This window comes from Arvicola amphibius, chromosome 11 (assembly GCF_903992535.2).
Source record: "Arvicola amphibius chromosome 11, mArvAmp1.2, whole genome shotgun sequence".
NCBI lineage: Eukaryota > Metazoa > Chordata > Mammalia > Rodentia > Cricetidae > Arvicola > Arvicola amphibius.
This window is the reverse complement of record NC_052057.2, coordinates 103,894,767-104,038,250: the sequence shown is the minus strand read 5'-3', so window position 1 is coordinate 104,038,250 and position 143,484 is coordinate 103,894,767. Positions and strand designations below refer to the sequence as shown.

At 45.0% G+C, this 143,484-nt stretch overlaps 1 protein-coding gene across 3 annotated transcripts; it reads left to right on the top strand.

Annotated features, from left to right (window-relative positions):
• Positions 1-25,673: 25,673 nt before the first annotated feature.
• Abca1 (ATP binding cassette subfamily A member 1) lies at positions 25,674-143,189 on the top strand. 3 transcript variants are annotated; one of them, XM_038347246.2, is made up of 50 exons: positions 25,674-25,865; positions 42,378-42,543; positions 53,643-53,736; positions 57,211-57,352; positions 58,369-58,487; positions 77,507-77,628; positions 79,622-79,798; positions 87,706-87,798; positions 90,542-90,782; positions 93,026-93,165; positions 93,487-93,603; positions 96,825-97,022; positions 97,749-97,954; positions 98,544-98,720; positions 99,169-99,391; positions 100,724-100,945; positions 101,885-102,089; positions 103,114-103,227; positions 105,431-105,602; positions 105,734-105,865; positions 106,570-106,712; positions 106,945-107,082; positions 107,611-107,831; positions 109,063-109,135; positions 110,028-110,230; positions 111,709-111,757; positions 111,945-112,058; positions 113,175-113,323; positions 114,875-114,999; positions 115,713-115,811; positions 118,872-119,061; positions 119,869-119,963; positions 121,029-121,061; positions 122,383-122,488; positions 123,847-123,921; positions 124,409-124,578; positions 125,654-125,831; positions 128,660-128,775; positions 128,883-129,027; positions 130,688-130,811; positions 132,223-132,352; positions 132,594-132,714; positions 133,431-133,493; positions 134,221-134,327; positions 136,075-136,216; positions 136,543-136,677; positions 137,545-137,648; positions 138,167-138,259; positions 138,880-139,123; positions 139,916-143,189. In XM_038347246.2, exons 2-50 carry the CDS (start codon positions 42,478-42,480, stop codon positions 140,054-140,056), a joined length of 6,786 nt encoding a protein of 2,261 aa, XP_038203174.1. In that variant the 5' UTR covers positions 25,674-25,865; positions 42,378-42,477; the 3' UTR covers positions 140,057-143,189. The 3 variants fall into 3 exon arrangements, with proteins under 3 accessions (XP_038203174.1, XP_038203173.1, XP_038203177.1); XM_038347245.2 differs by lacking the exon at positions 25,674-25,865 and having other exon boundaries at positions 42,193-42,543; XM_038347249.2 differs by lacking the exons at positions 25,674-25,865; positions 42,378-42,543 and adding an exon at positions 46,960-47,095.
• Positions 143,190-143,484: the final 295 nt, after the last annotated feature.

Genomic DNA, 143,484 nt, shown 5'->3' with positions numbered 1-143,484 from the left:
GCCTCTATAGCTAACTAGTGTGGCTGTTGGGATAAAGGCATGTATGTACTACCACTTGCTGGGCTTGTATGGCTGACTAGTGTGGCTAGCTTAGGCATTCTGATCTTCAGCAAGCTTTATGTTATTAGAACACAAATAAATACCCCTATACTCTCTTTCTGGGAAAAAAAAAAAACCACTGACCAAAACCAAGAGGAAGCAAAGAGTTATTTTATCTTACCATGGGGGGAGGGCCTGGAGGGAGGAGGGGGGTGCAGCACGGACAGGACACAATCACCACAACACTGAAGCAGAGGCCAGGAAGGATGTTCTTCTTAGCTTGTGTTTTCCTTGGTTTTGCTTCTGTTTGCTTTCTGATACAACCTAAGACCCCCCTGCCTAAATGGCACACTGCAAGTGACTGGGCCCTTCCCCCACCAGCCATTAATCAAGAGAATGCCTCCCAGAAAGACTCAAAGAGGTCAGTCTGATAGAGGTAATTCCCTCAACTGAAATTCCCTCTTCCTGGGTGACTCTAGTTAGTGGAAAGTTGACACAAGCTAACCAATACACAGAATCAATGTTTTTATATTAAAAGCATCCAATACCGATGAGGATGCTTGATCTATACAATCAGAGAGTTTCCCTGGATGCTCTCCTGGAAACATGGATTCCTCCACACAAGTTGTTTACAGGGGGCAGAGCTGAGAGCCAGAGGTGATATGTACAGAACAACTCACACAGACATCTCTGTGTTGCAGAATCCCGCCATGTAGTCGTCTGTTGTTTTTTCAAGACCTTGGTTATTGCATTTATTAAGTGCACCTAAGAATCTGTTAAATTTACCTATGAAATGTGTGAATAAGTAAATGCACCAAGACTATAATAATGCCTATTAAAATACAATAATTTGGCTATGGATACCAGAGCAAGATAGAAAGGGAGGACATATTCATCTGGCTTATAGTTCTGTGTTCTGGAACATTCTGCTGAGAGCTCAAGGGCATTTAAAAACACTGGAACAGATGGCATTTGCCCCTCCCCCTACAATTAGTCATTTTACGTTCCTGATAATGGGAATAAAAGCACAAATAATGCTACCAGTAATGCTAGGAAGAAAAATGAAGCCGGCAGAAAAGGTTGCCGGGCCACAGAACGCCACCTTCAGACACTACACTAAAGCTCATCTTGTTTTAAAATGTATCATAGGAAAATTGCTATTTCTAGTAAAAAGTTCCATCGATGAAATCACCACCAAAATCCAGTTGCTTAATAATTCTAATTAACTAAAGAGCAAACAAAACAAACATCAATCCTGGGCATGGCCATGGTCTGTCTCTACAGCTTGGCCTTTTTCCCAGTAATATAAATATAAATATAAAATATAAATATAAATATAAAATATAAAATATAAAATATAAAATCTTACTACGGCCACACGGGAACTCTTTTAGTTAAGGACTCAAAAACAAACAAAGAAGCGAGAGACCGAGAGACAAGAGCTTCATTTCCTAAGCCTTTTAGAGAAGTGAACTTCACCATGTCAGATACCCCACAACTTCCTAATCGCTCTGGTTTCCTGATCAAGGTGTCTTGGGCATTCCTTTTGTTGAGGCTCACCCCAGATTGCTCAAAACACCTAAGGATCGCTGGGCGCTGGCTTCCCTGAGGACGCGAAGGTGATCTGCACTGAGGATACTGGTTTGCGGTGTGCTGTCTGGGAGAGAGCCACTATGGTGTTTGTCTAGCAAGTTTTGTAAATATCACCTGAACCAAAGAGGGAAAAAGCTTCCATGGGGTTCAATTAGGATTTGCCTGAAGACTGCAGGTTATCCACCGAACTCCAAAGACTCCTCTTGGAAAGGTCAGCTGCCTGCTGATGGAAATCTAAACTTTCTGAAGCCCTAGATCAGAAGGTGCACAAGAGAAAGCCAAAACTGTGGCCATGCTGTGACAGAGACTTGGCTGCTTCCGTGGCCAAGACATAAAGAGTGGGTCAGTGACATCACTTTGCCTTTCACCTTTAGTCCTTGTCTTCAGGATCTGAAGCACCCTCCCGAGCCTTCCTGCCTCGGCTTCCTGATAGCTGGGATTGCAGGTGGTGTGGGCTGGGATCTAGGCTGCACCTGGTGCTCTCCACCTGCCTGCTGATATTTGCGGCGTACCCATGCCAGACTAAACTAGCTGCTATCTGGCCATAGTCTCTCTTGCTGTATTTCTTCCTGGATTTCACCGTCTTAGATTGTCATTCTATGGTACATTTCCGTAGAATGCCACAGCTTGAATATTTATAAAGTACATCTGATCTGACCCTGGAGGCTAGAAACCAAACTAGAGTATGTTGCTAGAACCTAGCAAGGTCTTTGGTGCAAGGTCTTAAGGTGGCTGGAAGCTGGTGAGGCCATAGAAAACACAGAGAGAGGAAGTTGAGCGGATTGTGACTTTATCCGAAGGCCACCACCGGGTCACAGCATGAATCCATTCATGAGACCTGGAGTCCTCACGGTCTAAACCATCCTTAGCAGTTCCTCTCTCAGTACTGTGGCCCTGGGAATTAAGTGTTTCAGAACACAGACTTGGAGAAACATATCAAACCATATCTCCTCATCTAGCTTTTCCTTCTCATTTGCATCAAACCACTGAGGGCGACTGACGGTTGGACTCTTGTCTTTGTGCTTTTCACCAACGTTAGCAGTGAGGGTGCCAACTAATCCCATCGAGCACCGTGATGGACCCATGATGCGGTGGCACTGAGGGGAACATCCTCATATTTTCTGACTTCTTGAATTACAATACAATCAGAGCCCTGGCAAACCACGAACATTTGCTGTTTTTGTTTTAGGTCGTGTTTTATGTAGCTTAGGCTGGCCTAAAGCTTGGTGTTTATTTATCTGTGGATAAACTTGAGCTCCTGAGTCTCTTGCCTCCGCTTGCCAAGGGTTGGGATCACTACCAGAGTGTGTGCCACCATGCCCGGTTTAAACATGGGTATTTATTTATGAGTGTATCCACATTCAAAGATTTGCCAGAGTCTATCATGCGTTATTAATAAAAGTAAAAAGAAAATTCATTCCCCGTGCAATAAATCCGACTCGTTCAAAGGTTATAAAGTAAATTCTCAAAACCGTGAGCTCGTGGTTTTCGGCCTTGGCATGGGGTGAGGGAGCAGATGGCTCGCAAACACCGTCGCGAGGAAAAGAGAGTGGCTTTAACTGACAGCAAGCAGTGCTCAGCTGGCCTTGCTTCTTTATGACAGGATTGACCGGGCAGGGAAGGGATTTCTTAAAATCAGTGGTGTCATGATTTCAGTCGCTTTAAAGTGTTTCCTTAGGAAAAGGTGAATAACGGCAACCGCAAGGCGGCGTGACAACGTTTTTCTTTCTGCTGGTTGAAAACAAGTGGTTGATGCGTACAAGCATGTGGGGCTGAGAGTTTGACACTGATGTCTTCCTCAAGCACTGCTCCACCTTAGATTTAAAGATGGAGTCTCTCATTGAACCTGGAGCTTACCAGTTTGGATAGACTGACCTGCTAGCAAGCTCTACAAATCCTCCTGCCTGCCTCTCGCTCCCCAGTGCTGGGATCACAGGTACACTGCAGCGCCCTTTTAATCACGGGGTTTAAGGATCCAAATTAAGGTCTCATAATTGCGCAGCAAGCATTGGCGCTCCATGATCACCTCTCCAGCTCCCCAAATTAACATGCACATGTGCGCTTCTCTCTCTCTCTCTCTCTCTCTCTCTCTCTCTCTCTCTCTCTCTCTCTCTCTCTCTCTCTCTTTCTGTGTGTGTGATTGACGTGTGCAGACTCATGTGCAAGTACTCATCATGTATATTTCCATGCTGAGGTTAGAGCTGGATGTTGGGTGTCTTCTCTCATGCCCCATCTTGTTGCCTTGAGACAGAGTGTCACTAAACTGAGAGTGGGCCATTTCAGCAAAGCTGGATGGCCCCCAAGCTATGGGGCTCTGCCTGTTTCTGACCTCCACTGCTAAGGCTAAAAGCAATAAAGCTGTGCTCAACTTTTTACCTGCATGCTTGTGGAGCCTGAGTTCTGACCCACAGCACTGTCTCCCCAGCCCACAGGTCGACATTTAAATTCATTCATGTGTGTGTCTGTGTCTATGTGCGGTGTGAGTCTCAGTGCTCATGGGGAGATCCGAAGACCGCTGGCTGGACTCAGCTCTTGGCTTCCACAGTGTGGGTTGTGGGGATCCATCCCAGGTCCTCAGGCTTGGTGGCAAGTGCCTTAACCTGATGAGCCTTCTCACCAAATCAAGAGATGTGCTAAATCTGAAAATGTGTAAGGCTGCTGCTATACACATTTACAGTAAATTAGGAGTAATCCTGCCTTAGGATTGCCATTGCTGTGATGAAATACCATGACCAAAGGACTCGTGGAGGGGAAGCGTTTACTCAACGAATGGTTCCACAGCAGTGCTTATCACTGAAGGAAGTCAGGACAGGAACTCACGAGGCAGGAACTTGAGGCAGAGGCCATGGAAAAGTGCTGCTTACCGGCCTGCTCCTCACGGCTCACTCAGCCTGCTTTCTTATAAAACCCAGGAGCACTAACTCAGAGTTGGCACCACCCACCATGGCTGGGCCTTCCCACATTGATCACTAATTAAGAAAACGCCAGATGACCCACGGAGACGGCCACCTGGAAGCAGGCTGACTAACTCAGCTGCTGTCTGGGCCCAGATCCAGCATTTCTAGTAGGTCTACCCCCAATATCTACAAACTGCCGAAGTGCGTGGAGGTTCTGCAGAACCAGATCCTGAAGCACGTGGTCTCCATCAAAGATGAGAACCTGAGGCATGGCTGTGATCAAAGCTGGCAGTGGCCTCTGGTGCCTCAGAGCAGCTCTGAGGAGCCTGAGAGACCCACGGAGGCTCTGAGAGGAGACCAGGACTGGGTGGTGGTGGAGAAGTCTGCAGAGCCCCAGCGTAATGTGTAGCAGCCTGGAGCTAGCACAAGCTTTGCCCCTGACCGTGTTGCCCCAATACGTGATTGCTCTGACTTGTAACAGTGACAGGATCTCAGATGGAGAACGGTCTATTTTCTTTTTTTTTTTTTCTTTTTTCTTTTTTTTTGGTTTTTCGAGACAGGGTTTCACTGTAGTTTTTTTAGAGCCTGTCCTGGAGCTAGCTCTTGTAGACCAGGCTGGTCTCGAACTCACAGAGATCCGCCTGCCTCTGCCTCCCGAGTGCTGGGATTAAAGGCGTGTGCCACCACCGCCCGGCTGAACGGTCTATTTTCTAGACTGGGCCTCCTTGAAAGTGTTCCAGGTTCATGCTTCCCCTGGAGGCCACGTTGATATCCATGCTACAGCAGGGGATGTGCTGGTGTCTGTAGTCCCTGCTGCCACCCTAGGTCATGTTGATGCCAGAGATTCATGTAGATATCTATAGTTGTTTCTGCTGCTGTGGGCAATGTTAGTGTCTGTGGTTCATGTTGCCACTAGAGACAATGCTGATGTCCATGGTCCAAGTTGCCACTGAAGGCTGTGAGGATGTCTATGATCTACGCTGCCACCTGAAGTCATGTTGATGCCCGTGCCATGTGTTGCTGCCAGAGACCCTGTCAATGTTCTGGGTCTGTGTTGTCACCAGAATTCACGTCAGTGTCCTTAGTATGTGCTGCAGCTGGATGCTGTGTGGATGTCCATTATCCGTGCTGTAGCCAGAAACCATGTTGAAGTTTATGCTGCTGACTATAAAGGACAGGGAAGCTTCCTTTTCAGTGGTATTGGTGACTGCAGACTCACAGTTAAGAATGAGGGACATAGAAAGCTTCTGTGACAACCCATCCCCCAAATAAAAGAAATAATCTGTGTTAAAAGCCATTGAAGAAAACTCTTAAAAAATGTGCTAGGGATGCTGAGGTGTAGCTCTTCACAGCTGACAGCTTCTGGTGGGGAGGGAAGGACTCAGTTTTCTTTAAGGCGCTGGCCACTGGGACTTTGATCATGCTCCAGAGAGTATATGGGCAACACAAATTGGACTTGGTATTTCTTTTTTCTTTTTTTTTTTTCTTATTTCTTTTTCTTCTTCTTTTGTTTTGGGGGAGGCCACAAGGGTGGGAGTGGTCCTGGGAGCACTGGGAAAATAGTGTGATCAGCGTGAATTATGCAAAATTTCCAAATAATTGATAAAAAAGTATTATGTTTTTTAAAAAAAGAAAATCCTTCACAGCCAGATCTTGCAGAGGCATTTTCTCTACCGAGGCTCCATCCTCACTGATGACAGTTTAGCTCGTGCTAAACTGGCTTAAAACTAGCTAGTATAAACTCTGAAACAATTATTCAAAGTATAGTTTGGTTATCGTAGTTACTGTTCTAAACGATTCTAAAAGGGAACTTTTAAAAGAAATCATTTAGTTGAGGGCTTGCTTACAGATTCAGGAGGCTAATCCAGCATCATGTGGACTGTGCTGTAGGCTGGTATGGTGCTGGAGAAGTAGCTGAGAGCTTACATCTTGATCTGTGGGCAGATCAGGTAGAGAGACGTGGGCCTGGAGTAGGCTTTTGAAACCTCAAAGCCCACCTCCAGTGACGTATCTCCTCCAAAAGGACCACATTTTCTAATCCTTCCCTAGTAATTCCACTAACTGGTGATGAAACACTCAAATATATGAGCCTATGGGGGCCATTTATTCAAAACACCACAAGAGTAAGTGAATTAACCAATAATGGTCATCTTTTTTGTCTTCATCAAGCTTTCTGTACGTGATCACGTGAGCTGTGATCTGGTAGATCTATGGCTGGTAGTGCAGTAAGTATGACATCATCACCACAAACATATGAGTAATGTCTTCTATTTATGTTTTCTGTCCTCTAAGTGGAAACCACTCTTTTGCATGATAACAATAATAATTAAATTATATATTGATTGGCGCTGAAGAGCTGAACACTTGACTCTGATGCAGTGTTATTTCATCCGTGCACAAACACTCGGTCTCCCATCCCTCCTCAGTGGATCCTGGAATCTGAGTCATAAACAATGATAGAATCCTGCCTAAGGTAATTCTCAGAGGAGGGATGTGCAGCTCCCCCTTCCTGCCATGCGCTGACTCACAGAACAGCTCCCCTCATGAATTCCAATTAGCAACATTTTTTTTCTTCTTCTTAGTCTTCCAGACAAAGTTCTAACTTCAGGATTCCTTTGCTAGCTATTTCTAGATACAGAAGAATACACAGACACCCTCCCCAGCCCCACCCCAGCATCATTCAATAGCCAATCCATGACTGTCTGGATTGGGCTTGATCCTACCGAAAATCAGACATTTGACTCTCCTTAGAGATGGTACTTTTGTTTGTGTGATGAAGGCAAAAGAAATATATGCTGCACCAACAAGGTGTGATTTCAATTTTACTGAAATCATTAACTTGTTCATTTTCCACCTGCACACGCATATGGATAACCCCTGACATAACCATGAGACACAGTCTTTGGTAAAGAATGGAAGTCAACATTTTATATACCACAGCAGGTGATGGGTAATATTTTTGGAAGGGAGTTGACAAGAAAAAAGACTACAAATTGACTTAACAAAGCAAAGCAAGAGCCCAGACAGCTATGAGAGTTACTAGGGATTCTGCTTTTGATTAGCAAGCTCTAGTCTTCAGCTAGGGTAAATTGTGAAAGAAAAGCATTATGAAGTGTTCCTCAAATCCAGGTCTGTTCATACTGACACCACACGTTTAAAGGAAGGTAGGATTGTTTTCACAGTGGATCTCAGCTCTCCAAGCATAGCTCCTTAGCTTTCCTGAGCTGGACCTCATTTGTCTCCACTCCCCACTGAATGACCTTCCTGAGCTACAGACACAGTAGGCAGTGTGGCCTGTGCTCACAGTGTTTCAATTGCAAAAGCTGTAGTTCATTTGTGCTTCCTGTGTGAGTGTGTGTGTGTGTGTGTGTGTGTGTGTGTGTGTGTGTGTGGTGTACAGGCGCTATGGTAGCTTAAGTCAGGTAACAATAATTCTTGCTCTTTCTGTCCTCATATGGCAAAAGAGACAGAAAGAATGCAAAGGGACCTGGACTAGCCTCTGCCAAGCAGTCTCACAATGGTATTAATCCTTACATGAGGGCAGAGCCTTTATTACTTACATCCCCATCTTCCAGCATTGTCACACTGGGGAACAATCCAACAAATGTATTTGGGGACATATTCAGACCGCAGCGATGGCATCTACTGGTACTGGTACTCTCCTCCCCTCAGCCACTGCTGCACCGCTTGGTGCACTCTGGAGTTACCGCTCCGTATAGCTTTCATCCCTGTTACATCTCAGATCCTGCTTCTGGAAGGCTCCAAAGAAGGACAGGTAGGTACTGCTTAGAGATTATATGGCCTCAGTCACAAAGCACATGGCAGTGACCTTACATGAGCCAAGACTGGAGCTCAGAGGTCCAAGGTGCTCAGGTTTTTGCACTTTGTCCTTCCAAAGACATCTTTTTGCAAGTCCAGACACATATATGTGGGTATTTTGTGGGGAAGGGGTGGAACAAGGAATAAGATATTAAGTGCATCTCTCTCTCTCCCTTTCTCTTTCTCTTCCCCCCACCCTGTGCGTGTGTGCGTGTATGTGTGTGTGTGTGTATGTGTGTGTGTCAGGGGGTACATCTGGGGAAGTATGAGAGGAAGTGAAGACGATGGAAGGACAGGCTCATCCAGATAGTGGCTCCAAACGTTTCCCATTCCAGGCTCAGGTGAGTTCCAGGGCTCAGGGTCTGGTTGGGAATCTCTATGCAAATGTTGCCAGCCAAGTAGCAGAGGTGCTGTGCTCATAAGAACTAGGGAATATCAGAATGTCCTGCTTCCAGGTTGACATGGCCAAAGGCAAGGCTCCGAGAATGACAAGTGCTCTGTGCCCTCCTATCCTGTCCCAACCTTTCCCGGCTCTACACCCCTGAGTGCTTGTTTAGTTCAGAGCCTAGGGCAGGAACCTGCAGGGCTGGCAGGAAGATTCGCAGGACTGTGCTATCTCATGGGAAGGAAGGGCAGCTCGACTGGAGGAGTATGTAGCTGCCATCTGAGCTCTTGGCTGCAGCTGTCTCTGAATAGGACAAAGCAGGGGGCTACAGGGAAGGAAGTCTTTAGAGAGGGGGTAATTTCTTAGCAAAGGAATTTCCTGAAGAGGCAGAGACACAGACCTAACTTTTTCTAATCTGTAGCCTCAGGCCTGTGAACCTGGGCTTCTCAGCAAGGCGCTCTTTGCTAGAAGCTTGTAAGCATTTGCATGACTTGACAACCCTGTTGGGTGGAAGGTTTGACAGCCAAGTGTTCTGGGCTCTATCTGTCACTGACAGTAATCTAGGCTAGTCATTTCACTCCTTAGTGCCTTGTCTTAATTATGTTCTCATTGCCCAAGGTGAGAGTCCAAGGCTCTTTTTAACTTGGGTATCAGAATTCTTTCACCAGCAAATGCTACAGGGGAGCACAGAGCCAGGAATACTCCATTGCCATCCAATGGGATGACATCTTTAAAATCATTTTAAAAAACCATGTTCAAGGGTGAAATGCCCAGTGATGGTTAGACACTGTGGAATTCTAAGAAAAGCGTTAGTGACAGAATCCTATGCATGTCAGCATCAAGTGACAGCTCTTAGTTTGCTGTTTAACTGTCCTCGAGCCACTATGCCTTTATTGAGATCACTCTAAGTCAGGCATTTGACCATTAAACAGCTTGCCAAATGGGCAGCCAACCACCCCCATTTGTGGTTAGTTTGGAAGGAACTTGAAAGTGGCCCTTGCAGCTGTCTGTTTTCTCTCTGCTGGGTCTCTGATTTCTCTCACAGGCTTTATGACTGGCACCTTTTTATTATTTTTGTTCCACACAGAGTTGGCAGATTGCTGTGTCGGAAGGTTTAACAGAACGTGATCTTGCGGTAGCCAGCTTTCTAGAGTGGGGCAGTGTTATGGTAAAAATAATGTGGGCCACGAGGAGCAGCAAGTCCCAGGCAGGGAGCCACATGACAGGTGAGAGACCTCAGTGGGGCAGGCAGTCCTACAAGGAGCCCATAGCCATGGCAGGTTAGAGACAGAAGGATGGGCACGCCATGAAGAGTGAGGTTGGATATTTATTTAGTGGGTTATGGAGGGGAAAGGGAAGAAGGGGAGATGGAAGAAGAGCACAGAGAGAGAGAGAGAGAGAGAGAGAGAGAGAGAGAGAGAGAGAGAGAGAGAGAGAGAGAGAGAAACAGAGAGAGAAACAGAGAGAGAAACAGAGAGAGAAACAGAGAGGGGGGAAGGGGAGAAGTGGAAAGAAGGGAGTGAGGCAGAAGGAAAAGACTCAGGCTGGAAGCAGAAGATCAGCTTGCCTCAGTGGATGGGGAGGATTGGGCAGGGCTTGTCTCTTAAAGGGAAGGACAAACCATTATAGGTAGTCATCTCCTGGGTTGGCATTATCTGGGAGCCCTAGCACTGACTCCTAGCACCTAGGCTATGCCAGCTGGACTGGTTATAAGCTGTATACTTGCTTCTGAATAGCAGCCAGCTTGGACGCCGATCACTCGGCACTAACCAGACAATGCTTCTCTGCTTCAGGAATAAATTTTTTTTTTGTTTTTGTTTTTGTTTTTGTTTTTCGAGACAGGGTTTCTCTGTAGCTTTGGAGCCTATCCTGGAACTAGCTCTTGTAGACCAGGCTGGCCTCGAACTCACAAAGATCCACCTGCCCCTGCCTCCCGAGTGTCAGGAATAAGTTTTAAGGAAGGATGTTGTTTTCTAGAGAAAAGAAAGCAAAAATCTCATGTGACCGAATCAGGAAGCCAGCAGTAAAAGAACATGGTGGAAAAGAAACTATTTTTAAAAAAGTTATTACATTTTTTTGTATATGCATGAGTACACTTCCATGTGCTTGTGTCATGGCTAATATATATAGGTCAGAGGAGAGCTTGAAGAACTCAGTTCTCTCTATCCACCACCGTGAGTCCCAAGCATGAAGGTAAGCAGATCACTTGCAGGAGCCAGTTGTTTCCTTCTACCTCCTGATCCTGGGGATTGAACTCAGGTCATCGGGCTTGGCAGCAAGCACCTTTACCCACTGAGCCACCTCATCAGGTTCCTAGAGAAACTTTTAAACATATATTATTAATTTTGAAATACTTTAATACTCTATGATAAGATCTAATACTTAATTTATTGTCAACTCCTTGTCAGTCATGTGCTAAATCTTCCTGCATACAATGGGTTGATAATCCTTAATGTAAAGCTATGAGACAGTTGCTATTATTGTTTTTGTTTTATGAATGGGAAGACTGAGACAGAGAATGTAAATAGATTGTCCAGAGACATTCAAATTAAAAGTCAAAATCAGGACTAGAAACACAACCACCTGGTTTCAGAATGCTCATACTTAGAGATTCCACTGCCTCATAAACAGAGTGTTTCCATTCATGTAAGAAAGGAAGCCCTGGCTCTTTGAGTTCAGGCACACTACAGACTGAGAGGGAGAGGGTGGGGCTCCGGTAGATCTCAGATCTCCATCAGGACTCTGCAGCATGCCTGAGCTGGACCTCATCTGTCTCCACTTCCTGCTGGGTGACCTTCCTGAGCTAGAGCCTCAGTAAACAATACGGCCTGTGATCACCTTGTTTTATTCAGCTCTTTGCTTTTCTGCCTGCACACTTCCTGGAAAGGTGCTTCTAAGTTTGGGGAAATTCTCGGCGGTCTAGACTGAGCACGTAAGCAGTTTCTTGGAATGTTCCCAGACCTTTCAGGTTAGGTTGTTGCTCTGTGCTTCCTGAATACGTGTGCAGGCTACATGGTAGCATGGTTCTCATCATAGTCTATCTGGATTTCTTTCTTGCACTACGAAGTTGAGAGCTACTTCAAATCATATATTTTATTTGATCTAGCACTATTTTCAGCACATTATTGGGTCCTTATAAGTGCTTTCTGGGAAAAATAAATATCCATCAGACAACTATAAACATTCATAGATTCCGACTTCAAATTTATGTAAATAATTTGACTTATGTTGTAAGTATCCTGACAATTTTCTGATCCTTTTGCTTATCTTGGCTATTTCAAAACTTGTCAGTACTTAATAAATATGCCATTGCTTTCGTTGACAACAATAACAATAGCATATGGGTTAAGCATTATGAAGATAATGATGCAGCTAAGTTCCAGGCCATACTTTGTCAAGACCATGGACTCCTCCCTGTAACTTTTCCCTGGTAGAATATTATGCAGATGGAGCCTGTTCAAGCATACAGTTCTCTGAAGGGAGTTTGGAAATTTTCATGTCTAGAACTTTTATCAAGTCTTTAAAAATTGAAATAGGTTTGGGAATATTGATTTATAACAGATAAGCAGCCAACTAGCTGATTTTACTAAAGAGTTACAATTATGAAGCTCGTTCTTTAGCCCAGTCTCTCATTTAACAGCTGACCTAGTGAAAGCATCAACTTTCTTATCTCTCTTTCTGTTTTGTCCTGCGGGCTCATCATCTCTTTCTTACTGCAGTGAATTAACATCCAGTCATTTCCTTTGTAGAACATTCATTCTCTCTCCCAGTGCCTTATTCCCCCACGCTTTGTGTGTGCGGGGGTGGGAGGGAGTGCACATCCATGAATGTAGGTATGGAGGTCAGAGGTCGATCTATGATGGGGATTTTTGGGAGCCTTCCAAATTGTCATTTGATACACCATCTTAATTGGCCTGGAACTTGCCTGCTTAAGCCCACAAGCCTTAGGGATCCCCAGGGATCTGTCTGTCTCCACCCACTCAGTGCTGGGATAAGAACCACTAGCTACTGTGCTTTCTCCCCTGGATGGTGGGGATGACCTCAAGTCTTCGGGCTTGCTCAGCAAGCGCAGTAGCAACTGAGCTGCCTCCCCAGCTCCCGCCGTCTTCTTACTGTGCTCTTTCTATCTTCTTGTGTTGTTTCCTATCTTGTGTGCTAGCATTTGATGTGTCATTAATGTCCTTGTTCTTCCCAACACTGATCCTCATTGCGAGCATCTCTGTCTCCTCCTTTGTCCGGAAGATCACTTTGGGTCCAGTCTCTGCTTAGCTCAGCATTATTTCCATTTATTCACTGAAGCTAGTTTGGGGATATATGATGTCACTTGTTTATTGGAAAGGCCATTTTCTTCCTCCCTTGGGGTGGGGAATAAAATCTCACTACTACCCCCAACCCTTCCCATGATGCACAGGAACAGTCTCCTTACCCAGGATGTAGATTCGTATCCTTCCCATCTCTGCAGCTCATTTTGGATGCTGTTTTGATGTGGTATGTGGAGCAATGCCTGTTATAGGGAAACAGTCTGAAAAGCTTTCACCCAGCACTGAGTATCGCCAAGTACACAAATGTCAGCTGAGATGAGGGCAGGCAACTGATAATAGCATAGAACGTGGAATCATTTTTGTAAGTGCTTGAAGAAATTTGGTCAATTATTTCTAAATCTTGTAATGTAGATGGAATCTGCTAACATCAAAGCCAATATCCCTGAAGGAAGAGATTTTTAGATTAATAAAAAAAATGACAATCAGAGGAAACTATTTGCACCACATGTAAAAGTCAAGAAGTGAAAGGTTTGGCTTCACAAGAGCTTCAAACAACAAAGGGATGAACGCTGGGCTAAAAGTCGCATTGCAATGACGCTCTGTCCTGCCAGAAATGGAAAGAAAATACATAAAAAGGATTATAATTGTGTTGGACATAATTTAAAGACTACTGAGAACAATGGTAGAGGGATGAGGACGAAGGGATACATCTATAGATTTACTAGAGTGACCAAACAGGAGAACAACGCAAAAGCAAATGCTGAGGAGATAGGAAACATTTAAAGTCTCCGACACAGCCAGCAAGACTACAGAATGGTGCAACCACCTGGAAATTGCTTGTAGAGTTAGATGTGCAATTCCCCTAAAATCCTGTGGTCACTTGCCTGGGTATTTACAGTAGAAAAATGAAAATTTATATCTACACATTAACCATATGCGCGTGACTATAGCTGGTCTATTTTAATTGCCAGGCACTTGAGGGAAATGCCCTTTAGTGGGTGACCATGCAAACTCTAGTACATTGAAATAAAAAATTGAAACAAAAACGATTTAACCCCAGAACTATTGAGATGTGCAGTAAAGTGGATGAATTTCCCAGCTTGTGCTAAGTGGAAGACACCGCTGCTACAGTGGTCTGAGTGCGTGTCTCCATCTATTTAACAGTCCCGAGAACACCACCACCAACAACGATGCGGGCAGAGACCAGTTGAGAATTTGCGGGATTTGAAGTATGTGGGACATGTGACTTTAAGGGGCGATAGCACAGGGACTCTTCTGAAAGGTGACAATCTGTATCTTGACCCTGGTGACGACAGCACAAATATTTACAGCTGTTAAGATCCACAGAACTGTGTGCCACAAGAGAGGAAGGATATCACTTGTAGGACAATGGGATCACTCTTCTACATGCCCCTCCCCAAACGCAGCCACCCTCACACTCTGTGCATGAGAGGACACACTGATGACAACTGTCGCGGAGGATAATTTGGCTACATGCATAAAATGTAAAGCTGAAAGAGTCTTTGGTAAAGGAAGGTACTCTGCAGCAAAGAAGAAACGTAAACACAAACCCAGTTGCAAACCCTGTGATCTACAATGGTGTCCTGCCTGTGAGCTTGCTAGTGTAATGGAGGCACAAAGCTTATGGGACTAACCAACCATTAGCTGCTTTGATTTAAGGCCTACTAAATGAGATGGAATCCATACCCAACATTACTTGGTGACCAAGAACCTGAGACTAGATAGCCCAAGGGCTGACAATAAAACAAAATACTACTATCCTAAACAACAACAAAATGTAGGAATTAAAAAGAAAAAAAATGAAAACAACAACAATTAAAAAAATTCCTAAGGCCCTGGGATGTGGTGTCACAGGTGTTTAATCCCAGCACCTGGGAGGCAGAGGCAGGTGGATCTCTGAGTTCGAGGTCAGTTTAGACTACAGAGTATGTTCCAGGACAATCAGAGCTACTCAGAGAAACCCTGCCTCGAAATAATTAAGTAAGTAAATAAGTAAATAAATAAATAAATAAATGGCAAACAAAAAACAAACAAAAACTCACACAAAACCCCCCACCACCTCCAACAAAAAACTCCAAAGGACATTCTGCTACTCATAAATCAGTGTTTTGCCCAACCACCAGGGAAGCTTCCTCCTACAGCAGATGGGAGCAGAGTCCCACAGCCAGAGAATATGGAGAGAGAGAGAGAGAGAGAGAGAGAGAGAGAGAGAGAGAGAGAGAGGAGGGAGGGGGAGAGGGAGGAAAGGGGAGGGGGAGGGTGGGGGAGGAGGAGGGGGAAGAAGGGGGAGGAGGAGGGAGAGGGAGAGAGAGAGAGAGGGAGGGAAGGAGGGAGAGAGAGAGAGAGAGAGAGAGAGAGAGAGAGAGAGAGAGAGAGAGAGAGAGAGAGAGAGAGAGAGAGACTGACTTTGGAATACTTAACCCTAAATAGGATGTCTGTATCAATTCCCTCCCCTCAGGGCTCAGAGAACTCTGAGAAAGAGGAGGCAGAAGATGCAGAAGAAGCAGAGGGGATGGAGGGCACCAAGCAAACAAGGCCCTCTAAATTCACAGGATGGAAGCACATATGAACTCACAGAGATAAGGCAGCGTGCACAGAGCATGTTCGAATCTGCATCAGACAGGGTCCTAGAGCTGAAAGGACAGTGGAGACATGGCCCCATCTCTAGGACACATGCCCCATGCCTAACCCAGAAGCTAGGTCCACCTGATAACCACTTGGCAAAGAAAATTTAGTTTTCTCCAAGGGAGTCTCACTGGGAAAACAAACTACTTCTAAGGGTAGGCTGCATGCCCAGCAAAAAACAAACTTAGTGCTTTCTTTGGAGGTTCCTTGCCTCATAATGTATTGCTAGGGCTTTTTAAAATACCTTATTTTTAATTTTTATTTTATTTATCCTTATTTTTCTCCCTCATTTTATCCTACAGGTCCTTTGGGTATATATTATGACTTCCAGTTTAATACTTTTATGGGACTGCTGAGTGTAAAAAACTTGTGGGTCTCTGCGTCTATGTTTGTTTCGTGTGCCTTTTCTTGGTCCCCCTTTCATTCCGTTTGTTTTGTCCTATTTTGATGTGTTTGCTTTTGTTTTATCTTTTTTAAATTATTAGTCCTTTCTACCTCCCTCCCTCCCTCCCTCCCTCCTTCCCTCCCTCCCTTCTTTCTTCCTTCCTTCCTTTCCCCCCTCCCTCCTTCCTTCCTTCCCCTCCCTCCCCCTCTCTCTCTCTCCCTCTTTCCTCTTTTCTTTCTTTCTTTCTTTCTTTCTTTCTAAGATGCCAGTTTGTTTTCTAATGTGGACAAAAAGAGGTGTGATTTGGATGGGTGTGGAGGTGGGAAAGATCTGGGAGGAGTAGGGTGAAGGGAAATTGTAGTCATGTTATATTGTATGAAAAGTAAATCTATATCCAATAAAAAGCAAAGGTAAGAGAACTGGACAAAGGAAAAAAACTAAATGTCGAGTTCATCTATTTAACTGTTTAGCAATTCCAATTTTCACAAACATTTTCAGGACTCTCTGACTATGTGTGCCAAGGTTAGACCAAGTCTGCATTTTCATGAGTGTATGAAAAAAAAACACAAGCTGCAGGGTGTGCCCTCCTGGTATGATACATATTTAAAAGAATGACATAAATTTGGATTTGTTTGCATAGAAAAAAGTTGATATATTATACAGAAAAGAAATAGCTTACCAAGAGCATATATGTAGCATAGTTTTAAAAGGAGATGATTTCCAAGTACATATGTTTTCTTCCAGGAGAAACTCTGAGGGAATGAACACCAGAGACCGACAGAAGTCATCTCTGGGCAGGGCCTAGGAATGATTCCTACTTCTTTCTTCTTTTTTAAAATTAATGATTTTATTTGGTGCCTTTTTATAATCCAGCATTTGACCATGAGCATCTAGTGCTTACATGCATTTGAAACCTACATCTGCTTGGTGAGGTGACTCAGTAGATCAAGGTTCTTATTGCCCCAACTGATGATCCGAGTTTGAGCCCTCAAACCCATCTGGTAGAAGGAGAGAACTGACTTCCAGAGATTGTCCTCTGACCTCTACTACATGCCGCTGCATGTACATGCCCCCAATATACATATAAATACATATATTTATATAATATAAATAAATAACTGTGCGAAGAAAGTCCTAAAGTTTTATTTCCTTTTTCACAGGACGCAAGTAATTTGAAGACTAAAGTTTTAATCTATGTTAAAATTTTCCCCAGCCAAAATAGATTAATTTAATGTCATACCACCCTAAAAAGGTTCTGCCTGAATATACTACAAAATGCCTCTTAAGCTACATACTCTAACACTGCTGAACCAAACATTATTTCTGTTGGTCTATGTAACTCTCCACCTTTTAATATGTGTGAATTATAAACACATTATGAGAATATCTGTAAGTAGTTGCCTTTGATATGCAAGGTGCAAATTCTTGGGTTGGAGGAAACTAACTGCAAAATGCTTACGGGGTTGAAAATCAAATATTGAACCCTTATGAAATATAAAGTATAATTTTATGTATAGGGTGACGAGGGAATCTCATGAAAAGGCCATTTCTTACTCAATTTAGAAATTATGCCTGGATGAGTTGACGGCTGACTTAAAAACAACTTCTTTTCAAGCACCCAGTTTTTTTAAATATAATTAAGTGACCATGACTCTGTAGCTCCAATGATGAAATTACATTTTCTCATTTGGGTTTGCCATGACACGGTTTTAAGAAAAGGAAGCGTGTGAAGTTCAAGTTTGGTTTCCACTGTAGTGTGTTGTATATGTATGACACACTGGTCATTTCCCAGAACACCGGATGACAAAGTGTCTGCAGAACAAATGATGACCATATCTCAGGGACGGACAATGCTGTCAGTCACACTGAGGGCTCACCCAGGGACGCATTGTCTCCCTAGCTGCCCACATGTTTTCCCTGACCTATTGCCTCTCCACCTTCACCTCACTGCCCCCCACTCCCCCTCCCCCCCTGTAGTGCTATTTTTCATCTTGCACCTTTTGTTTACCTTCAGGCTTCCTGTGGAGACTTCTTAGTAATTATGAAAGCTCCATCTTAGTTTAGGCTTGTTCCTAACTAGTTCTTGTAACTTAAATTAACCCAATTATATTAATCTACGCTCTATCACATTGCATTGCCTCTCCTCCATCTCGTATCTCCTGTTTCCTCTCTGTTCCTCGCTTCTCCTGCACTTCTGGATTCCTTCTCCTCTTTCTTTTTCTTATGGAAATCCCTTTCATACCTCCTACCTAGCTATTGGCTGTTTGGCTTTTAATTACACCAGTCATAGCAAATACATCTTCACACAATGTACAAGTATCTCACAACAGTCTTAACTATCTTCTTCTCTTCAGGTTCTGTTCTGCTCTTTTTCAGTGTACACATGTGCTTATAAAATATGCTAGGACAGACTGGGCGGTGGTGGCGCACGCCTTTAATCCCACCACTCTGGAGGCAGAGGCAGGCAGATCTCTGTGAGTTCGAGGCCAGCCTGGTCTACAAAGCTAGTTCGGACAGATGGGCTATTATGCAGAGAAATCCTTTCTCAAAAAAAACAACCAAACAAACATGCTAGGATAGCTGTTTTCATGTGGCAATTACGGTTTTCCCCCAGCAGCTGTAAACTCTCTCTTCCCACTGCCTATTTATAAACTGTATTTTCTTAACTAAAAATTATACCTTCTTATCCAATAAAAACCGAAAACTACAGATATGTGTGAAAATATGACTCACAGTCTTACTACCCACAGAGAACGGCTGCTAACATCTAGGTAAGAGTCGTCAGTAATTTCTATGCAAATATGTTCAATGAAAAAAACTATAAATATATCAAAAACCTTCTAAATATGAATCGTGTATGCATAGAACTATAGTTTTGTCTTTTCAATTAACATTTACCATGGACAGTTTCTTGTGTCAGTAATCTTTAAAAACAAACATCATTTTAATTTCTCATGGCTGTACAGCATTCTATCATGTGAATTTTGCAGAGTTTATGGAGAATTTTTATGTGGTTAGATGGTTCTGAAATGCTCACTCATAACAATAAGTGAAAAATATTATTGAGTAACTGCTGAATCATAGTTATTTTTTAATTCGTCAGTTTTTTGTTTGTTTGTTTTGGTTTTGGTGTGCTCATGGGTAGAAGCCATTGAGAATGTTGGGTCTCTTGATCTCTCATTTGTTATTTGAGACAAGGGCTCCCCCTGAACCTGGAGACAAGCACCATGGACCCTGCTCTCTCTACCCACCCCTCAGCCCACCACTCCTAGCTTTGCATGTGGTTGCTGGATGTCCCTTGATGTTCTCATGCTCGAACAGCAAGCACTCTGAGCCGTCTCTCCAGCCCCGTCACTGTATTTTTTATATTCTCTTATGACAAATTTCTTCCAGTAAATTAGTGGGTCTGAGTCTCCTGGTCCAAGATGTTAGACTGACGATCACCTCGTGGCCACACGGTTCACACCATCGTTCTTCCACTTTCCCCTTGCCTTTAACCTGTGATTTTTTTAGACGTCTTAGGTCTCAATTCCTCCATTTTGCTTTCTTTTCTCATTTAGACATCGTGTCAAGGCTGTCTAGCCCCAGTGCTGAGCAGACAGACTTCTTACTGAATTGAGGTAGGTGAAGGACCAGTCAAGAAAGGATCAAACGAGATCAGTGTTCTTGTAAGTTCTGCAGCAGGCCCTGAAGCCTGGAGGGCATTTCCTTCTGACACCAGCTAAATCTGGGACCAGCAAGAACAAGACTCAGATTTCACAGCACATCCCAACTCACCAGAAGCATGACCACAGAGGGGGAAACAGGAGGGGTCCCAGCACAGCTGGACATTTGGTCTTTCAATAGCACGAATGTTGGTTCTGTTTAAACAACTGTTGAGAATCCACATAGGGTCCACAAGGAAGGGTCCACCATCACCATGAGGACAATAAAAGCCACCATCACCATGAGGACAATAAATGCCACCATCACCATCAGGGCAATAAATGCCAGATCCCCTGGAAGGTGGTCCCCAGGGTCCACAAAGAGGAAGGGAAAAGAGACTTGTTTCTTTGGAAGCTAGGAGAAGGAGATCTGGAACATTTCTTAGGATTTATCTTTTTAATGACTTATTCTTTTGTGTCTCAGAGAAGGACAACTCTTGGCAAAGACATAAAACCATCCCTCATCCCCAAAATTACTGCCAGGAATGTGGATTCCTCAGTGTCAGGAAAGGACTCTGAATGAGGGGGAGAATGCAGTTGCAGAAATTCTGCTATAATAAAGACTGGGCTTTCTTTAATCCCCCAAGTCCAATTATTTTCTTCTCACACATGTGTCCTTACAAGTAAGTTCCCTCTGGGAATCTGCGGAGAGCCATGTCCATAGACTTGAGCTGGGGATAAATGTTATTTACGATTTGCATACTTGAAAGGTCTTCCTCTCATCTACTCTTAATGCTACAGCAGGCTACCTCTTCTATATTCTAGGGTAACAGCGTCATCGGATGGCTTAGGTGGAGCTGATGGAAAGGGGTTTCCAAACCCTGGGAAAGCAAATGGGATAGCAGCAGTCTGTGGGGTGGCAGCAGGCAGGAAAGAGAGGAAAGAGAGGATGGAGCTAGAATCGTGACATACAATCATCTTCAAAGGCCTTCAGATGCTACAGGTTCAAAACACGTCCTAGGTCATCTGAAGGGACTTGAAGTGCAGTTTTTTTTTTTTGTTTGTTTGTTTGTATGTTGGTTTTTTGGCAGCTAAGGACAACAATAAGAAGCGTGCTTGTCTCGGGTGGGGGTGCTGCGCATGATGATTGTTTTTGTTCCGTGTGATTTAACTACCTTCCCTCTTCCTTCCTCCCCAAGTGACCAGTTTTCCTCTAGGGAAGATGACTAGGAGGAGAAAGGAGCTGCCTTTTGCAGGGTCTTGCAATAAAGAAGGCCACATTCCAGGCTTGAAGTCAGCAGTGGGGATGGAGGTAAACGAAAACCTTTAAAAGGTCAGAAGCAGTACTCTGGCCGTGAAGTTCTTTCAAATGAGAACAGAAAGGTGGAGACAGAGACAGAAATGTCAACCTTGTGATTTTGCAGAGTCAGTGATTTGGTGATGATGTTTTTTAAGTGAAGTTTTTTGTTTGTTTGTTTGTTTGTTTTGTTTTTCTGAGGAAAGATTTAAAGGGAAGATAAGAAATGTTGGGTTTTCTTGCAAGTGTGTGTGTGCTTTGTAACTTGCAGAATGTCCTCAGCATTTTATGCTGATAAATGTTGATAAGTGGCTTAAGGAAAACAAAAAAAAAAAATCCAATCAAAGCTAGGAGGAATGAAAAAGAAAAACCAAGCAAACAAGCTCTGATTTACGATTCCCAATGGCATAAATCTTCATGACACTGACCATTTCAAGTTAGCCCTCAGGATGCCAACTGTGGAGTTGCTGAAGGGCACAGCCGGCCCTTATGTGCAGTGTGAACTGGGCAGCATACCCAGACAGAGTTCAAGAGAAACCCAGGGGCAGAGAATCTGCATGGAGGAACATACAGAAACACAGAGAAGAAAACCTGTGTGTGTGCACATGTGTGTGTACGTGACACACACACAGAGGGGGTGGGTAAAGTAGCAGAACAGCCAGAAAAGAACCAGGCTCATGCAACTGAAGGACTAGCTACAGTAAGGCAGGTGTGGCCAACAGTGTCAAATACCAGAGTTCAAATAGCCTAAGTATCTAAAAGAGGCCATCAACATTACCACTTATAAACTGTTTGTCTGAGTTTTAGGTATTTTTCTGTGTATTTTCTGCAATGCTAAATTTTTTAAATAATAAAAGAAATTCTCGATTCTTTGTGTCACTGACTTGAACAGAACAGCCTGGGCACCATGGAGAAGTTAATGAAAGACAAGGAAGAGACATTAATGTTTTCCTGTCGTGTTAAGGGAAGGGGATTTGGAGGCAGGCAGGTTGGACGTGTGTCCCCCTCCCCCACCCCAAGACAGTTCTGGAATTTGTTTTGAAGACCAGGCTGGCCTCGAACTCACAGAGATCTGCCTGTCTTCCAAGTGCTGAAATTAAAGGTTAAGCTACCACTCCCCAGCAGAGCTGGGGCTTTTAAGAAAAAGCTGCAATAACAACAACAACAACAACAACAAAAAACCCCAAACAAACAAAAACACTATTTAACTGATATTCAGAGAATACATGTTTACAAATTGGATTAACTTGTTGACCCTAACCAAAAACTGCAAATGTATCTTTCTCAAGACCAGAAGTAGTGACAGTTTTGCAGCCTGCTTGGGTGTTAATAGAATTCACATTAATACAGAAGAGATCACATTGGTCCATTTGAGAAGAATCACCTCATTCAGGATCTACGTGGTTTAGGACCTGTTCCACCTATACAGGCAACACCTTGTATTTTGTCGTGTAATCATTGATGGCTTGAGATTTGTTTCTTTGTCTAAACATGGATTGGAATTAAAGCCCGCTCAAATGTGAACTGGAAGTCGTTTTGTCTCTCCTTATTATAGATAGTTTACCAATCTTTTGAGAAAAAAAATTGTGTGTGTCTGTGTGTAGTGTGTATAGTGTGTGTGCATAGGTTTCTGTGTGGTGTGTGTGCATGTGTCTGTGTGTTGTGGGTGTGCACACACACGCATTTGGAAGCTAGAGATCATCATCTGGTGTCTTCCCCAATTTCATTCCCCCTTTTTTATTTGAGGCAGAGTCTCTCACTCATCTGGGGCTCACTGATTCTGCTAGACTGGCTGGCTAGATGACTCCATCCATCTTCCATCTCCACCGCTCCAATGCTGGGATTATTGGTATACGACACCTGCTTTTTGACATGGGTTTTTGACTGAGGCCCTCATGCTTGCATGCTGAGTACCTTACTGACTAGACCATCTTTAGTTCTCTTTTTGAAAATCTGAACTATATTTCATTCTCTAATGATTGGTCAGTAGGCTTTCTTACACTACAAATTTCGCTACAAATTCTTGGAAGATCATTTTATTTATATTTTTCTCTTCACCGAATTTCTGCATTGTTCTATTTTTTTTTTTCATTTGCTGGAAACCAAACAGTAGGTGTACCAGTCAAGAAACAACCCATGCAGTGAAAATCATCTTTATTTTTTTAAAGCCTTTGTTTTAAATAAGGTCTATATAGAGTGGCTGTTAGGTATGTATTAAAGGTATCCTCCAAGCATCGCCCTTCATGGAATCTTGATTTGAAAGCCTTCATAGAATGATAAAATTGAGCCTTTTGTATCTCTATGACCTCTAACAAGGTCTGCACAGCCACAGCTGCCTGAAGGTCACGCCTAAAATTAGAAGATCCCAGGGTCAACTCAGAATAGAACCTCAAGCCACGCATGGCACATTTACGGAGGCTCCTACTTCAGAGCAACAGCAACGGAGAAAGGGCCTCCCCATTTATGCAGAAAGGGCGTGCTAGGACAAGGTTTGAGTTTTTGGTGAAAACGTTGTAGGTTTTAGAAGATGTGGGAGGGAAAACTCTTGGAAGCATGCACAGGAACAAACCAGCCAGAGACAGGAGAGATTCCCGCTTTGACATTTTGTTTAGTAGGAAGGGTGATCTCAAGTAAGTTCTAATTGCTGAACTCCAGCAGTTGTATCCTATGATGCTAACCCACTGGCAGAAGCATGCCACTCGGTGTCAACAGACTAATGTCGTGTGTAATGTGGATGAAACATTTAATTTCTACATGGGCTTAAGGACAGAGCTACAGAACACGTATGTACACACAGTCCCAACATCGCGGTGTGTTGGTTTATTCATTGCAGTGAGTTGAGTGGGTGGGGCAGATTCTGACCCCCACAGAAGTTCTTAGTTAAAGGGATCAAGTTTGGCTTTGAAGCCATTGCTTTCATGTAGTGAGGGTCCAGGGATGCTCTGCGTGGGGCTTCTTTCTTCCTAGTCTGGTCCAGGGATGCTCTGCCTGGGGCTTCTTTCTTCTGAGTCTTTCTTCTTCCTCTAGTATCTTAACTCCCTGATTTGCATGGTGCCTAACTGTCGCCTACTCCCCAGTAGAAAGCCCCAGGAGGCTAGCTTTTACTTTTAAGATCAAGAAAGGGTTTATGTACACAAGTGTTATGTTTGTATGCACATGTGTGTACGTATACACGGCAAGTGACTGTGGTGTCAGATTGTGTCAGAGCTCCTGGAATGTGAGTTACAGAGAGTTGTGAGCCACTATGTGGGTGCTGGGGACTGGCTTTAATAGGAGTACTCTTGGGAGCCACAAGAGTATGAAGAAGAGGTGGGGAAAGAGACCGAGATCTAATCTTCCTAAAACTGTAGGAAGAGTGATAGTTTTTCCCTTAGGCATTCTTCTTTGTTCACAGATGGTCACTGACATATTTTACATTCTTTGCTAGTCCTGGACTTTTGAATGCCTGGTACAGGAAACAGTTCATAGGCTCTCGATGTCACTAAAAAATACCACTGATGCTCAGCCAGAAAGGTTCTGTCTATGGTGCCCTTCTTCCAAGGATTTCAAAGCTTTCAAAAAATTCATTTTCAGAAAACTCCTAGGAAACCAAGAGAACATTCTCTTTTCTTGAAAGATAAGGAAACACAAGGCCTAAGGATGGGGCTTTTGGGCAGAGTGCTGGCCTAGCATGCAAGAAACTGGGTTCATCTCCCTGCACTGTACAAACTGGGTGTGGTACCCGGCTCCTGTAATTTTAGGCCTGGAGAGGTGGAAGCAAGAGGGTCAGGAATTCAAGGTTACTGAGCTTACGACCAGACTACAGAAGACTCTGTCTCAATGAAAATAAAGACAATGAAACAGAGGCAGATAAACTTCATCTAACTTTGGTCCAGTTTGACATCAAAATCCACTCTTGTGACCACAGCTGCCCTTGGTTGTGGCTTGCAAGTACCAATTGTCAATGGAGGAGGAGGAGGTGTGTGTGTGTGTGTGTGTGTGTGTGTGTGTGTGTGTGTGTGTGTGTGTGAGAGACTGGGACTCTCGAAGGCAGCAGGTCTTTTGAAAAAATCAAAGTCAAGGTTTGAGACAGAAACCAAAATCAGGCTGATAATCACGCTGCCCATTCCACCCTCCCCCCCAATCTAGGGCTTTGAAAGGAAAAGACAGAAAATGATAGGCTTCTGGACCGGTCAGCCTTCCTATCCAACCTGGGGGCTGAGGAAACTAACAAAAGGAGGGAGGAGGGGCACAAAAAAAAATCCCTTCCAACTAACCAAGCAACCGAGCAAGCAAACAAGCAAGCAACCAAAACCCTCAAACCTATTGCAGAACGCAAAAGTTTAGAGGAAGCGTTTCCCCCCGACTCCCCACCCCCATTCCCTCCGCTCAGTGAACGCGGAGTCCCTGGTGCACCTCAAGCCCGGAGTTTCCCGGTCTCGAGGCTGGCAGGTCAGTGCAGGGGCTGCGAAAGTGGACCCCGTGCTAACTTCACCGTGCGCCCCGGGTGCTCGCCGCGGCGCACAGTCGCCCGTTTAAGGGGCGGGCCGCGGCTCCACGTGCTTTCTGCTGAGTGACTGAACTACATAAACAGAGGACGGGAAGGGGGCGGGGGAAGAGGGAGAGAACAGCGTTTGACCGGTAGTAACCCCGGCGCTCAGCACTGCCGAATCTATAAAAGGAACTAGTCGCGGCAAAAACCAGTAATTCCGAGGGCGAGCGAGCGGGCCGGGACCAGCCGAGCCCACACCTCTCTCCGCAGCGCTGGGCTGGGCAGGGGCGCCGCGGGACCCGCTCAGCCACAGCCTGTTTGGGGCGCTGCTCTGCTCCGTTTTCCCCCCACACTTCTTCTCTCCCCCTTTCTGGAAGGGTTTGTTCATGGTGGGAGAAACAGACGCAAACACCAAAGTGGAAAACAGGTAAGAGGTTCTGCACTGACTTAGGCATTTTGTTTCGGGGTCAAGGAAGCTCTGAGAAGCTCCCTGTTTCTGGGACTTTGGTCCTCAAATCCCCATATCCCCTACCTCTAGGGATGCAAATAGGGCAGGGGAGGCATAAATTGGAGGAGGAGGTCTGGGAAGGGCCGTGACGACCCTGAGACGCAGAGAAGCAGCACTCGGGTGTCCGGTAGCTTGAGACCCGGGAGAGCATCTCTGGCCTGCGAGATGGACCTCGGGAGCAATGGGAGCCAGGGTTCTCGGGCGTCCTAGGGGCGCAGCCGCTGAGATGGGGCGACAAGGATCCTCTGCGAAGCGTCTCCCTTTGTCTGGCTCCTGGTCGGTCGTCGCCCACAAGTGTCACATCAGACTACCCACTCCATTATTAAAGTGGTCAGCGTTGGCCTCTGACTTGGAGATCCGCTCCTCGGGAGTGGGGCGGCATGTCCATGTTTCCAAAGAACTCGAGTAGGAAGTGTCCCTAACGCAATCTTTTTTGTGTCATCGCGTGTTCGAGGCCTCGGGGCTTTGTTTGACCTGGGGGTCCTACCCACAGGCTGAACTGCATTCTGGAAAGCTGCAGCCCCCGGCGCAAAGTGGGAGCCGAGTATTGTTCCCTCTAAAGACAGAAAACTTAAGAGAGCCCGCAGAAACTTCAAACTGGGGTATCCATTTCCCCTTCACCCCTTAACCCATCTTCCTGCTTTTTGCTACTTGTCCCTTGGGGCGACTTAGGGCCCAGCACCGACAGAGAAGCTGGGGCTAGGTAGGTGCAGCCGAATGACCGCGAGTAACCCCGGCGGGCGGTGCAGAACTCGCGACTCGGGTGCTGGGCCGGGCTCCGCCGCCAGGGGGTGGGGGCTGGGCGGCCTGCGGGTGGCCCCTGGAGACTGGCCCGCAGCGCCTCCTGGCCGGGTGGCCTAGGTATGGCGTCGTGCAAGACCAGGTCTGTAGAATCTGTGAATCTGAATGTGGTCAAAACTGGTGGCTCAAACTGGAAGGAAATCTGGGGGGGGGGAGCCTGTCTTGTCTTTTCTTTCCGTTTTCTTTTTTGTCATTGCGACTCCTGACTCCCAGGCCGTTGCTAAAAGAGTCAAGGTTCTTGAGGGTGTTCGCTGGTGTCAGGCTTGTGGGTAGATGTCTGATTTTTTTTTTTTCTGCACTTACCGGAAAGGAGAGACATACTATTAAACATTTTTATTTTTAGGGAAAGAGTATCTGGCACTAACAGTAATTGTTTTCCCTCATTTGCTGCATTGGCACAACAATTTAAAAAGCAAACCGACCCAATACTTGTTCAATGACATCCCTCCAAGGGAGTGGGCAGAATACAAACATAGAAGAGAGCACAGACTGATACTTAAACAAAAGGAAAACTTCTTGGCTTGGGATGTAGGTCAGTGGTAGAGTGTTTTTTTTTTTTTTTTTTTTTTTTAGTTTGTACAAGACCTTGGGTTCTAGCCCCACCACTGTGGAAACAGAACAAAACAAAAACACGGAACTTCCTTGAAGAGAATTGGTACATCACTTTCTTTCTATGTCTCAATCCTCACCTCCCACAAAGCACACCTGACACATGCCGGGACTCAAAACTCACAGCCTTAAGGATTCCCTTAAGTCACAGCTTGGAACCAGGACCCCAGGTATCGATACGCGATAAGACATACATGCCAATTAAACAGTTCTTGGTTTCTCATCTCCCCCTTTCTTTCAGCCTGGTTTTCGTATTCTAACTTCAAACCTAAGGACAGCGTATTTTTGTTTCTATCTTTGCAAAAACTTCTCCCACATTAAAGAAAGTATGACAGCATAGAGAATATTCCTGTGTTGATAGTATAATAATTACAAAATAAGAAAGATAAATTACAGTTTCTCATGTTTGCCTGTTTTTTTTTTTTCCCCCTCAGTGCTGCCATAAGTCATTAAAGTAGGTAGGGTTATTTTTTTTGGGAAACCTACTTAGTGAACAGGGTTGATGATTATCTATGGGAGAACAAGTTGAATCAGAGAGGTCAGGGAAGAACGTTTCCAGCCAACATAATGCTTGTAGTCCCTTTTGGGAGCAAAATTTGCTGCCATAGAATAATGCATGTACCCCTTGTAAAAGTAACTGGTGTTCTGTACTGACACACTGCTGGCAACAAGGAGACTGTGATGTGAATCCCCCTGCAGAGGAGTGTGTGAAATACAGCCCCTCATAAGTGTTCCTGTTAGCACCTAAAGGCAGGCCTACAATGGACCTTGGATGCATCTGGATTTGGAACATGCTGTGTTTTGTGGGAGACAGCATTAGTCTGGAATTGGAGAAAGGTGGTTAGGTCTTGTTTTCCATGTCTGCTCATGGGAGCCCCAGTGCAAACACTATTAATAATGAATGGACCTTCCCACCTCAGCTGTGTGCTGTCTTACCCTGTGTGGAGGAGAGGAGTTGGGAGGTCTTTACCTTTAAAGGTGTCCTTTGTAAGTTTTATTTTTCCACCTCACAAAAGGTGTTGCTTGTGCCTGTACTGTAGTGATCCAAAATGGTTAGAGCTTTGCTTTTTTTTTTTTTTTTGGCCAAATAATTTTAGTTTCTAAAATAGTTAAATGGACATTTCTTGAAACCCTTAAACTAGGAGCTTTGTGGATTTTTAGAAAATACAAAAAAAAAATGTATGTTGCTTTGGCATTTCTAAAACCTTCAAGTATAAATACATCTTTGTATTTGGTCTAGATATTAAATAAATAATGGGATTATAATGTTCCTATGGTCAATTATTCTGGCATCAAGTTTTAAAAGATCATTTCTTAATATGTGTTTGATTTCGTTGCACTGGGAGAGTGCCTGTACTAACAAAAAGAGAGACTGTCTTTACATATGCAAATGAAACATCTTGAATAGCGAAGTTATAGCAGAGTTTGTGTCTTAATAATAGACACATGATGCTCTATGCCAAGTGTTGTTCCAAGTGTTTCTCCAACACCGCGTTAATCTTCGAAACAAGCTTATTATCATATCTACTCTGCAGATTAGGGAGGTAGGAGGCTAGCTGGGCCTTGGCTCTCCACTTTTCCAAGTAGCTGGTTTTAGATTTGAACTCCGTTCCAGAAGTCTTTGACTGTCTGCGGTAAGTAACTGGCACAGTTTCAGATGCGGTGAAATGGAATTTTCTGTATATTCATTTGCTGTCATTCATATCAGAAACTATAACCCATATTGTGTTTCCATTGCTCGGGGGATAGTCAGCCAAATTCTCTTCTGGGAGAGATCTTGGTTGCACGCGATGCAAAAAAACCCAGGTGGTAACATTTTCCTCAGTTCTCATATTTTTTTTAAAGAAAACTTGGTTTTGAATGAACACAATACTCTTGCCTCAGTCAATTATTTCTGAATAGTGTGTGACCTCAAAGTAGATTCCTATAGCTAGTGGGCCTGGCAGTACGTTTTAAAAATATAAGAAGTGAGAAAGTTAAAGTCTCAGAAATCATGGCTTTTCCAGGCAGCTCTTTCATAGCTAGGCCATGCATTCTGCTCTACATGGACTGTAAAAAAATCCGGTGTATGTTTGTGTTTATTGTTGGTGGCTTGTGCTTTAAAACCAAGAGGAAAAGAAAAGTTTGAAGGCCTATTTTATCTATTTTGCTAAATATATACAAAACCCTGTAGGCTCATAAGCTGACTTCAAGACTAACTCATAACCTTTTTCACAATCACCTGGACCCACAATCCCCTCCCATTCTGCACTCCCACAGAGGCTGATTTCCTCGCACGTCGTGTGGGTAGTGTAGTTTTCACAATAATTAGTTAGTCTTCTTGTGGCACACGCCTTTCCCAAGAGAGGTCTTTGACCTCAGGTTTCCCCTTGCACGTCCTGTCTCTTTAATACAGATATTGACAAACACTGACTTCAACCAGTCAGTTAAGACGCTGGGTGCTGCTTGCTTCCCGTGTTCTACCATGACTCAAGCAAATGAAAACATTCTCAGAAAAGTGTTAGACAACAATACAGCCACGAACATTGTTATGACTTGGTTTACGGTACATTGGTCAAGTTTGGTGCTTGTTTATTTAGGCCCAGCCACTCAGTAGAACAGTTTTACTCACCCAGCTTCATTTCCTTTTTTGAGGAAGCTGTGATTTGAGACGATAGTCTATCCGCGATGGTCCCCATTCAGATATTTTGTATCATGCATTAATTTATTTTTATGGATAAGCATAACTCATTAGGTGGTTTAGATGTTTAAATACTTTAAAAAGTAACAGTGGTCTCTTATACATTATTTCTGTTGTTCACCCGATTTTTTGGTGTGACTTAAAAAATGCAGTGTTTAGTGTGTCATTCCCAAGGATTTGAGGACACACAGTAGTCAGAACTGGGATCAGTCAATCAGTCTAGGTGTCTGTTAACGGATGAGTAGACGAAGAAAGGATAACGGTGCTACAACCCTCTTTGAGGACCCACAGAACCACTACGCCAGGCTCTGCATCTTGTAGCTCCCACCACCTTCTAATTCCAACACTCTCTGACTGAACCTTTAACACATGGGCCTTTGAAAGACATTCAAGACCGTCACTATAAGCAGAATTTTTCCTTGAAACTGTTAGGAAAATTCTCTCTCTTCTGTGTTCCTGCTCCTGTAAGCATTTTGTTATTAATTCCCTAAGTGAACACTGCACATCCCTACTCTCAGTGTAGGAGGAAGCAAATGAACCTTTTTTTTTTTTTTAATGTTGGGAGTAGGGGCAGGTGCTGGTGGTTTCTCAAGCTGGTTGGATTGCGCTTTTTTATGGATTCTGGGTACATTAGGCCCTGACAGTGTTGTTATTTTGTTTTTGTTTATTTTTAAATTATTAAAAATTAAATTTATTTGATTTATGTGTGTTTTGCCTATACGTATGTCTGTGCACCAAGTGCACGCTTGCTGAAGTCAGAAGAGGGCATTGGATCTTGTGGAATTGGAATTATGGATGCTTGTGAGCCACCACATGGGTTTTGGAAACTGAACGAGGTCCTCTACAAGAGCAACAAGTGATGCTGACCACTGAGCCTTCTCTCCAGCCTCCTTTTGTTTGTAACATCATCTGTTCCAGGCTCTTCATAATAAAGACCTATGCTTTGTTTTGAGCCCCAGCGTAGTAGGATCCTTCTCTGAGCAGTCATTAATCAGAAATGAAAGTCTTCGTCTTTGGCTTCTTTGATCCGTCTTCTTCCTCCACTTATAGAATTTGGAGAGCTGCAGTGCCCTTTAGGAGAGGAAAGAGAACTTGTGTACATAAAAGGCTAAATGCGTGGCTTAAGTGGACACTGCATTCTTAACTATTGGCCTGGCCTCGTTTGTTTATTGCCTCTCTTGGGCCAGTTTGAGCCATAAGGAGTTTCCTAACTAGAACTCTCCTTGCTCTCTCAAATTCAAAGTGTCCGTTAGCTTTAACTTCAAATGAGAAGGACATTTCTACAGAATTCCTGGACGTTGAGGGTTTTCTAGGTGCTGTCTTCTTTATGCAAATATATAAAATCCTGGCACTGATTTTGGTTGGATAGTGTTAATTGGTATTTGAGGCAGGTGTATTTTTGGAAAATGTTAACTATAGTGTTAATGGTAGTAAGATCTTGAATTAAAAATAAGGCAAGCCTTTGGTCAAGTTGTATGTATTTGGTTGTTAGCCTTAGGGGATTTGCAGATTTCGTGGCAATGCTGCCTTTGCCCAGGTTGCAGGGCTAGCCGCATTTTCACATGGCCAGAGTGTGGCTCTCTCCCTGCCGAGGAGTGGATTTGGTGGCTTTCCTTAGGGGAGTGAGTGGATGTGTCTGCAGAGACCAGCAGGGCACTCTGTCCTCAAACAGCTCCACATGGGGACACGGGCTCTCACCTGATGTAACCACTTAGTACTTCCGTTGCTTAGAGACTGGAGTGTGTGAATTTTTATATGATACTGTAAACTCAGTCAGACTCTCTCTCTCCCTCTCTCTGGAGCCTAGCAGAAGTCCCACCCAGTAGTTTAGTTCCACATTCCCCTGAATAGTTTTCCTCTGAATATTTGATGTGTGGAATTTTAAGAACAGAGTCACTTTTAACGAAAGGAATGCATAGAGTCCTGATAATACTGGACTTAATTGAGATGGATTTCTTTTTGTGTGATCCTCCCAAACCTCAAATAACAGTGTTGGCATTGTCAATACTAAGATATAAATAGATAAAATAAAAACCATAAAAAGCAAACACACCGTTAAAGTTTTGTTTTTCAGAATCAGTTGTAGACTTTACTCCTCTTCCTTATTTTTTATTTTTTATTTTTTATTTTTTTTTTATTTTTCAAGCCTGTCCTGGAACTTGCTCCTGTAGACAGGCTGGACTTGAACTCACAGAGATCTGCCTGCCTCTGCCTCCCGAGTGCTGGGATTGTAGGCGCGCACCACCATCACCCGGCCTTATTCCTCCTTCTAAGCTTCCTTTAGTTAGGGGGCTAGCAAAGTGGCTTAGGTGGCCTTTTGTGGAGAAGGTATCTGTAAGTTCAGAGGGAAGGCGTGTGCCTCTGCGTCTGAGCTGGTTTCCTGATGCAATTCTCACTTATCTGGTTAGCTGGCGCTTGCTGTGAAAATGACATGTTTGGGACATATTGCATCTGTTTACACTGCTTCAGGAGCTGGCTGGGGAAAGGGCAGTCTGGAGAAGGGTCTTGGGTTCCGTCACCTGCTCTCTAAGCTGGCCCTGGATGCCAGATGGGTGGTGGCACTCACTTTAATCCTGGCACTCAGAGGCAGAGACAGGGAAATCTCTGAGTTTGAGGGCAACCTGGTCTACAGAAAGAGTTCCAGGAATCAGGGCCACACACTGAAACCCTGTCTCAAAAAAGCGAAACCTAAATGAGTAGCTAAGTAAGCTAATTGAAGAAGGCAGTAAAGTGTCGAGGTGGAAAAGCTGGGACCAGCTGTTGAAAGGATTCTTAAGGAATCCTTGAACTCATGGCCTTAGAACTCCAGGTGCCTGAGCAGTTCTGACTGTTTTATGCTTTGGGATGAGCCCCTAGGAAAGGCCTCGTTTTTAGCTGGTGTGGTCACACTGGTCCTAGAACCTTACCCTGGCTAGTTGCAGACTGTATTGCTCTTTTGAGAGTAATATAATTCCTAATAAATGAGAGCCATGTTGAAGAAAATCAAGTGACATACTGTCCCATTTGAAGTTAGTTTTGTTGTTCACTTGTTTATTTATTTATTGGTTGTTGTTTTTTTTCGTTGTTGTTGTTTTGTTTTTTTGTTTTACACAGCTGGCAATGTTGCCGTGTCTTAGGGCCATTTAAACAACCTATCATTTAGCAGGGCCTACTTGATAAGTCAATCCTGGAGAAGCATGTGGGGAGATCCAAAAAGAGATAGAGGTTAAGCCCTGATTTGTAATGTAATTGATTTAGAGACTCCAAAGAATGGGGCAGAGGATACTCTATGCAGGATCCAAGCAATGGGATAGAGGATGCTTTAGGCAGGATCCAAGCAATGGGACAGAGGAAGCCCTGGCTAGGACCCAAGCAAGATTTGTTAGATATTTCCATATCTGTAGGATATAGAAATGAGCTGATAATGGGACAGTATGGAGATTGTAGAGATTCCATAAGGTGATTTTGCAAAAACCATGGTATCCTGAAGCGACACCAGGGATACCAAGGTGAGCTTCCTTTGTGCCCATGCTATGAGCACTGGAGAGAGCTCCAGTGTTCTCTGGAAAGGCCCTTGAAGGAAATGGTACCCTCTGTGGCCCAAGAGAGGAGAGCAAGTCCTTTAATGGCATGCCCACTCTCAGCCCCACCCTGGCTGGAAGCTTCCCTCTGTAAAGTGGGTAGCTCGCATCATTTTAATAGTGATGTGTACTGTACTTACTTTGTTCCAGGAACTGGATAAATGTTTTATATACATCGTTAGCACTGTTTTTATGCAGAGGAGGCAGGGCCTTGGAGTCTCCAGGGTCCCAGAGTCAGTGAATGTTCTCAGACTCCAACACCTTTTTTTGTTGCTACACCAGAGCATCTTTCAGAGATGTGAGCCAGAGACGGTGATTGTTGCTGATTGTTACAAAGAACTGCACACATTTTTTTTCTCCAACCTGGAACACATATCCAACCGAGCCCCACCTCCCAAGATGTTCTTGGAAAACAACATCTTAGAACAACAGGGCACATTATCCAGTCAAATTTGTCTGCAAACTTGGGCTTGCAGATAGCTTGTAGATGAGGGTTAAGGAATGCAATACCCTCCTGCCAAATCCCTCTTCCGCTAGCATAGTGATTGCAGCGAAGGTTTTACAGATCTCCTTATGTATGACCAATCAGTCACGCTGATAGGTTGAGCTCTTGACTAAGGGAAGGTTCATCCCCCTGTGTGCTCCATACTCCTGAGCAGGGAAGAAGCAGACATTTGTTTTATTTGCTAAATTCTTCTTTGACGTTTGCTCCATGTCATTTTTTCATGGAGGTCAGCGGCAGGTGAGGGGCAGTCTCTGACATTTTGTTAGAATTTTCCCCTAGTTTTACCATAGAGAAACAAGGATTTGGGTTCTCTACATATCTGCTTCCAGAAAAGCCTGGCTTTTAAATGTTTTTAAAAAGTTGCGAGACTTTTTATTTAGCTGGTAGCAACCCTGGAATGCTGAGGGTGGTGAAGAGGGCCACTGACTGTCTAACTGTTGGTGACATGATGGGAATAGCTTTATACTTTTAGGGTCTCTGGTGGAATAGAATTGTCAGCCACGTGAGGACTTGCTTCTCAAAGGCTTGTTACAGATTGGGGCAGCACCTATGCCTTTTCTTGTTTCAGCTTCTGGTTTTTGTTTTTAATTTCACAGCTCTTGCCTTGAAAATTAAGCTATTAGCCAAGAGTTTTGTCTTGAAAAGTTGGATATGTGTTCCGGGTTGGAGAAAAAAATGTGTGCAGCTCTTTGTAATCTTATTGTTAATGAATAAGGAAGTACGTATGATGCATTTGGTACTTTGAAACCTTCTGCCTCCCCCAGTTAGAGTTGTTGGGATTGATAGCGTCCATGGATTCTGTATTTTTAACTGGATGACTATGAGCAGAACCTCTTTTGAAATAGTGATGCTCTCCTGGAAGGACAGAATGAATTCATTTGGGGGGTTGACTCTTTATCATGAAGACCTACCTCTTGCCCGTTTCGTTTTCAGAAATTTCAGTGTGGAAATATTACCTTTAGGGGGGCAACATCATTTCTGGCATAGCTGAGTGGTCCATCTGTAGGTCTCCTAATTCAGACCTGTTTCGTGGGGCTGTAGGTTTATGTGGCTCAGGAGGGGCGTGGCATTGAGGGGACCACTGAGGAGGATGGCTTCAGGGCTAGTGAGTCAGTGACTGGAGGCCAGGAAAGCTACTTCAAGGCAGTCAGCTTAGCTTGAGGCATGTGTTAAACTGGTGGGTCACCCTGGAGAAATTATAGGTTGTCTGCCCAATCCCTCCCACTCCACAGCAGCCTTGATTTAAGTCTGGTTTTAAATCACGGGTGCAGCAAGCCTGTGCAAGCCAGGTCTCCTGGCCTTTAATAACCTCATTACGCTTCTCCCTGAGCATGGCTACTGACCCAGAGACATAGGCTCTGGGAGGCTGTTCGAGAACAGGCGTTTTCTAAAGCACACTCTGTGGGGGCTCCGGGTTTCATACCCGATATTACAGGACCTTGCACGACTCCCCAGGGATGAGGCCTGAGCCTCAGCTGTGTTCCTTGTTTTTGCCTTAGTATCTCATGAATAGGCAATCAGTTGAGCTCGCCACCTTTTTGCATATCTGCTACATTTGGGCCTCCCTTCTGCTTTGTGGTTTTACTGCCTCACTATTTCATGATACGGAAAAGCACAGATATGATGTTTATAGTTGTTCATTCTACCTCATCTAAGAAAAGGAAATCTACAGACGGTGTATTAAAACATGCCTGCAGCTATGGTCAGGAATTTCACTGTGCATCTCATTTCTGCAAACTATAGCGGTAATCGGTCTTTAAAAAGCCGAACATGCACACACACACACACACACACACACACACACACACACACGTAGAGAAGCACACTTATTTATTTATTGGCAGTTTGGGAGAGTAACTCGTATAACCATTATTTTCTGAAAATGAAAATCGGTTGCTGGGTGTGCATCCTGAGTTTAGGAGCTATTTGGATGCAACGGGTAGAAGAAATGCATGCATTCAGAAGAATAAACAGAGTCATAAGAGAAGCAGCGTAGTGGGAAAAGGCATGTGACTATTCGCAAAAAGGGGATTTAAGAGCCATCTGAGTGCCAGCTCGTAAGTCATTTGCTTCTGGGGGTCCTCAGCATCTCAGCCTGTAAGGTTGCAGGAGAATGTGATGGAGGTGTCTCCTAAATCCCAAGCACACGGTCTGCAAATACAGAGATCAGATGTAGCACAGACTTGGGAGCCCCCACCGCTTTCCTGTCCCAGAGGGCTGACTTCTCAGTCCCATGACATGATCCTTGAGGTTACTGCTTGGGGACTTCTGCTGTTGGGAAACCGGCACTGGCTAAGGCATTGCAGGCATGGGTTGAATGACTCCGTCTCATGGAGCCTAGCGCTGGCATCCTGGTTGTATGCTTGCAGGAAAGGCCCAGCCTTCTGTTCCCATATAGCCATATTTTCTGGTAACAGTGTGACTATACACACACACACTTCCTCTCCTGCCTTTCCATCAAGAGACTGCTTCAGGGAAGAGTGGTCTTGGGAAGGAGGTCTTGCTTTCCTTTTGACCAACTGAGGGGGTAAATTCTTCCTCTTTGCCATTTGTTAGGTTTATTTCTAATGCTTTTTTGGTACCGCTCTTGTCTCATCTTTCTTTGAAGTACACATGTCAAGTTCAAAATGTCAAAATGTCCTGGTCAGAAAGGGTGATAAGCGGAGTTCAAAGTGTTGAGGGTTATCATTTTCCCTTTCCACCAAGTTTCTTGTAAAGTTTGTCCCTTCCTCTCTCCCTCCCTTCCTCCCTCTCTCCCTCCCTTCTTTACTTCCTGTGTGTTTCCTTTTGCTAGTCTGTCTGTCTTTACATTTGTTTTAGGGAAAAGTGAAAAGAATTATAATGCTTGTGATGCTTCAGTGACCTGTGGCGGGCAGCAGAAGGTTGGCAAGTAGAGGCGCTTCATGAGCGGGGACCTCCCTCCTGTGTCACCTTTCCCCACTTTCTCTGATAAAATAGAGGGACCCTGAGAATAGCATCTGTGCCAGTCAGGATCTGCCACAGCACATGACATGTGATAGGTGTCCGCTGAGTATTTGTTGTGGTTAACGGGAGCCTGGCAGAGTTGCGGCTGAGGTTGTCTGGCAGAATTACCAGTGATGATTGCGTATTTACTGACCGTCCTTTCTCTCGGGGTTCTACCCTGACCAGGCTCCGTACTATGCAGTCCTTATATCTAAGGCAGAGTTGGACCCGTGGGGTGTGTTAGTTACTAGAATCGAAAGGTTGTCTGGTGTTGGGTTTACTGATGTATGATTTACATTTTGTATAATGTACTCCTTTAAAGTGTACAGTTGGACTTTCCCCAGTTGTACACGATGGTGCAACTTCAGCCACTTTCCCAATATTGAGTAGTGCGGGCTCCTTTGTGGTTTTATCTCCTCGTCACCTCTAACCTCTGGCAGTCAGAGACCTGGGTTCAGTCTTCTTTCACTATTCCCATAAATGGAAAAACAAATAATTGTTTTATTTCTTTTCTGAAACAAGAGTTTCTCTGTGTAGCCCTGGGCATCCTGGAACTTGGCCTGTAGACCAGACTGGCCTTGAACTCAGAGATCTGCCTGCCTCTGCCCTTGAGTGCTGGGATTAAAGGCGCGTGCCACCACGTCTGGCTCCATAGTGTCTTAGAAGTCAAGTCAGGTGGTATGTAGTTGTCTTCTGTGTCTGCTGCATTATTTCCGTAAGAGTCCAGCTGTTGAGATTTGTCTGTGTTGTTGCATGTGCCGGTGACTTACTCACTATTTTTATTTCTTGTTGATGGACATTTGGTTGTTTTCAGCTGGCTTTTCTGCATGAGGCTCGTGTAAACATTCATATGTGTCTTTGTGTGGACGTGCATGCATGTTTCTTCTGGGTAAATACCTAGGGAGGGATGGTAGGATTGTTCCAGAACTGAATGTTTCATTCATTTCAGAACTTTATAAGAAACTGCCAAAGTTTTCCCAAATGGCGCTTGCATCTTATGTTCCTGAAGTCGGTATAATTGAGTTTGATTACTTCACACGCTTGCTAGTGCTTTTAAGTTTAGTGGTTTCTCACTGTGTTTTTAATTCACATTTTCCTTCAAGTAATGATGTAAGCATCTTTGCGTATTTAGGAAGGTTATGTTTTAGCAGGTTTTTGTATTCTGTGGGCTCTAAAAACTTGGAAATGCCAGAAGCGTTTCAAGTGAAGATTGCTACACAAATTAGCGAAAGGTTAGAGCACTCACTTTGTCCAGATTCATCTTGCACAAATCAGGGTTGGGGTGTGGAAATTACCAGATTGATACGTGGGACTAATGCTGAGTACCGGAGAGACTGCTCCAAAGACTTGAGCACGAAGCTTGGCAGAAAGCCAGTTCCGTGACCCCAATGGCCTTGGGAGGTCTATGTGGTTCTTAGCTAAACCTGACATTTATGTAAACTAGACTTAGATTCATTTATGCCTCCCAGGATGCCTGAGGAGCCACCTTGGTGACTTGGAGTATGCCATGGAATCAGCTAAACGCAGACCTCACTCTCTGGGGACAGTTTGCCTGAATCAGTTAATCAAGCTTGAGTAATCAGTTACCACAGGCCCCAGAATGCCACCACCTTCAGATTCTGAGACCCCGTTCCTCATGGCCGTCTTTTAACAAAATGAATTGAGGCCATGTCCTCTGAGTGCTCCCAAAAATCCAGTACTGCTTTATTTGCACGCTGGAGAGAATAGAGATGAAGGAGCAGAAATACCCCTGTCCTGAGCCAGGAGGGGACAGACCCTGCAAGAGAAAACATTGAAGAAAACCTTCTCATTCAGGTGTGGGTAGAGAGAAACAGAAATAATCAGGAAGGATTCCTGAGTTGCTAGTAGCAACTGTGGAGGAAATAAGCAGGCTCACAGTGCTGGAGAAAGTGTTCAGGGCAGAGGAGCACAATGAGGGCCTCGCCTTCCTAGCCTGTGAGGGGCCTGTTCCAGGGGCCTTGCCAAGAAAGCCAGGGCAGGGGACAGTTGCCGGAGACCCACCAGGGAGGAGGAGTAAACTTCGGTGAAGACTCCATCCAGGGTGGTGGGAAGCAGGTGAAGGGTGAGCAAGTGCCATTTTTAAATTCTTGGTTCACTCAAACACTTTGTGGGTTCTCTGTGTCAGACGGGGGAGATTGGGGCGAGCCTGGAGCTAAGGAGACCAGCTGGAGTTGCTACTGTGGGCATGCAGGATCAGGACGAGAATGGCATATCGCATGGCAAAGATTTTGAGGTGGGAATTTTTTCCAGCCACTGGCTGAAAACCCGTGTAGGAGCAGGAGTGAGTGTGTTCTGCTTTGAAACATTGAGAAATCCAGTGTACATGATTGCCTTTTTTAAAAAAAAAAGAAAAAGAAAGTGTGATTTGTTCGCTTCCTTGGAAAATTGATGTGGAAATGTCCCATTGGCTTTTGGCTTTTGTTACCTGGACAGAAGGGCTCAGACATTGCCTCTCCCCCCACCTTTGGGTCAAGTTGCCCTCAGCCTTGATCTCTGTGTTCTGAGATCAAGGCGTGGGTGAGAATTATGCATCTGGCCGGGAGGTGCTGAGGTGGGCAGGAGGGACCAGGCTGGAATGTCGCCTGTTTGCATATTGCACAGCCAGACGAGGACTTTTCCTCTGGTCTCATGACATCCATGCTGTGTCCCTGGGGAACCTGGAGTCCGAAACTGGCCTCAGAGACTCAGAAAGTCAACTTCTAGGAAAACGGTCTCTAAGAAAGCTGTTTTTCCTGATCTGATCTCATGGGCACTCTGTAGGACAGTGCCTTCTCTTCTCGTTCTCTAAACATCTCTGCTCAGGGGTCAGGAAACAATTCCAGACAGGGTTTTGGCCCATAGATCAATGCTAAGCTATTCAGAGCTTGTCTTTCCTACTCTGCTCACTCCTACCTTTCCAGAAACCAGAAATAACAGGATGTCCTCTTTGGATAAGATGCAGCCATTTCTCTGCTGGAGGGTACCAGGGAAACCAAGAGTGGGGGTGTCTTAGTTTGGGTTTTCATTGCTGTGAAGAGACACCATGACCACGACAATTTTTATAAAGAAAACATTGAATTGAGGGGGCTCGCTTACAGCTTCAGAGGTTCAGTCCATTATCATCATGATGGGAAGCATGGCCGAGCGCAAGCAAACATGGTGCTGGTTACATCTTAGCTTGCAGGCAACAGGAAGTCAGCTGAACACTGGACCATATCCTGAGCATAGGAAACCTCAAAGCCCGCCCCCACAGTGACACACTTCCTCCAACAAAGCCACACCTCCCTAATAGTGCCACTCCCTATGAGATTATAGAGGCCAATTACATTCAAACTTCGACAGGGTGTGAGTTCCACAGATGAGACCTGGAGTCTCTTTGTCCTCTGTCTTACCCCTTGTACTGCATTCTGAACTGATCTCTATCATGCCCTTTAATGCTCAGAATACCACAGAAAGTGGATGCCAGCGTCCCCTTGTTAGAACAAGGAACTTGGTGCTCAGAGAGCATAAGTCTTGTCCCATGGACACAGTGGGCACCTGGGGGCTAGTGCTTACCAGGGTCTTTCTGGAGGTTAGTTTTCCTTTTGTGACAGTGGATTGTGTTCCAGCTTTTACTCCGTTTTACAGTGGGCTCTGAGAAAAGTTCCTGTACCCTGTATGTCAACTGAGTAATTCCTGGAGAGTGGCTTTAAGAGGAGAAAAATCCAGTTAATTCTTAATTCAGTATTTTCAGTGTCAGTTAAAGATAATTTGGTCATTGGCCGGTCAATGCTGTGAGTCCAGTTGGCCTCTTTCAGCAGGGAACTGCAAGCCAACTGGTACTGGCTTGGGCTTCTTCTTGGTACTGGCCTAAGTTGGCTTCTTTTTGCAGTGAGGCACTGTGGGTAGTCTGTGCCCTTTTTGGGTTCACTGAACAGCAATAAAGAAGGCTTTAAGGTTTAACTACTTCAGAGTTTCTGATGTATTGTGTCACTAATAAACGAATTAGAATGAACCATTATAGGGCATCTATTTTTCTGGAACAGCGATTTCTCCAACTATCTTTTTTATTTCCTAGAAATTTTTGATCTGAGTACTTGTGTATTAGGGAACTATAAAATGCTATCAGAAACCTCCTTTGCATCGATTAAGATCATGGGTTTAGATTGAAGTTGCTGGTTGTCTCCAGGAGTGGCTCTTGTATTTTTAGTACTTTATGCCTGATTTCCCACCTTTTTACACTAGAAGGGCATGAGAAGCCACAGTCACTGTCATTTCCTGATAATGGTTTCTGCTTATGGCTTATGACTGCGAACTGTTGACAGGTCCCCTCTTTAATAATCCATGTTCTCCTCTTCCTTCTGGCACTAGCCCATTTCCATCTGCTCCTTACCTTCCTTGCCTTAGCAGAACTCTTTAAATCCCCCCCCCCCACCCGCCACATTAAATAAATGCAGCTGGGTGGTGGGTAGCTAGGACACACAGACTGTCGTATGGCTTGCCTGTCCATGAAAATCCCTAGTATAGTGAAACGGCCCTCCAGGGAGACCTCTGTGACACTTGAGAAGTGGCCATGTGCTCAGGTGTAGGTAGGGCATGGCCACAAGTGTCCCCACCGTGGGAGCCTGCCACTTTCACAGATACCATGCCGAGCTCAGCCCTTGGCAGGCTCTCTTCTCCGTGGGATCCTGGTTTCTTTCTGCAGAGATACAACACCAGACTTACCCTCATCACCCGGCAGCCAGGTGTTGGTGGCATTTCTTTGGTGCTTAGTCACGATCATCTAAGACAATCCTCGGCTTTCCACCTGGGGAAGCTGCCTGGCTAATGATGCCATTTATCACTTGAAGGACCCAGCTTTGTGCCCGGATGAAAACACTGTCTGTAGTGCATGCTAGGAAATAGCATAAGTCACTCCAGGCTCAAGGGAGGATTTGTAAATGCTGCTAACATTGCCTGGTAGGCTACATCCGTTCATAGGGAAGGAGACAGGCCTTTGCAACTCCAGGATGCCCTTTCTGACCTCTCTCGTGACTGGCGATAGTTGCTCTCTCAAATCATTCTTAAACGATCCCATCAGTGACGCTCACGTGATAAAGATCGTTGCCTCTTGCTCCCAGACTCTAGCCAATAAGCCTCCCGGAAGCTCTGTCTGTTAGAGATCCTGGAGGTTAGGTTAGCTGTCTAGCCTAACTCGTGACCCTTGGACGAGGAGCCAGGGCTTAGTTTTAGATGTTAGAGGTGTCTGGTGAGAGGGCTGGAGCCACAGCTCTCCTAGGCATAGGGCTTCAAAGCCGTGACTGACATCTCTCTCCTCCTGCTTTATCTTCCAGTTAATGACCAGCCACGGCGTCACTGCTGCGCGCGCTGGCCGCTTCCTCCAGGGCTCTCGAGCCACATGCACAGGTCGCTCTGGGTGCCAGCAGAGGTAACATGGCTTGCTGGCCTCAGTTGAGGTTGCTGCTATGGAAGAACCTAACGTTCCGAAGACGACAAACAGTAAGCGTGGGTTTCTCTGTGGGCTGCTTCTGTGCTTTCTCCATTGGGGCTGGACTGGGAGTTGGAGGAGGGAGGGTCTTCACACGGTGGTTCTTGAATGAGTCCGGCACATGTAGGCCTGGGACTGTGTGGCTATGATGTGCTCCCATGGCTTAGCATGGTGGAAGAGTGTTCAGTCAGACAGAACCATTAGCTTGGGTTTCTGTTGGTTCCTGGGCATGAGTTCTGACCAGTACCACCTGGTAGATAATGACCCCCAATCACCCAGCTGTTCCTGTTCACTGAAGTTCTGGTAGCTGCCTGGCCTTGTGGGCCCCAGTGTTTCTGTGAAGTGAGGTATTGAAGCCGTCATCGAGATGTGCCTGGTGACCTCAGCATGAGTCTCGACTGCCTCCCTCAGCTGTGAAAGTAGCCCGGAGGATTAGAGTAACGGAGACTTGTCATTTCTGTGGTGGTATCTAAGCCACGCACTTCCCATGTGGGCCGCCATTACCTCACAGGTGAATGTTGTTTTACCATGGAGGAATGTGAGGCTGTCGGGCAAGGCATGCTCCCCAAAGCTCAGGTCAGCCTTCCCTGTGGTGCCTTTATCTCCCGCCATTCTTTCCCAATCATCTTATCCAGCTCTCTGGACTTAGCTACGTGTCTCTAACTCGCTTCTAAACCTGTTTCCTGTCTAGTACTTTTCTTGAATACCAAGCCTGCATCCCCACTTGAGTATCTTAAAGAGGTCCAACCTGCCCGTAACCAATCTTCTGAAATTCAAAGGCCTGTGGTGAAGAGAGTTTATTCAGTGTTTCTCCAAGTAGAATATTCCATGTTACTTGAAGATCTTTCTTTAAGAGAACAAACATACTAAGGCATCCTTTTTTTTTGTTTACTAATGTTTTTTAATAAAGTGACTTTAAGTATGTAATTAAAAATTGATTTAAACCCTGATGAGAGAATCATAGTTCCCATATAGATTTACAAATCAAATGCAAACAAAATTGAAAACAATAACATTGCAATTCAAATTTATATCACCTTAAGTATGGCAAGAAAACCGACTTTGTTTAGCTGAAATCCAAAATATGAGTTGCCACGTGAAATATGGGTGATGGGCGGTGCGATGCTGGTTATCGTGAGTTTGGCTTCATTACTGTGTGCTAATGACTTAATTCTTCATCATTGTTTTTGGGCAGGGTTTATTAATACTGTTGGGCTTCCCTTTGTCGGGTGCCATCAGCAGCCTGCCGACATAATCATCCAGTTACACAGACTGATACACACCCCAGCTTTGAAGGCTTGGGCCAGAACTTATACTGAAGTAATTAAATCCAGATAGCTGTGCCAGGATTTGTTCAGACTATCGTTGAGATGGAAACACAGAAAATTCAAAATCTTCAATCTTCATGGCGAACCCAAGTATAATCCTTTAAATGCTCATGTGAAGACACACACACACACACAAAGCACACAAAAAGAGAGAGAGACTTCCAGTTTTAGAAAAGTTTTTGTTCAGCTTTTCGTGATACAAATGGGGAACTTTGAATCAAGGTCACGAGTGAGAGGCCTATGACTAGAATCTATTTGTCTTTTCTTACTGGAAGTAATAATAGCAAAACTGAATGTACATGATTATATTAATAGACTAAAAGAAGACACTTGGAAGGTGCTTCTGTGAGCTAGGCACGAAGTGTGCCTTTGAACTCCTGATCCTCCTGGGTTTGCCTCTGGAGTGCTGGGATTACAGGTGTGCACCACCATACCCAGCCTTATATCACCTTTTAATGGTATCATTTAAAAAAAAATTCACCATCAAAAAATCTTGCCGTTTCTGACTTCCATCTTACCTAACTCCTGCGCCTTGCAGTTATTCCCCGGTCTTGATGGTCCTAAGTCTGTTACATTTGCTCTTATGCTTTGGCCCACAATGCTGCCTTTCTTCTGTATGTCAGACAAATTGTCCCTGCCTTGATGTGCCCGTTAGCATTAGCAAGTCACAGAAAGAAAAGCCACTTTATCAGTGAAAAGTGGATCTCAAGGGGAAACCTGGTCCAGACATCAGACTTGACATATATAGAGAGAAACTGAGGCACAAAGAGTGGAGGAGATCCTCAAGATCCATCAAACGGAAGCCGATCTGGGGCCAGAGGCTCAGCCGTTCTTACACCAGTTCTCAGTGGCTAGTCTTCCTCCTTCCCTATCCTCTGCAGCTGCATAGCAGTGCCTAGCTTAGGGGAAGGAGAAGTGGCAGGGAATGGGTTTCTGTGCCCAGGCAGGCAGGATTCAGAAGCAGACTGTCCAGGAACACAAGATGTGTGGTCACCGACCCTGAGCCCATCTTCACTGGAGTTGAGCTTGTTCCTTCTTGTCCCGTGTGCGTGTGCGTTTAAAAGGATTAGGTTTAGAGAGATAGGCACGTTTAGTCTGAGGCGATTTCGGGAAGAGTTCTTGCGGAGATAGGAAGTACAGACACAGCCCTCCACAGATGGCCTTTGTAAGATACTACATCACTACCTACCAGCTTCTCTGAGTCATCACCCTTGCTAATTTCAAAAAAGCAGGTGATTTCAAGTCACAAATACTTGTTTTTGTTTTTTTTTTTTTGTTTTTTTTTTTTTTTTTTTTGGTTTTTCGAGACAGGGTTTCTCTGTAGCTTTGGAGCCTGTCCTGGAACTAGCTCTTGTAGACCAGGCTGGTCTCGAACTAACAGAGATCCGCCTGCCTCTGCCTCCCGAGTGCTGGGATTAAAGGCGTGCGCCACCACCGCCCGGCTAAGTCACAAATACTTAATGAGCAGAGCAGGTGCCAAGATCTGGCCGGTCTCTTGTACAGTTGAGGGAGCTGGGACTCTGATGGGTACAGGGTCAGCTCTGAAGGTAACACCAGAACCCATTTTCTGGTGTCCCGACAGGTTGGCCCTTTTAAAGCAGGCTTTTGTTTAGCCTCAGCAATGGCTGTATGTAGCTACTACTGTCTAGTCTACCTGGTTATGTTGTTTAGGGATAGGAACGGTGTGGGCCTTTGGTACCACTTTCTTAACTCATAGAGTTAGAACTAACTCTACTGCCCATTATAGAGTCTGCAGTTCGAAGCCCCTTGATAGCCACAATGTTTGAAAATTCATTGCATGTTCCCCTGTTCCGGAGAGCATCCATACCCATGACCCCGGCCAGGACAGAGCCTGGCACTTATGACATGCATAAGGATTTGCCTAATGAGTAGTAAACGTGGTTGCTGGTCTGGTATTTGAAAGTCTTGGAGCATCTAGGAGGAATAGAAAGATGATGTGAAAGCCTGGAGCTCAGCAGTGAACCCCAGTTGAGCAGTGAACCCCAGTGCAACCCCAACTAGAGGCAGCTTTGGCCTTGTGTCTTTGTTTGCAGATGACTGCTACAGACCCCTCTCTGTCCTCGCATTGTGCACACTCATGGGGTCCGTCCACCAGAGTTAGTTTTCCAGTGTTTCTATTGGGCAAAGAATACACTGAATTGAGTTGCAAAAGGGTACAAAGCTCACTTTGGGTTCAAAGTGCCCGCCAGCTTGTGTGGGCAGCGGTTATTCTGTGCAAACAGGGACAGGAAAAGGGGTGGACTTCAGGCTCTTCCTGTGACTTTGGGCTTGATCCAGAGGCCAAGGTTTCCCTGAAACAGGGAGCAAAGTGAAGTGGCCAAATGAACTTTTTTTTTCCTTTAAGAGAAACAGCATATTCTAACTTTTAAATGAATTAGAGGACTACTATTGGGTGTTCTCCTGAGAAAGGGAATAAACAGGAAAACAATTAGAACTCCTCTTTCCTGCACAGCTCTTAGAGAAAGTCACAGAGTGTGTGGGGACTTCATTTCCCTTTCCTGTTTCCAGTGCCAAGGACGTTTCTTCTCTGCCCTTAGTCCTGGCTCAGTAACCACGGTCATGGTTCTGATCCCAGCTTGGACAGCCCTGTGCCTCAATGGCTTCTGCGGAGCTTTGGTTTTCTGTTCTATAGATGACATACAACAAGTCATCGTTCATTGTTTTATTTTGGTGTTTGCTGAGCATCTGTTGCTGGTGGGATATGCAGTGATAAACTAGACAGGCTCTATCTATATGTGGTGTAGACAATGAAAGCAACAGATAGATAGAAGACCCACCTACATCAGTGTGGCCTCATGGAGGCTAGAGTTTATCGAGGGAAGAGGACGTGAAACGTACCTACATGCAATTAAAAAAATATCCCATTACAGCATCCATGTTAGAAGTCAAGTGGCGACCCTATTGTACTCAGGTGCGAGTACGCCTGTCATTGGGAATGCGAGGTCATGCTTAGAGCCGCAGAACAGAAACAGTGGTGTTAGCATGCAAAGACCTAGGGTTCAGACCTCAGATGCCCTTTATCCTGGACTGAGAGACTGGGCGGGAAGGCATTTCTGGCTTCAGGAGCCGAAAGGAGCCAGGGCACTGGCTGGCTGACGGAGGACTGGCTGGAGATGAGTTGGGATAGACAGGGTCCAACCACAGAGGGAAGGAAGGACAGTTGAGCGTAATTTTACATCTGAAAGGAGCCCCTCAGGTGGGCATGGCACACCTGGTAAGGCTCATCTTCTGGATCTTGATTCTGAGGTAACCTGAGTGGTAGAAACACCAGAGGGCATTTGTCGCTCTGTGCACGGATACCAACCGACGAGCTGTGCTTCTTGGCTTAGCATTGCTTAGTATGCGTGTTCTCATATTTGTTAATAATCTTTATGGTGATGAGTTTGGATGGGTAGGCTGCACTCGATAGCTTTGAATGCACTTTTCTATCTATTATGCCTTCGCCTTCACAATAATTCTGTGAAATCTGTTTCACAGATGAAGAAGGTATCACTGGGAAGTTAGTAAGAGGGGCGTCGGACGTTCTGGTTGTCAGTCTGTCTGTCATGGAATGATGCCATAACATCCCAGAGAGCTGTATGTTAATTCAGCCGTGAAGGTCTGTAAGCTCTGACCCTATTGACAACACTTAAAGTTTGCTTTTTCAAAGGAATTCCTCAGAGGATTTTATGCATATAGCCTTCTCTTGCCTTTGTGTTATTTTCTTAGGACAGGATCTCAGGAGTAGAAGTACTGGGCCTAAGTGCAGTGGTCCTTGCAGTGTGTGACCAGGTGTCCTTCCAAAGGATGGGCCAGTTTTAGCAGTCATGATGAGGGTTCTGAGGGGTTTGCATCAGGCTTAAGAGTTTCAGGGAGTAAGCTTGGTTTTAAATTATCCTTCTCTCTGTCCTTGAAGTGATTTGATCTTTAAGATTTTACTTCAGTTTTTCCACACATAATTTCCATTATTTGTGATAGTAAAGACAGGTTAGTTAGTTTGTCTTTTTGTATCACACCATGCCTATACACTTTGTTAGAAGTTATTCCTTTCTTTCTTTGGGTGGGGGAGAATAATTACAAAACCTTATCCATGTAGGGGAATATTCTGGAGTCTTCCATTTAGTGACAAGTGTTTGTCACGGTCTAACTTTTCTCAGTGCTGAGTAGTTCCTCAAATACCTGACAAGAGGCGACATGGGGAAGAGAGGGTTTATTTTGGCTCATGGTTTGAGGAGGCAGCCAGTCGCAGCAGGGACAGTGTCATAGTGAGAGATGGCTGGTCACATTCCATCTGCCCCCAGGAGCTGCAAGAGATGAATGTCTCTTTCCTTGTTTATTCACTGAGGAACTGCTGCCCATATTTCGAGTGGGTTTCTTCCTTGCTCAGTTAAAACTTTCAGAAATATCCTCTCAGGTATACTCAAAGGTGTGCCTCATTAATTTCCCCTGTGTTTCTAATCCAGTCAGGCTGGTGGTGGGTAGTAACCACAGAGTTAGCCTGGGATTAACAGAGTTTACAGCGCCCTTCCTTCATGAGCAGTCTCCTGTCTGGTGGAACCTGCTGTCCTACCTTCCTTTTTAGCTTTTAAAAAATATTCTTTGATGTTTTCATCTCTCTTTTTTTCTCTCTCCTTCTAGCTTACTACACTATGAAGTTCCCCAAAGTGCCCTAATCATTAAGTAAAATTGTGTTACATCTCTAAATTAGCCTGGTTAACTTGAGTACTACAAAGTGTTCTGATCAAGAAGCAATGGCTTACCTATTATTAATATGAATCCCCTAAAGATGTATTTTTTTCCAATGGAAGAATTATGTATTTAGCCTTAAATTAATATACATGTTTAAAAATCATTTTAGAGATTTATTTTATTTTATACACATGTTTTGCCTTCACTGTATGTGTGTGCCCCATAGAGTTCAGAAAAGGGTGCCGCATTCCCTGGAAGTGGAATTGGGGATGGTCGTGGGCCACATGTGGGTGTGGGAAACAGAATCTAGATCCTCTTCTGCAAGAGCATTGAGTGCTCTTAACTGCTGAGCCGTCTCTCCAGCCCCAGATAGTACTATTTATTTATTTATTTGTTTTTGTTTGTTTGTTTGTTTGTTTATAGGCCAGGTCTTACTGTGTACCTCTGGCTGTCATGGACCATGTCTACATGACCAGGCTGTCCTCAAACTCAGAGGTCCACCTGCCTCTGCCTTCTAGAGTGCTAGAATTACAGGAATGTGACATCACACCTGTCATTATATAAGTGTTATTTTTTAAAATGTATGTTCTTACGGTCAATATTTTTTTTTTAAATTTCACTCCACATCATTACGGAAGCGTTACAGCACTGCTGCTAGAAGCCTTTCCCTTGGTTCGGATTCATTTACCACATTTTCAACTCATTTTGGTTAATTCTGCCTTGTTTCCTAGATTAGTGACCGTGCTGGGGACAGAAAGCGTGTTTTCCTCGTTTTGGTTTGCTGTCTTTCTCTTTGATTCTTTGTCTGTGCCCCCGCTGCAATATCAGGCTTCTCAATCTCAGCTCAGTGGTAAGAAACAGTCACTTCTTTTTTCAAATACATTTTTTGTTTTTTTTTTTGATTAGTGTTATTCAGAAGATTTTTCCTCAGGCCAGATCTTACTCCATTGACTGACCGACTCTGTCTCTGTCTCTGTCTGTCTGTCTCTGTGTGTGTGTGTGTGTGAGACACACACACACACACACACACACACACACACACACAGCCCTGGAACCACCCCATCCTTATGTTAATTAGGATCAATCTTGAATGCAAGAGCACCATTGCTGTGTCCATAGGCTGGGCAGTGAAAGGCACTCATGGCTACGGTGCATTAGCCTCTGCAACCAAGAACAAAAGTTAGACCTGAAAACCCAAGCGGACAGTGAACATCTGTGGTGAGTGCAGCCTGGCACAGCCCTAAACGAAAATGCAGGAAATGTTTGGTGCTGCTGAAAGGTCCTGACAGCAGCCCCGCTGACCTAGGCTGTATGCTGTGACTTTCCAGGCAGCAGTATCAGTCCCTTAGAACTGCGGACAGAGCCCTGGGACATGTGGTTGGCACCATCCTTGATGTGCCTGTGCTTCTGGGATCGAGAGGGAGAGGGCAGGGGTGCTGCTTAACCGCAGCATAGTTTGTAGGAAAACATCCCATCCCAAGTATCTGCCCCAAAGCCTGAGTACTGTTGTTGAGAAGTCCTCCTGCAGAGGCGCCTACTCCTCATCCCCAGGCCAGAGATGGGGAGTTAGGAGAAGGACAGAGTGTGCTGTGGGGTTCCCTAGGGCGGCTGTGACTGTGGAGAATTGCTTCTCAAGAACGATGTTCCCAACCATTGTCACTCTGTGGAGGGAGGGTGCGCAGTGGGTGTCCCCGCAGGAGAGTTTGAAGAGCTTTCTGTTGGAGCTCCTGATGGGACAAGCACAATGTCTTTCCTAAGCCGTTTTACTCCAGCGTTACTCTTAGGGCGGATGGCATGGTTAGAGATGGAGGAGAAAGCTGACTTTGATGAATCGCATTCCTGAGGAAGTCAAGTTCAGTTTCTAGAGGGAGGTACTCCATTTTTTTTTTTTTTTTTTTTTTACTGGATTATTTGTTCTTTTGATAACCAGTTTCTTGAGTTCTTTGTATGTTTTGGAGATCAGTCCTCTGTCTGATGTGGGGTTGGTGAAGATCTTTTCCCATCCTGTAGGCTGTCGTTTTCTCTTGTTGACAGTATCCTTCGCTTTACAGAAGCTTTGGAGTTTCAGGAGGTCTCATTTTTTAATTGTTTCTCTAGTGTCTGTACTACCAGGGTTATATTTAGGAAGTGGTCTCCTGTGCCAGTGTGTTCAAGTGTTCAGTACACACTTTGAAAGACCAGTAACCTACAAGTTCTACATGGTGGGGGAAAGGGGCTACAGGAAATTCGTGTGTATAATGGCTAAGAGAAGTAGCTCTTAAGTTAGATTAGCTTTCGATCTAAGCTTTTTCATATACCAGTATTCATAGACAATTTATTAGTCAGTCCCAGTTTCTTCATATGTAAAGTGTGTAATAATAGTAATAGTACTAATTTGGTTGTCTGACTATGAAATATACATGTGAAATATATATATATATATAATATATATAATTTATAATATATAATTTAGTTGAGTGTTGGCTATCATAATTGTCATGGTCTGTTTCCTTCACACCCTGGTCTGGCTGGTCTGGTTGCACACTTTGGCTTCACCTCCTGAAAATGATGTCTAAGATTTTCTTTGTGTGCTTTGCTGCGAGAAATGTGGGTACAGGGTAAGGACCTCAGCAACGATCCATTCATTCTTTCAGCTGACCAGCATCATCGAGCACCTGCCTCTTTATAGATTCTAAGCGTGGGACTACAGAGGTGTCCAGAATCACAAGGCTTACTTTCTTGGGTCAGTTCAGTGCCCTGCGGGGTTGGCCCGTGCTAAGCTCCACCTAAGGGCATATGACGTTCATTAGGTGTGTGTCTCCAGCGCAGCTCTAACCAAGGCAGACTGGCGGGTACTGCATAGATCCAGGAAGAAAGATTTCGGTTCCAGCAGCTCATAATTTGTCTGAATCTCTGTTCTTCACTTATAAAATAGTATCATTGCAGCCTGCATGATGGGGTCACTGTGAACTTTGAGATTTTTGTGACGAGCGGCACAGAAATCCCTAAGTGTGCTGTAGAGGTTCAGTATTAGCTCCAGACATTTTTAGTTCATGCTGTATATGGAGGTGTGTTGTTTCCTACTGGAGATGGCCTGCCAGGTCAAATAGAGTTTCATGTGACTCTAAAATCAAGTACAACTGGGCCCTGATCTCAGTTCTGCTGCTGACTGCTTCCTTGGCTTGCTCTTCCGTAGGCAGTAGCTTTCAGTGTAAAATGGAAACAGTAAGGGTGCCAAGCCCTCAGTGATGTTCTAAGGATTAAGGAAGTGATAGGAGCCTAGTACATATTGGGCTGTCCATAAACGGTAGCTGCTATTTATCCTGTAAGTTGAAATAGTGGCTCCAGAGCCTCAAGATAAATGACTGCCTGTCTACATTCTGTTTAGACTTTCAGGGTTCATTATTCTTCCTTAATTCATTTACCGTCCTGCCATTTTTAGAAGCTTTATTTCTGTGTTTGCTAAGTAATATGTATGAGTGGTTTTATAAAGCTGCAGGCTTAGATTGCATAGGGTTTTGTGTCCTGTGTTCATGGTTAGCAATATCTGTGTTTTATGAGCATTGCTATAATGACCAAGTAATATATTGCAACTCGATGGACCTTAATGTAATCATTTCCCCTTTGCTGTACCATTAAGTTATTTATTTACCATATTTTTAGTTGGAGCATTTCAGTGAATGAATATATTCATGTATGCAGCTTCTGAGTTTTTTTTTCTTTGCTTCTTCGGATGAATTCCCAGAAATACTACTTGGTCAAAGGGGATAAACATGCCTTTTGAATGCATATTGCCAAACTGCTTTCCCAGTAAGATCAGCTGATTTTTGTTTCTGTCTCCCTGATTCTATAAAATTCAGTTCATTCTCTTACCCCATAAATGCTTACCGTGTTTAGCCTTAACCATGTTGCAGACATACTGAGAAGAAGGTAACAGAGGAGAGAAGCGCGTATGTAAATATGTTTGTGCTGTGCCAACTGCTGTTAAGACCTCAGAGGAAGGGCTCCAGTCTCACTGGTAGAGAAATCATTTTCAGTGTTCAGGGCATCCAGACTGTGTTATCTAGGAGAAAGTCATGTCCCAGCCTCCCCTGGAGTCCCAGCTTATCGAGGTATTGTTGGCAAATAAAACTTGTACAGTGAGATGATTTGCTGTCCAAGAGAGAAAAGGACTCGATGTCATTTTCAAACTTAAAGGCTTTGTCGCTTTTGTGAGATTATTTCCAGGCATCTTTTGTCATTTGAGTCTTTGCTCTTAGGGATCCGTTTCCAGCATGGTTCTTCCAGAGAACCATGGTTCTTCATGGCTTTTACCCTTCTCTGCCCTGAGGGTGCTGTTGGTGTGACCTGCTCTTTAGAGTTTGTTGGTAGCAGGGCTTTGTTAGGAGATGTTAGAAGAACATGGGAGAACATTAAAATCGAATGGTTTTATCCTGGAACGTTCGCAGCTTCTACCTTGTTTCAGTTCCCTCCTGAAGATCAAAAAAAAAAAAAATAGCTTGGTGTGAAGAAGCCATGCCAAAGTTCTTAGAAAATTAAAAGGTACTTATTTAAACCAGGAAAAACAAACAAAGTAAAAAACCAAAGTCCCCCAACGCCCCAAAGTTCCAGTCATCCTGAGACAGTTTGCTACTCATAGAAAGGGCTGTCAAGGGGCCATGACAAACCATAGTGTAAACGAATGTATTCTACAATGTGATCTCCCAGTGAGATCTTAAGGGTGCAGGGTGGAAACCGGCGATAGAGACAGATCATCTCCAGGGCTTGGGGAGCTGTGACTGAGGACCTGTGCATGGCTCTGGGGTGTGGGCACAGGAGAAGGGCTTCTTAGCTTGGGCTGGAAGTGTGATGGCTGAGTCTTGAAGACCTAGCAGAAGGGGGTCCGAAGAAGCAGGCAGGAATCACTTTTCTGCCTTAAAGGAGACACAGGTATAGAATGGGCTGTTACCGGGTAGTGTTCAATAAACTAAAGCTCAGAGACTGAGAGAGAGAGAGAGAGGCGCAGGAAGTCAGTCGATTGCCGAGTTTCTCTGCCGATTTCTCAGAGCCAACAGCAGTTGGCTCTTCTGTTGCCTTTTGTAAAATTCACACGCTGTGTCTTATTTTCGGTTCAGTGTCAGCTGTTACTGGAAGTGGCCTGGCCTCTCTTCATCTTCCTGATCCTGATCTCCGTCCGCTTGAGCTACCCGCCCTATGAACAGCATGAATGTGAGTATCTGTGAACCATGCCTGTAACTTGGTGATGCCTGGTGAAATGTGGAACCATTCCCGAAGATGCCATCTTCAGGAAAAACACCGCAAAGGGCTTGGGACAGAAAATCTAGGCTTTGGGGGGCTGGAGAGATGGCTCAGTGGTTAAGAGCATTGCCTGCTCTTCCAAAGGTCCTGAGTTCAATTCCCAGCAACCACATGGTGGCTCACAACCATCTGTAATGAGGTCTGGTGCCCTCTTCTAGCCTTCAGGCATACATGCAGAAAGAATATTGTATAAATAAATAAATCTTTAAAAAAAAAAAAAGAAAATCTAGGCTTTGTATATATGTTTTTTGTTAGGGCATGAACTCTGGAGATATTTGTAGTCTTAGTGAATGATCATAATGATATGATCATTTGATATCATATGGCAGTAATGATAATAATCGCTAACATCTGTTTCACACATTTTTAAAGTGTGAGAATAAAATAAACTTAGTAAGAGTTCAGAAAGTTCTGATTAAGACTCACCCTTAGGGCAGCGAGTCAATGCTAGTTTCTGGTTCCTGGTGGTCCTTTTGTTTGCATTATCTAGTAATCACATGGTTGAAAATCCTGGAACACAGATTGCAACACATACCTCCTAAAGATTTAATATTTTTTTTAAAAAAGAAGTATGCCTATGTGTCTCTGTGTGTGTGTGCATGAATGCAGGTACCTGAGGAGGCTGGAGGTGTCACAGCCCCTAGAGCTGGAGATGGAGGCACTTGTGAGCCATCTGATGGGTCCTCTGCAAGAGTACTTTGTGGTCCTAACCTCTGAGCCACCTCTCCAGCTCCAAGAGCTTACACTGCCTTTCTGTGTGACATCTCAGTTTGAGTCATGCGATTATATTTTGTCTAGTTCCCAACAGTCTTGTATAATAGACTTTATATCATTCTCTTGGTAACTCAGTTGGGAGTCACACACCTATTATGACTTGTCCAAAGCTACATATCTAGTAGAAGTGGGATAGAATTCAGGTCACCTGGCTCTCACTTGTGTGTTCCGACAGCAGCCTTGACAGTGAGCGTTGAAATACAGTAATGACTAGACACATATGTTTACCTGGGTGTGACTCCTGGCTTCTGCATGGTGACAAGTGACTTTAGCTTCTTTATAAAGAGAACCGTGACACCTAACAGCCCTTGCGCTGGTGTTGCCAGAGTTACCATTTTACAATCCCGCCGTGCTTGGTGGATGGATGGAGCAATACTCTAGAAAGTCCCGAATCTGAACGATTTGCATTTGTGTAGGGGTTTCGGCTGGGCTCTTCTTACTACTGACCAACAGTCCTGTGGGCTTACAAGAGTCTGTTCTTCCAAGACAGCACTAAGGCCATAGCTACCTTTTGGTTGGATTTCTTGGTCTCTTTCCTATCTCTTACACAGCCTGCAGATGCAGGCACTTTCATACTAATTTGCTAATAGACATTCTGTATATTCAGGTTATAACCGCATGCCTCAAGTATTCTGGACATTACTTTCTGATCTCGTTAGTTAGAACAGCAGAGTAGAACGCGAACGTGAAGCTCTGCACTCTGGAACAATGTACTAGTGTGAATCTCTTCCCTATAAGTCTTTGTGGTTCAGGTTAGAGTCATCAGGGTCCTAAAATCTCCTTTGGCTCTTTGGTGTCCGTTACGTTATTTGACTGACATCCTGGACACCCAAGTCTAATCCTCATCTTGTTTCTCTTTGCACATAAGATGAGATACAGCGTGCCAGGAAGGGTCTTTACTAAAGGACAGGCGAAAATGCCTTCCCATCTCTGCCCTGTCCCTAGCGCCAGTATCTCTGCAAGCTGAAAGAGGTAAATCCTGTGGTCGTTGGAGTATTTGGTTGGGTTACATAAATCTCCACTGAATGAGGAGCAGCTCATTAGGCAAGGGGCCTTGTTTGGTTTTCCTTGAACTGTTAACAGGGAGATAAAGAGATTAACTGAGTAAATGTTCAACAGGCCAGAGTCCCTACAGAGACGGGCCTTAGGGATCAGACCTCCTCACATCCTTCCATGTTGCCTCTTTTAAAAGATTAAAGAGCTCCCAGTATGTGTGGCCTTTGGTCTACTTCTGGGGAGTCTCTATTAGCATATTTACGTGAAAGCAGAAGATGAAGAGAAACTGTCTTTGGAGGGAGGCAGGAGCTGGGAGATGGACAGAATGCTCTGTGTGACAGCAGTAAAGGAGTACTACTGTAGGCACACCACAGTGGCTCAGAGGTGCTGCTAATCGAGCCATTCGTGAGCTTTTACCTTTCTCTGGGAGCTCTGTGAGAGGACTCTGCCTTCTAAGCCAGCCTGGGCTACAGGATAAAAGCTTGTCTCATAAAAACAAAAATGAAACCACAAGATGCTTTGCCAGCGAGAGTTCATGTAACACCCCTTGAGGGTTGACCAGTGTTTCACAGGTGAGAAACAAGGCTTGGAGATGGGCTGGACTGCACCTCGCTCATGGCGGGGACTGGGTGTAAATCTCAGTTGGTTTGACTCCAGAGTCTATAACAATCCAAGCTAGTCACCACCTGAAGCCATGGTTCTTAATGCCTGCCAAGTCTTCAGATGACTCTGAGGGCAAGATCTTTTTGTCCCAACATGAACAGGCTTCTGGATTAAGAACCCCTGACCAAGCACATTTATCTTGATTCTCCTAAGCAGCACTTGAAGATCCCTGCTGCAGACTTACCCGCGCCTTTGCAGACTCTGACCTCACCCAGACATGCCCAGTCATTATTTAACTACTAAATGTAGGAGAAAGAAGCTGACAGGGACCTGGTAGGTGGGACCTCCTTTTATTGATGAGTATAAAAACAGATGGAGTTTTCCAGCTGAGTTGGGTCCCAAGGGAGCGTGCTTGTGAGGGGCCGCTGCTCTGGGTGAGCTTTAGGGCTGGCAGAGGAAGTGAAACTGGCAGATGATGTTTGCTAAATGAAGGCAAGCACAAGGGGGGGGGGCATGAAAAGTAACGGGATGATGATGAAGGCTGCAGCTGCAGGGTGAGGTGATGATGATGATGATGATGAAGGCTGCAGCTGGAAGGAGGAGGCTTGAGCTGGGCTCATAGTGATGAAGTGTCTACCCCAGCCATGTGCGAGTCTGAGTTCTTCATCGGCTGCAGTGTGAGGGAACTGCATTAGGTCCCTGCCAAGGTCCTTCTGTGTCTCTTAGAGATGAGGCTGGGAGTGGCGATTCAGTCACTGGGGACCAAGCACTTGGTGTCCATGGTCTGATGTCCCCCATGCATTACTTTCCCAAGGTTGGTGTCATGAGTCCCAATCTACAGATGATGCCAAATAGAACCATTGCCACCATTGTTTGGTGTCCTGGTCATAACTCGGGACCAGTCACTTGGGAGGAGTCAGGTCTTCTGGGACATGGTGAATGAGACAGGTGTGAGAAGGGCTGTGTCAAAATCACTTCAAAAAACTAACGTTTTCTCTGTGTTTTCAACAGGCCACTTCCCGAATAAAGCCATGCCTTCTGCAGGAACCCTTCCGTGGGTACAGGGGATTATCTGTAATGCCAACAACCCTTGCTTCCGTTATCCGACTCCCGGGGAAGCTCCCGGTGTTGTTGGAAACTTTAACAAGTCCATGTAAGTAACAGATGAGGTTTTCTTACCCAGACTTGTCCGTTAATCCTTATCCTTTCCTGCTTGAAGAAGGTTTGCATGAGAAGTCTGCAGAATGAATGAAGGGGGGATTTGCTCCAGGATTTAAGATTATAGGATTTAAGTTATTATGTGGCCCAGGGCTGTCTACTCAGAGTTGATGCTCTCAGAGAGCAAGCTCACTCCATCTAATTCACTCACTCCAGATATTTACTGGACCTCTGACATGGCCGATTCTAGGAGCCTGGGCCACGCATTGGAAAGGTCTGGATTTCCCAGCAGCTTAGAGCCTAGGCCAGGCATGGTCTGTCCTCAGCTCAGCTCTCAGGTCACTGCTCTGATGTCTGGGATGACTACAGTGTCATTGCTGTTGGCAGGTATTTTTCTTTCTGAGTGGGAACTGCCTGAGAGTATGACGCTGCATCCTTAATGTCTGTGTTCTGGGCTCAAATGCTCTGTGGGATAAACATTTGCCAAACAAGATGAGGAAGCTCCCTGAGATGTGCAGAGTCTCAGAATTAGAATGGATCAAGGAACCGTAGGATGTGCTGCAGGAGATGGGGCTGTAGTTGGTCCAGGCAGGGTCACATTTATAATGTTCATGTATAGGCTATGGACCTTTTGTGGGTACTTTAAGATATAATAAAAATATTATAATTTATTGGTATGCAGATGCATATAATCAAGGGTAAATTCACTACTATATATACATCCCTGTTATATTTATTTTGAATTTATATTTTGAATCAATAAAAACATTTTCATGGATCATAAAGCATATTTTGGGTTATAGGCACTAGGTTTATTATGGGCAGTAGATAGTTTTTGTGTATATGAGTGCATGCATATGTTTGTGCACGCACTGGCCTTGATGGGAGAACTGGGCACATGGGTGGACACTTGAGGCTGGAATGATCACTAGGTAGTAGGGGAAGCTAGGTTGGGGAGAGAGGCAGCTGGCCTAAGCAGGTCTTTTCTGTGATATTTTGTTCCCTTTTTAGTGTGTCTCGCCTGTTCTCAGATGCTCGGAGACTTCTTTTATACAGCCAAAAAGACACCAGCATTAAGGACATGCACAAGGTCCTGAGAACATTACGGCAGATCAAGCATTCCAGCTCAAGTAAGCAAAATCCTCCCGTTCGTGCATCTGGAAGTGGACATTTCCCTGCCCGTGGGGCCTGGGCTTGTTTTCAAGCTTGCCGTAGAGCGGGCTTCTTCTTCAGTGGCTGTGCGGTTGGTCTCTTCTGAAGGAAGCCTTGGCAGCAAAACTAGAAAAGCTAGTTGCTACAGACTGATTCTGGGGACAGCCATCCCAGACAGGAATGACACTGGCTTGCCATTAAGGCCACCGGGAACACAGATGGCTGCCAGGGGCATTTTCAGTTGTCCATAGGATTTCCATGGATAGCCGAATTGATAGATGGGGTATTTCTGTGTGTGTTAGAGCAGTTAGCATTCGGCCTTGACAAGGGTAAATAAAAGTTAGGCAACTTGGCTAGAACGGTAGCCGTTTGGGTTAGTCTGACAGGCATTTGAGTTCTGGTCTTGAAACAGTGAAGTCTTTACCTCAGATTCGCTAAGTGCCCAGACAGTTAGTTCCTGGCAATGCCACTGAGGAAGTGCCTGAGGAACATACAGTTTGCTGACCAAGACCTTGGCAGCAGATGGGCAGTTGCCTGTCAAGGGGGCGGGGCATGTTTGATGGTCACTGGTGCAGGTAATGTTGTGCACAGTGAGAATTGACAAGCCACCAAGGAGCCTTCAGGGTGCTGGTCCTTTTCTTGTTACCATGTGTTTCTGTTCTAAACTGTCAGTGATGAAGTATTTCTTCTATCATGGGCCAACAGTGGCCACCACTCCAAGAAAGTCCTTTTTACCCCGTTTGACAGTTGAGGAGGGAATGGATTGGCCTAGCCTTTCTTGAAAGGCCTCTTTCCCAGTTTGTGATCCATTTGGCATGAGAAGAAATGATGTAAAATGTTAATGTTTTAGAGGATTGGGTGGGTGCTTGTTCTTGAGGACACAGAACTATGATTTCCTTGGGCAGGAGAAGATGCATTGTGGGATCTGGAGAGCTCAGAAGTGACCAGTACATGATACTTTTCCAGAGGACCCAAGTTCAGTTCCCAGCCCCCACTTTGGGGGACTCACAACTGCCTATAACTCTAGCTCCAGGGATTCCCGTGGCTTCTGGCTTCTGAAAACATTGCACTCATGTGCACAAGCCACCCCCCCCCCCAACACACACACACATACACCCATGACAGGTCAGAACTGATCGGGGTGGCGTAGAGGGGGTGTGTGGTTTCAGTACAGAGCGGCGTGGGCATGCTCCGGTCCCTGAGTCACCAGTGAGGTGCTTGCACCTGGACTGTTCCTGACTGTGTGGCCAGATCGTCTGAGTTCTCTTTTTCTCGCCATGGAGGCCTCTGGTCAAGGCCAGGCTTTTCTGTCGTGGAGGGCCAGCCCTGTTAGATTGTCATGCAAAAGAACTGTGTTATTTCTTCTGCCACCAGGAGACAGTGCCACACACATGGAAAGTACTGGTGTGCCCTGCTGTGTGACTTTGGGAATAACCCCTGGTCCCTGAGAGTTATCTCCTCTTATCTAACAAGGGGTGAAGTAAAAGACCCGTGCAGGGTTAAAACAGTATTTAATGCTTAAGAAACATCTAGGGACTATGAACCATGATTATTTCCCTAAAGAGTATTTTAAAGTTTATTTATTTTGGTTTATGTGTATGGGTGTTTTGCCTGAATGTTTGTATGTACATCGTGTATGTCTCTGATGTGCATGAGACCAGAAGAGGGCATTAGATCCTCTGGAACTAGAGTTCAGGTAGCAAGCTGCCATGTGGCTGCAGGGAATAGAACCTGGGTCCTCTGTAAGAGCATCCAGTGCTCAGAACTGCTGAACCATCTCTCTAGCCTCACGATGATTATTTTCAAGACCAGACATCTCAGACAAAATATTTAACCTTTCTGAGACCTAACTTCCTGAGTTATATATAATATTACATTATTATATATAGGATAGTGATATATTATTATATCATTAATACAATAATACCTAAGATGTAAAGTCTGACTAACACAAGTTTTGGCACATAGACGACACTTAATAAGCAGAAGTCAGTGCCATCCTTACAGGGCATTGTTGCATTTCTGACCGTCCGACCTGTTCTTCTGCTTCTTAATTTGCGGGGCTGGCAAAATGGACTGGCAGAGTTTTTGGTTCTTAGTGTAGGCTGCCTTAGAGAGGAGGGTGCTTTTCTTCTGTTAGCAGCCAGTGTTGTGAAGTAGGCGGAGGAAAGAAACCACAAGTGTGTGCACAGCCTTCAGAAGGAAGCTGTCTTCCGGTGTTCAGTATCCCCTTTGCCCTGCAGCTGGTTTGGCTTTGTTTCAGTATGTTTTCCTGTGCTGGGGATCAAACCCAGGAACTTGTACAAGCTAGGCAAGCACCAAGCCACACTGAGCTACATCTTCAGCCACTGCTGGTTCTTGAGTTTCTGTCATTTTTCTTTGTTTATCCTACAACAGAAAGCCAGGCCCCAGTTACAGGGGAAGCACTGAGAAATGCTGCTTCCTTCTCTAGGACGTGGTCACCTTTTGCTGATTTTGAAGAAACACCCTGTTAGTCTGCATTGGAAGCTGGGCATGCCACTGTTGTTTGCTACCAAGAGATCTGTACCACCCTTTTATTTCCACTTCTGGTGAGGTAACTCATTTTGGGCGTTGATAGCCCAAACTGTGGGGAAGTTTGCCACCATGTTGAACCTTCTAGGGAATTCTGTGTCTCTCAAAAATCTGAGGACCGTTCTGTTCTTGTGTCTCTTCCTGAAGTCTTATTTTTCTGGTCTAAATATCCTCCAACCCTCTTACGCAATGCTTTTCCTTCCAACTTCTGCTGGTTGCATCTCAGTGTGTTTGTGTCATTCCTGAAGTTTACCAGAAATTACAAACGAATTTTAGCGTAGAGGAGAAAGGGACTTTTGCCTGTTCGAGTGTCGTAGTTCTGTCCGTGCAGCCTGAGATTGCATGAGGCTTTTGATGTTCTTGTCATCCTGTTGACTCATAGTCCATCTGCAGCCAACTCAAACTGCAGATCTTATGAACACACAGAACTGTAAGTGACTTGTTCTCTTTTCCCTAATTCTACCACTGGCTTTCTGAGCTAAAGGGGACCTGTCCATCTCTTCCAACGTGCATCGTTAAATCTCCTCTACTCTCTCGTCTTACTCTAATCCCTTCAGATTCCGATTCTGCTATGATTATATAGCTGCTACTTGTTGCTGTCTGTCTTCTGTGGGTTCAGTGACTCTCTTTTTGATATTCCAGGCATTGATCACTATGAGAACAAGGCTGGAGGCTGGGATTGGTCCCCAGAGGCTGCCAATACCTTTGGACAGTACTTCTTAGGATCTTAGAGATCTACTTGTGTATGTGATCATCACTTCAACTGCTGGGTTCTGCTTTGAAGTCCATTTGGAGATTTCATCTTTTTCTTTCCTTAGCTTACCTCTTCTAAAGCCATTGGCCTGCCCATAGGGACTCTGTAGACATGGGAGTCTACTGAAACACTCATGTCTTGTCTCAGAGTTTCCTAGGCTACAACATTGGTTTGTGTGTAGATTCTTGGGGCTGACTGCTTCAGTTTTTCAGCCCTGGGCCTACCATGCTTTTGTAGGTGCTGTGACGGGGTCAGTGGGGTCTTCTTAGGGGGGATCTGATACTGAAAGTGGAGGTGACTCCTTCCAGTTTACACAGTCATGCAAGTGACATCCTACACAATGACAATTCTTAATTCTGACCCACATCAAATTGCAGATTCATGAGTATTATTGCTTAAGTGGGTATTAAGAAAGAAACAATGAATTAAGGAAGGCATTGTCTCATGTGGCTGTGGGGAAATTCTGGAGAGCGGATTGTAAAAAACTGAAGGTTGGACTTTGCTGGTGCAGGAGAAAGACTTGAGACTTTTCGGGTGACAGATTTAGGTTCTTACTCTCCCTAGCTGTGACCTTTGATTCTTGTTGGCCCTCCACTTACTAAAGGTTGGACAATAGCTCCCCTGTGGGTCACAGAGCATTCAGTGATGTACTTTCTGTGGGTTTCCACCAGTGAACATGAGCCCAGGGAGTGACACACAGTAAACCAGAAATACTTTACTTCCCCTGTATTCCAGGGTGCTTGGCCTTTGCCAACTTATTTACCTTTTCTGGACCTTCAGTTTCATTGTCTAACATTTGAGATTTGGTTCAATGACTTGAAGAGGCTTCATCTTCGTCTGGCTCAGTCTGTGGGTGGGGACATGTGTGGTGGTGTGGGTTACTAGGCTGTAGCCATTCAGGGCAGAGTTAGGCCATGTTGGGGGTTCTGCTCTGAATAGCAGCACGTGAGGGACGCGTAGTAACCCCAAGTACATCTTTAGAGACTAAAGTGAGAGCAGCCAGCTCTGATCCCTCAAGTCATATTGTCTCCTCAAGTCATATTGTCAAGTCAAGTGGAGGACATCAGGGCTCACACAGGCAACTGTAGATCCACTTCCCTTGTGTAAACGAGACCCCCAAAAGGCTCAAAACTGACACCAAGTCTGTCTTGATTTTCTTTCACAAAGGTGGCCCCCCCACAGTTTCACTGGAAGGGCAAACCTGAATCCAGAGTTATGACATGCACTGGAAAGATAGCTTTTCACGTCCTACGTCGGCCCTCTTTTGAGCCACCCCCTCCAGGGGGGTCTTAGCAATGTGTGTACTCCCTGATAATGTTTTTGTAAAATCTGCAAAGGTTAGATTCTTAAACAAAAACGTAGCCTGTATTGTGTGAGTTCCAGGCACTCGGGTGGAGGAGGAGGCCCCTGCCCACTAGGAAGCCCCCTCTACCCTCAGCCTCCTCTCTAGGCTCTGTCTTTCAGCCTTACTTACTGCATCTTGGCCTTCTCTTGGGTCAGGTCTTGGTGACTCTGGCCTCTTGTCTAAGAATGGTGAGGGGCCCCCAACAAAGCCCTTCCCAGTGGTTAGTTGCCAGAAGTTAGGATAGGGCTAGGGGAGCAGGTGACTGCCTTTTGCTGTAGGCGGTGCCCTCACTGCTTCGCCTTTTAGCTTTTAGCTCCTTAAGATGGTTTGCGCAGTAATAATGAACAAACACAAGCTGCTTCCCACCGGGCTTGTCTGCTTGGGTAGCCACCTTTTCCCAATGCCTGCTCCTTGTTCCATCCACAGTGGATGCAAGTTCCTGTGACAGGTCCGGCCTCTCTATGGGGCATGGAATTAGGAAGTGCTTATTTATTCTGTGGGCTGAGGCTTGTGTGGCCGTTTCAGGGTAGACCATCCTCACAGCTTACGGGGAACACCCCCACAACAAAACACACACATACCATTTCCCCACAATTAGCTAACCCCTTGTCCAGTGAAGTCCACAGGGGCTCCCAAAGTCTCACTGTTGTATGTGCTAGTCTAGGGACAGTCCGACTTGTATGGGTTCTATAGAAGTTCTGCATTCTTTACGTCTGTGCATGATCCAAGTGGTGTGGCTAGGGCTATCAGTTCCGTGGTGTGGCTGAATGCCAGCCAGCTGATCTCTAGGGTACGTGGGACCCAGCCAAGATCCTAGCTCTTAGCTCTCTAGGTGTCTGGCCCTGTCCCAATTTATAGCCACACTGACATGCTTTAAGTCTAGAAGTCCAGAGGGTACTTTGTGGACTGCAGAAGACTATTTTCTGGTCCTTTGTGTTTGGTCCAGGATAGGCAGCTGGCAGCTGAGGGATGACCTCAAAGCTCTACCTGTGTGCGCATATACTCCATGGTCCTTGGGAGTGACACTGCCCCTGAGAACTGTGTTCTTTCAAGTTGGGCACTGTCCACCCCACAGGGCTGTCTGCTGTAGCCTTCTGTTCACTTCAGCGTCCAGTGGTGAAGACGATGGTGACAGCTCACAGCCCTTCTTCCTGTCCCATCTCTGACTCGGGGGCTTTTCAGATGTGTTCTCTCCAGGATACAGAAGCCCTTGAAGCTGCTATAAACATTGCCATGGTGACTCTTGGGCATGCTGGCACTGGACTGGATGGAGATGTCCCCAGGTTACTGAGACCGGAGGAGATCCAGGGCAGTGTAGTTAGTGCATGTCATCGTCCTGAGTTAAGTCTGCTTGTCTCTGTCCCTTCAGCTAGGTGTCATGTCGAGGTAATAGCATGGCTGCCGTGTTCATCTATTCATAATACAAAGCTGGTTTGGCCTTTCCATTGTGGCTTGGACCAATGCATCTGTGCATTTCTGTCTGCAAGCCATTTTTTTTTTCCTGGTGATACTGACAGCTCCAATATGGATCATTGATTCTGTGTTAATCTTTGAAAGTCAAAAAGAGATGAGCTCCAGAGGGAAGAGTGGTTGTGGGAACTTGGCACGGAAGTTGGCTGAGGCAGGGATTTAAGGATGATGAACAATGAACAGTTTTTAAATATCCCCTGAGCTGGACAGTCAGAGTAGCTGGGTTCAAATCCCACCTCTGCTCCTGCTCAGTTGTACCCATGCCTAATTACATACCGCTCCGGTGCCTCACTTTCCTCAAAATGGGATAACAACAGCAGCACCTCCTTTGGGATTGTGCAGCAATAAAAGGAGCCAATGAGAACAAGGCCTTTCCATAGAGACCTGATGATACCTAGTAGGTGGCAGATCTCTTCTCTCATTCACTGAGTTGTCACAGTTATTGCGGGAGGGAGGGCATCTCTCTTTGGAACTCAGAGAGGCTAAGTACCTTGCCCGAGAAACCCCCGTTGGCAACAGGTGACAAGACTAGACTCGTTCTTTCAGAGAGAGCTGCCCTCGGCACCCTGACGGCCCTTGAGGTTCCTGTGTGCAGGGGCACAGACAGACCGGGGTGGGAAAGGATAAGAGGGCTGGCGGCTGAGATGCATGCCAGATTGCCGTCACTTCCCGGCTTCACGGGTCACAGGCACCAGGGGATGTTTCCCCCAGGTCTATCTCTGAAGACCACTGGTGACTCACGGCCGCTTCTCCTTTTTGCCTGAAGTCCTGCCTTTTGTTTCACTGGGGCAGTTGCTCAAGTTGGGTTTTTATAGCCCCAAATGTCTGGCTTTCTGTCCTCATGTCTGACGCCCGTGTGTCATCTTATTGGGAGACCCGATGACGTGTCCGCATGTCATCAAAATGGAAAGCCTGTAAAATCTTCAGGTGGTTGTGATTCACCTCCTGTGTGTGTTTGCCTAAAGTTTTGATCTGAGGCTTTTGGGCTTCATCGTTTCTTCATCGTTCAAACCTTTCTCCCTCCACGAACCCCTCCCCAGACCTGTCACAGCCACGCCGTGTCCCGGAGCCCAGTCTGTGGGTTGCCATCCAGGGCAGAGGCCTGGCTCCAGCTGAGCAGGACTCAGGGGACACGGAGCTCCAGGGCAGTGTTGAAATATTGCTTGAGCTAGATCGAAGCAAAGGTCAGCTTTACCCAGACAGGCATAGAAAACACAATTGCGTTCAATTACAGAATGCCACGGACCCCACGATATGACGCTGCTTTTTAAAAATCTTGAATTGTGACCATCAAACAACAGTGCTGTTCATCTCCTGTCTTTCCCGGGTGAGATTTGTTTACCCTGTGGGTGGTAAAGAGAAGCTCGGGCAAAGGCTTTGTGTCTCATTGAAAACTCCGTGCTTCTAGCCCTCCCGCCTCTGTTGCATGGAGGCACCAAAAGCCAGTGTTAAATTGACTTTGTCCACAGACAGGGTCGTGCACGGTCGTGATGACATCTTGCATTGAAAGATTTTAATGCATAGTATACATTCACCACACGTGGCCTCATGTCGTACAGGGATACACTCACATAGGTACACTTGGCGTGTTTGGCGCTGTGTTATGTCAGAGTGGACTAACATAAATAGGTATTGTATATTTGGTCCCATGTCGTATAAGGGTATATGCAGGTATGCATTGTATGTTTCATACAAGGATATGCTCACATAGGTATGTCTGCATCGTATGTTCAGTTCTGTGTCATGTAAGGGTGTAGTCACATAGGTGTGAAGTGTAGGGTGAAGATGCCCCTCCCTTGCCCTTCCTTTCCTTTTGCTCAACCCTTCCCTCTCAGTAGTTCACCTTGTTTTCCTAAACCGTTCTGCTTCTACCTTCATGTCATACATAGGTGGTTCTAGGTCTCTATATAAGATCCAGGGCCCAAGTGAGAGAAAACATAGGATATCTGTCTTCTGAGACTAACTTAGATTAATGTGATTATCTCCGGTTGTTTCCATTTTCTCCAAAATCCATAGCTTTGTTCTTTATGGCTGAAAAATATTCCATCTCTTCCTCAGTTGTTGGACATTTAGAGCTTCCATGAGCATTGATGTGTATGTTTGTCAGTGTGGAAGTTTGCATTTTGCGTGGACTGTTGAATTTGGTTCTTTGAAGCGGCATTCGCTGATCAGTACCATCCCCATTTTATGGATAAGAAAACTGAGTCTAAGAAGGTTGCTTCTATTGCTCAGTGCCACAGGGTCGTAACTTGGGTCCACTTCTCTGAAATTTGAAGTTCCACATCTTTCTACCATGCTATGATGCTGGACTGCCATGCTCCAATGTGGGGAAGTGTGGGTGGCATTGCCAGCTCTTGATTTTGGAGAGTCAAACAATTCCTGTAGCTGCCGGTAGCATGGAGAGAAGTGGAATTGTGAAATCAAGAATTGTTGGGTTTTTAAGCTCGCCTCTGGCTTGTTCTGTGACCTTGACCAGTTATTCCCTGCTCCCGTCTATTTCCTGGTTTGGAAAAATGAGGATAACTATAGTACCTTTCTCGGAAGCCGGCTTTAGAGGTCCTGGATATTGATCTGTATAATGTGTCTGAGGCTTTGTCAATACGGCGCAGTGTTTCCTGCCTCAAAGTGCCACCGCGTCCTAGTAAGTTTATTAATTTTAGACATTAGAAGAAATCAGACAATTTCTCCCAAAACCCGCCTGGAAAGAATCCCACCTCAGTGCCTGCCATGTGTTTGTCTTCCTTTCTTTTTCTTGTTCTCTGGTTTGTCTATCTTGGCCTGTCTCTCTGTCTCAGTTTTTCCTTGTCTCTGTCTCTCTGCTTGTCTTTCTCTCTCTGTCTTTCCATCTGTTTTCTCTGTGTGTTTGTGTGAATATGGAGGCCAGAAATGATACAAGGGGTCTTCTTGCTCTCCACCCCATAGATTGAATCGTGTTCTCTTATTTAAACCCAGGACTCAACCATTTGGCTAACGTACTTACCCAGCTTGTTCTGGGGATCATGTCCTCTGTCTCTAGTGTCTCTCCTGAACTACCTCCCCAACCCCCGTTCCCTGGATTTTTCAAGTCCCCACGAACTGATTCTAGTCCTGCATCCTTTAGTGTCTGGTTTTAATCACTTAGAGACAGGTCATGCCTTCTAACCGGGTGGCTTTAACTCTCCCCTCCCCAAGCCTCCCCACCTCTGTCTCTTCTGTCCCATTCAGTCTTTCCTGTGATTTTGACCTTTCTCTTCTCTCTCCTTCTATCTTCCAAGCAGCTCTCAGCACTGTGCACCCCTCTGCTAGTCACAAAAGGCTCCCTAGGAAGTGTTTTCTTATCAGCTGTTTCTGTGTTTTCCCTGATATTGGCTTCCTGTTTCTTGTTTCTCCTTAGGCTCAGAAGTCCTTTGGGCCAGTGTTAGCAACTCATATTACCTTTCCTTCAGGGTTCTCTCAGCCAGCCTGCATGTGGTCATCACCTGCTGACCAGCGAGAACCACAGCCTTCTCTGGCTCCTTGCTACCATTCAGACACTTAGGTGACACAAGTCCTCATTCCAGTGGCTTCTAGAGCTTCTCCCACTTCCTTCTTGTCAGCAAGACAAGCATATTGGTTTAGTCCATTCTAGCTACCATAAGGAAATACCCATGATTCAGTGCATTTACACAATAGAAATTGTTTCTAAAGAGCCTGGAAGTCAGCCGGGTGGTGGTGGCGCACACCTTTAATCCCAGCACTCGGGAGGCAGAGGCAGGAGGATCTTTGTGAGTTCGAGGCCAGCCTGATCTACAAGAGCTAGTTCCAGGACAGGCTCTAGAAACTACAGGGAAACCCTGTCTCGAAAAAACCAAAAACCAAAAAAAAAAAAAAAAGAGCCTGGAAGTCCAAGGTTGGGATGTGGCAGTGGCATTCTCTCTTGTGGGATGCCCTCTCCTGGAGGGGAAATGTCTTTCTTTACTCTAACCTCGTAGAAGGGACATAGATATATTAAAAAAAAATTATTATTCTGACTTTTTCTGTATATGAGTGTTTGCTTGTATCTATGTGTGCCATGTGTGTGTCTTCAATAAAAGGCATAATGCCGTCCAAGTGGACTCTCCTCTGATGATTGCTTTACCTTGTAGGCCTCTAATTTCCCAGCATTCTTATCCTGTCTGGATAACTACGCCATAATTGCCATAATGCATGGGTCTAGGGAACGTTGCCCCCTTCTAACTGTGATCTCAATCTTGTCTGATCCCCCGTAGCAGACAGGGCCGCTCTGCTCTCTTACTCTCTTCCCTTCTCCTCTTAGATGGCAAGGGCAGTGATACATCGTATAACATCTCTTTTGTTCCTACTTTTGGGGACACTGAGTGGTTTTATTCCTTTGAACTTAGCACCTGCTATTTTGGTACAGTAGACATTAACTAATGCCCATTCATTTGCTTTCACCAAATAATTTAAACAGCACAAGGTATCTAAAGCTTCGCTGCTTCTCTTGGTCCAGAGAGAAGATTGCTGTTGTTTGCCCGCAGGGAGTTCAGGGTATGTAGCCATGAATAGTCAGGTCCTTTGGCAGCTGTAGACCTAATTGCCCGGACCGTTTTATCAACATGTATTTTGAATGTATTTACTTTCCAATTTGTGTTTTCTTGTGCATTATTTATGACCCATGCTTAGTGCCTTTAGTGCTTGCTTGATTCACACTGAAGGTGGACCTCTGTTTACAAAATACAGAGGCTCAGAAGACCTGAAAAGTGACTTCCAAAGTCCATAGAACTGGAACATTTTAGAATTGCGATATGATACAGTTCATTAGATTCCAAAGTTGAGCTTTCTGAAGTTTCTTGGAATTCTCCAGAAAGCCTTCACTGTAGAAAGAGAAACTTCTTCAGGGCCCCATGATCAGCAGGGAGATCTCAAGACACGTGTACCCCCACAATCTGCCCCACCCTCGTCTGCACTAACAGTTACCCCAGGGTATAGCCATCTAGCTGCCCCTCCTTCTTTCTAGAGTACCCCACAAAGCCTTCCGGAGACACCTCACCCCTGAAGAAAGCACAGCCCTGTACCCCAAAAGAAACCCAAGAAACAGATCACTGAAAGCTGGGCATGGTGGCATGTCTGTAAATGCCATGACTTGGGAGGCAGAAGTAGGTGGTGAGGAGTTCAAAGTCAGCTTTGGCTGCACAGACTTGGCCTCAACAAAGGAACCAAGTAACCAACTGAAAAACAGGTGCGATGTTTCCAGTCCCTTTGTAGCTGAAAATATTTCAGTCTTGTTTATAAGACTTACCAAATAGGCCTAAGTAAAACCACAAGAATGCCATGAGTCCTCCCTCACCCCCCCCTTCAAGTCTTTACCCATTTGATAGAGCAGGGCTGCCACTGTCTGAGCCGCCACCCCAGGGGTTCCACTTAAGAAGACTTCAGGCCAGGGATACTGCTGTGTCTTTCTCTACTTCTCCTTTTCCTCCTTTGCTTCCTCCACCCACTTCTCAAGCTGCTGATTGTTGTGGTTCCTTTTTGTGGAGAACACAAAACTGCAGAGATCTTGAAACTTAAGCTGGGGCTTGGAGAGGGCACTGACCGAGAGTAACCCCAGTGATTGGTGCCAGGACTTCCCTCCTCTGCCTTCCTCTGTTGCCTCCCGCCCTCCTCCTTCTCTCTCCTCCTCCACTCCCAAGCCTGGTTCCAGCAGGCAGGCAGTAGAGAAAGGAGGGAACACTTCATTGGCCAGGAAGACCCCCAGGGTTAGGGCTTCTCTTTACCACCAGCCTCTCTCTGCCTGTGGTAGGTTTCTTTAGTTCGGGCACAGAGGCCTGACCCAGATGTACAGCAAGAAACCCGGGATTGTGTCTCACTCTTTGCCAGCCCACGGAGGCATCTCATCTATTTGTTTCTTTTAGACGCCAACTTCTTGTTTTCCCGTTCTCCTCCCCTTTGCCCTGCTTCACTGTGCTCAAAGCCCCAGGGACGCAGTAGGCCGCTCTTTGCCTCATAGGCCCATCAGGAAGCTAGGTTCAGCCACTCAGGTACTGTGGTCCATGTTGAAGGGGTTGCACCAAGAGAACTTATTTGGCCTTTCGTTGCATATAACTTTCTGTCATGTTTTGTGACTGTTATCACACCTTCTCTTGTAAATACTCCAAGCTTGTCAGCTCTTGATCTTGCTTGAGTGTGTGTGTGTGTGTGTGTGTGTGTGTGTGTGTGTGTGTACATTTTAGGTCAGAGGTCACTTAGGGATTTAGGCTCTCTCACTGAACCTGGAGCTTGCTATATCTAGATATACCAACCGGCCAGCAAGCCTCAGGTATGGGCCTTTCTCCATACTGTGATTGCAGCCCTGTTCCATGGTGCATGACTTTTCACATGGGTGTTGGGGACAGAAGTTCAGTTTCTTGCACTTGCCCAGTAGGTGTTTTGTTGAGTGAGCCACCTTCCCAGCCCCACTGTCGAGTTCCCATCTGTAATCTTTGCTTTCCACACCAACCTATGTATGTAATTAGTTCCATTTTATTTTTAAAACATTTTTGCATTTTATTTATTTGTTTTGTCTGTGTTGGGGTGGAGTATGAGGGGTAGCTTGTGAAAGTCAGCCCATGTGGGTCCTGGGGATTGAGAGTGGGTGGCCAGATTTGGTGGCAGCTGCTTTCACGGCTAAGCCCTATCTTGATGGCCCTAGCTCCATTTGAGGTCTAAGAAAACTGAGGCCAAGAGAGACCAAGGAAAGGAGCCAAGTGAGGTTCATAGTCACAGAGGTGGGGAGGGGCAGAGCCGGTATTTGAGCTCAGCCTTTCTGATATCTATCTCCAGTGCTGGATCTCTTGGACCATGTGTCCCTCTCAGATAACATGGAAAATAATTTTTCAGGGAACATTTTCCCCAACCACATATTCCACAGATAATAAAAGCCAGTCCATGTCAACTCATTTGGTTGGCGTTGGATGACTGAGTGGCCGTGTCTGTCCTAGCAATTGTCCTTTGTCTTCTCTAGAATGCCTGCTGTGTTACTAGTCATTCTACTTGTGTCTGTCCTTGCAGTTGCCAGACAATGTGATCCTTCTTGTTGGTTCTCTATAAAATGTTAGGTTCCTTTTTTCTTTTATCCTCCATCTGCATCCTCCTTCCTTCTCTCTCTCCTTCCTTTTTTGTAGTACCAAGGATTGAACTGGGGCTTCTGCATGGTAGAAGAACGTTCTACCCCTGAGCTATAGCCCCTGCCCATTTCCCCCTTTTTCTTTGTGCGACAAAGAGTTGTTGAGTTGCTGATGCTGCCCCGGAGCCCCAGATAGCTGGGCTATAATAGGCCTGTGCCATCAGCCTTGGCTTTTACTCATTTTTTCATGAAGTTCTGAACAGACTCTTGAGTGAGCCTTGGCCCTTTCTTGTAGACAGTATTGGCAGAGGAAAAAAAAAAAAAAGAAAAGGAAGAATAGTTCTGTCCCACCAGGGAACTCAGCCAGGCAAATTCATAATACATGCATAAATCTGTGTGCACACACATGTGCACACACAGACACATCTTTCCAGCTGTGAATTTGACACCCCGTGTTCTTGGCAAAGTTCCTTCTCTCTGTGTCTATTCTGAACACAGCTGCTCAGTTAATGAGGGCAGCGTCCCTGAGCAGGATCAGATTAGCAGTTCTTTAAGGAGCGTGTCACTCAGCACAGGAATTTCCCTGGCTTGCACGGACATTGCTCACTCAGCCCTCGCTGTCAACCTGGGGAGGTGGCTGCTACTGTCCGTGTTGTTGTTTGCTGGTTTGTTCACTTATTTATTCTGGTACTGGGGATGGAACTCACAGGTTCATGCCTACTAAGTAAGTGCTCTGACCACTGAGACACACCCACAGCCTTCTCAAACTTTTATTTTGAGGCAGGACATCTCTCACTAGGTTGCCCAGGCTTGCCTTGAACGCCTCTTGTGGGCCAAGAAGACCTTGACTTTGTGATCCTCCTATTTCAGCCTCCCCAATAGTTGGGATTGTGTGTGTGGACCTGTGAGGCTGTGTGTCATCACTTGACTCGACCTCCCTCTGATTTATTTTCCTGAGCTTCCAGCCGCTGCCTCCCAGATGTATCTCTTCCCTTGGGCTGATGAAACCAAGTGGGCTTGGGGACAGTCTAGCCATCTTGACCCCAATTGTTTCACTTTCATGTCCTGATTGGTCTTCTCCCTTCCCACTACAGGATGCATTTTACCTCTTCAAAACTGGCCATTTCCCAGGTCACGTCAGCTCATTTTACATTCATGCATTAATATCCATCCATCCATCATCTGCTCATTCATCTGTCTACACTCCCATCCATCCATCTACTCATCTGTTTATATATCCATCTATTCACCCATCCATCCATTTTCACCTACCTACCCTTCCACCAACCCATCCATCCATCTATCCATCATCTTTATGCCCATCTATCCATCTACTCATCTGTCTTTTTATTCACCTGTTCACCTACCCACTCACCCACTACCCATCCATCTATCTGTCCATTCATCCTTTCATCTACCCACTCATTTATCTACCCATCCATCCACCCACCCACCCACCCACCCATCCATCCACCCACCCACCCACCCATCCATCCACCCACCCATCCACCCACCCATCCATCCATCCACCCACCCATCCATCCATCCATCCATCCACCCACCCATCCATCCATCCACCCACCCACCCACCCATCCACCCACCCACCCACCCACCCACCCACCCACCCACCCATCCACCCACCCACCCATCCATCCACCCACCCACCCATCCATCCACCCACCCACCCACCCACCCACCAACCCATCCATCCATCCACCCACCCACCCACCAACCCATCCATCCATCCACCCACCCATCCATCCATCCATCCATCCATCCATCCATCCATCCATCCATCCATCCAGTGTCTTCACTCAAGAAGAATAGCTGTTTCAGCCATCTGGCTTGGTCCATTATTTTCCTTTCCCTACCCAGCTAGCTGCATATTGAAGACAGACACCAGCAAGGATAAAACCACTCTACTCTGAACCTGTGCCATTTCTTTTCCAACCTCTCTTGTCTTCCTCCTACTCCTCAGGTCTGGGACTTTGTGGAATTTGTTCTCTCTGTCTCTTTGTTCATGGATATATGTTGAGAATTTACTGTGTAGCCCCATGAGTACAGGATTTGTCGGGGTCTGCCATCGTGAGAGGGACTATCCTCACCCCACTAAATTCCAGGGGTGGTTGATTTGTGGTCTAGATGTGGTCTAGAACTATAGCCTGATTTCCTTCATGAGATCCTTGCAGATCATGTCATCTTCCTCTGACTGCTTTCATGGACTAACTTTCTCTGGTTTTCTCACCCTTCTGCTTTCTGTAATTTCTGCTCCTCTTCATCCCTCTTAATAATAACCAAGAAAAACCCCTTGAGGACAGATCTGTGTTCTCATTTTTTTTCTGCGTATTGCTATATAGTATAGAGTAAATCCAAGTAAAACAGCCGTTGTAGTGACAATGAATATATTACCATTTAATAAGCATTTGTCACTAGTCAGTTACTCTTTGCTCTGGCTTACAAACATCTCTAGTCTCCAGGTCTTCGAAAGGTAGATTCCGTTATCTTCCTATATAGATAAAGCATGGCCTCTCCCAGACAGTGAATCTTCTTACGGCTATACAGCTAACTGGTAGCAGAATACACTACTACATTTCAGGTTTTATGACCCCAAACTCCTTTTTGCCCATAGAATTTTGTCTTGAGGTGTGATCTCTCTTTGTAACCATTGGCCTGAAACTTACTCTGTAGCCCAGGCTGGCCACTAATTTACAATCCTCTGCCTCCCAAGTACTAAGGTTACAGGCATGTGCCAGCACATCCACCTATGTTTCAAACTTGGCTGGGATTTTTTTCATTGGTTTTGTTTTAATGTCTGAGACCCCAAGCAGTTTTGGGGTGCGGTCTGGGCTTTGGGAGTTTTTAAAGCTCCCAAGTGGATCCGGCAGCATCCAAGGTTGAGAACTAGCACACCACACAGTTTTGCCTTCCTGTGTATATGACTTGCAACTGTTGGTGGCGCTATGGCAGTAGAAGATACTGTGTGTATATCCACGTGACCAGACTGTAAGTTTTCGTTGTTTGTAGCCAGGGATCTTTGGCCCTCCCTCAGCTTCCCCACCCAGCTAGTCAGCCATACCACGCTCATGCACTTCCAAGGCCTGTTGACTGTTTAACCGGCTTCTTGGTTTCTGTGTCTCATTCCGGGGATAGGCAGTTGGAGTTTGATCACATCCAGCTGTTTTATTATTATTTTTCCATCCGAAGAGCCTGTTGTATGCTCCAATCCTGATGACAAAACAGGAGCATCATATAAACATGCCAAGTGCGTTTACTGGTCTCCAGAGTGTCGCTGGGTGACCGAGACCCATTGAAAGGGCAGCCTGGGTCAGCCGAAGCCCCGAAGGAGGGAGCCGTTCTCAAGTGTCCAAGTAGGATGCTGTGTACTGCTGTGGCTTTGCTTAGGAGGAATTTGTGTTCAACTGTTTGATCTGAGTTTTAGTTCAAAATTTATATTGTTCTACCAAGGGGACACAGAGGCCTCTTGAGACCCTCATTTTATAGGTAAGGTCCATGGAAGTTTAAGTAGGTCAAACAACCTGGCAAATAATGAATACAGAACCCAGGGTTTTTGATTCTCTCTCTCTCTCTCTCTCTCTCTCTCTCTCTCTCTCTCTCTCTCTCTCTCTCTCTCTCTCTCTCTCTCTCTCTCTCTCTCTGTGTGTGTGTGTGTGTGTGTGTTTTTACTTATATTGCACATACTGAGCCCCAGTTCTATCTCTTTAAGTTATAAGCATGTCTGACTTTCATTAAGCCTCAGCTGAAACCTTCTGCCTCCCTCCCTCTTTCTCTCTCTCCCTCCTCTCTATCATGGGAATGCTGGGGTGTTCGAGATCTTCTTGTGTTTGGGAAGACAATTCTAGTGTTCTAGGGACGGTCCTGACAGCCTTAGCTTCTTCCTGGACCCACTAAACAGAAAGACCTTTCTGGAATCTTTCTGGTAATCTCTAGCACTTATTCAGCTGACATTGACAACAACAGGCCTTGTTGTAGGTATTTGAATGCAGAGTTTAATGCATGCAATATTGAAGTAAAATAACATGTCATAATATATGGCTTCCAGGTCCCCAATATTGAAACTCTTAAGGCAGCTTATTAAAATGAAGATTTGTGGGTGATCTCTCTTAGAACTACTGGTTTAGAACCCAGAGACTGAAGTTTTCGCATGCCCCATAAGTGAGACTTAGGACTCTGAGGCTTGGCAACCTCAGAATTGCATTCAGTGGTACCAGTGTGGGGTCTTGTATGATGGAAACAGTGGACAGGTGACAGCTTGCTGGGATGCTGATTTCGAGGAGGAGGAGTACTGACAGGCAGAGGAGCCTCTGTGGAGCAAGGCGCACAGGCGTTGAGTAGAACCACTTCTCCATCTGTTCTTTCTGGAGCTTCCTGAGTCAAAATCACCAAACATTGCTCAAGGCAGAAGATTCCTGGATCATGGCGATCTATTGAGAGCCTGCTTGGGCTGCTTGTTTCCATGTAGGGAAACCCTTTTAGATTTCAGGATAAACTGTCCTCATCAGTGCACCCTGTAGTTTTGTTTTTAGATGAAACAAAACTTATTCTTCCAGTAAGTAATTTGTAAAGTTTGCCCTCTAGTGGTCAGATTGTGTGTTTGCCTGTGGGTCACCATTCTGCAAATACTGCCTGCCCTTGGTCGCAGAGATGATTGGTTTTTGTTGTTTGTTTTTGTGCTTGGCTTTTAAATTGCAAAAAAAGAATTCAGGTTATTAGAAGTTTAAAGTGGAAAGGGAAGAGAAATAGAGTCGATAAAATAAGGCAGGAAAATGACGGCGTGGCAGAGTGAGAGGGTCCCACCCAGCTTCGCTCAGAATTCCTTTGCTTCAGAACCGAAGGACCTGAGGCTCAGAAAGATGTTAGAAATATTCAAATGGCACCATTCATACATAGCCTCCCACCAGAGACTAACATTCCGAATTCTTGATCAGTGCCTTTTCTACTTCATGACCCTGGGCTGAAGCCTCTCCTGGATGTACTTGGTGAGCTAATTGCTTAACAGAAATCAGCTTGAAAGCCCTTAGAAGTCAATGCATTTAGTGAAGGGTCGGTTTTAAAAGATAAGTTTACATGTTTCCCTCCGTGTTTGGACTTGGGGCTTTACGGCTCTGTGTCCCATGGCCGCGTGTGTAAAAGCACCTGGATATGCACCAGAGGTTACCCCGGTGATTCTTGACAGTGTGGTCCCCATACCGCAGCACCAGCTCCACCTGGGAGCTTTCTATATGTGCAGATGCTCTGGCTGTATCACAAGCGGCCTGAATCAGATGCTCCGGGGCTGTGTCCAGCGGTCTAGCTGAAGCAACCCGTCGAGCGATTCCAATCCTCAGAGAAGTTAGAGAACCATTACCGGCTGATTCAGGAGATTAGCCCCTGTGGCTTGTGGAAATAAGGCCTTTGCAATTTTCAGTTTTAGCCACATGACGGAGCACTGGGGAGTCAGGAGCAGCAGGGCTCATGTCACAAATCTCAGGTAGGATGGATGAGATCATTTTAAAGGTTTGGTTTCTCCATGGGAAACAAGGGAAGACCATGTGTGTGACAACACCGTTATGCTGTTGGAGTGTGGGAACACACACTGAGTGTGGCTCAACATGACATCGGAAAGTAATCCTTTCCTGTCTTTCCCAGCGAGACAAAGCTCCTGCAACTCATTTCTCAGCGTAGGGGAGCCAGAAGCCTGTGGTCACCCATCCGTTTACAACGAAGCAATCAATATTCTATTCTTCTCCTTCTGCCCCATAGTGGTTGAGCCTTTTTAGAGTTATTAAATGTAAACAAAACACCATTTCTTGATAGATTTGAAGCTCCAGGATTTCCTGGTGGACAATGAGACCTTCTCTGGATTCCTTCATCATAACCTGTCCCTCCCAAGGCCGACTGTGGACAGCCTGCTGCAGGCTGATGTCAGTCTCCAGAAGGTAAGCAGCCGCCTTCTGCTCAGTCCGTGGGCCCGGTCACTGTTCAGTTGTTGGAAATAAATAGAGAAGCAGCTGTGAAGGAAGTAGTTCGAGCTCACGTGTATTTTCACCTCTTTTTGTACTCTCTGCTCCAGTTGGCATGGATACACCCTACAGGGAGTGGAATGTGTCACCCAGCATCAGGGCCAGCCTTGAAATCAAGCTGATTTTGTGTTTGTCCTTTGGCTTTATAATGACTTCCGCCTAAGGGACTTATATTTGATGTTAAGGTGAATTAAACATTTAAAAAAAAACAAAAAACCAACAAAACAGCAACAACAACAACAACAACAACAACAACAAAAAAAAAAAAAACCAAAACTTAATTTTGAAATAAGAGCCAGATTCTTGAACTGGAATCTGTCACAAAAGATTAAACAAAACACCCTATGCTCTGTTCTAAAGATAGAGAAGATACGTAAAGAAAAGTCTATTAAAATTTGAAGTGTAATATTAGTGTTTACATGGAATTTGCATTTTAGGTTCCTAGAGGACTTTCCGGGTATCAGTTATTCTCATACAGCTCCTGGGCAGTGTGCATGACTATAATAAAATCAAAGCCTTTTTTTAAAAAACTGTATTCTCTGGCAGAAAGGAGAATTGACCCTACACATGGCCTTATGCCTCTATGCTGGCTTGACTTTGCAGTAAGCAGTAGTGGAGTGTTTATGCTTGAAGAGCTCTTTGCTTCACATGGCTGAGAATTTTTAAAATTAGAAAAATGTGCTTACTGCGTGCTCTTATGAAACTAGGAAAATTATGCCTTGTGTTTACCAATTGTGTGGTTGGGAGGTAGGCCAGAGGCAGCAGGCTTTTGAAATCGTTGCATAATTTCCATTGCCCCCTGCCAATTTCATATCTGTTACATGCCATCGGTTTAAAATAAGAGGCATCCTGGGCAGGTCTTTGCATGGATTTAGAGTTTCTGTGTTGTCGGGGTTCTTCATCACAGCATGGTGACAAAGACAGGAATAAGCCTGACGGGTGCTTGAGTATCGGGCAGAAGTGAAAATGGAGTGGAACCCCATGGAGGGTCAGATCCTCAGCAGTGCTTACAAAACTGCGTGGGCGTTGAGAGAGTTCGGGTCCGTCTCTCACATTGCTCTTCAGGGTGGATGCATTCATTTAATCTGACACAGGGGTTGGTAATGTTGTAATAAAGAGCCTGAATCATTCGTTCATCCGTACAACAAAGGCCGTTCTAGTGCTGTGGATACAAATATGTACCCCGTAAGCAAAGACAGCTGCTTCTTACCACAGACACTTCTGTCTGCTGGATAGTGAGGCTCAGATGTATACCTAGAAAGGCCAACCAGGTCAAAGTGCACGACCAAAAAGAGGTTCCCTGGTGAGTTTACTATCAAGAAAACAGGTACGAATAACTTAGAACTGGCCTACTGAAGACTTGGTAGAGCCCTGCTTTTCCATACTTGTTTTTGGGGGCAAGTAAAACAAAATATTTCCAATCCTGGCATTCCTTGAACATGGTTCTACACATTTGTTGAATATCTATACAGATTTACAATATATATATATATATATGTATATATATATATATATATTTTCTATGATTGAATCGAATTTCCAATGTTATAAATTCCTGAATAGTTAGGATGACTTTAATGGTTCCAGGGGTTTAGACTCTGGGTTTCCATGAACTGAATCATATATTCCAGTCACATTGCAAAAAAGACTTAAGGATTTCCCTGTGCTAGAGGGACAGCAGTGTTCAGATACTGAGTCACGTATGCAGTTCTGAAACCTGTGGCAGATCGTGTCTTGATTTATCCCAGGGTTCAATAAACAGACCTCACCTGTGGGGTGACCGCAGCGGCGGTGCGCTGCTTACCATTGCCCAAGCTGTGCTGATGTGACGCGCCCCCAAAGGCTTCCAGCCCCCAACTTTCCATCTTCACCCTTCTTTCTCTTCTCTCCTTACGCAAAACCCTTCCAGGTATTTTTGCAAGGCTACCAGTTACATTTGGCCAGTCTGTGTAATGGATCAAATCTAGAAAATATCATTCGGCTGGGTGGCCCGGAAGTGTCTGCCCTTTGTGGTTTACCGAGGGAGAAGCTAGCTGCCGCAGAACAAGTGCTGCGCTACAACATGGACATCCTGAAGCCGGTCATGGTGAGTGGACGTGCCCTGTGCAGAGGCTTCAAGCTCCAATGCCTGGGCTATGTGCAGTCTTTTCCTGGACAACATGACTTGTTTTTGTCGAAACTTGGGGCTGGCTGGGACTTGGTGATATAAATTATATTCGTATTCTAAGTGTTCTTTCAAATTTCAGTCCACTTCCCAAGGGGTAAGTTGGAGAAGAATATTCTGGGTGTGGCTAAGTCCAGACCCATGGTCTCTTGTGCCTGTTTCAACTAGAGAAGACCCATCTTTCACGTTTCTAAATATTGTGTTTCTGAGGAAGAGTTCACTCAAAGAAAGATACACACATATAGACACACACACATCACACACACAAGCGCATGCACACACACATGCACGTGCACACACCTTTTAAGACGAAGTCTTGAAATGATTAATAGGAGATGGCTACTTACTAGTATTTTTAAAACCAGCAGAAGGGAGAGATGTGGTTAGGTAGTGAAACGTTGGGATTGGGTAAGACCACATAAAATCAATTAGCTCATCCAATAACAAAATTGTATTAGGAAGACACATTCACAAACCATAGCCAAGAAATCCAAGTAAGCCTGGGTGTGTTGATCATCAGGGTTTTGCCTGTAGAGATTCTAGAATAAATCTTATCTCTGAGTTCTTAAGATTTCTCAAGAAATGCCTCCAATGATATTCTGTAACACCCAGCACTCTGCTTTTGTTTCCCAGAGAGAGCTGTTGTGTCTGTCAGTTCTCTGAAAAGACATGTTCTTTGTTCTACTCAGGTGATGTGTGATCACATTGAACTCTGTGAAGCTGGATTTCACTATGGAGAACTGGGCACTCCTCGGGGGTCCTAAGATGCTCAGTTTCCATCAGGATCCTGAGCCTCGGTCATGCCTTGGAGTGGATTTTAGAACTAGCTCAGAGTAGACTCTCTGAACTGTGAAGAAGTTCTTGCATGCGGTCTTAACCCTAGCTCTCTAGCTGTTGCCTGAGGCGGAGGTGGTAGCCAGACTGTGGGTTTTTTCTAGGTGCGGCTGTGGTGTGCACACATGCCAGTGGTTGTCACCAGCTTAATGTTTCCTTACTCCTGACATAATTAATTCTGTTTCAGATTTTTAAAACCTACAAAGTGCTTGCTTTGTGATTACACTGGTTATAGCTTCTGTCCCTATAATTTCAAGTAGGATGTATTTCTGTGTTGGAGACGTTTGCGTGTGCTCCAGGCAGCAGCGCTACATAGTTAGGTAAATGGACTTCTGATCTTTGCAGACTGTTGACGTTTTTGTGAGACATAGAGGGTCAAGGTTATTACAAATGTGTGAAAGGTGTGTTCTGGAATCGTGCTCTGGGGCTGCTTTGCTTCATTATAAGATACAGAGGTAAGCATTTGTCCTTCAAATTTAGGAATTATGAGCTATTTTGGAAGACACAGAAATTGATTCTGGTGTCCATCCATCTGCTTTCCCTTCAAAATACTCCTTGAACACCTGTGGTGTTTACAGCCCAGTCCAATCCCCCCTTTCTTAGAATGTCGGAACTACCTTCCCAATAGAATGACCCCATGACCTCACCGTCTGTCCCTTAACAGCTCCGGTTTCAACTTGGAATTCATCTGTTTCCTCCTAAAGATCAGTGTTAGGACTCAGAGGTAGAATAAACAAAGCAATCCTGAAGAATATGTCAATGAACATTGTTGGTCCAGATACTGCCAAAATCCCGAAACAAAACCTACCAACCAAGCTCCAACCTCCAGATTTACTCATTTAGCGATCAGTATTTATTGAGTATGTCTTAGGTGAGAATTGTTCTGGGTACCCTGCTTAGTTGAGATTCTCAAAAGGGTGGCTTTCCAGTGAAGACAGAGACAGATAGGTGCATAGCCTTCTGTGTCTAGGGTGAACTCATGGAGGTCATGAACATACTACCAATACTGAGTGTCCAGAGATTATACAGTACTGAGTGTCCAGGTGGATTTGGCTGTCCATGTGGGCTAGCATAGCAGGTGAACTTCCTTTGCCTTCTCTGAACTTTTTCTTGATGTCCCTTCCTGCACATTTCCCAGAGACAGGATGGGAGCATGTGGGGATCTGTCTGCCTCCCCACTACAGCCTCCACTTCCCTTTGCTCTGTAGGAGAGAGCAATGGTATTGGAGCAGCAGAGTTGGCCGGAACAATTTACTTGCTTCAGTTGTCAGGGTCCCTGCTGTTGGCATTGGCTTTGTTTTTCCTTTTGCTTCTGTGGACAAATTACCGTACACACGGGAGCTTAACAGTGCCTGTATTTATTAGCTCACAGTCCTGAAGGGTGGAAGTCTTGGGTACCTTGGGAGTGCAACTAGACGGAAGTCGAGGTGCTGGCAGGGTTTTGGTGTCTTTTTGGAGACTCTGAAGACAGATTTGCTGTGAGCTCATTTAGGGTACCAGCTGAGTTCAGTTCATTACAGCTGTAGGCCAGGAGTCCCTATTCCGGCTTTTGGCCAGGGGCATGGGTCTCTGCTTTTAAAGGCAATGCTGTCTCCCTCATCCTTTCATACATCTCTGCTGAGCTCCTGGGCTGAGTCTCTTCTGCCACAACCCTCTGTCTCCAGGCAGAGTTCTGTGCTTTTGAGGGCTGCCGTCATTAGGTCCTCCCATCCAAGTAGTCCTAGATGATTTCCTTGTTTTGAAGTCCATATACCAAATTACCTCCATGAAGCACGTGTTGCCCCATTATATAATGTATTCACGGATCCCAGATTAGAGTGTGACTATCATTAGGGAGTAATGCAACCCCCGCAACTACCTCTGGATTGGAGAGTGTATTTCAGCATTTCTTTGCAGTGCTCTCTAAGTGCCCCAGGCTTTTATTGATCCCTCTTTAAGTCTGCTTTTTCTCACTCACTCTGATGCATGATAAACAGTACCCGTCCAGGGTTCTGATGCACAGTGGGAAGCAGGGCATCTCTTTTTGAAATATCCATCCAACAAAATCCGACTGTTTAGTGTTGGTCTGCTCTCTATTTGTACTTACTTGGTTTAGGAACTGAGGTTCACGCGTGGGCAAGGCAGACGAGATGCCTGTGGAGTTTTCATTCTAGTGGGCTTTTAGGACCAACTTTATTGAGGGGGTAATTTTCCCTTTATTTTATTTATTTTTTTATTTTGTCTTATTTATTTTATATTCCAACCAGTTCTCCCTCTGACCCCTCCTCCGGTCCCCCTACTCCTCCCCTCTAGTCCACCTTCTATATACTCCTCCCAATGGGTAAAGACTATAATAGGGAGTCAACAAAGTCTGGTACATTGAGTTGGGGCAGGACCAAGCCCCTCCCCCTTCATTAAAGTTGAGCGTAGCATCTCCTACCATAGGGAATGGGCTCCTGCAAGCTTGCTCATGCACAAGGGATAGATCCTACTGCCAGGAGCCCTTCAGATAGTCCAGTCTTCCCCATTATCTTCTACATACAGAGGGTTTAGTTCAGTCTCCTATAGGCTCCACAGCTACTGGCCTAGAGTTAATGAGTTAACATGAGCTTGGTTCAACTGTCTCTGTAGATTTCTCCATCCCCATCTTGGTCTCACTTATTTATGATGTATTCCCTCCTCCCTCTCTTCGAATGGATTCCCAGAGCTCAGCTTGGTACTTGGTTGTGGATCTCTGCATCTGGTTCCATCAGTTACTGCATCAAGACCATGTGATGATGGTTGGGGTATTCACCAATCTGATTACAGGGGAGGGCCGGTTTGGGCGCCCTCTTCACTGTTGCTAGGAGTCTTAGCTGGGGTCATCCTTGTGGATTCTTAGGATTTTCCCTAGCACCAGGTTTCTCCCTAACCCCATAGTGGCTCTCTCTATTCGAGACAGCATAATTGAGAAGTGGGGATGAAATGAGGCTTGTCCTAGATTGTTTGGGGCTCTGGTTCTGGGTCGCTTTTGTCTCAGTGATGTGGGAATGCTGTCTGATTCTTGAGGTTGGAAGGCTAATAGTCTATGACATTATGGTATTTAGTGATGATCTAAATATATCGAACAATGCATGCTTTCCCGTTAAGCTAAATAACAGAAAGTACAGTCCTTAACTAAGTAGCTTATTTTTTCTGTACTCCTTTCTTTACTCCGTGCAAGGAAATCCCTTTCTTAGGGTGGACAATGGTGGACAATAGGGACTTAATTGAATTCATAATCAAGAGGATGTTCTCAGTCAAGAAGACACAATAGGAATTCTGGGCTGTGCATTCCTGAGTGCTTTGAGTGCATTGCTGGAGCTTTTCGGAGCAGTGTTGTGGCAAACTTTGCCTTCCTTGGGGGTGGGGGGAGTGTGAGCCGGAGGCCACAGTGACTGGCAGACGCCTTTGTTTCTTAGGTTAACTGCATTTAATGGAATTAGCTGCTCTTTAGAGCTGATACGTAGTCTACCTTCCTTCAATTCCTTCATTCACACCCGTCATCCCGCCCCATTTATTGTAATTGTTTTGAGTTAAAGGGAAGCTTAGCAAACATTTCAAATGTTAAAAAAAAAAAAAAGGAATAGCAAAAGGAAGCAACATCATCAGTGGGTCACTCTCCACCGGAGGTCACCTGGGGAACCCTATCTGCTTCCTCAGAGGCAACCCCGATTCTGAAGTTGTATTTTTTTTTTTAACATCATGCTGCACATATTAAATTCTGTGAACAGCAGTGAATGGTATGGGCTTGCATGTGTTCACCTGTATACATGTGTGTGCTGGGCTGCCCCTGTTCTTTTTTGTGAAGCTCTGTGTTTTTGAGATTTATCTATGTTGATCGTGTGGGTCTGGTTCATGTTAGCTGCTATCTGGTATTCCATTTTATGCTAAAATTTTTTAAAATCCCATTATTCTAGTCTTTGACTTAATTTTTAAAAGTCATTTGTGATATCATTTGATATACAGATTTTTTTTTTTCAGTTAAGATGTAAATTCACTTCCTTCTTCTGGTTGGATCCTATTTTTATATTTAAATCCTTTATTTAAAATTCTTACCCCAAGTTCATAAATATATTTTCTAATATTTTCTCCAATTTGTTTTAAACTTCCAGTTTTCCTTCAGCTCTTTAATCTACCAGGAATTTATTTATGAATAATGAGGTGGGATGGGAAACAGGACTATCCAGCAGATCCAGGAGTCACTATCAAATGCTTTATCTTTTGGCTGTCAGTTTGAAACATTTCATTCTGCTGATTTCCATCAGTTCCATCTCTGTATCCTGTAATATCCAGGCAGAAAAAAAAAATAAAATGAGGTCTGGAGCAAAAATATTTAGATAACCCAAGCTTGAGACTGATGCTGAATTTGAATTATGTGAATGAATTTTTAACTCTTATTACATCGGTCTGTGCCTTGAACATCAGTTTGTATCAGCTGCAGGTCGTTGATATTGTTCAAGTATACAGAACATCTATTTAAAAAATATTTTGAGGTTACATTTTTGTTTGTGTGTGGCACTCACATGCCACGGCACACATGTGGAGATCAATCAGAGGACAGTTTGTGGGAGGCAGATCTCTCCTTCCACCATGTGGGTCCTTGTGGTCAGGTTCAGGTAATGAGACTTGGCAGTCAGCTTCTTTGCTCATCTCATCAGCCCTGAATTTTTTTTTAAACTGTTGTGAAAAGTTCTTCACACTGGCAATGGACCATATTATGTATGGATTGGTTTAGCCAATAAGAGGCCAATACCTCAGTGCATCAATTAAGCCAATAGACCACAGTTCAGACTATTGACAGCCAAATCATCTCATCAGACATTGCTCATGGAAGGTCCAGAGTTTATGGCAGAGGCAACCAGGTCCTTGTGTTTGCATCTAAGGCTCGGCACACTCAAGGTTACGTAGGGAGGTGCAGGGTGCATGCCTACAGTGTTTGAGCTGTTGAAAAAAAAAAAAAGAGAATAAGCTTACCCTAAACTGTCCAAATTAAAAGCCATAGAGGGGAAAATCATCACTTATGAAGATGCAGATTTGTTGAGATGGAGAAGCCTCTTGGGACCGACTACACCATACCACTGAGGGTAGAACTATCTCCTGCATTTGGTGTCTTGTAGACCTGATTGATTGACACAGAGCAGAGCACAGAAGAGGGCAGTGTTGTCTTGAGGACTGGGAAACCCTGCATCCAAAGACAGCTGGTAGTACGCGTTGAGGAAGGAAAGAAGAAGGGGAAGATGAAATTGTTTATGCTTGCTGAACAAAGAATTTAGTGTCCTGCAATTCAGTGTTTAGGAAACTGTGATGTGCAGCGATTACTCCTCTGTGGCAGAGTAGCTGAGGGTATGGAGACTTGCGGATTTGAGTCACTTGCCTAGGGTTCTGTAGACCTCAAAAAAGAAATGTACCCACCTACATTTCAGATTTTAGAAATGCGTTAGATTGACAAGTTTGTTTTGCCCGGTTTATTTTTGCTTTATAATCCTGAACATCCGTCATCATGGGGGTAGGCCATGATAAACACAAAACCATTTTACCTCCTGCCGCTTCTGATTAGGACCTCTCAGTATGTAAGTGTCTCCCCGACTGTGGGAAATCACAGGTTCAACTTCCATTGTGCCGATCTTCAGTTATAAAGTGACTCCACAGAGAGAAAGTGAAACAGAGCTAGCTGCCCAGTGTTTCTGTTCCTGAGTCCCTCTCTCTGGAAGGAGCAGCCATGGACGTGATCTGTGAGTTGTATCACAGATGTCCCTGAGTATAGGTAGCGTTTACGGGTGATCACCAGTCCCGTGGAGGACTGAGTACAGGAATTCTGGGGCTTGATTCTCCTTCCTAAGCCCTCCCAGTCGAGCCCAGATGTCCAGCTGTGCCCGTTCTTTCATAGGCAGATTTTCTTAGAAATGGGCTTCCAGGATGGTGCCAGCCACTATTCTGCATTTGGAATTTACTTTAAAACAACACATCAAAAGATACCGATCAAAGATCATCTCCACTGCTATTTCTTACCTATTTTTTCACCGTTAGTCCTGTCTACCTCTGGTGCTTTCCCTGTAGCTCCAGTGTTAGGATTTTGCAGCAGTCTCTGACATGACAAGTGTTGTCAGAACAGTCTAAAATTCTCTAGGTGTTTGTTACAATATTGAATAAAATGAAACAGAATTCATAAAAACATGTAGAAATCCTGCATCACCTCACTCTGGAGATTTTTCTTCCAGGTCCTTCTTAGCCATGGAACTAAAGTTGGAATTCGTTCTGCAGCAATTCTGGTTTCAGAGCTTCTGAGTTTTCTTTTTCCCCTTAGCTTTTCTGCCGTGATTTATCTTTCCTTTAGGCCTAATTATTTTCTCATGTTTACTGTGCATCCAGGCTATGTATCATAACAGCTAAATACTTTAATTAGTAAATACAAAGTGTTGACTAACTCTTGACTAAAAAACAGCGTTCTGTGTTAAATTTTTGGTGTTCGGAATAATGAGAATAGTGCTGACTCCACAGAGAAAAAACGAATTATTCTCTTGCTTTGGTTGCTGTTGATTTTATCTTTGCTCCCTTTTCTTGTGTGTGAGCCATCACGAACTTTTGTCTCAAGGCCATGTCTATGAACATGTAGAAGTGTAGATAAAGCTAGGACTTTCTGGTCAGAATTTCATTGAACACACATGCACATGCATGCACAACACACGCATGCACACATAGAAGTGTATGCCTGCATGTGAGATATTTCTGTACGTTTTCTGTTCAGTAGCCTAAAGTTTGTATTTCTGTAGTCATCTATAAGAGAGAAATTCTTACCTGAAGGAGACTAAACATGCAGGCATGCGGTCAGAGTAATTGTACAATGTTCTTTATTTTGGTTAGAAGTTGGTTTCTTGTTTTTTTAAATTTGAGATTGGGAATGGTTTTGATTTAGTTGTTTATTTTCTGTTTAGAGATTTCAGCCTTGTATTTGAGCTCAGAGACAAAGAAAGGATTTCCCCCTCTTCTCTTTCTAGACAAGACTGAACTCCACATCTCCTCTCCCGACCCAGCAGCTGGCGGAAGCCACCAGAACATTGCTGAACAGCTTAGGGGGGCTGGCTCAAGAGGTAAGTTGTGTCTTCTCAGCCATAGTGAGCAGACAGACTGACTGTTACTGTTTTCTTTAGTTCTGGGTTTGGCTAACATGGTCCTTTTACTTTGAACATCCCATGCGGTGACATTAAATTTTAGAAGCACAGGTAATCTAAAACTTATCAGTTTCTTCTCCAATGGAGAAGAAACTAAAATGCATCAATGTTGCAGAGATAGTTAGTGGTTTAGGGTCCCATGTCTAGTCTACATCTTTCTGTGTGAGCTTCTGCCTGCTCCTAAGTCCTTTCACATTTGTGAAGAGGAGAATTCTCTCGCGTTCCACCTCCCCCTGTGCACTGACTTTGCTTGGCAGCAGCTTACTGCACAATGTTTTCAGTAAGGCCATCCGGACTGCCATTGTGTCAAAACACACCTTTGCCAGCCAACAGGAATGCTGTGGCTTTCCTCACCCTGCTTTCTTTGCCTTGTGAAATCTGGCCTTTGAGGTTCAGCCTTGGGAATATGGTCTCCTAGTGAGCGCTGGGCTGATTTGGCCTTTAGAGCCACACGTCACATATGTCAGAGTGGACACTGTCCTGACATCACAGTGCACCTCTTCCAGGAATCCCAGCCACTGTCTATTCCAGCTCTCATACACAACCTGGGCTACAATGTTTCAGGACCACCTGAATGCAGTAATCCCTGGGGGAAAGTTTCTCCGACTTTGACCAGCTTTTGATCCTTTAACTCTTTTTCCATTTCCTGACCATAGACTGTTTCACGTTGGTCATTGAACAAACAGCACATTTGGGAAGTTCTGAAAACCTGACATGGAGTAGAGCACATCACAGTGCGTCTTTCTCTTTTTGTTTGAACTCTACTCATGCATCTTTGACAGAGGGGCTGGCTCTCAGGCCCCACTTCTAGGAGCAGGCCTTTGTCAGCCTATTATTTGGTCTTCTGGTTCTGAGAGCAAGTGACCTTTGGATAGGTGAAGAAGCTCGACCAGTTGGGGTTCTGCCGTAAGACAGAAAGAGAAATGGCCCTTCAAGTCCATATTTATTTCCCTAGGGCCCTGTGAGTTGCCATGCCATGCCCTGCTCTGGAAGGTTCCCTTCTTGTCCTATTACATGTTCATTTCTGGCCTGGGAGAAAGCATAGCAGGCGTAGTGATGGCTGGATGGGCTTGGTTGGTGGGGGTGATGACTCTAACCTCAAGGTTTGTTTCAGCTATTTTCTCTTCTATGCTTGTTCCTGCTATTATTCTGGGGTAAAACAAAGTAATTAAAAGGACATGATGTGCTCGGTGGTTGATGTGATGGAAAAATGTCCAGCCAAGTTGTATACATTTTTTTTTTTGTCTTGGCTGTCTCTTAGAGTCCACTTACTTCTAGTCCAGTATCATCAATGGTGCCCTCTTTTCCTGACAGATCCCCTTCATGTCACTTTGGTCACATGTCACACAGTTGCTCTTCCTGAATAAAGCTTTTAAAAAATGTTATTTGCTTGGTCCACGTCTAGAGATAAAGTTAGTTGCTATCTTCAGAGCCCAGCTAGTGACCAGAAAAGACAAGGGCACCACAGGTGGATTATGGTATTTTGACTTCTTTTGCCAACAGCATCCACAGGGCACTGTGAGGGACCTTTTACTGTGCCCATTTCACAGATGGCATTGTGGCTGAGGAAGTTAGATACTTTGCCCACAGTCTTCTAGACAATTAATTGTTCTGAATGGAACTTGAACTTGGGACCTAGAAACTCTGAAGGCTGTGTTCTGCTTTGCTCTTTCCAAGAATCCATCACAAACTCCCGTGATGACTGCCATGGACCAAAGACCCTCAAAGAACGTCTGCATTAGGCAGCCTGGCAGTGGGGATATGAGATGAGTGAGGGCTGATGTTAACGTCAGAGCTGGGTGAGAGGGAAGGTCTACAGGACAAGACTGAGGAACCCTGTGGTATCGCAGACACAGCACAGGCTAGGTTCTGACCTTGCCGGTTACCGCAGCTCAGCAGTGAGCACAGCAACCTCACTGCCAGCGTTTATCTCACAGAAAAGTAGGCACAGAAATAAACAGGTCAGCTGATGGGATAACAGGGATCTGTGCAGTGAAAAAGAAAAAAAAATCACGTAAGGAGGGTAGAAGGAGTAATGAGATACCATTTGAAGGGCGTGGGGGAAGTCGCTCCAAAGACAATTCTGCTGTGCTCCAGGCAGGAAGAAGAACGGATGCAAAACACTCGTGTCAGGACATCCTTGGAGACGGGCTTAAGATCCATGATGGAGCTAGAAGCAGGGGATTAAATGTGGCTTCATGTCTGCACAGTGTCTACTCACTGGGTGTTGGATTGAGGAAGAGACTGAGTGAGGGGAAGGGAGGGTGAGGGACATTGCAACAGATGGAGAATGTAAGGCACTGGTCCGTCCGTTCACTCAGATGATCTCAAGTACAGTTACCCTTCTTGGGCTAGATGATTAAGTGGTTACCCTCTCCCGTGAGCCAAGGGTACTTCGCAGAGTAACTGTACAGCGTGAGCCATGGGGGTGGAGAATGAACAAGAATTCTCTCCTCGGGCAGGTGCTAGAGAGAGCCACCAGTTTGGGATAACCCAGTAATCAGGTGTTGTAGGTCCCAGCATCACAGATAGAGGAGAGAAGACCAGTTGACCACTGCAGGGAATGACAGTGATTTCGGACACAGTATGTTCTGGAACATAGCTTTTGGGTTAAGAAAATAAAGTGTCTGCTTCTCCTCTCCTGCCCCAACCCTGACCCCAGCTGTTCAGCACGAAGAGCTGGAGTGACATGCGGCAGGAGGTGATGTTTCTGACCAACGTGAACGGCTCCAGCTCCTCCACTCAGATCTACCAGGCCGTGTCCCGCATTGTCTGTGGTCACCCCGAGGGTGGGGGGCTGAAGATCAAGTCGCTCAACTGGTACGAGGATAACAACTACAAAGCCCTCTTCGGAGGCAACGGCACCGAGGAAGACATGGACACCTTCTATGACAATTCTACAAGTGAGTGTCCATGCACACCGGAGCCTTGTTCCTGTCCTAGGTCTAGCCTCCACCTGCGTCTTCCGCTTCTCACGCTTTCCTTCATTCTGCGTGGTAGCAGGGACACTGTCTTCTCTGCTCTCAGGACATCGCTCCTCGAGTGCAGACCTTGAGGAGTGGGTCATTCTCGGGTCTTTGAGTCGGAGGCTGGTACATTCCGGGTGTTTAGTAGCATTATCAAAAAGGGGAACGAGTGGTTGATAGCCAGTCTCCCCAGTGTGCATCATGGGTGAACTCACCCATATGTGGAATCGAAAATAAAATAAAATAAAAACATAAAACAGGTGTGTGTGTGTGTGTGTGTGTGAGAGAGAGAGAGAGAGAGAGAGAGAGAGAGAGAGAGAGAGAGAGAGAGAGAGATTGAGATTGCTGGGACTGAGTGGGTGATAGAGAGATGGGATGTGTTGGTCAGAGTGTCCAAAATTTCACTTATGCAAAGTGAAATAGATAGCATAGTGAGCGAGTGTTGGGTGACACTGTGCTATATGTTTAAACTCTGCTAAGAGAGTTAATCTTAGTGTTATTGCACAGACAGACAGGCTGTCTGCATGAAGTGATGGATACATTTGTTGAATGTGGAATGTGGTAGTCACTTCACAGTGAATATATGTAGCAGCGTTCTGTTGTGTATTTCAAATAAATATCATCTATTTTTCAGTTAAATCTCAGTAAAGTTCAGAAAAATTTATAAAAACGAGAGTTGGGTTCTTTTAAAAAAATTATTATTAGTTTTACTGTGAGATAAGCTTTATAATAAACGCCCAAAAGTGGATGGCAGTATTAATAGTAACTACAAGAAAATCTAACATTACGGCAAATTTCCTCTCTATAATTCATCCTATTTAAATTACCTTTTCTCATTCTCACAGTAACCCTGCAAGGAAGGTTCTGGAACCTCACATTTCATTGGCTCAGAGGTTTTAGTGTCTTGGTTAAAGCTGCATTCCTAGGTAATCCCCAAGCGCTGGGCCTCCAGCCCACACACTCCTGGCACTTTCCGGTGAACTGTCTCGTTAATGGTGGCATGTGTGCGCCTTTGCACTCAGACATCCGATCTCATGTTTGTTCTGCATTCTTAGCCGCAAGACGGTGTTAGAGAACCACGTAACTCTATATCCACTCAGCACACTTGGGTGGCTCTGTGTGGGTGTGTGCCCTGTGCCTGGTGACAGCCAGGGTTTGGTGTTACAGTTCTGACAATGCCATGTTTTCCTTGAAAATACCATGCGGCTGAGCCGTTCTCTATTGCCAACCGCAGGCGTGTCTTTCAGATACAGAGTCGGGCAGCTTCTTGTGTGTGGCTGTAACACAAGAGCCTCGTTTCCAATGGAGTCCCGCACTCCAGAACCTTCCAAGTCACCCTATACAAGCCTGAGGAAGATGATGGTATTGGCATTTTATGAAGCCGTCTATTCTTCCCCAGCATTCAAATCCATTTAGGGACATCTCTCATTTACACACAGATAGACCTGAGGCCAAGTCCTTAAAAACAAAAGTTCTGGCTTTGGAGATATAATACAACAAAGAGTGGTTGCAAACCATGAGTGAGGTCATGGACTGATCCCTAGGATGCCCCCCAATTCTGCAATCTTTATTATTGTTATTGTTTTATCAACTATTTATCAAGCAGCTTACAGAAGTTACATGGTACCTAAAGTAAAGCCCACCTGTTCATTTGAACTTTGGATATATCAGTTTTGAATTTTTATTAAATATAAATATGCTTGTGATAAGATCTATTAATTATCAAGGAAATTGTTGACATTTCCTTGAAACTAAAATCTAAACACAGCCTTCTGGCTTTCCCAATAAGCGTTCCATTCGTTTTTCAGTGTAAACAGCTGTCGGGGCTGGCATGAGGGTATGGAGCTAGGGTTAGGATGGCGTGTGCATAGCCCAAATGTCCTAGATCAGCTCGGGTCTGAGTCTTAGAAAGGGCCTGATTCTTTCACACATTGAGCGCTTTAGAGACCTCACAGGAAATACCTCAGCCAGTCCTCTTCACAGCTCTGCCAAGTAGATGCTGTGAACTTTTCTTTGTACAGCGGAGCAAACTGAGGCTCAGATAATTGGAGTTATCCACTGCATGAATAGGTGGAGGAACGGGCATTTGTCCCCTGCACTGACCGGGAGGCTTTAACCTCTGAGGTCCTGTTAGCATCCGGCCGTGGATATAAGCGAATGTCTGCCTTATGTCTTTGCAGCTCCTTATTGCAATGATCTGATGAAGAACCTGGAGTCCAGCCCTCTTTCTCGAATTATTTGGAAGGCACTCAAGCCTCTGCTTGTTGGAAAGATTCTGTATACTCCCGACACTCCAGCTACAAGACAGGTCATGGCTGAGGTAAGCTGCACAGGCTTAGGGCTCTATCCCCAGAATCCCCCCAAAAATTAGAGATGAAAAGTGAAGGTACCTTCAGATAGAGTGTGCTGAGTATACTCATGGCCTTTATGAAACTTTTAAATCATTAAAAAAATGTAATCTTGGGAGCCAGCTCTCTGGCCCTGAGTGTTTGAATTATAGCTACAGGAGGAATTTCCTAAAGAAGAGAAAGGGCTAGGCAGGGATTTCTGGGATGGGTGATTTTTTTTCCTTCGGGGAACTTGGAATGCTCACTGCCTCTGCCTCTCTTCTATTTGTACGGATTCTGGTTCCCTACACTAGGTGAACAAGACCTTCCAAGAGCTGGCTGTCTTCCATGACCTGGAGGGCATGTGGGAAGAACTCAGCCCCCAAATCTGGACCTTCATGGAGAGCAGCCAAGAGATGGACCTTGTGCGGGTAAGCATCTCTTCTACTCACTTTACTTGTTCTGCCTTGAAGAGGTTTCTGGACATCTTCCCAGAAATACCCATGATGATGATGCTGTAAGTTAAACCAATTGAGCTGCAGTAAGATTAGCTGCATCCGCAGAGCCCCTGCCTGTGTAGAAACCCAGACAAAGGTGCAGTGATAGCCCTGGGTATATCAGCATTGGTGCCCCTCATGATCCAATAGCAGTTTTGCACAAAAAACTAAGTGAAGAGCAGAAACTGGATGTAGAATTAGTGATTGCAGGACCTGAGTCTTTTCACTTTGGCTTCAGTCATTAAGGTAGGCACAGCGTCTTCTGTGGCCTGTCTGTGTCTCGGTAGATCTTAAAAGGACGTATGGGGACAGAAATGTGATCTGGCATGCAGACTGGTCAGGTTCTGGTACCCTAGGCTCAGGGTGAATGCAGCGTTGCTGCCATGGAGTGGAAGGAATTGCATGTGACATTCCGAGCCACTTGAGAGGGAAGAGTGCTCCAGAGATAATCAGGACCCAAAGGAGAGCAGTCTGAGGATGCGGTGTCTCCTTTGTGTCAGCACCAGAGCCATTTAATCGCATCGTTTCTGCCTCAGCCTGAGTCGGGGATCATTAGACAGCTTCCTGTTGCCATGGTGAGAGAGGCCACTTCCTTTGATTTCTTCTGCTATCAAGAAGCAAGGGAGGATGTTTGCCAGGCTTCTGGCCTTGAACCGTTGTGACCTGAGGGATACTGGGGTTTAGAGATACCCCCATCTTTTGATGGAGCTCTTTGGAAGTTTAGGTATGCTCTGGGGACAGGTTACTGATCAAGAAGCCGCAGGCGCTGATGCAGGGTGCCAGCTCACCTGTGCAGAATTCCTGACTTGGCGCTTTGACCCTCAAGGGATGTGGGTGAGAAAATGAGAGCAACAGTCTCTTGCATTCGTGCTGAGTCATAGCACTAGCTCACACTTGGTGTGTGGCTCTCCCTTCAGCCCCAGTTCTTCTCTTCTGGGGGATGTATGTGATCCTCCCACAGCAAACACTGTGTGCTGTAGCACCAGCGCCTGGCCTTGTTTCCCTGTTCTTTTTCCTTACTTGTATCACTTGGGATTGTTCTCTTTCCGAGAGGGAAGGAGCTTAGAGGATATTAGCTGAATTTGGGCGTGCATAGATGTTTCCCTGCTTAAACAAAACCAAACAAGCACCCCTCCCCCCGCAAAAAAGCAAGGTCTCATCCATCCTATAGCTCAGGCTGGCCTGCAACTCACTGTATAGCCCAGGATGACCTCAAACTCACGGCAATCCTCCTGTTGCAGCTTCCCCCAGTGCTGGAGTTACAGGCATGAACCGCTGTGCCTGGCCTTCCCGGCTTTTAAATCAAGAGTTTCTTTGGCGACTGCAGCTGGTCATAAACTCTCAGTTCTTAAGGGATAGGTCCTTATAAACAAAGGGAAGTGTTCCCTAGGGACTTACTTTGGAGAATCCTGGGTGTGGAATAGGAAATAAAGAAGCAGAGGTGGGAAGGAAAGGCGTGACAGTCTTTGACGGGAGACCCTGTGTCAAGCTGAGGATCTTTAACTTCCGAGAAGGGCATCAGATGGCTTTAAGCAAGCGGGGATGTAGATGCATTTCTGTAGGAGACAAAGGGGAGCAAGGCAGAGATTGTCTGAGGGAGCAGCAAGGACTGTGTGCAGAGGAGGAGATCTGCAATGGCTTTTTGTTGTTGTTGTTGTTGTTCATAACTGGACATGGTCCCTCATCTCCAGGCCCAGCTTTCTCCCATCTAGTACTTTATGTGAAATGTCAGGTCCTTTGTTCCTTTCAGGCTCCCAGGAGATGCTGTAGGGTCAGTGACCTCACTGGGTCTGGATGTCCTCTTGCCATACTGCTTAGATGCCCCACTGGGCAGGGCTCACTCCAATGCCACCATCCCATCTCTCTGCTCTATTTGCTCATTCCCTTCCAGGTTATCCGAATAAAGTAGTTTCAGAACTGATATCCCATGCCTCTGTGGACTTTTGTGAGGGACAGTTTTGCATCCGTTATACTGGTACCTCACTGGTGACTCCTCTGTGGAAAGCCATTGGAAGTGGAAGTTTCAAAAGCCACAAAGAATGAGTGACGTGCTATACCTTTGTTCCACCCCCACCCCTCACAGGGATGCATCCTATGGCAATAATTTTTAAAGAAGCCATTGTGGGAGGGAAGATGTTATTACTGCAATTGTTACCATGGGAAATTGGAGATAGGCTAGATGCTATGCAGTACAGGAATAGTTAATGAAATTATAGTAGATACATTCTGTAAAATCATTATGTTCCCATTAAAACGGCGAAAGAGAAGCCACTTAGGAGAAGAGCTTACAAGGTTACTGAAAAGAAGACAGATTAGGAAGGTGCTCTTCGTCTTCTGGAGACCCGGCCCAGTAGAGCAAGGGCCTCCTGCTTCCCCTGGAAACGGGTAACTGAGCATGGCGCCTGTGTCCATTGTACCCAGTCAGCAGTTGCCCCGTTTCCCTGGCAGTGCATCCGTGCAGGCCTTGGGTTGAGGACCAGAATGGCTTGCCTGTGACCTTTTTCACACTGCTAGGCGATGGGAGACAGGCCTCCTTTTCATCGTGATCCATATGTTCTTGGCTGGGGAAGGACCCATTTTTTACTTGGATTCCCCAGCAGTATTTCTTTCCCTGAGTTAAGCCTTAGACGTGGGCTTATTTGGCATCATTAGACCGTGTCTCAGAAGAGAGGGCAGATATGATGCAGATAGGCGGGTGCTGGAAGCAGTGGGCCTGTCTGGGTCTTCCAGCCTGCCTTTCCCACTCATTAGCTATATTAACATCCATGAGATTGTGATTGCTTGTGTGTGAAAGGGGCAGAGTCAAGGCTACACCCTCATGATGCTGTGAGTTATGGTGCCTATAGATCCCGCTGTTATTACTGTTGCTAGAGTTAGAACCATTAACCACTGTCTGGCACAGTGGGAAGCCTGTGAGTTCAGGGGTCTGACTTTGTGTCTCAGCTCACCCATTCACCTGGCCAATATCAGTCATGCGATTTCAACTTTAGCCCTTCATCTTTGTCCAGGACAAGCCTCGTTCCTGTGTCTTACAAGTTTCCGTGTGGAGATGCACAGACACAGACCGAGGCTGTGAGAAGGGTGTGGCATGTGATGTCGCACGCCTTACCATGAACTTGATGTTTTCTGTTCACGCCTTCTTCCCGGAATGGCAGACGCTGTTAGACAGCAGAGGCAATGGCCAGTTTTGGGAACAGAAGTTGGATGGATTAGATTGGACTGCCCAAGACATCATGGCATTTCTGGCCAAGAACCCAGAGGATGTTAAGTCCCCCAATGGCTCCGCGTATACATGGAGAGAGGCTTTCAATGAAACCAACCAGGCAATCCAGACGATCTCTCACTTCATGGAGGTGAGGGTCTGCTCTGTACATCCTTTAGCAAGGGCTTTTTACCTGTGAGATGGTACAGTAAAGCTAAAGGCATAAAGAGAGCCTAGAAGGAATGTGTGGTGTCGTGTACAGCTATATCCCGCAGGCCTGGAGGACAAGATAAACACTAGATGTCTGGCTTCGTGAGTAAATAAACTTACTTCCAGCTTTATTTCGAACAGACGCCAGTGTTTTTATCCATTGTCTTCTGGGTGTTCCCATGTGTTGATAATCTCGATTCAAATGGTAATAAATTGCTCTCTTACAAAAGCCGTATTTATGAAACTTATCTAATCTAATTTGGGACAGATAAAACTTTAAAACTTTAATCCTAACACTGATGGAATGGAAAAAGCTGACCAGAACTTTTTCTTATCTGATTTTGAATGGTTAGTTGCCCTGACTCAGCATTGCTAAGAAAATGGAATAGAATAAAACAGGATCATTTTGCATAGCAAAAAAAAAAAAAAAAAAAAAAAAACCAATACAAGTCATGTCCAGTATTTCCCATAAACCTCAGTTCTAAGCTTGGTTGAACCAAGAAAGCTACTTTAAGAGAGGATTAGGGGGCGATGATTGGGAAATTAGGGCCGCCAGTGCCTGTCTCACCAAGGAGTCTGAGTTCTGGCTATAATTGTCTTTCTGGCCACCAGTGTTCTAATGAGACTGTCTTGCTGTAATGATACTAATTGTCTTGCTTTCTGTCAGTGTGTCAACCTGAACAAGCTGGAGCCTGTTCCAACAGAAGTCCGGCTCATCAACAAGTCCATGGAGCTGCTGAATGAGAGGAAGTTCTGGGCTGGGATCGTGTTCACAGGAATCGCTCCTGGCAGTGCTGAGCTGCCCCATCACGTGAAGTACAAGATCCGAATGGACATTGACAATGTTGAGAGGACCAATAAGATCAAGGATGGGTAAGTTGAACTCCATCACACCAACCCAGTCTTGCAAAGGTCAAGAACATAGTTTGGATGACTTTTATGACTGGTGGTACTCCATTAGCAATTTGGAAGGAGTTTCAACAACAAAGCAGCAGCAACAGCATGACTTTGCTAAAACTCTATCATTGCCAGCAACTGTTAATCAAAGACCATAAAATATTAGTCTTTCTCTTTCAGCATTCTTCTTCAAAAGATTCATCCAAAGGACTTAAAAGTCAGGAGGAAGAAAGGAAAGCCTTTAGGGGGTCTCCGGGCTAGGCAGACACATTTTTATAAAAAAAGGCAGACAGCCGATGAAAGCGAGCTAGCTGGGGAAATGTTAGTATGCACATCTGATGCCATGTTAGGTCGCCGTTAAAGGGGAAAGAAAAACAGACGCACAAAGGGAGTGTGTTCATGGTGATTATTTTTATTTAAGAATCTATGTACTTGTTGTAACTGAGATAAGAATAGGAGATAAGAAATAGGAAGAGTAGCCAAGGAAGTGTGGGGCACTGTGGGTAATTGGATTTTCTAGTGTGTGCTTTGTAGGAATGTTTGATCACCTATCGTTCGGTTTCAGGTACTGGGACCCAGGTCCCCGGGCTGACCCCTTCGAGGATATGCGCTATGTCTGGGGGGGCTTCGCCTACCTGCAGGATGTGGTAGAGCAGGCCATCATCAGAGTGCTGACGGGGACCGAGAAGACAACGGGTGTCTATGTGCAGCAGATGCCCTACCCCTGTTACGTTGATGACATGTGAGTGTGCCAGCAAGTCAACATCTTTACTAAATCAGCAGCTCCATGTGCAGTGCATGTGTCCGTGCATGTTTCTGCAGAGCATGGGAGTAAAAGCAAGTCCGTAGGAGGTGACCCTAGAGACACTGACCTTCAGGGAGAGACCAGGTTGGATTCTGCCCCCACCCTTAATGTTTAGTACTTAGTAAAATTACTTAACTTTATTTTACTATTACCCCCACTATTTTCTGGTTATTAAAGTGGCCCCCTAAAGAAATCTTGGATGGCTATACTCTGTCAGCCTCATCTCTATCTACTGCTAATGAAGCATTTGGTCATTCGAGAGTCCAGAGGACCTTCCCTTGGTGACCCAAACATAGTTTTTCCTCCAACATGCAAGAGCTTAAAGCTAAGCCTGGCTTACGTGTGTCTCTTTCATGTTTCCCTTGCTCTCTGTCTGTGCCTCCAGTTTCCTGCGGGTGATGAGCCGGTCCATGCCCCTCTTCATGACCCTGGCCTGGATTTACTCTGTGGCTGTCATCATCAAGGGCATTGTGTACGAGAAGGAGGCGCGGTTGAAGGAGACCATGCGGATCATGGGCCTGGACAATGGCATTCTCTGGTTTAGCTGGTTTATCAGTAGCCTCATCCCTTTGCTTGTGAGTGCTGGCCTGCTGGTCGTCATCTTGAAGGTAAGGAGGCCTTACTTTTCCCAGAAAAGCACAAATTTACCTGTACCACACTGTGTACTTAAGGCTTGACCCTTAGGAGTATTATTGGGCAGGGATTATTTTCAAGTCCTTGATCAGAAGGTTATTCACTATTACAAGTTTGGATGTCTGGAGGAAGAGGCTGAGGCCAACTTTGATATATGGATATTAGGCAGGATCAGTGTCTAGAGGGATGGAGTGCATGCTGGGTCTTGCAGAGAGAGGATTTGAACCATGATCAAGCAGCCCAACGAGGTGCTCTAAAGACTACACAGGAGAATAGAGAGTTCCCACATTGAACTGTCCAAATTCTTATCCCCAAGGCCTGACATCCCCTGTTCCATTTAGTCAGTCATTGGATGGGGGCTCACCAGGGAAAGGGGTGTTCCAGGGCCTGGTAGCTCTCCTAGCTATGACAACAGGGATGCTAACATCTGGATGTCTTTTACCTATAGCCAGGTAAGCCCTCCCTTAAAGTGGAATCTGGGCGGTGAAGTTTTTGTCTCATACACAAAGCTTGCCTCAACAGTCATTTCACACAAAGGTGCCTCTTACAAAAGTTAGTGTTTTCTAGGAGAGAGACAGAGCACAAAGCAAGAGGATGTAGCATTTGTCTTTATACTAGTTACTGTATATTACTCTTGAGCACTCGGTGATGCCAGCACTGTGTAAACTACATTCTGTGGGCTGCGTTATTGTACCCTCCCCACAGTAGACCATTGAGTGCTCAGGGCAGGCCAGCGCCTCACTGAAGCAGCTGACAGAAGCAGGATTGATTTGCATGCAGTTCTGAACCAACCCTTCTTCTCATGCTCTGGTATCTGAGGGCAAGGGCCTAAGCCTTGTGATAAGGGTAGGGGTCCTGTGGCCAGTGTATGAGAGCTGATAAAGGCAGCTGCATGTTGACTGGGCCTGCTTCACTGTCCACGGTCACTACAGATGAGCTCAGGGCTCAGAATATTCACAGCTATTTAGATGTGTGCATGAATGAAGACTTTGTAGCTACCAGGGGAAGGTTAAGGTTGCCTGGCCTATTTCTAGTTTTTTGGAGAGAAAGGATGTGTGGGCTGTTGTCTTATATAACATTTTCTTAGAGGCAGTCATTGTCCTTAGGCAAGGAGAAGTCAGGTATCATTATCTCCTCTCAAGTAACTTATTTCTCCTGGGTTTGATTTCCACTTCAGAAAACTGAGCAGCGTGGTTCCCCTACATTATCTCTGAAAGAATTATGAGTAAAAACCACTCTTAAGATCCCGTAAGCAAGTGTTAGAGCTTGCTGAGGCCTCACACTTATCCAAGGCTCTTTCTTTCTAGTTAGGAAACCTGCTGCCCTACAGTGACCCCAGCGTGGTGTTCGTCTTCCTGTCTGTGTTTGCCGTGGTGACCATCCTACAGTGCTTCCTCATTAGCACGCTCTTCTCCCGGGCTAACCTGGCAGCAGCCTGTGGGGGCATCATCTACTTCACGCTCTATCTGCCCTACGTCCTGTGTGTAGCCTGGCAGGACTATGTGGGCTTCTCCATCAAGATCTTTGCTGTGAGTAATTCTGGTCTTTCCAGACCCTTGGCCCCTGGGGGGGGGGGGGGTTGACATTCACTCTGTTTTCCTCTTGAACTAAGTTGTTTCTCCTTTGCCCTTATAGTGAACACTGGTTGGATTTGATTTTTTTTTTTTTTCATAAATCAGATTGTAACTGGTTGGATGTAAATAACATTGGGAAATGGATCTAGCGGAGACAGATACCATGACTTCCCCTTAGCTTCAGCTCTTTGGTTATAATGACCTCACAGCAAAATCATGACCATGGCTAGCTTGAGGCCCCAAGTGGTTCATTAATGACCCATGTCTTTCTTGTATCCATTCTGGTATTTGACTTGGGTAATATTTTCTGAGCTGAATTAGACTCAACATGACTTCCCCTGTACAGATCCCTGATCAGGATATTTTATGCTCCTTTTTGCAGTGTAGGTGTGGTCTTTGAGCATGTGAGAACCCCAGTAAGAGCCACTTACCAACTGCCCCGTGGGTCACCGATAGGATATTAGTAGGCTCTCAGCATGGGGCCAGTACCTCAGGCTGAGTCCCATGAGTGTCAAGCCTTAAAGTGGCTCCTCCAATCCTGAATATTCAATGACTGATCAGGGGAAAAAGTCTTTGATGAACATCAGTATGAGGCTGAATGTAGGGCAGGATTGTTGCACCTTGGAATATCTTGGGAAGCGTACAGTTCTAAAAGTCTCCCCTGCTCTCATGCGTGCATTTCTGAAATGTCATGCATAATGAGTGCTTGCAAATGAGATCATTTTGGATGCTGCAAGAGAGTCCGCATCTCCAAAGGGGCTCCAGGAGAACGCTTACACGCCTTATAATTGATGTCATTTGCAAACTCGAATTTCTCAAGGTAGAATTTACATTAGAAGCAAAAAATGAGAGAGACAAGGACTTAGACCCGTTACCGTTGCCTCTTTCTCGCAGAGTCTTCTGTCTCCCGTGGCTTTTGGATTTGGCTGTGAATACTTTGCCCTTTTTGAGGAGCAAGGCGTAGGGGTGCAATGGGACAATCTCTTTGAGAGCCCGGTGGAGGAAGACGGCTTCAATCTCACCACTGCCGTGTCCATGATGCTATTTGACACCTTCCTCTATGGAGTGATGACGTGGTACATCGAAGCCGTCTTTCCAGGTACCCCACGCTTCCAGACCGCTTTGGCTGACTGACCTTGTCTTGTCTGTCTATAAATGTCCTTTCCTTGTGTTGCAATTGCTGAGGGCCGAGGGGGCTCCCAGGAAGTGACTTTAAACCTGTGAAAAACAAACGGTACAAGGAAAGTCACGGGTGCTGAAAGTGCATCCGTTAGTACCGCCGTGTCGTGCACGCTTGAGCCCAGTGTGCCTGGTACTGTGCAAAGAACGTTATACCCTCTGGTTCTGGAAATTGCTTTGGGGCTCTTGCTGTAGGAGAGATCTAGCTGAGAATTTAAGTGATTTGTCTGAGGTCAGATGGCTGTTAAGTGTTGGTGTTTAGAGATGACCCCAGTTGGACTACATTAGGTCAGAATCTGGTAGATTCCTCTCAGTGCTGGCTGGGTTCTGGATTCTATGTCCCCAGTGATAGAAGCCCAAGGAGAGCTTCTGATTCTTAGTTATATGTTATGAATAATATATATATATATGTATATATATGTATACATATATATTATATATAACATATTATATATTAGGTCTTAGCACTTACACATGGTTAAGTCAAATTAGTATTCAGTAACAATTTTGATGCTCTCTTTGGGATACATTTCCGCACAAGATCAGATTTTAGGAGGCAGAGTTAGGCTTTTGTTCGCCCTCTGACTCTCTTGCAAGGAATTTTTTGAACCTATCTGAATTTTGACCCTTCCTCCATTGAATATACAATTTGCATCATATAGACTGAGGTTCAAATTCTGAATCCATATGTACCGGGTAAGTGACCTTGGGTAGGCTACATGGCTCATCTCTAAAGTGAGGATGGCGTTGCCATCTGGGGTGGCTGGGAGGCCATGGGGAGGTGCAGAATATACGATCTGCATAGTAAGTCTGAGCAAACTCCACCTCAGTGCTAGTCTATCCCTTGCCCCAATACTGTGTCAAGGAGGAAGAGGGTTTGGCTAGAAAACGTCAGAGGTGCTGGGATGGCACCGGTTTGGATCATGCCTGTGCTTTGCTTTCAGGGCAGTATGGGATTCCCCGGCCCTGGTATTTCCCTTGTACCAAGTCCTACTGGTTCGGGGAGGAAAGTGAAGAGAAGAGTCACCTCGGTTCCGGCCAGAAAGGAGCATCAGAAAGTAAGTACCCTGACGTGCACACCCTACACTTGGTGCTGCTGTCCCACTAGGGAAGGGCAGCTCTCTTCCGTTTAAAAACATTCTAAAGCCACAGTAGAGGCAGAAAATTCCCTTGCAATGCTCCCTTTTCCTATACACCAATGCCGTTGCTGTCTTCACTGACTTAGTGGGAATCCTATAGGGTTCTTGAGGAGCACAACCTTCGTTCCCCACTTGTGGGAAAGAAACTATAATGTGATCAGTATACCCATATGTCCCCTTCTTGGACAATTGTGCTGGTCTGAGAAACCAGGAGGAATGAGCAGTTAGCCATGATTGTGGACCTAATCTCTCTGCCTGCCTGGCTGTGGTGCTCTATGCCAGCAATGGTATAGGTGGATGCCAGGTGGCTAATATAGACTCAGTCTGTGCTCCATAGCTTCTTATCCTTCTTTACACCGGACTCTAAACCTCTGCTAGTTCCTGACTACCAGGAGAGATGCCTCAGTTATCCAGGTTTTGTGTTTGTGTCTTTGTGCTCAGTATGGCTTCCTTCTGCATTGAGCATAGTCGGCTTCCTTTCTATACTGTCAGTAGATCTGCTTCTCCCCTGCACTGTCAGTAGATCCGCTTCTTCCCTACACCATCAGTAGATCCGCTTCTCCCCTACACCATCAGCAGATCTGCTTCTCCCCTATACCGTCCATAGATCTGCTTCTCCCCTACACCATCAGTAGATCTGCTTCTCCCCTACACCATCAATAGATCTGCTTCTCCCCTATACCGTCCATAGATCTGCTTCTCCCCTACACCATCAGTAGATCTGCTTCTCCCCTACACCATCAATAGATCTGCTTCTCCCCTATACCGTCAGCAGATCTGCTTCTCCCCTACACCATCAGTAGATCTGCTTCTTCCCTATACCATCAGTAGATCTGCTTCTCCCCTACACCATCCATAGATCTGCTTCCCCACTATACCATCAGTAGATCTGCTTCCCCCCTACACCGTCTGTAGATCTGCTTCCTTCCTATGCTGTCATAGGTTTCTCTTCTGCCCCCTTCTTTGGGTCTCCGGTGGTTAAAGATGGTGTCCTTCATGTGGCTCCCCATGCACTGCCCTGCTCTTTCCCCACTGTTCTCTTCTCCTTCAGTACCTCTCCCTGTGTGCCTGGACCATGCTGTGTTCTTCCACATCCAGACCTTTGTCTACAGTGCTTCCTCCCACAGTGCAGCCTTTTCTCCCACTTGCCTGTCTTTCAAACTCTTTTGTTCCTGCTCTTCAGCCTCTGGCCCAGCATCCCCTTCCCTAGGCTGCCTGTCTGTCCTCAGCCCTCAGTTGCTCCCATTCCTGAACAGCCACCCAACCACACAAAGGACTCTGCTTGTTTTACAATAGGCTCACAAGGCGTTGTCAGACATGTATGTGAGGAGGCTCCTTTATTCTCTTCATGGGTTCCCCCAAGGTAGTAACGCCGTGCATAACTCAAGTGTAGTTTCCAAACCTAAAACCGAAGGATAGCTTGAAGCTGGCATTGGTGCAGTTCACAGAGCATTAGATTCCTCATCTCACACTTGGTTTTGAGGTCTGGGAAGTTCGATCATGTGTGTAGATTTGTGCTCTGTCTTATCAGTCAAGGCGCAGAACCGTTTTGTCACGTCAGCGCTCTCTCTCTTGATACTGCTTAACAGTCCTGGCTAGTTCTCCCTTCCGCTTTACTCTCTGACGTCTATTAGTTGTTCATTTCTTCCTGATCCTTACAGTTTTGTTATTTCCTGGATATTATGGAGATGGAACTGGGTAACAGGCAAGTTTTGATAGTGGATCTTTTCCTCAATCAGTACAACACTTTTGAGATCCATTATTATGTATTTTAATAGTTTATTGCTTTTTCTTACTGAGTAGTATTCTATGGTATGAGCATCAGTGACATTTTTAGCAATCTTTTTTAAAAAAAATGACAGTTGGCATTCTGCAGTTTAATCATCTGTGCGGCCCTTTTTCATTAACAGACTAGTGTTCTGTTCTAAGTTCATCCCTTCCATCAGCATGCATGCCCCGAAGGGCTTTAATTATTTTATCTTCTGTGTGCGCAGCGTTAAAGGTTGAGCATGGAGAGAAGCTCGTCCCGAAGGTCTAAGCACTGACTTTCGTATTTGGTCACTCTCCTGGTCAGGTCAGTGAGTCCTGTGGGTTCACCTCTGTCTCTTTTCTTCCATCACAGTCTGCATGGAAGAGGAACCCACTCACCTGAGGCTGGGTGTGTCCATTCAGAACCTGGTGAAGGTTTACCGAGATGGCATGAAGGTGGCTGTGGATGGCTTGGCACTTAATTTTTACGAGGGCCAGATCACCTCCTTCCTGGGTCACAATGGAGCGGGGAAGACCACCACCATGTAAGAAAAGGGGCGTGGCTCTCACAAGATCTGCTGTGGGAAACCCTGGCTTAGAAATGTAGACCTAAGGCAGCTGAGGAGAGGTGAGACTGGGTCTGCCTGGTTCTTGAGTTTGTTACTCTTGCCCTCAGGTCAATCCTTACTGGGTTGTTCCCCCCAACTTCTGGCACTGCCTACATCCTGGGAAAGGACATTCGCTCTGAGATGAGTTCCATCCGGCAGAACCTGGGCGTCTGTCCCCAGCATAATGTGTTGTTTGACATGTGAGTAGCAGAAGCGTACAGAGTGCCACCGTTTCCCGTGTGCGACCCGGGAGTCCTGATGTTCTCAGTAGAGTGGTACTCAAGAATTTCCCTTCTTGGAGTGCAAGGTGGTAGGTCTTACCTCTCATGACCCAAGGTGGTAGGTAGGTCTTACCTCTCATGACCCAAGGTGGTAGGTAGGTCTTACCTCTCATGGCCCAATGTGGTAGGTCTTACCTCTCATGGCCCAAGGTGGCCAAGTTGCCTTTTGATTTCAGAGCAAAAAGGAGGTGATGTTGTCTTAATGTTCTCTTATCTAAATCCAGTAACTTGGGCTTCTGGGCTTCCCAGGGGCCTCCCTTTCCTTAGACTCAGACCTTGAGACCCATTAAGGGTCAGTGACCCCAAGTGAATCCTGAACCATCTTGGTTAACAGAACAGTGGAGTGAGAACCATCTGAGAAGCCGGGATTTCAAATTTTAACTCTTAAGAAGCCCTGTGACCAGGCCTGCAAGGAATAGTATAGAAATGATCCATTATCCCCCAAACAGTTCCTATGGTGGCCCATTATCTGTGTGTGTACCCTGAGTTCTTCCTTCTGGTTACCGTTTCTAGAAACTGGTTATTTTTCAGAGGTGAGGACGAGGTGGAGGAAGAGAAGAAAAATATGGCAGGGGACATACGCCCTGCAGAGCCCCGGGCTGACCTACCCCTCTGTCCTCCAGGCTGACCGTTGAAGAGCACATCTGGTTCTATGCCCGCCTGAAGGGGCTCTCGGAGAAGCACGTGGAAGCAGAAATTGAGCAGATGGCCCTGGATGTCGGCTTACCCCCCAGCAAGCTGAAAAGCAAAACCAGCCAGCTCTCAGGTGAGCCCCGAGACCTTCCTTCTCCGTCTTCCTTTACTTCCTCCTCCAGAAAAAGACCCCAGGGTCCAAGACTGGGTGGGTGGTCCCAGTTGCCTGTCCCCTGCTCCGTGTCTCCAGGTCACAGTAACCTGTCTTCTCCAGCTGGACACCTGCAGCCATCTCTCAACCCCCTACCCTCGCCACCCCGCATCCCCGCTCACCATGTGAGGTTGTGCGTTGCTCTGTTTTGTAGGCGGGATGCAGAGGAAACTGTCTGTGGCCTTGGCCTTTGTGGGTGGATCCAAGGTTGTCATTCTGGATGAACCCACGGCAGGTGTGGACCCTTACTCTCGCAGGGGAATATGGGAGCTCCTGCTGAAGTATCGACAAGGTACATGCTCTTATTTATTTCCAGTCATGAAACTGGGGTGAAGGGTGGCTCTTGAGTGTTGTGGCTGTTTTTGTTAGGGTAACAGAATTGCTTCTCAAGAAAAGCATGGCACCTCCTTATTCAGGGCCTATCCTGGGAGAGGGAGGAGGCCTGGTTTGTATGATACTTAAAGCTTATGCTTTGTTATTTAAAGGCCGACCCAGAGAGCAGAAAGGGCATAGGCACACATGTGCTATAGTCTAAGACTATACTGTGCTGTAGTCTAAGACTCAAGAACACAGAGTCTGTGTTCTTGTTCATTTTGCCCTGACTAAGGGGAATATCTGTAAACCTCTTAGCCCACTCTGTGGGACAGTTTCCCAGATAAATACTACCCCCCTTTCTGTAACAATGCAATAGCTGTACCCCAAGCTTTAAGGGCCTCCCCGAGATCCTTCTCATATGTGACATCTCTGTTATCCCTGCCATTATGATCAGCGAGAATGGACAGGCCCCACGGTCACATCTCCTTGTGTTTGTGCCTGGCAGGCCGCACCATTATCTTGTCTACACACCACATGGACGAAGCCGACATCCTAGGGGACAGAATTGCCATCATTTCCCACGGGAAACTGTGCTGTGTGGGCTCCTCCCTCTTTCTGAAGAACCAGCTGGGGACAGGTTACTACCTGACCCTGGTCAAGAAAGACGTGGAGTCGTCTCTCAGTTCCTGCAGGAACAGTAGCAGCACGGTGTCGTGTCTGAAAAAGGTGAGCGGCAATCTTGGGGCTCGGCTTTGTGTGGGGCCAGGGCTTGTTGGCTTAGACGGCTTGTGCATCCGTGCCCCGCGTTGCCAAGATGTGGCAGCGTTCCTCTTGCTTTGCGGGCCTGTTGCAGGGCATCACAGCTCCCGCGTGGAAGGCCTGGGAGACCGCTGTTCCAACCGCTAGCTCTGTTGCAGCCCATTTTAGTTTCCCTCTGGTACTAACCCTGGGTGATGGAGAAAGTTCTTTGAGGGCTTTATTCTGTCAAAGGAAAGAGACTTGCCAAGAGGTAAGAAGAGCCTTGGCTTCAAAATGTCCTGCCATTCCTGCTTATTGCCTTTAAATCTCATTGACCCTAACTTTGAAACTATGAAACATTGAATATTTCTTATATACAGCCTTACCCCGTGTATAACATGTGGGTTTAAAAGAAAGTAATGGTAATAGTCCATTTTCGTTCTGATTTTTTTTCACATCTTCATCTCAACATATAGAGTGATGCAGGGAAGATAATATTATGTGTATAGTCTCAGATGAAGCAGGTGAGCCTTGTAGGAGTCTGTAGCACAGTCGGGATCTCCTAGCAAGTACATCATGGTCAGGACTAGAACCCTGGATCTGGTTTGCTTCTCTTTTGAGATTTCTACGTGTAATCAAACCACACCACCTACCTGAGCCCCTCCCCCCAGCTTTGAACTCTTAGCTACTTACTTTCCTTGTAGCTGGAGCCTCCTTATTCACTTAAGTCAGGTGAGTTCTAAGGACTGGCGACAACAGGCTCCACTGGGAATTTGTTAGAAACGTGGTGACCTGAGCCTCGTTCAGACCTTCTGCCTGGTTCAGACAGACTGAATCTGTATCTGCATGTTAAGAAGGGTGCCTGAGCAACTGAGTGCATATTACCATTTGGGAAACATTTAACTAGATAAGCGGTCAGGTAAATCCCTTGCTGGGACTGCGGGCAAATGTCCCATGGCAGCATTGATCTAATGTCACACAGTTCTGTTGACGGTCACTCAGTTTGCCGACCTCTCACTCACCATAGTCAGTCAGGCTAAGAACATACACGTAGAACATATACCCGGTAGCGGGGTCCTCTGAAACATGGCTGCCAGCTGCATGCTTTCTGCTCTGGCTGTCGACAGTAGAACTTCCTGGATGCTCCCTCCCTCAAAGGTGGTGGTGTCTAGACCCGGCTCACCCCCTGACCCGTTCTCACCTCCTTCTTTGCCATCAGGAGGACAGTGTTTCTCAGAGCAGTTCTGATGCTGGCCTGGGCAGCGACCATGAAAGTGACACGCTGACCATCGGTAAGGACTCTGGGGTTTCTTATTCAGGTGGTGCCTGAGCTCCCCGCAGCTGGGCAGAGTGGAGGCGGAGGAGGAGAGGTGCAGAGGCTGGTGGCGCTGACTCAAGGTTTGCTGCTGGGCTGGGCTGGACCGGGTGGCGGAGGGAGTGAATGCAGCTTGGTGGTGGCTTGGCCTAACGCTTGCTGGGGAGCATGGGGCTTGGTCTCGGGACTGGAAGGGCAGTATCCCAGAGAACTGAGGTGACCGGGAGTCTGGGGAATGCCTTGGGAGGAGTGGCTCCTGGATGAGGTGTTGGAGGGCCAAGCCAGCAGGAAGGGAGTTGAGATCAACATATAAGAAAGGTGAGAGCCTAGGAGATGAAGGCGAGCATTTCCATTTCCCTCAAGCAGTGCCTATGAGGGACCAGTATCACCAGTGGCATATGGAATAAAAATACCGAGCTGGCTGTCTCTACCAGGTCCCAACAGCTGGCTTTATGCAGGAAGAGTTCTGCTCTCATAAACTGTTTGATTAGTCATCTTCAAAAGTAAATAAAGAATAGCCTTATCTGAAAGTTTACAGAAGGGCAAAGTCTTTATGATTTATAAATTCCTCTTCCATCAAAGAGTCCTGGTACATACACAGTAGACACGAGGTTTCAGTCTTTGGCCCATCTACCGATACCCATCACCTACATGTGCACCCAGCTTTGGTGACATAAAGGTAAATTAGAGACAGTCTTCTCTCTCTTGGAGTTTTCAGGCCACAACGAGCTGGTTGATGGGTTTGGGCATCTTAGGAATATGGTGTCAAAGTAGTGCTTCTGAGATGCAGGCAAAGGGTGAAGGCAGGGACTGCTGGCTCTTGCTGTAGAGCTGAGATGACCAAGTAGCACCACGCTCTTGTCCCGCAGATGTCTCCGCTATCTCTAATCTCATCAGGAAGCATGTGTCTGAAGCCCGGCTGGTGGAAGACATCGGCCACGAACTGACTTACGTGCTGCCTTACGAAGCTGCTAAGGAAGGAGCTTTTGTGGAGCTCTTCCACGAGATTGACGATCGCCTCTCAGATTTGGGCATCTCCAGTTACGGCATCTCAGAGACCACCCTAGAAGAAGTAAGCGGGCAACAATCCCAAGGCCAGAGAGGCAGCCTACACTTGGAACATGATTGCTATAGTGTTGGTTACCGAAATGTTAACATTTGGGTAATGCTAGCCCCAGTAAGAGTGTAGTGGAAGAGAGCAGTGTATCCAAGTATCAGGACTGCTCCCTGGTGAGAGTAGTGTGTGGCCTGCTGTGAACACTCTATATAGTGATGACTAGGATTTGTGGGCAGTCCACTGGAGCCAGGTGCTGGTGATTTTTTTTTTAATCTTGTTTATTTCATTTTGCGATTATAATTTACTTATAACATTTCTCCCTTCCTCCCCCTCCCTCCAAACCTTCCCATATATTTCTCCCTGCTCTCCTTCAAATTCATGGCCGCTTTCATTTTATTATTTTTGTTTTTTGTTTTTTATTATTTTTAATTTAATTTTATTTTAATTTTATTTTTTGTTTTTTGTATTTTATATTTTTAAATGATGGTTTTCCTTACTCTTGGAGAATATATTTTGGGCATATTAATTCCCCTCTTCCAATTTCTTCCAGACCTACTTCCTACCTCTCTACCTATCCAAATTCATATTCTTTCTCTCTCTCAGAAAAAACAAAAACAAACAAAAAACATAGGACCCGTTTGTGTCGGGGAACTCCCCTGGGTGTGGGCATGTCCTGAGTGTGGTCAGTACACCAGTGTCACTTCATTGGTGGTGTTCATTTTAAACATTGAAATCTCATGTAATGATCATAGCAGGATGAGGATTAATAGTGAAGGAAGTTGATCTGGGATTATGAATTAGCTCTGAGACTTCAAAGCCCGGGTTATCTTTACTATCTAGCAACGCTTCTCTTTAGAGACACACCGTCACAAGCCTTGAAGCCTTGAAGCCTGGAAGGGGTGTAAACATCTCTGGCTTGGCTGGCACCTGGTGTGGATTGTGCAGCAGACTCATCTGTGCTGACAGTAACATTTCCAAAGCTCCCCTCTGTGCCTTTGAATCAAAATTTCTGGAGGCGTGACTTTGTATGCAACTTCTGTTGCATGCTTCCTGCAGCGTGGTCTGTAGATAGGTTTGGAAATCAGTGACCTCGTATAGATTTCCTCTACTGTAGTGTTTATTTCTAGTAAAAAGAAACCGATTCCCCTTTGGTCATTATTGTCTTGGATAAATCGTCACAATGTGGTCCTGCTCTGAGGTCTGAGACCACAGATAAAAGCGACTTGTCTCATCCTGGGTCAACATCTCCCTCATAAAGTTTGTTTTATTTTGGAAAGAGTTGTCTGCATTGGCAGCTGTCACACATGAAGACAGGTTTTCTGCCCAGAACAGCTTCTCCCTCAAGTGGCTCTGATTAAAATTGTTGTTGATAAATGTGGCCTCCACCGTCTTTGCCTTAAGGGCCTGATGTGGGCTTTCACAACCTGATACGGGGAGTGGTAAGTTCTTCGGTAAAGTAGCTGCTTACATTGCCTCCTGCTATGGTTTTTCAGATATTCCTCAAAGTGGCCGAAGAGAGTGGGGTGGATGCGGAGACCTCAGGTAACCGGATGTGTGGGCTGAGCACTGTTCGGGGAGGCTTTCTGCAGGCTGTAGTGCTAGCCCCTGTTGTACCCTTCCCTTTGCATTGGTCTGGTGCAGTCTCATTCTTAGCTTAAGGGTTTGCTGTGGGAAGGTTAGTTGTGTTACACAGAAATAAGCTATGGGACTCCTTCCTTTTCCCATTTAGATGGTACTTTGCCAGCGAGACGAAACAGGCGGGCCTTCGGGGACAAGCAGAGCTGTCTGCGCCCATTCACTGAGGATGATGCTATAGACCCGAATGACTCTGACATAGACCCAGGTTTGAACGGACAAGATCTTTGTTCTGTTGTTTGAACTTGAATTTGTCTTTTATGGGTGTGTCTCGGCTATCTCTTTGATGGCCTTTGGCTAGGATCACAGATCCTAAAAGGATCCAAAAAAGTGAGAGAGAGAGAGAGAGAGAGAGAGAGAGAGAGAGAGAGAGAGAGAGAGGGAGAGAGGGAGAGAGAGAGAGAGAGAGAGAGAGAGAGAGAGAGGGAGGGAGAGAGAGAGAGAGAGAAAGCCCCTTTCCCAGTGTGGCATGTCTGGTCAAACCTGAAGAAGCCCACCATTATCATTTCATTAAATAGGAAAATTTCATAGGTGGGTATGAGAAGATGATCCCTCCCCCACGCTCTAGGCCCATTTATCTGTTGTTATTTCTGTAGGGTCCCACTTTCTTGCACACCTTTGGTGTTTTAGGCAGTGAATGAGAATTATTAAATGGAGAGTTGATTTTGAAGGAATCCGAGGGGAGGTTGTGTCCATACACATACATATTTTGGATGACTGTGTCCATGGATGTTTGAGATGAGAGGGAGTTACGAAATGAAACAAATTTGTAGACTGTCTGAGTACCCCAGTAAGGAGTCATTTGTCTCAGACAGGGTTCTTAGGTACAGAAAATTATTTGGTCCTGCAGTCTGGCTAAATAGGTCTGGCTTTTTGTTCGGTGTTCATACTTCATTGTCAGGACTTAGAAGTTTTCAATTTGTCCACTTTTTTATCAAGCATATAAAAGGGAGGAGACTAATTACCCATGTGTGTCAGCCCACCTGGCCCGCTTCAGAGCATGTAAGAACTGAAGGACGACTATTCCATCTGAACAGCTTGCTTCTCTTATTTGCGAGCACATCCTTGCTTGTCTCAAGGCCTTTCATGTTTCTGTGCTCGTCAGATGAGGACTGAAAGTGTGCATGCTGAGGAATAGAACTTTGAGCTAGAACTTTTTCCTCAAAAACATGGCTTTTTCATGAAAACCTTTAACTCTTGTGGTACCCCGAAGGCTGCAATCTGCAGTTTCTAAGACGACTCACGCAAGTTTCCAGAGGAAAGAGTGAGGTCAGTCAGATATCGGTGAGACTGGAGGTGACCCGCCATATTTTCTTCTCAACAGAATCCAGGGAGACGGACCTGCTCAGTGGGATGGACGGCAAAGGCTCCTACCAGCTGAAGGGCTGGAAACTCACACAACAGCAGTTTGTGGCCCTTCTGTGGAAGAGGTTGCTGATAGCCAGACGGAGCCGGAAAGGGTTCTTTGCTCAGGTGAGATGCGCTGGTGTCTGCCTTCATGGACTGCAGACTCTTGGGCCAGTGAAGTGGGGTGCAACTGTGGTCAAGATACAGACACTGGGAACAGATTAACCTATGTCCACACTAATTCTGTTTCTTGCCATTTGGTCATCTGTTGGCCAGCGATTTCCTTGCGCTTCAATTTCTTCATCTGGACAGGAGGCCCGATATGTGGTTGTTAGCAGGATAAAATGAAGTTTTTTATAATTGAGTCTGACATTAGTATGTGTGTTTGGGGGAAATTCAAAGGATACCATCAAAGGGGATACAGTTTAGAAAAACTGGTTGGGCAAATTTAATTCTCATGACACAGGGGCTGCCCTGCTGAGATGTGCCTGATAGTGCACTTATTATTAGAAATATGGTATTTTTCTCTGGTTATGTTTGACTGCTGTGCAGTGTGCATGAGGCTAAGGATGTAGCTGCACACAGCTCCCACATGTCGTTTGCATGCCGGCTTGATTAGTTAGAATGGAATGCATTTATTTTACAATATAAAACAAAGAATCATAGAGAACACGTCTGCCCTGCAGACCACCTGGGCAGCACTCCTTTAATGCGTGAGTTTGAAGCTGGCAAACCTGGATTTTGATTAACCACTGGCTGACTTTTCTCCACTCCATAACGCTCTAGTTTGTGGGTGGGGATAATGAAAATAGCACCACAAATAACCACGAGATGGGATAGTAAATAAACTGATTCTCACTACAGTACTTTCCAGTGGAATTATCCATCCAGTGATAATTTTCTATTTTGGAACTCAGAAATGCTAAAACCAGAGTTTCTGTTTGATTTCTGATGGCCCTGGAGATGGAGGCCAGGAGTATGCGCGTTCTAGGAAAATCTAGTGAGTGTGCCACCGAGCCACACTCACGGTCTGGGTGATCATGGAATCATTGAAGTTGTAAAGGGTCAGTTTCTCAGAAATGAATCAAAAGATCTTTTGGTTGGATCTGAAGAAGGGATATAGAAAGTTTGGGGAATTTCAAGGAAGGATTTAGATAAGAATGTTTTTTCCTGGTGCTCATAGGGGAGACAGTGGCTGCCACTCCTTCTGGGGGAGGACATGGCTATAGAGTTGGTTCTGTGTTCTCAGCCCTCAGAGATTGAGATGCCACACAGGACCCCCTGCAGCACAGACAGAACCGGGATCAGGGTCATCTGTCCTGGTCCAGGGCTGTTTCTCTCAGCCTTTGGCTGAGTCTATGACCCAGCCTGGTTTTTCTCAGTCTTTAGAGGGAAAAAAAGAGCAGGGCTTAGTGTTTAGTCACTGTGGCTTTTTACTCTGTGAAAGTCCCAGCTTGTGCCTCCACCAGGTGACCAACATCTCTGATTTTGTGCTGTCCGCTTTAGGAAATGCTGAGGAAAAGGGATAATTTTCAGGCTCCTTTGCCTCCCAGCTGCCAAAAATACATTGGTGGAATTCAGCCGTGGGCCTTGCCTGTGCCCCTCATGGCTGTGTAGATTTCTGACAGTTTTTTTTTTCCCTCTGTGGTTCCTTCCCCTCCTAATGCCTGTTTATAGATTGTCCTGCCAGCTGTCTTCGTTTGCATTGCTCTGGTGTTCAGCCTGATCGTGCCACCCTTCGGCAAGTACCCCAGCCTGGAACTTCAGCCCTGGATGTATAACGAACAGTACACGTTTGTCAGGTATGTGTTTGTTTTCTTTAGTTCTGTAGATTTGAAAGTGTTTGTGATATAGAGAGAAGTTTGAAAAGGGTTGAGAAAGGGACTTGCTCTCTTCCTGGTGTGTGTGTGTGTGTGTGTGTGTGTGTGTGTGTGTGTGTGTGTGATGTGTATGCAGTCATATATAGATAGTGAATTAGTCATTTTTTCTCTGCCTCACTTTTCATTTTATATACTTAAAAGTTTGTTTGATCCCTTTCTAGTTGATGACCTAGTATGGCCCAGAACTATAGATCATGGCATGTGTTTGTGACCTGGACCCACTGTTTTCTTGGTCTTTTTAATTGTTCATACAAATAGTCAGTAAAAATCTGCCTCTCTGCTCTTGGAAGGTCCTAGCTGTCTGTGGCAAATAGATAATTTTCAAAGTAGTTTTGAAATGCTGATCCTTAATCATTTTCTTTATTTCACATGAAGTGCATATGTCTTTGTGTGTATGTATATACACATCTTCACATGTAACCTCTTTGTACATGTTCCACTGGGGGTACTGTATGTTACCCTGATGCCAGATGTATGACGCTCCTCACAGGTGGCGTCTGTGTTTTTCTTGTTTTGGTTTAAAAGCCTGTCTCCTGGGAAGTGCTTAGCTGAGGTCGCTCTGTAGGAAACATTTCCTACCCCCAGATCCTTGTTCAGGTGAACTTGCTGATCTGGATCTCTCTCGTTACCTGCAGTAATGATGCTCCAGGGGACTCAGGCACCCAAAAGCTCCTGAACGCTCTGACCAGAGACCCAGGCTTCGGGACTCGTTGCATGGAAGGAGACCCAATTCCGTGAGTAATGCTTCAGCCGTAGGCTGGCTTCTTGTGGTGGCTACCTCGTTTTCTTTCTGGTGCTAGTGCCTGTTACATATTTTATCTTAAAAGTCCAGGCAGTAATCAAAGAATTTAGGAGCAAATGGAATCTTCTAACATCCTTCATAACAAATCATTACCAACATTTGTTAACTCTTTACGCCAGTAAAGTTGGATACCAGAGTAGACAGGTGGAGTGTGCAGTTTATATATTTGCTCATCTTCTCTTTAAACTGAAAAGATAACAGACTGATTTCTTTGATAACGGTTCACACTTTCTTTTTGTTCAGTTGCATATTATGATCAGACATTCAGGATAAGTTTTAAATAGTAAGAAAGTAAACTCAGTGACATGCTCAGTAGACTGTGTGTATCTGTAAGAAGCAAGGCTTGAGGAAGCTGTGCTGAATGAAGCCAGTGCAGAGAGAACGGGGATGGTGGAGGTAACTTCAAGTTTACAGGTCCAAACAGAATTTCTGCCTGGGGTCATAAAGCCCAGAGTGATAGCTAAGAAACTGGGAGAGAAGGTTATAGAGACCTAGAGAAAGGAGATTTCGAATCCCAAGCCACAAAGGGGAGGATGGCAATCTCGCGTCAGAGCACTGAACATGGTGGCTGTGTATACAAGACCCAGCAGATTCCTAGACAAATGGTTTCTGTGTATTGATCAGCTCTTAATTAGTGTTTGCTTTAGCTCCCTTTCTGTTGCTGTGATAAAACACCATGACCAAAGCAGCTTATAGAAGGGCTTTGGGTGGGCTTACAGTTCCAGAGGGATAGAGGAATCTGTGACCATCATAGTGAAGAACATGGCAGCAGGCAGGTGGGGACATGCTGGAGCAACAGCTGACAGCTTGCATCCTCATCCACAAACAGGAAGCAGAATTTCTTGAATATTACGAATCTTTTGAAATCTCCAGACCTTCCCCCAATGATGTAACTCCTCCAACAAGACCACATCTCCTAATCCTTCCCTAATAGTTTTACCAACTGGGGGATCAAGTATTCAAATGTAAGAGCCCACAGGCTGCTCACATCATAAAAACAAATCTAGGAAGCAAAAGCAGTCAAGGAAGGGCAGGGGTCTCAATATTTCCTTTTAACATGTGTCCTCGGTGACATAACTTCCTTCTCTTAGGTTCTGTGGCTTAAGTACTCTGCCAGCTCCCACAATCGGGGAGCCAAGCCTTTAGTCAATGAGCATTTGGAAGACATAGAAGACTCAACCCATAGTAAATAGTTACTAAATATTCTTTGTACTTCAGTTACTTCTTACTGGGTGGTAAATCCAGCAGTTAATATTGGGAACAGCTATAAAGATGCTGAGGGTGGGAAGGACACAGATTCTTCTTGACTTCACTCTACCTGTGGGATTCTGTGTCCAGGTTTTGCAGGAAGGAAGAATGAGGTAAAGTGATAATAACTGAGCCATATGGATTCATGAATTGATTCCGGCAAAGGCTATATCTACAGGAGAGGGAACTTATGAGACAGACAGCTGACCTACAGAGATAAAAGAAATACCCGTCCATGGCATCAGAGGGTATGTGTGTGCTGTCTGAGCGCCATGGACTCTCTGAAGCAGTCTGAAAGAAAAGGCTTCACCCTGCCAGCTCATACTGAAATTCAAATTTTAGGCTTTTTGGAAAGTGTTCAGACTGTAGAAAATCTGAGTAAAATGCTTTTTCTGTGGACTTTAGTTTGTCCCAGCCTTTTGAAGGTTTTGTGTGTGGGTTTCAAAAGCACATGTCTTAGCTAAGAGGCCTCAGAGAGGAAATGATAAATCATTTGGAGAAGCTCTTCACTTGTGTGCATATTTATAAACACACATACACAAGATAAAGATTTCAACTACTTTAAATCGTGGAATCTTGAAAATTGGAAATCTAGAAGGAAAAATTAGAAACAAGTCATTTTATACTCTAATTTTACCAGAAGGGAAAAAAATGAACCCTGAGACGCAAGGGACTCGTGACGTGCTCCAAACAGCCCAGTGCTCTAGGCAGAGATGCGGGCCATGCGCTCTCTCTGAGGATGCTTGGGCCTTGCTTTCCACACAGCGAGCATTCCTGCTCCACTCAGCTCAATTCTCTACTTATTGGAGCACATAAACGGGGTTTTACCGTTCTCTACAAGATGTCCAGCAACCTGAACATAAAATACAAACTCCTACCCATGCCTGTGCCATGTGGCTCCTCCCTCCTCCCCTCCCTGCTTCTCACTCATCAGTCCATCTTAAAGCCCATCCCACTATTTTCCTGTTGTTCATCAGCTCTCTAAGACTCATTTCTTCACAGGGCCATTGTACCTGACTTCCCATGACTTTTGCTTGGACTGTTCATTCTCATCAATTCTTTTAAAATTATGTTTGTTTATTTTAGTGTGGGTGTGCATGCATGTCATGGCACATGTGTAGAAGGCAGAGTGAAACTTCTACCACATGGGACCTAGGGACTGAACTCAGGTTTGGCTGTAGGCACCTTTACCCACCGAGCCGTCTTTCCAGCTCATCATCCCAATTCTTTTACCAGCTTATTGTTTGTGTTTTGGCTGGCATTTTTTCCTTTTTTTTTCTTTTGGTCTTTAGCTTCAATGATCTGTTCTCTTCAAATACTCTCTTGCTGTTTCTGCTTTATTTTGGGGCTGTGTAAAATTGGACTTGTTGTCCAGGCATACAGAATCCATGGAAGCAGAGGGTTTGGATTGCTTACACCAGGCTATCAAAGATGCAGAACACTGTGTAGCACGTGGTGGACCCTTCATGTGTGTTGTGTCAACAAATGTTGGACAGTTGGATTGAACAGCATTCACTCTCTGAGCATCGGGAGCCTATTTATGTTGTATTTCCCCAATGCCTTCTGTGATACCCAGCTTCCCAGGCTGCCCTCAGAGCAAATAGAATGAAGTCCTAGTCTCTTTCAAATGGTAGGGGCCGGGCACATGGGCCCTTACTAAAGAGCAAACCTGTGCTCTAAAGGCATCTGGGGAAGTCGGGCCCCTTTTAGGGGAGCCTACAACTCTTGGTGTCCCCTTTTACAGAGACACCCCTTGCTTGGTGGGGGAGGAGGATTGGAGCACTGCCCCTGTTCCCCAGACCATCATGGACCTCTTCCGGAAGGGCAACTGGACAATGAAAAACCCCTCACCCGCCTGCCAGTGTAGCAGTGACAAGATCAAGAAGATGCTGCCTGTGTGTCCCCCAGGGGCGGGGGGGCTGCCACCTCCTCAGGTGAGTCCCTGTCGGTGTGACTGGGAAGTGGCTCAGGGTGGGGCTGGTAGCATTTATGAGGTGGGAGGAATGGGTGACATGATGCTAGGGTGATTGCAGCCTTGATCTTACCTGAGACAGACGAGTGGGTTTGGGGGGGGGGGGGGGAGAGGGGTTTGAACTGCTCTGTGCCAGTGCCTGTCAGACCACTCTCACAGACCCAGCTTCCTACCCTGGTTCTGTCACAGCTGAGCTGGTGGCTGTGTGTCCTCCTTGGGACAGTTCATTTATTTATTTACCTCAGAATAAGGAAGTGGACCACAAAACGTAGGTGATATCTTATCAACTCTGACCTTCTTTGGGACTCTGAATTTTGAAAGGAGATCTGAGCTTTTTTTTTTTTTTTTTTTTTTTTTTTTTCCCCTGAAAATTTCAGGACGGTCTATCTCTCTGCTATTTCATCAGAATCCAAAATCTAGGCTGGAGGGTGGGGATAGGTGATTTTTAGTGGGTATACAAACTTAAATCTCACTTGCCACCCTAAAATCACCTGATCCAGTCACCAATATAACACCCATGCACCAAAAAATATGAATTCACTGGGCAGTTTATAATGCTGTTGCCTGAATATTCTGGTGGTATGCAGAATCCCATCTAGATATCCAGAATACTCTTCCGGGGATATCTTCGGCTTGGCCTAAGTGAGGGACAAGTGCTGATGGCAGAATGGGCCAGGTCTTGGTGGTGGGTGGCTGAGGGTCTAGCCTGGGCCCTGGGGTCCCTTTGGCTGTTGTCTGTTTTCTGAGCTCGGTTTCCATGTAATAACAGAGAAAGCAAAACACTGCAGACATCCTTCAGAATCTGACAGGAAGGAACATTTCCGACTACCTGGTGAAGACGTACGTGCAGATCATAGCCAAAAGGTATCTCCTGTTGAGACCCGGCTCGCCCTCTACCATCCCTGAGGGGAGACATTAAAGCCCACAGATGTAGACCTGAGCCATAGGGAAATGGAAGATTCTGGCTCTGTGGGAAATTTAGCACATTGCGTCGAGACAAGACGGTACAATGGGGTATTGTGAATCTTAAACATTCAACTGAGAGGACGAGGCTGGCTGCTCTAAAATGAAAATAAATGATAAATGTGGACTCAGAATTATGACCCTTAGTAGCTGCTTGACCAGAGTCAGCCCATTATTCTTGTAAAATGTGGCGTTAGTACATTAAGTTTGTGGTGGGGGCTAAAGGAAGTGACATAAGCAGAGAGCTTTAGGTCTTCTCTCGTGGGTGGATCCATAAACACAAGGTGTCCCGAAGCAAGGTCAGGGTAGACGCAGTAGCTTTTCGTGCCGATGGAGCCTTTCAAGAGACTTGTAGATTCCTGGGACATGACCGCAGAGGCCCCAGTGTTTGGATAGTGCTCAGAAAGTATATTCCCTTCCCATCAGTGTGGTCAGGTGGCATGTCCCTGTTTGAAGTGACTGTAAATGACAAGGGTATGATAGAATGTGAGTAGATTTCCTAGAGCTGGAACCTCTCCACATGGGATCTACAATTGAAATTAATTAATTAATTTTAGACGAGGTTTCACTAGGTAGTCTTGACTGGCCTGGAACTCTCTATTTTAGACAATGTTTCACTGTGTAGTCTTAGTTGGCCTAGAACTCTCTGTATAGACCAGGCTGTATAGATCCACCTGCCTCTGCCCCCTGAGTACTGGGATTAAAAGCATGTGTCACAATGTCTGCCTGTATGGTGGATTTTACATTTGCTGAATCTGCTGTGTGATTACCATATGAGTAAGGTTTCTGAGACAGCTGGCAGGACATGCTGAGAGTGACCCCTCTCGACATAAGTGCAGTACCTCAGCCCTGGGCATGGATTGTTCCTGTCTCTGTACTTGTCCTCGGGTAGATGATTGCCTCAGCATCATCAATATGATCTGCTCTTTCTGGGCCTGAGTTTTGGTTTTTCTTTTCTTTCTGCAGCTTAAAGAATAAGATCTGGGTGAATGAGTTTAGGTAAGTTGGTCCCGTTTTTCCATTTTCCCTGTCATTGTGAGTCTCAGGAGAGTGATTTTGATGTAGACAAGGCTGTAGGTTGGGGGATTGTTTGCCATGTGCACACGCTTGGGTGTGACCTCACCACGGGGGAGGCACTAAGGTGCTGTGGGCTGTGGAACACACAAGGCTACAGGCTGCATTGTAGTACACTGAATTACGCAGCACACCACTGCAGAAGCCTCGGAAATATTTGATAGGGCACTTTTCTTGAGGAGATTCAGAAATCTCTCACAGGCCTCTGGAGACTTAAGAAAGTACAATGTCATAGGGGAAAAACCAAACAAATTCCCAACAGTGCCTAGGAACTCAAGGAAAAGCCTTCAGGCCTTTCATATGATGCAAGGTCTTGGCAGGAATGAAAGGCACCCAAGCCATGATTTCCACCTGTTTCTTTCTCTCTCTGGGTTTTGAAGGAGCGTGTAAGAGCAGGGAATGAAACATTTTTGACGTAAGCTTGTGCAGTGTGGGGAAATGAGTAGCCTGTGCTGCTGCTCTAGAAACCTTGAAGGCTCTGTTCTCAGGTTTCAGTTTTCCTCTCCGCCTTTTCTCCAGGGTTCAGGGCCCCTGAAACTCTGGGAAGAGGAGTCCCAGGCCCACATAGTGGTTCCCATGCTGGGGAAGTCAAGTGTTGCAAGGAGAAGAGAGCCTGCTTTTGGTCCTGGCCACTCGGCTAGCTTACACCCGAAATAATCACACAGAAATTGTATTAATTAAATCATTGCTCGGCCATTAGCTCTAGCCTCTTATTGGCTAATTCTCACATCTTGATTTAACCCATTTCTAATAATCTGTGTTCATCACGAGGTCGTGGCTTACCGGGAAAGACTTGACATATCTGAACTGGTGGCTCTCTCCCTCTGTTTTCTTCCTCCCAGAATTCAGTTCTGTATCCCCACCTACCTAAGTTCTGCCCTATCACCAGGCCCAAAGCAGTTTCTTTATTAACCAATGAAAGCAACACAAAGACAGAAGGACCTCCTATGCCAGTCAAGGCCTGTCTGTAGTCCCTACCTGACCTTCAGGGCTGTGCCCATCACCACTACCCCTGACTTCCTGTCTCTGATGTGAATGTCTTACTCCATGTCATTAGCTCCCTGCTGGGCAGTAATCTTGAGAATTAATATGGCTACATCTCACAAGAGGAGGCAGCATGTAACCGTCCTTAGCCAAATTTTGATCTTAGTTTGAATAAGACAAGAACCTTGTCTGCTGCAGTATCTGCTACTGAGTAATGGCTTGGGCTCACTGCCTGGGTTTTAATGGTAAGCCTTTCTTTTAGGTATGGCGGGTTTTCCCTGGGTGCCAGTAATTCTCAAGCCCTTCCTCCGAGTCGAGAAGTTAATGATGCTATCAAGCAAGTGAAGAAACTCTTGAAGCTGACCAAGGTACAGAATCCATCCTGAAATATGTCAGAAAAATAGGGCTGGAAGTGCTGGGACACGGGAGGAATGGCAGGGACTCAGTGTTCTGAACATGTTGTATACAAAGCAGTTTCAGACAGACCACACACACACACACACACACACACACATCAAAAAGTGTAGGTTAAATATAAACTGAGAGATTAAAAACTCTTACAACAATCAAGTTGATAGAGTTAGCCAGTTGGTAAATGAATTGGGTTTCAAACATTTTCCTAAAACAGGAAATAGGAAGAAATGAATTAAATTTTTTTTTTTTAGGCTGGTGGGCTGGTCTTTAAGATCTGCTAAGCCTGCATTCATTTTTCTCTGTCTCAGGTTTCCCAAGTTGAATTGAGAGTTGAAATGGTCAAGTGAGGTGGATTCTGGGGTCTTGGACAACAGTGCTGGGTCTAGAACACCGTCTCAGGGTTTCTGTTGCTATGAAGAGACACCATGACCACAGCAACTCTTATAAAGGAAAACATTTAATTGCGGTGGCTTTCATTTTCAGAGGTTTAGTCCACTATCATCATGGGGCAACATGGAGGCATGCAGGCAGACATGGTACTGGAGAAGCAGCTGAAAGTCCTACACCTTGATCTGCAGGCAACAGGAAGCAAACTGTGACACTGGGCATAGCTTGAGCATAGAAGAGCTCAAAGCCCAACCTTACTTGATACACTTCCTCCAACAAGGCTACACCTATTTTAACAAATCCATGCCTCCCAATAGTGTCACTGCCTTTGGGGTCCATTTTCTTTTACACCACCACAAGTATGTAGCTCTCCTTTAAACCGTGGGATGTGTCTTCATGGAATGTGGGTTTAGTTCTGGGATGGTGCCAAGAGACTCTGAAGAATCTTGGAAATTCAATACTTTATTTTTACTTATGTGTATGGGTGATTTGCTTACATGCATGCCTTTGTGCTATGTATATGCCCAATGCCCACAGATGCCAGAAGAGGGCATTGACTCCCTTGGGACTGGTGTTACAGATGGTTATGAGCCCCGATATGGGTGCTGGGAATTGAACCTGAATCCTCGGGAAGAACAGACTGTGCTCTTAACCTTTGATCCATCTCTCCTAGAATCTTGGGGATTTAAGGATTTAAGTTACAGGCTTTTTAAAATGATTATTACTTTGTGATTCTTTCATGAGGTCATATCATGGCAACTCTAGTGCTGTGGATCTGGTTACTTGTTCTCAGGAACTGTGTATGTAATAATGACTTTCAATGAAGTGGTTGCTGTCTTGATCTGCATACAGCTAGCTCATTGCTCACTGTCGCCCCCTATCTATGCAAACAGACACCACTAAGGCAGGATTCTCTTGTTTACAGGACAGTTCTGCAGATCGTTTTCTCAGCAGTTTGGGAAGGTTCATGACGGGACTGGATACCAAAAACAACGTCAAGGTACGCCATTGCCTGTGTGCTGCTAACTTCTTAATAAACAACGGTCCTCTCTTCCTGGCAATCCCGTGGTCGAGTCGCTAGGGGCAATCGTGGCAGAAAAGAGAATGTTAACTTTACCAGTGAAATGATACAGTGTAGTGACTAAGAGAATTTCTTCTGCCACCATACTTTAGCATGTGAACTGATAGGATCTTTGCCTTAAGCTACTTAACCTGGTCAAGTGTCAGTTCCTAGGTAGCAGGAAGACAGTAACCATCGTGATCTCTAGCACTGTGTGGGGAACTGATTGAAAGTATAAGATCTATCCATAGTGCTGGCCGCGTGGCGGCCAGTGGTCGGTGGATCCTGTGCCTGTAATGCTTTTCGTTTGGTACACAGCTAACTGGAATTCCTTTCTGAAGTGTCCACGCATGTTTTGTGTGCGCGCACACACTTCTGGGAGCACGGTTTGGCAGCATCACCTTGAAGTTGGTCTGTTTCCCTTCAGGTGTGGTTCAATAACAAGGGCTGGCACGCTATCAGTTCCTTCCTGAATGTCATCAACAATGCCATTCTCCGGGCCAACCTACAGGAGGGAGAGAATCCAAGCCAGTATGGGATCACTGCCTTCAACCATCCACTGAACCTCACCAAGCAGCAGCTCTCCGAGGTGGCTCTGTAAGTGTTCTAAGTGGTTGGGGTGCAGGTGGGAGGGGAGGTCATGCACCGGGGAAAGCAGGTTATAACAGCTGGAGATAACTGTATTATAGAAGCCTGGGTTGATCCAGGGTCTGGGCAGAAAGTGATTGTCTACCAGTGTTTCTTGACTCGAAGAAGGAAGGCCAGATCAAATGTGAAAACCATCACATTTGATGAAGTCACATAAAGTGAATTGAAAATTGTTAATACAATTCTGATTAACTCTTTAATATTACATTTGCTTGAAAATTAGTTTTTTTTTAAATTATTGAAACATGCATTTAATGGTTTTTTTCTGGAAATGTATGTGTGTGTGCTCCTGTACATGTGCATGAATTTTAAGGTCAGTAGAGTCTTTGAAGTGAAGGAATCTGGATTTGAATTTGGTGCTAAGCTTCCTAGGTATGTAATATTAAATGCGGTATTTGTATAAATTGCAAAAGTCAGCACCCAGGACGGAGCACTGGTAATCACCATGCTAGATTCCCCTCTCATAAGTAGGGAATAGTACATTGGTGTATAGCTACTGTAGAATATTAAATTTTAGGAGACTCGGTATAATGGCCTTTTTGTATGGTTTGATAACTGATGTATGTGACTTTATATGTGTAGTGTGATATAAAAGTCCTGTTGTTTTCTGCTTACTTATTGGCCTGTGATAAACTTGTATGAGTAGCTTCCCAGTAAGATCGCTTGCTCATTTGAAACAATTCTCAAGCCACACTAACTTCTTTATATATGGAAGTTTTCAACTCCTTTCTGTAAGGTTGAAACGGAAGAGAAGTGGAGACCATTAGACCATATCCACACTTTGTTCTGCAGTTTCATTAGGGACGTAGACTCATTTTACATTATTGAAACCAGTTTTACATTTGAATGGGTTTTTTTTTTAAAAAAATGTTATGTGAAAATAATTAGACGGAACCCTGAGGCAGAATGTTTGCTAAACATATGTTTATCCCGCTGCACTTTGATTGTGTTTATGTCTAGTTGTTTACCGTGTCCCCAGCTGCATCAAAGAGTTCTCTGATCTTTACTGCCTCTTCCTTTCTAGGATGACCACATCTGTCGACGTCCTTGTGTCTATTTGTGTCATCTTTGCGATGTCCTTTGTCCCAGCCAGCTTTGTTGTGTTCCTGATTCAGGAGCGGGTCAGCAAAGCGAAGCACCTGCAGTTCATCAGTGGGGTGAAACCCGTCATTTACTGGCTCTCCAATTTTGTCTGGGATATGGTGAGGACATAAGACTGTCCATCTCTGTCTGAATCTCGATGGGGACTGTAGACTCATGGGGAGAAAGAAAAAATAGCCTGTCACTAACACCAGGGAGTGTCCCATTTAGTCCAAAATTATATAAAATAGGAAAAGGGAGAGGCCGCTGAATGCTTCCTGGACACCAAATATATAAACTAATTGCACATCATGTGATCATCTGACCACTGTGACTACAGTGACTGCCAACTATCACCTCACATTTCTTATGTGAAAACGTTGGGTGCTCACTCTCCCTCCCTCCCTCCCTCCCTCCCTCTGTCTCTCTCTCTCTCTCTCTCTCTCTCTCTCTCTCTCTCTCTCTCTCTCTCTCTCTCTCTCTCTCAAAAAAGAGCATTTACTGGTCTCACAGAAAACCCGAGTTTACTTCCTTCCACCACGTCAGGCTCCAGGGGATTTGACACCCTTTTCTGGTCTCTGTGGCTGTCTGTACACATGCATGCAGATAATTGCATACGTAAATAACTCTTTATCTTAGTCAGGGTTACTATTGCTGATGAAACGCTAGGACCAAAGCAACTTGGTGAGGAAAGGGTTTATGGCTTACACTTCCATCAAGGAAAGTCAGGACAGGAACTCACCCAGGACCAGAACCCGGAGGCAGCAGCTGATGCAGAGGCCATAGCTAGGCACTGCTTAATGCTCAGCCTGCTTTCTTATAGAACCCAGGACCACCCATCCAGGGATGGTCACTGCTGCAGTGGGCTGGCCCCTCCCCCAATCAATCACTAGTTGAGAAAATGCCCTACAGCCAGATCTTACAGAGGTGTTTTCTCAATTGAGGTTCCCTCCTTTGAGGTGACTCTAGCTTGTGTCAAGTTGACAGAAGGGGAGCCAGCACTCTCTAGAAACAAGACTAAACTGAAGGACCTCTATTAAAACCCAAGCCAGTGCCTCCAGCTTACCTGAAAGGTTTTCACCTAGAGTCAGAATGTTTTTCACCTTCCTAGGGAAGCCACTTGCCACTGAAAACTCTATAAATTATGTCAGCACCTTGTCCATCCATTGCAGTATATTTTTGTATTGGCTATACTATATTGGTTTTGTTTGGATCAATATGAAGGTCTTCATAGAACCCTGAAGTTCCAGTTATTGGTAAATGATCTTGATCTGTAGTCCCCCATGGCCCTCATTAATTCTGAGCTACCCAGGGCAGATCGAATTCTTCTCCCAACAAATGTTTCCTCAGATATGTGAAGACAACTCTCACTTAACAAATCTTCCTGGCAGACAAGATGGTATATGAGAACACACATGATTCCTAGGATGCTGTGCAGATATGAGTGCTGATGATGAGATTGCATATGCTAATTACACCAAGTGTCTGCCACCTGTCACTCTTCTGATCTGATTGCCCTTCCATGACTGCGCTCCACGTATTAATATTCCTTCTGAAAAGCAAAGCCCAGAATTAGCCTGTGTTCGGGCCATGGTCTGAATGGTTACGAGTCTAGGGAAAGCTAATCTTTATATTATAGTCTAGAGCTAATCTTTATATCATAGTCTAGAGCTAATCTTTATATCATGGTCTAGAGCTAATCTTTATATCGTTGTCTAGAGATAATCTTTATATCAAGCTTTTTACTGCAGCTCGAAGTACGTCACTTAGAAGCAGCACTGACTTATTTCAACTTGGTAATGAACAGAAACCTATTTAGTATGAATTACTGTTAATCAGGGTCTTGTCCATCCCGATGCTAATGCATAGTATCAACTGTTTCAAACCTGAACATTTTTTTTTAAACACTGGTAGACTGCATCTCCTAGGCATTCGTTTGCTTCCTTTTGTCTCGACCCAGCAGTTCATTCTTTTCAAATGTCCTGAGTGCTCATTATACGTCTGAAGGTGCCTGGCTGTGCCTGGTAGGGGTCACTCAGAGATGAAAGGACAAGTCCTTGTCCTCAGGGTATCACTTGTGTGCACATGTGTTTTCTGTCTCTCCCTGCCCAACAACCTAGAATCTGCTGCAAGCCTCTCTTGTTTGAGTTGTTGATAAACACATTAAGACTAAGACAGTCTGAAGCTGCCCTTCTTCTGTTATCTGCCAACCCACTCTCACCTCTGTGCATATGCCCTTTCTTCTCCCTCCCTCCCCTCCCCTCCCCTCCTTCCCTCCCTCCCCCCATTCCTCCCTCCCTCCCCTCTGTGTGTGTGTGTGTGTGTGAGAGAGAGAGAGAGAGAGAGAGGGGGGGGGGGGAGGAGAGAGAGAGAGAGAGAGAGAGAGAGAGAGAGAGAGAGAGAGAGAGAGAGAGCTATGAATTTTCGTAATTGTCCCTGGGTCAAGTCTTTATTTCTTCATTTTCATGCTTGAAGCACTGTCAAGACAGACTGTAAAATTACTCTCGGTGTGATGAAACAATTTTGACATTCATGTTATGAGTGCTTATCTCACAAATAGATTACATGTGAGATTGAACTTGGGCAGGCCATAATATAGCATTAATGATGAAACCGACACAATCTTCCCTGGGTAGAATAATGGAAGCTCATTTGCCTCCTGTGAAATTGAAATGCCTCTGCCTGAGAATCCATCCTTCAGTAAGTTTACTGAGCGTGACACCTTGGCTTAGCTGTAGGAGAGACAGAAAGGGCATGCAGTTTATAAAACCAGCCAAGGGTAAAATGCTTGTCAAACTGTATTGTCCAGAATTTTGATTAATAGTTTATGTGGCTTCATTAATTCAAAGTTATTCTCCAACATGTTTATTTGTCCTTTCTTGTCCGGTGATGTTGAGGACTTGGGATGTGACTTAGGGGTCAACTTTATTTTCTTATTTTTTTCTTCTAGTGCAATTATGTGGTTCCTGCTACATTGGTCATTATCATCTTCATCTGCTTCCAGCAGAAGTCCTATGTGTCCTCCACCAACCTGCCTGTTCTAGCCCTTCTGCTTTTGCTGTATGGGTAAGGCAAATCTGGGTGACCATTCTCCAAGTGGGAAAGGCATGGGGTACCCACTGCTAGAGGAAAGGCAAAAGATTCCAATGATGCTTATGTTTGTGCCTTACCAGGTGGTCGATCACACCTCTCATGTACCCAGCCTCCTTTGTGTTCAAGATCCCCAGCACTGCCTATGTGGTCCTCACCAGTGTGAACCTCTTCATCGGCATCAACGGCAGTGTGGCCACTTTCGTACTGGAGCTTTTTACCAACAATGTGAGTGCCGCAGGCAGGGCTCCTCCAGCCAGCTTCCTCTCTGGTGCCAGAGGACGGTGGTTAACCCTGACTGTATCCCCCTTGTCACCTGTAACCTTGACACCACTGGCCACTCTGCCTTTGCAGCTTCTGCTTCTTCTCTGGTTTATATAACTCTATTTCCGTCCTGCTGTGCCTTGTATTTCTCTGCTCATGTCTTTTCTGTTTCCTTTGATTTATTGTATTATTATTATTATTACTACTACTACTACTGCTACTACTATTTCTCCTTCAGGGTCACTTTGGCAAAGACTGACCAGTCTGTCTTTACTTTCCTATTTAAATATCATTTCTGGGTAATGCCATTCAGCCTTAAGGATTTTATCCCCATTGCAGTATCTTGTTTTTATCTCTCTGATCTGTGCTTTGATAGTTCCTTGGAACTCCAGTTCTCAGTGCCTCGAGGATGGCTCCATTTAAATTATGTATAGATAGCGCACACTAGAGACACTGTTACAGTCTTTCCCATTAGATCCCGTTTCTCTTGTCACCCCTGATGTACTTGATGGCATCTCTGCAGTTGCTCATCATCCCTGATGCCTTTCTTGATGCCATCCTAGATGCTTTGCTGTTTATTTCCATATTCATCTGCACCCTTCTAATTTCAGATCTCATAAACAAGGCTATTGCTTTTGCTCTGAAACCTTAGCTCAGCACACAGTGCCTTTTGTGGGTGTACTGCCTTTGTTAGCCAGACATTGTACCACATCCCCTCCCAGTGCTCAGTAATTTCAGCTGAGTTTCCCCTTAAACCACTGCATTCCTGCCTTGAAATGACCTTCTTCTATCACAGGACCGGGGAGTGTCTGTCATAGCTCTAAGATTTAACTCCAGTGTGAAACTTTCCTCATTTGCCCTAGGGGGTGTCTGCTTTCTTTTCTCTGGATTGTCAGAACCCCCAGTTCTTCCTTCAGTGTAACACACGTTTGGTTATGGCATCATTTCAAAGCTCCTTTTCTCTTAGTGAGACAGATGTTTAACATTTGCATCCTCCATGCCCAACACATCCAGCAAATAACAACTTACTCAACTGCTGGATTTTTTTTCCTCTTTTTATTTTATGTGTATGGATGTTTGGCCTGCATGTCTGTCTGTACACCATATGTGTATAGTGCCCGAAGAGGCCAGACAAAAGGGTTGGATCCTCTGTAACTAGTTAGAGCCAGTTTTGAGCTCTTCTGGGTGCAGGGAACCAAACCCTGATCCTCTGTAACCACTGAGCCACTTCTCCAGCTCAGGTGGCTTGATGTTTAGTTCCCATGGCTTGATATTCAACCAACCGTGTCTTATGGGGTCATGGGACATTCTGATGTAATTGAGAAGATGTTTTTGAAATTTCACCAAAATACTGAAACTCAAATATTGACCTAGATATGAACGGTTTGCTCTTACAATGCTAAGCTAATGTTTTGTTGTGGATTTGTGTCTGATTAAAAATAACCCAAAGTTAAAAGTTTGTTTCCTTTCACATACTTGGCATCACTCCAGGTTTTCCGAAGAAAATGCCTGCTGCCGCTTCTTGGTATCTGAATTCAAAGGTCCAGGGAACTGGATGCTTTTCTTCACAACTGTATCTCAGGCTTAGACTATGAATGATGTATGTTTCTCTCTCCACCTCCAGAAGCTGAATAACATCAATGACATCCTGAAGTCTGTGTTCCTCATCTTCCCACATTTTTGCCTGGGACGAGGGCTCATTGACATGGTAAAAAACCAGGCGATGGCTGACGCACTGGAGAGGTTTGGTGAGTGAGGCAGTAGCTGCAAGACCAGCTTTCATGGAGTTCGCAGTTTCCAAGGGCCTCAGCAGTCCTATGGCTGCCTTAGGAGGAGGGTGGGACTGGGTACTGGATGTCTGTCCCCCAACACCCCTCAAAGACTGATACCAGCACAGCTGGTCTGTTAGGAGTCTCGCCATACAGCCATTTATCTGTGCTTCTGATAACATTGACATAAATGAACAAACAACCAACTTTGGAAGCAGGAAAATATTGGTGGTATTTGTTGAAACATAATACCCTGATGCCACAAATGAGTTTGTCAAATCCCCGGGAAAAGCAGTCCATAGCTGCACCAATTAGATAAGGCCAGGGATTCAAAAAGGAATACATACACTTTGATTCTACTAAAACCAGAGGCCTGTAGGTATGCTCATATATTGTGTTTCACATATTTGTAAAGAGATATTTATTGAAGTTCTTTTCTGGTTTTATAATTGTTGAAATGTCTGCTGCTGTTCTGTGATTATTATTCATTTGCAGGTTAATTTGGTTAGATGGGACATGCTACTTAATAAACTTAGAAGAGGGACCTTTTCATTTTGGTGATACAAGGCATATGGAGAATTTAGGGATATTTTTCTTAAACCTGCTAACAAGTCCCTAGGTTACATTAAATGCTGCAGAAGAGGGCATCTTTTGAATGCGTTTTCTAACATTTGTTACATTTAAAACTTAGAACTAAAAAAAAAATCTGACTTTAAGAATTGGTCAGGATTATTGACCTTATTAGACATGATTGGGTTTTTTTGAGGGGAGGAGGGTCATGACTCATTAAAAAGAAAATCTTAGCAATTCTACTGGAATTACAGATCTAATGCAAATAGGCTCTGAGATTCTGACTGACGCCATCTTGTTCTGTAGTTCTCCAAATGAAATCTCAAAAGTAGCCATTCTTGTCATGGGCGCATGGGTGGTGGGTGGTGGCCATTGATGTTTCTAGAAAATTACTTGAATTTGACCCCAGAACCACCGAGGAAGGACTCTCTCTCTCTCTCTCTCTCTCTCTCTCTCTGTCTGTCTGTCTGTCTGTCTCTCTCTCTCTCTCTCTCTCTCTCTCTCTCTTCCTCCGTCCCTTTCCTCCCTTTCTTTTCTTTTTTTCCTCCTTTTTTTTTTTTTTAAATAGAAAAGGTAGTCCTTTAATATTTCAAGAGTTTAAAAAGCCGTTTACACTAAACTAGCCTCTCAGGTTAAGCATACAGTTTACTAAGTTAAATGAAAAACAAACAACGAAAGCTCCCCACAGCTCAAGCACACCCTCTGTGCAGATCACTATCCTCGGAACACTCAAAGGGACTCTGCCTCAGAAACAGGAAGAAGGGCCATGCGTGATTCCCATATCTCCCCTCTGACCAGATGTTCGCCTTGTGTCTCACAGGGGAGAATCGCTTTGTGTCTCCACTCTCTTGGGACTTGGTAGGACGAAACCTTTTTGCCATGGCCGTGGAAGGGGTGGTTTTCTTCCTCATTACTGTCCTGATCCAGTACAGGTTCTTCATCAGGCCCAGGTGAGCTTTTTCTCAGAATTCTTGGAGTAACTGGATGGGAGGGGCAAGGGTGACTACACTGAGCTGTGCTCACACAGGTAAGTGGATTCTCCTCCTATTGTGAGCATCCTCAGCTCCCAGCCCCTTAGACGTAATGGTGATCAGTGGGCTTGATAATGTTGCTTTTAGAGACATGAATTTTACCTTGGAAAGCAGCTGAAAAGTTTGATTTTTTTTTTTTCTTAAAAATGTTTCTCCTAAGACCTGTAAAGGCGAAGCTTCCTCCTTTGAATGATGAGGACGAGGATGTGAGACGGGAGAGACAGAGGATTCTGGATGGCGGAGGACAGAATGACATCCTGGAAATCAAGGAGCTGACCAAGGTGAGGTCACGAGTGTGAACTCAGACAGCCTGTTTTCAGGTTTCCCCATTTCATCTGCTGACTAGCAGTTTGCTGACGTGCTTAATTTAAAAAATAAGCTTCCCCAAATGTGGATCTACACCAAGCTTCGTCAATTCTATTTAAAATACACCATGGGGAGTTCTTAATTAAAAAAAAAATCCTACTGAGAATACTTCTATAATGCAATACCCACTCTCGGATTTATTTATTTTGCATATTTACGTTTATGGTAGTTATAAAAACATACTAACATTGTGTGTCTAGCCAAGGTGCAGAGAATAAATGGTTGATTTTGAGTTTCATAGCTCAAAAAGCAACTCTACCTCCATTGCTCAGAAAAACAAGGTGTATTCATCTCTTTCAAAATTCCATAACCCTTAAATTTGGCTTTACTGTATTTGAGACATTTTATCATAGATTTCTACCTTATATAATTTAATTTGAAAATGTATCACTGTTTTATTTTTAGAGACTCATGATAGAAATAAAAAGAAATCCTATTTTGAGTTTCAGAGTCAGTTAAAAGCTACTGTCACAGAGGCAGAGTAAGGCTCTCGGCACATGCACTGTGTGGCATAGCCATTTGATGAGCTGTGTTTGGTTATGGGTGTGGTCTAGAGTCCCCTTGCCCACAGTTGTAGAAGAGAATCCTGAGTCACTGAGGTCCATGGATTTATGTGTTGTGTTGCTTGCAGATCTATAGACGGAAGCGGAAGCCAGCCGTTGACAGGATTTGCGTTGGCATTCCTCCTGGCGAGGTAAATGCGCTGTGTCTGTATTGTGCTCTGTCTCTATTAATTCAGACTGTATCTACCAAATCAAACAACAGCAGTCTGTGACTATATAAAATGACTTTTAAAGGTTTCTTTATTTTTGTCTGTGAGAAATAGTCATGGACAGAATGAGAACCTCTTGAGTCAAAATAGGACAATTTTTGGACACTCCCAGGCCGTATAAAAAAGCATGCACAGCGTGCTTTAGGGGATCCATTGAGAGAGTAAAGTTCAAACAGGGTAAAAAAAAAAATAGAGTTTTCACCTTTCGTAATTTTTGAGGGTTTTTTTTTTTTTTTTATGTTTTTAGGGTAGTTGTTAGGTGGTGAGTTGTGACCAGTGGCTTTCTCTACTGTTCTTCACGGATTGACCTTGGTCTCAACGTAATGACTCAGTTATTGTAAATGTACCCACATTTAACATGGTGCATACATAAACATGTTCTCTCCTCCACCCTCGTTCTCTCTCCGAATACACACGCACATGCACACACATGCACGCGTGCGCACACACACACACATGCACGCACACACACACGCATGCATGCACACACATACACTGATATCTGAATATTGAACTTCTCATTGGTTCTTAAGAAAGATGCTTTGGGATCAATAGCAAATCAGATCCAAGCCTAGGATGCTGTTTTATTGGGCCATTCAGGCTGAGATTTAGAGGTACCTCAAGTGGCTCACCTCATTTTGCTTTTCAGTGCTTTGGACTCCTGGGTGTTAACGGTGCTGGGAAGTCATCAACGTTCAAGATGCTGACTGGAGATACCACTGTGACCAGAGGGGACGCTCTGCTTAACAAAAACAGGTGAGAAGAGAAGCCTGTATTCGCTGTGCAGAGTCCCCTCTCAGCTTTAAGAAATATACTGTTAGATTCTGACTATCCCAGTATTCTAGTTCATAAAAACATTCAAATTTCTTAGGTCAGAAGCTCAGAATCACCTCTAACTCACCACCTAGAGATAAGCACTGTTTTTATATCTCCTCAGTTTTACTCTTCCCTAACACTTCATGTTGGTATAATTTACAGACATATAATTTACTTGTTTTGAGAGAACAGATCTGTGCTTTTTTTTTAGTAAATTTATGGAATTATGCAATCGTAACTGAGTCTTATTGTCAGTATTATTGTAGAGTCAGGAACGTAATAAACTTAGCGATCTCCTCCCATCTCTTGCTGATTTTTTTTTTTTATTAGCAATCTAAAGGAGCCTTAAAAGAATAGAGATTCTGGGAATAGTGATGACTCCCCAGTCTTGCTCTAGCTCCAGGTTCCTGGAACTTGCAGACATGACAATAGCTGGCATATTCTTAGGTTTAGCTAAGCTACTGATTATGCAACTGGTTTGGGCAATATAGCTGTGAGAGCCAGGCACAGTGACCATGGGGTACCTGGGTTAGAAGTCTTGAGAAGGCTGACCCAACAGTACTAAATAAGCAGAAAGGACTGTGCCTATGTGTCAAGTTCGCGGCTATCTGGAAGTGGCTGAAAGGCAACCATCAGACTGGGATATGGAAGGCCCAAATTTTTAGATAATAGCAGCAGCTGTTAGCTTGACTGGCTTTATAGAACCTAGAGGTCATCCCTGCAGGTATAAGTAAATTATCTGTCTGTGTATTTTTTTCCTGTTACCATGTGCTAGAGGGTCTATAATAAGCAAATAGAGAAGCAAATGGCAGTCCACACTGTGTATTTAGTGGAACCAGAATGTTTGGAACATGAATGTTATGGCTGAATCAATGATTGAGGAGCAGAAGGTGGAGAGCTCATACCCAGCATCTCTGGGCCTTGCGTGGTACCCCATGGTCGTGACAAAGACTAGAGTTTAGTCTTTTAAGGGCACTTGGTACATACGGCCAGATCACAGAGTCAAGCGTGGGATGGAGTCTTAATGCTAAAGTTCCAAATAGGATAGATGTGACCGGGGTTGTTGGCAAAGACTGTACTACAGTTGCATAGACTTGTAGGCAGATTTTTCTGTCTGTCCTGTCAGGTCCCAAATCAACACACAGAGACCTACTATTAAATTATGAAAACTCGGCCAATAGCTTATGCTTGCTATTAACTAGCTCTTAAAACATAATTAACTTATTTTTATCAATCTACTTTTTATCTCATGGCTTTATCCCTTTTACTCTGTACTGCCCATGCTGCTTCCTCTCCATCTGGCTGGTGACTCTGTCTCTGCCCTTCTTCCCAGCATCCTCTCTGCCCTACCTAGCTCTTGGCCATCCAGCTTTTTATTAAACCAGTCCGAGTGACAAATCTTGAAAGTGTACAAAAAGATCATTCCACAACATAGACTTGTTTTGAAAGCAGACCAAGCCTGAAAGTTGAAGTACTCATGAGTCAACAAGACCTATTCAGGGTAGAGACAGGACCTTTACTTCTCAGAAGAGTTGGCATCCTGGGGTCAGTAAGGCTCTTCTCCCAAACTTCAGAGGCCGGTCTAGGTTTTGTACAAGCACACTTCTTTTAGGAATGCCAGGCCACATTGTCTCATTGGGGAATCTCCAAGGACTTAAAACCTGACTGGTTCTGTCTTCCTTTCCAGCATCTTATCCAACATCCATGAAGTACATCAGAACATGGGCTACTGCCCTCAGTTTGATGCCATCACAGAGCTGCTGACTGGGAGAGAGCACGTGGAGTTCTTTGCCCTCTTGAGGGGAGTCCCAGAAAAAGAAGTTGGCAAGGTATTGTGGGAGCCAGAAAGCCGGACCTGTCTCTTTTGGCACCTTGTGTCTCACAGCTTCTTCACACGTGACGGCAACCCGAGACCACGCCCTTGCTCATGCTTTAGTCTCTCTCCTGGTGGGGGGCGGGGGAGGGTAGGCATACACAGGGTAGGGTGCAGGGAGCGAGTGCAGGTCCCACCACATGAACCTCTTCTCCCTCCTTTGGGTCCTCAGAGGTACCTGAGACTCGAGTCCTGCCTAAGCAGAGAACTTTCCTACGTGACTGTAAGAAAAGCATGGCTGACAGTACCCAACAGAAATCAAAGTGTCCGTTATCTCTCTAGGTTGGTGAATGGGCGATTCGCAAACTGGGCCTTGTGAAGTATGGAGAGAAATACGCCAGCAACTACAGTGGAGGCAACAAACGGAAGCTCTCCACAGCCATGGCTTTGATTGGGGGGCCTCCTGTGGTCTTTCTGGTGAGTGAGTGTGTGTGGAAGGTGGCGGCTGTTCTTCTGTGGTGAATGAGCGTGGCTTATCTGAAGTCACATACAGGCTGGTCATCGCATGCTTGGTATGGTGACGGCAAGTCAATCTGCCGTTTTCTGTAGGACAGGCTTGGAGAAGCAGAGGGAAGCTTCTCCCACAGAGCACACTCTGCCGGATCTTCCCTGGCTCCCAAATAGACATGCTCCAGGCACCTTGTTTCCTTGCCTTGGATGGTCCCTATTAAGTATGGCTGAAGCAGAGCGTATTATTTTCTTGGGAACATTCTTCATGACTTGTGACTGTGTTCATCCTCCAGAGGTAGGAGTGAGAGTACTGCTTCAGGGTGACCACAGTAGCCACTGGACCATAGTTCCTCACAGACAGATAAATAAAAACCAGATCAGACTGGGCAGTGGCCTTGGACCCTCATTTTGTAGAAAACCCTGAAGGTATGGGAAGAAGCCCTGAGCTGAGGCTTTAATGTTACCTTGACCATGTGAAGATGAAATTTCTAGATTAGCAAGTGTCTTAGAACAAGGGGTGACCTAGGAAAAAATATTGAGCATCAGTTTTACCTAAACTTTACTAACTTCAAAAAGTTTTAGACAAAAAGGTTTCTTTTTTCCGTTTTGTTTTGAGACAGGGTATCATTGTGTAGCCCTGGCTGTCCTGGAACTCGTTATTCATTTTATAGACTAGGCTGGCCTTGAACTCACAGAGATCCACATGCCTTTGCCAACTCAGTGCTGGGATTAAGGGTGTGTCTCACCATACCAAGCATGATCTTTAGCATTAAAAAAAATTCTTTGATATTTTTTTCCCAGCAAATAATTAAACTTGTTTTATTCTAATTATAGGATGAACCAACCACAGGCATGGACCCCAAAGCTCGGAGATTCTTGTGGAATTGTGCCTTAAGCATTGTCAAGGAGGGGAGATCTGTAGTTCTTACATCTCATAGGTCAGTACTGCAGAGTCTTGGCTTCTAAGTGGTCTATTATTTGGCTTCTATTTGGTCATTAAAAAAAAACCAGAAAATAAAGGCAAGGACTGAAAGTTATCACCTGGAATTATTCCACTTCAGGATTGTTATTATCATTTGCCTCTATATGTTCCAGAGAATTCTTATGCAAAGCTATACACAAGTATTTTATAAACAAAAACGTCATTATAATGTGTGCGTTGGGAACATTATTTCAAGTCATAAAATTTAGGTGTGCCGTCATTTCTTAGAGCTGGATTGTATTTTAGGAAGATCTGCTTATTTATGTAGCTTCTCTTCGTGCAAATATTTGGGTTATTTCTACCTTTTCACAATTGTAAGGCCTATGACAGGGAAGAATATCATTTCTGTATCTTGGCCAGAGAGGCCCTAAGATAACGGGGATGTATTTCTCTAAAGCACCAGGTGCCGTGGTGATGCTCCGATGCTTATAGGAGCATCTCCCTGAAAGGAAACCCTCTTTCTGTTTCCCACAGTATGGAAGAATGTGAAGCTCTGTGCACAAGGATGGCCATTATGGTCAACGGGAGGTTCAGGTGCCTTGGCAGTGTCCAGCATCTGAAGAACAGGTAACAGATCATTTCTTTGGGATAGCATGTAGTAAAGTGGTCGGTGTTTATTCTTTGCTGAGTGTATATATCTGGTAGCTTAAAATAGAAACAGAACGAGCATAGTAAAAAGCCCCCGGGCTTTGAAGTATAAGTGGGCAGTAGTCTAATTCTGACTCTGCCATGCACTGGTTATGATTTGTAGGCAAGTTTCTTAACCTCTCTGAGAGGTGGTTTCCCAGGACTTTTCTGAATCTTGTTATATAAATAGTTTGTCTGTGGTGTTATGATTATGAGGACACAATGTGGCATTAACAGAAATGGGTTCACATCCTTGTCCTGCCGTAACTCAGAAGTTAACTTTGGGACATGGGCAAAGTGATTAAATTCGTTGGGCTTCTGTTTGTCTGTGTGTTTGATTTCATGGGTCCACACTGGGGATTTAATGGAATCCTGTATTCAAGGCTCTGGGCGTGGCACCACATATGGTAGATAAAATGGGTTCCTTTTCTCGGAAACTTCTCTGTAGGGCTTCTGGAGATCTCCCTTTTTCTCAGCACATGTTGGGGTTTCAGGGTTAAGTATCCTCTTGAGAAGTTTTCTGGGAATGCTCCATTTGGATGTCTTTCTCCTGCCCCCAGGTTTGGAGACGGTTACACGATAGTTGTACGAATAGCAGGCTCCAACCCTGACCTCAAGCCTGTCCAGGAGTTCTTTGGACTTGCCTTTCCAGGGAGTGTCCTAAAAGAGAAACACCGAAACATGCTACAGTACCAGCTTCCCTCCTCCTTGTCGTCTCTGGCCAGGATATTCAGCATCCTCTCCCAGAGCAAAAAGCGACTCCACATAGAAGACTATTCTGTCTCTCAGACAACACTTGACCAAGTAAGCTTTCAGTCCAGAGTACTCTTAGCTGCAGGGTTAGGATGCCTGGTCCTTCCTCCCCACTGTGAGCCCGAAAGTTCAGTCTGTCTGTCTGTGCTTTGATTCCTCGTCTCTTATTACTTCCTGTTCTCTAAGAGCGCATGCAGAAGGATGATGCTTCCTACACATGTAGTTATTGGGACTGTTGTATCAGTAGTCATAATAACGATCATTTATGGCCCATCAACCATGAGCCAGGCATTTTGCCAGGTACTTTCTTCTTTCTAACGAACAAAATATACCAAAATTGGCAGTTAATAGGTATCCAGGAAGTGTTTTTTTCTTTTCATTTTAATCAAGCCTAAGTATGCCACAGTGATGGTCGATGAGGGGATGATTGAGCAGTTGGTGATATGGGGTTGATGTAGAAGAGCTTTTTTTTTCCTGTTTTTTTGTTTTTTTAAGACAGGGATTTTTTGTAGTCTTGAAGCCTGTCCTGGAACTAGCTCTTGTAGACCAGGCTGGTCTCGATCTCACAGAGATCCACTTGCCTCTGCCTCCCGAGTGCTGGGATTAAAGGTGTGCACCACCACTGCCCGGCGTAGTATTGCTCTTGATGTTTTTCAAGTATTTTCCCCTTCACACAGGATTTTCTAGTTCATTTACTTACTCCATTCTGTGTTCTACCTGACCCAATTTCAACTTTCAACATAAGGAAAAATGCAACCATATAAATAAAAAAAAAAAATGAAACTTCAGTAACAAAAGAACACGTCAAGAGGTACTTATGAATGTCCACCTTCCTTTTGATAGGTATTTGTGAACTTTGCCAAGGACCAAAGTGATGATGACCACTTAAAGGACCTGTCATTACACAAAAACCAGACAGTTGTGGACGTGGCTGTCCTCACGTCTTTTTTACAAGATGAGAAAGTGAAAGAAAGTTATGTGTGAAGAGTCCTGTTCACACAGGTGAATGAACCAGAAGGGAGAGCTCGATCTCCCTTTGCACGGTGTCAAGTGTTCCGGAAGAAACAGTCGTGCATTTCTGTGGAAAAAAACAAACTGGATACTGTACTGACACTATTCAATGCAATGCAGTTCAATGCAATGAGAACTCACAATTCCATTACAGGGGCAGTGCCTTTGTAGCCTATGTCTTGTATGGCTCTCTAGGGAAAATGACTTGAAGTTAGTTCATTACCTTATACAGATGTGAAACTCTGGTATGGAACCAAGCAGACTGTGGGTTTGGATTCATACTTTCTGTTCCTGTGTATTCTCACTGGGATGGCAACCACAATCCATCAGATAGTCGTGGCCAGTGATAATCAAGTCAAAGGCACCATTAAGCCATGCCGAACCACAAAACTGGTTTCCTGGTGACACATCCATTGCTGGCAATGAGTGTGCCAGAATTACTAGTGCCAAGATGCTCAGAAAGCCTGAAGCTCTGAGGTGTGTCACACACACTTTCATGAAAGCCACTCTGCTGTCTGTCGACATCATTAAATATCAGGTGACAAAATGGTGCCATGTGACTTACGCCCTGCTTTGGTTCTTTCTTTGATGAGCTGCTGTTGTGGCTGCCACGTGCAAAATGTGGATCTCTCTAACCACAGGAGACCCAGTTCTGTTGTTCAGTGTTGCCTGTGCTTGGAGTCATGGGTCAGCAGGTCATCTCTCTGAGACTGTTTCAACACACATTAGATCCTTGTAAGAAGCAAAGACCAGCAGCCAACTTCTGGGGCTGCAAGCCGCTGAGTGTAGGGTGCAGCGTGAAAGAGCTGGTGCATTTACACGTGGGAGATCTGGGTCTGTTTGTCCTGACTGTCTGCTAACACAACACGGTACACTGCATCTCAAGGCCCTTTGTTATTTGACACAAATGTAGTATTATTGCTAGTATTATTTCTAACTGTTTAACCTCGAAAATTAAAAGGTGGAATTTTGATAAAACTCTTTGCACTATTAATATTATTTGGAATTTTAAGTTTTACCAATGGCTTCTGGAACCCTGAACCATATATCTAGACATCAGTGGCAAAGAAGAATGTTGGCCACTCTGTCTCATGCCTTATTTTCCTTGGTAAATTTGTAGTTGGAATGTCTAACTAGTGCCTGGTAGCCAGAAAGCAACGTTGTAGTCAACATCTCATGCCACATTTTAAGATCCTGGAGAATACTGCTCACTTTGGTTTGTTGATTGAGTACTTTTGGAATGTAGTCACCGTGTAGATACGTGGATAAAAGTGAGGGGAGGGGTAGCAGATTTTCTATGCCATATATTTAGTTGAGAGATTTACAAATATAGTTTTGTTGAATCCACTGAAAGAATAGGTCCCCCCCCCCCCTTGATAGCATCAATACAAAAGCCAAGAGAAGGGTCAGTTAACAATGAACTCTTAAGGAGAAAACAGCTAGCTTGAAATTTCTTGGATACAACTCATGCCTGTGACCTTTGAGACCTTTAAAATAATTGGCTTTGCAGGATATTTATTAGATACCCACTTAAAAACCTCTGACGGTCTCAAATGGTTCATCTCTTCAGACTAACCAATCATAAAAAAAATCGACAAACTATTCCACATGGAGTATTTTTCAGACTTCTCTAACCCAGAATTAATTTTTCCATTTGCAAGCAATGTAAAAATTTATTTCATTAATGCTCAATGTCATCTGTCTTCACACAAAACAAAAGTCTGAGTGAATTCCTGTATGGCAAAGTTCAAATGAGCTTTCACTGCTAGTTTCTTCAACTTACTCTAAAATTTAAACAATAAATTTGGAAGTATAAGATTTCAGATCTATTTTAAATTGATAAGTTTATAGAATATTGTTATATAACTCACTGCTTGAAAAGGATGAAACTGTTTTCCCAATAATTATTGGCATACCACTGTATTTTTCAGTTAGAGATACAAAATTCAAAGAAAAGTAATCTTTATTTTTCAAAATCAACCTTTTGTTGGCTTTCTTAGTACACTATTATCATATTCTAACTTTTAATTACACTACAGTCCTGAGCAAATCATTGTTTTAATTATGCTGATTTTGAGGCCATATTAAACACAAACAAACAAACAAAAAACAACAAAAACCCTAAAGCACTGTGAACTATTTTGAAAAGATTTAATTCAATGTAGATTTAAAATCTTATTCTAAAGCTAGAAACAGTCTCTAGTATTGCTACCTTTTATACTATCCAAACAGCAATCTTTCATTTTTCCTTGTATATGTAATTATTTTAGAGATTTTAAAAATCAATCCTATCTTCCAATAAATTGTCCTTCTATTCCCTGTGGAGATGAGATGTACTATGTGAGTTTAGAAATTCTCAAGTGGAAACACTTCTGATTTAACTTTTATTATTATTTTTTAATCCTGGGAAACTTACTAACTGTGAACATGAGAAAGACAAAGGAAAGTGAGTCCTCTCTCTATACATACCCAGCACACTTCATTATGAAACAAACAAACCTCAAGCTACTGTATTTCCATGTCTGTAGGGAAAGCATACGCCTCATGCCTACTACATGTTAAACATCTTCCGCTCTCTGTATAGAAGTCATGAACCTTAAGGGGTTGTCTGTTGTCTTCTCATGGTTGTATATATCAGGTAAAATTGTTCCAAAGAGCCATGTGTTGTGTAATGAGAATCACTTTGATACTGAAATACTAATTTGTACTCTTGTTACTATTTACTGGTAAGAGTGTAATATCACAGTAATACTGTTCTCATTCGAAACCGCTACATCCCTTTTTATAGAACATTTATATTTCCATATGGATTCGGTATGTTCTTTTTTCCCCTTGGACCCTAGGATGAAGCTGTTTTTGTGCTTTTTCTTCATCATTGGCCCTTATTCCAAGCACTTTATGCTGTCTGTAATGGATCTATTTTTGCACTGGAATATCGGAGAATTGCAAAACTAGACAAAAGTTTCAGAGCAGATTTCTAAGTTAAATCATTTTCATTAAAAGAAAGAAAAACTGAAAAAAAAATTTGTATTGTCAATAACTTTATATGAAGTGTTTAAAAAGCCTGTTTCTATGTTCTGAGTCACGAAATAAAGCTGTGACTGTCCCGCTGGTCTACACAGATTTACTCTGGTGCGTCCACAGCGCCATCTGCTGTCAGAGTGGTAAGGCCGGCCGAGAGGGGAAGCGCTTCTAACCAGTAGTGTCAGGTTTAGGAAAAGTTCAAAGGCTCTGGGGAAAGAACTCGAACTGCTACTTTAAAATAAGAGCGTTGTGTGTTTTCAGATCCAGCTGGGGCTGAAGAACTGCAATAAATAATGTCGGAGGGGTTTTCTAGATGGACTAATGATCACTGACTCTTCAGCTGAACGCACCGTAGCCAGGTTTCCTTACTGAAAACA

What these genes read in the sequence shown, in the direction of transcription:
- Abca1 (XM_038347246.2), top strand. Translation starts at nt 42,478, where the DNA reads ATGGCTTGCTGGCCTCAGTTGAGGTTGCTGCTATGGAAGAACCTAACG. An exon ending in CCCTGTTACGTTGATGACAT is followed by an intron (nt 98,721 to 99,168) that starts GTGAGTGTGCCA and finishes CTGTGCCTCCAG; the next exon opens with TTTCCTGCGGGTGATGAGCC. An exon ending in AAATCAAGGAGCTGACCAAG is followed by an intron (nt 132,715 to 133,430) that starts GTGAGGTCACGA and finishes TGTTGCTTGCAG; the next exon opens with ATCTATAGACGGAAGCGGAA.